The following is a 144,179-nucleotide window of genomic DNA, read 5'->3' as shown; positions in this document are numbered from 1 at the left end:
ACATTTTGAAATTGTTTATTTGAAGCATGGGGGACAAAATGAAATGGGGTGGGTTGTGATATGATTATTTAATATAAAGGGGGGACAAGATTTAATTTAAAGGGGGAATCTTGCATTATTTTATGTTAGGCATGTGGGACAAAATATAATGGGGTGGTGTGATATGTTTATTTAGTGTAATGGAGATGAGTGGAAAGATAATGGGTTGGGTAGAGAAAAAGTATGGATTTTAATTAATTGAAAGGTTTATGGGATGGGTTATAAGAAGAAGTCTTGCACACAAGACATAAAAAACAGAGAAGAGATACGAGAAAAAATACACACACAGATAGAGAGAAAAACGGACAGAGAATAGAAGAGAGAAAAATTCCGAAAAAATATTTAAGCTTTCAAAATAAAAATAAAAGCTAAAAAATCTACTGCTTTCTTTCTTTGTTTGAAATTAGTATTAATGGTTGTTGTTTCATTTAAAGCTTAAAGCTTTTGTTTTTGGGATTACTACTCCACCGGTCTGTTACCGGTTTGTTACTGTTGCTGGGCAGTTGTTGCTGTTGCACTGTTATTACTGTTGCTGATTTTCATCTTCATTTTCTTTTGCTTCCAATATCAGGTACATATCTTTTAAACTCATGTTGTGAAGAGCTTCAACATGGCAAGTAAATGAAGTTTGGAATTATAAGGATGTCTTCTACTCATTTAAATTTTATTAGTTTAAGTTTCAGTTTTGTTTTAGTTGGTTAATATAGTATTAAATCAATTGGTAGATTAGTTCTCTTTCTTAATAACTAATGGCTTAGTTATTTTAGGAACGCGATCAACTCATTTCTTTTAATATATGAAATAATGTCAATGATTTTTTTTTTACAAAATATAGAGTTAAGTGTTTGCAAATATTCGCATAGGCAGAGAATAAGAATTGGTTTATTTATCTCAAACTCAATCTTCGTAAGCAAAATTAACCAAATAATTATAACTTTGGACTAAAAACAAGTATATGAGAAGGATATGGGATTTATAAGCACGAATCGCAACATTTTATGTCAAGGATATGTAGAAATAGAGTTCGCATTAAATATAACAATGAAAATTCTTCAGAAACTATTAATTTGTCTATCAAATTAATTCTTTTTCCAGTTTTATATGCGATTCGATTTTTGGATATATTAATGTTGTATCCACGATAAAAATGGTAGTATTTTTAGTTACATGTTGTTTGTTTCTTTTTCATATCATTAATTCTTTAAAATTTGAATAGTTTTGAGGTATATAATTCATACGCGTAAAATAAGACTTGTAGCAACGCCTAATAAATTTTGAATTCTTTGTCAAGAAATTTGGTGGCATCCCAATTGGTGATTCTCCATGACTCTTACATTTAAAAATAGATGGATGCAATAAACATTTGTAGAGAATTTATATTACCGTCAAGAATATTTGCATAATTAAGGATGCGTTCGCGTGACTTGATTATACTTCTAAAGACAATTCGGATTATGCGTTCGCGCAACTTCGAGCAAATTTTTATTAAAAAGAGATTCGTCGGAGGATCTTAAATTAATTTCATAAAACCCGAGATGTACGGTTCACTACTTAATCATATAAAAAGTGCGAATGTTCTTGATTTTATTTAAAAATACAATTTCGAAAAAAATATTTATTTTATAATAAATATATTATCAATATCATTGTGTACACGTACGCGTGACACGATTTTTCACGTTAAAAAAAATATAATATATAAAACGAATACACGTATGCGTGATTCGATTCGAAGAAGGGTCTTTAATTGTAAACAATCTAAACAGAAGCGGTAACAAAATCATGCAATAAAAATGTAAAATCGAGATAATTAAGCCAAGAATAAAAACAGTTAAGCGACCGTGCTAGAACCACGGAACTCGGGAATGCCTAACACCTTCTCCCGGGTTAACAGAATTCCTTATCCGGATTTCTGGTGCGCAGACTGTTAAATAGACAGAGTCATATTCTCCTCGATTCAGGGATTAAAACCGGTGACTTGGGACGCCTTAAAATTCCCAGGTGGCGACTCTGAAACAAACAAACAAATCCCGTTTCGACTGTCCTTTAATTGGAGAAAACCCCCTACGCACCCTCGCGGGGGCGAAAAAAGGAGGTGCGACAGCTCTGGCGACTCCGCTGGGGAAATTGACCCAGAACCACTGGTTCAGGGTTCAAGAATTCGAGCTTAAAATAATTGTTATAGTTGGCTTTATTTATTATCTGATTTTTTTACATGATATATGCCCAATGTGCTAAATGACACTTTTACCGCTTTAATATTATTTGAATTATGAATATATACAACTGCTACGAAACCCCCTTCTTTCTGAGTCTTCTAAATTTATGGTGCACACGTGCGCGTGGCCCACCTTTTTGTTAAATTCATACCAAATAAGACGAAGTTGGGACAAGTAACTAGGCCGGGTAGACTTTCGTGCTCCCGGTACGTTGCCCCCGCTTCGGCTCAACTGTCCGTTTGGGTAAGCCAGGGCTAGATCAATATGCCTCAGGTTTTTTCACTTAGAATAACTCAGCTTCATGCCGAATCCCTAGTAGGAGCGTTTGTTTGCATCACGTGCATTTGACTTTGGAGACTCAACACAGGGGTTGGGTCTGTCTAGGACAGGTGTACCAAAAAATGACCATCCTGATGCATCTTACTTGCTCCTACTTGCGCATTTATTTGATTCGTACTTGTTTGCTGACTGACTTTTGAATATCAGAAATAATATTTTAAAATTGAAAAAAAGAAATAGCGGTTAGGGAATTGATTGTTTATTTTTGGAAAAAAAAACAATGCCCAAATAACTGTCAAAACTCTGCCGAAATTTGGAGAAAATGAAAAAAAAATGTTTTATTAGTTTGTTTTATTAAAAGTAAAGGAAAAATAGAAAAAAAAAGAGTCGTTGTTCTGTCTTGTTTTTTAAAAAAAAACAAATTAGAAAAAAAAATAGTTTGTCTTGCCATAAAAAATGAAAATGAAAAAGAGTCTTGTTTTTAAAATGGGTTTTTATTTATTTATTAGTTTAGATACAAAAATAAAAATAAAAATAATAAAATAAAAAGAGTCGCGTTGAAAGTGGTTTTATTATTTGTTGCAAATATATATATATATATATATATATATATATATATATATAAATCCAAAAAGTTTTCTTTATTTCCAAAAAATGTATATATATCTTTATTTGTTGCAAAAATATTTGTCCTGCCAAAGTCTAGAAAAGTTTTTTGTAGACTCCCAATTTTCAAAACAAAAAATCCAAAAATATTTTGCATTATTGACTTCTTTAAGAAAGTTTTTTTAATTATTAAAAAATATATATATATATAATAAAATAAAACAAATTCGAAAATATTTTCCTTCTTCTTTAAAAATTGAAAAGAAAATTCAAAATTCAAAAAAATATTTTTTAGAAAGCATTTCTTTTATTAAAGGTAAAATTCCAAAAAAAATAATATTTTCTTTCTTCTTTAGAATTAGAATAAGAAAAAAAAATATCTTCCTTTTACTTTTGAAATTCTCAAAGTTCAAATCAAAAGAAAAGGAATTCTTAGAAATCTTTCTTTCAAAAAGAAAATCAATCAAAAATCCAAAAAAAAATATAAAAATACTTCCTTTCTTCTTTTAAAGCAGTTCTTTTACAAAAAAAAAAAAAAAAAAAGTTAGTTCATTTACTTATTCTTGATCTGCCCGAACTACGCGGGTTTGATTCTCACCGGATGTGAGATACGTAGGCAACCCTCATCGGGTCCAACCCCCATTTTTGCTAAAATAGCCAAAAACCAATAAATAAATAAAAAATATGTCAAATTTTAGTTTTGTCATAAAGAAGTCGAGTGACGCTGTTTTATCAAGACATAACCGAATGTTCCCGAAAGGGACGCTGGAAGGCTGACTTTGCATAAACAGCCACCTTTGGGTCATTTTTTAAAATTTGGTTCAGTTGACCCACACAACCTTAAAAAATCTTCGTCCCCGAGGCGCTGAAGGGCCGTGTTGCACTACCTGGTTTTTATTGTAATTTGAAAAAAAAACAAATAGTCAACGGTCAGGTGAATTTTTTTTTTTTAGTAAAAAATAAGCCGAGCTAGCTTCGACAGTGTCTTAAACCGTTCTTGCCGAAATAGTCTTAGAGTATCTTTCAGTTGTCGAAAGGCTATTTTCGTAAAAGAATGGACAAGTTTTTAAAGTGTCATAAAATAATCCTCTCCGACCTCAAAATTTGGAAGGGGCCACATTTGCAAAAATAGCCGTTTGATTGCATTTGTCAAACGGGGAAAGGAAGCTGGCCGTTTATTTTTGAGTTTGTAAATCTTTTGATTAAAATATGTGGGTTGTTTGATTTTCGAGTTTGTAGGTCATCTTCAAACCATTGAAACCCAGTTTATTTTAATATGAAAATTGAAAAAAATGATTAGTATTGTTCATCTTTTATTGGTCCGAACTACGCAAGGTCTGATTCATGTGGGGTCATGATACGTAGGCAATCTCCATAAGATTCGACCACAATAAAAAAATGAAAAAAAAATGAAAAAGAAAAAATGAAAAAAAAATGAAAAAAAAAATCGAAAAAAATCGAAAAAAAGAAAGAAAATGAAAAAAAAGATGTTGTTAATAATGGGGACCAACTGAGTCCATTCTAACCTGTTTTGTTTTGAATCGCAAAGAAAGAAGGTGGTTGGTTTGTGGTAAGCCGGAAATACAAGACCCAGAAGCACACTTTGCGGGGATCAGACATGATAACAGAAGCACTTGAATCCTATTGGGACTTGTTGACTAAGGTTGATGATATCGAAGTTGGAAATGAGCTGGACAATACTGATGCAAAGCTCAGTGGCTAAAGATGTCAATTTCGATAAAATGGGAGGACGCTCCGTTCCTTGGTTAGCAAAAGAGAAGCTTGTGGTGGCTTATTTTGTTGTCATTTCTGTTGTCCGGATTATTCTTAGGGTTGTAATCCGAATATTGTCTTGTGTCAAACCTTCTTATCTTTCCAGTTTGTCATATCAGTTTGTTTAAGTTTTGTCGAGGTTGTGTTAGGATTTTATTCTGGTTGTTTTGTTTGTTTTATTATTCAAACCATTTCACCGGTAGTCTAATACAAAAGCCGGTCTTTTATTGTTTCCAGTCATCTTTTGTTTTTCTTTTGTTCAATGCCGATTCTAGGGACATGACATGCGCACACAGTTTGGGCCTAGTCTTAAAAGTTAATTATAAAACTCCGGAAAGGTGATCAGACCATTTAAAGGAAATAAGAACGGTGTGAGATTATTTGAAGCCCGAGTCAGGTGGAATTAGGGCAAGTAAAACACAAAGAAAACCGTTAAATGCAAGATTCGCCGAATTGTCATGAGGGTCGTTCATGAGAGTGAGAGTGTCGCCCAGCAGTGCTTTAGAAAGGACAAATGAAAAGTAAGTGTTTAACATAATTGTCAAGGCCAGCACCGTCGGAAGAGACTATAAATCTATGTTCAATTGTGTTGTTTGCACTTGGCATGTTTTGAAGACTGGAATGACGAAGGCATTTTGTTCTGCTACCTAAACACTTTATCCTTCGTTACCCCTTTTGAGCCTTATTTTATTTTCTTTCATACCCCTCGTTCGGAATCAATAGCAACGACTAGGAAATACGAGCCTGGAAGGTAAAGAAAAAATTAAAAAAAAAAACGAAAAAGAAAAAGAAAAATGAAAAAAAAAACAAAAGAAAGTCAAATGAAAGGAATTGGGAACTACGTTTGACCTGATTCCTCAAAGAGGATACGTAGGCGCTTCACGGCTCGGTCATAGGGTGCATAGTGCGCATAATGTGCGTAATATGCATAGTGTAAAATATATATATATATATATATATATATATATATATATAAAAAATTTAAAAAATATATATAATAAATAAATAATCCCCAAGAAAGAAACTGGGGCAAGGGTTGCGCTTGTTATAAACAAATATGATTTCGAAGGTTGTAATTTTGAACCCCAAATTGATTTGTTTTTGAGCCTTTAATACCCTTTCTTTCTAAGCCTATCCAAAAAACCCACATTACGGTCCAAAGAAAGACCTTCTGATCAGTCTGCAAAAGATGCCAAGTCAGACAAATGAGAGTCTTACCGGCGAACATAACATTCTGTTCCACAGCAGAAAGGACTCTAATCTCCAGCAGAGAGAGTCATACCGGCAACACTCCAAATCCCCAGCTGGAAAGTGATACAAATGAGAGAGTCTTATCGGTGAAAATCTTTTTACGGACACCATAAGGCGACGCAAGCTGAGAGAAAAACCAAAATGAGAGAGGCTTGATAGTGAAAACCCTTCGGGCACTACAGGTCGAATAAGATTGGGAATCAGATGGGGGATAGTCAAGGGAAGACCTCGAAAGACGATTGATGACGAAGGATAGGCCACATATGCATGTCATGACCATTAGAGTCAGTGTTTTCGTTTGATAGGTTTTTATTTATAGTTTCTTTTGTTAAAGAGTCATTTTTTTCCTTTGTCTTTTATTCTGTTCCCTTTTATCTTTTCCTTTCATAGAAATTTCCCCAGTAGAGTCTGTTGGGTCAAGACCAGTGGGAAATGACTTCAAAGTAGACCATCAGCTTTCCAAGATAAGATCTGACTAGTACATCCAAGTGATATAGTCAGGAAGGAACAAGCGCGAGGCCAGTGTCAAGAAAGATATCCCCAGCAAAAGGATTGACGAGTGTCAAGAGGGATATCCTTGCCGAAATCAAAGGTTATTAAACCTCAAGACCAGAGCCCGTGGACAAAACAAGAAAAACAATAAGCATGATTTGGGAAATTCATGCGAGACTAAAAGGTCGGGAAAATGCAAGTTTCCGAGCCATGCCACGAAAGAAGAGGGATATCCCCAGCAGAAAAGGATTATCCCCAGCAAATAATATCATCCCCAACAAGTTGTGGAACGCAGAGCAAGGAAGGGAAAAGGGAAAACCATCCCAGTGGGAGTATCACAACCAACCACCACGTTTTAAACTAACAAATTTTGTTTGATTTGAAACAGGTAAAGGGAATGGCATTGATGACAGAAATGCATGCCATAAGGGAGACTGTAAAACTGGGGCAGAAAATTTTCCTTTCATTTGGAAAATTTTCTGGAAGTCAGGTACCCACTCGAGGAAGAATAAAGATAACACCAGTCTCAAGGGAAGTGGTCATTGAACCAGTGTTGCCCCGACATAATAAGTTTCCAATGAAGGAAGTTGTTCCCCAGCAGACAGAACAAAGGGATGACATTTGTGCTCAGAAAAGCAAAAACCATTATCATCCCCAGCAGCTTCCAGAAGAATGAAACATCAATTTGAAGGGATAAAATTCCCCAGCAGCATTATCCTCAACAACGTTATCCCAAGAAGATAACACTTTTATCCCCAGCAGTGTTGAAAAAAAAATGAATTTGAAGGAGGGGAAGAAAGGAGACTCCCATAGTGGTATTATCCCCAGCAAGCAAGAACAAAGCAGAGCGAAGGAAAAAGAAAAGAAAAGAAGAAGTCAGGCATCCACCTGGAGAACGAGGATGAAGAATTTAAGAAGAAGTCAGGCGTCCACCTGGAGAATGAGGATGAAAAAATTGAAGAAGAAATCAGGCGTCCACCTGGAGAATGAGGATGAAAAAAAATTGAAGAAGAAGTCAGGCGTCCACCTGGAGAATGAGGATGAAGAATTAAAGAAGAAGTCAGGCGTCAACCTGGAGAACGAGGATGAAGAATTTAAGAAGAAGTCAGGAGCCCCCCTGAAGAACAGAATGACGATATATTGGTTGAAGTCAGGAGCCCGCCTGAAGAGAGGAATGGCGATTATTTTCAAAGTTGTTGTTGAAGTCAGGAGCCCGCCTGAAGAGAGGAAAGGCGTTTTAAAAAGTTGTTGAAATCTTGCCAACCTAAAGAAAGGAATGGCGATGTATGGTTTGAAGTCAGGAGCCCGCCTGAAGAGAGGAATGGCGATTATTTTCAAAGTTGTTGTCAGGAGCCCGCCTGAAGAGAGGAAAGGCATTTTTAAAAGTTGTTGAAATCTTGCCAACCTAAAGAAAGGAATGGCGATGTATTGGTTGAAGTCAGGAGCCCGCCTGAAGAGAGGAATGGCGATTATTTTCAAAGTTGTTGTCAGGAGCCCGCCTGAAGAGAGGAAAGGCATTTTTAAAAGTTGTTGAAATCTTGCCAACCTAAAGAAAGGAATGGCGATGTATGGTTTGAAGTCAGGAGCCCGCCTGAAGAGAGGAATGACGATTATTTTCAAAGTTGTTGTTAGGAGCCCGCCTGAAGAGAGGAAAGGCATTTTTAAAAGTTCTTGAAATCTTGTCAACCTAAAGAAAGGAATGGCGATGTATGGTTTGAAGTCAGGAGCCCGCCTGAAGAGAGGAATGACGATTATTTTCAAAGTTGTTGTCAGGAGCCCGCCTGAAGAGAGGAAAGGCGTTTAAAAGTTGTTGAAATCTTGCCAACCTAAAGAAAGGAATGGCGATGTATGGTTTGAAGTTAGGAGCCCGCCTGAAGAGAGGAATGACGATTATTTTCAAAGTTGTTGTCAGGAGCCCGCCTGAAGAGAGGAAAGGCATTTTTAAAAGTTGTTGAAATCTTGCCAACCTAAAGAAAGGAATGGCGATGTATTGGTGGAAGTCAGGAGCCCGCCTGAAGAGAGGAATGACGAATTATTTTCAAAGTTGTTGTTGAAGTCAGGAGCCCGCATCAGGAGCCCCCTCTGAAGAACAGAATGGCGATGTATTGGTTGAAGAGAGGAATGACATTCATTTTTAAAGTTGTTGTTGAAGTTGGGAGCCCGCCCATAGAACAGAGGCATACATTTCAGTCTTTAATTTTCAAGCATTGAACTTGGGAGCCCGCCCAGATAACAGAGGCATACATTTCAAGATCAAGTCAGAGGACAATAAAACAGAGGGTTACAATAGGAATCCCCAGCAGGAAACAATAAAATTCCCCGGCACCGGGAAGCAGAAGGTTGCAACAAGAGGTCACAGCACAAACTCAAGTGCATGTGTCAAAAAGAAGAAAAGCACCGGAAAAAATGCAAGCAGACAAGAAAGCAAGACAACAAGAAAATTTGCAGTATAGCTTAACTTCTTGTTTTCTTTTAAGCATGGTGTAACAAGGAGATCGGTAAGCAGTAGTAATAGCATGCAACAGCAGTAACAGTGCAGTCCAACGGTAGTCCCAGCTACCAAAGTTTCCGAACTACATTGACCTGATTCCTGTTTAGCCCAGGATATGTAGGAAACCTTTGAAGCAAAGGTTCGGTCAAATCTTTTTCAAAAAAAAAAAATGCTTCAACGGAGTACTCGGATGGGCAAAAATCGCTCGCTTTATCTTTGCACGAAAACCCTTCGTGTCTTCGGGTAAAGAGGGGCAGCTATAAGCACGTGATTTTTGCCCAATATGAGAATTACTCCCAAAAAATTCAAAAATAAAATGATTTTTCTTTGGTGTGCAATTTTGTGATATTTTGAATAATTATTTGCATTTGTCTGTGCATGTTTATTTGCTAAATTAATAAAAAATACAAAAATATGTCGCATTTTGCATGTAAGATTTAATTCTACAATTGTTAGTAATTGAATTTGTTTTACAAAAATGAAAAAATTACAAAAATAGGCATCGTTTGCATTTTTAGCATTTAATGTCCAAATATACAATTTTATGCTTAATTAATACTTAATTGTGCGTTAATTGTTATTGGGAGTTAATTTGCGCTTTTATAACTTAATTTAGTTCTTAATAATAGTTTAAGTATTTTTATAATTTAGTTTTAGAGAAATAAAAGAAGAAAAGAGAGCGAAAATATAAAGAAAGTCGGAATTGGGCCTCTTCTTCGATTTCAAGCCATAGGCCCAAAAAATGGCCCAATCTTCCCTACGACCCAGTCCATTTCGAACTGGGTCGACCCAGTCCATAACCCAACATCCTATTATCTTACAAACAACACAAAACAAAAAAAAAGAGAAGAAAACCCTAAAAAGACCTAACCAATCCGCCACCCCCTTTTTCCTATCTTCTTCTTCTTCTCCAAGTTTCTCAAGCTCCCATGGCTGCCCCCCCACAAACCCCAGCCTGCAACGTCGACCAGCCTCCCCCACGAACGCCCCCTCACCCCGTCACTCATGCACACACGCACCAACAACTCCATAGTTGCCCTCCTCCGTCAAGCTTCGTCATCGTCGAGTTTGAGCTCATCCATGGCTTCCCCTACTGCGTTCAGCTGCTTCTCCTTCTTGCTGCGTTCAGCTGCTTCTTCTTCTTCTTCTTCTTCTTCGTGTTTTCGTCGTCATCCATGTCGCTGCTGCTTCTGTTTCAACCAAACATGACCGAACTGCTGCTGCTCGCGCAGCTGCGTTTCAGCAAACACGCCGTCATCCAAACACGCCTATCGCCGTTGCTTCTCCTCCTTCCTCCGTCGTTGCTTCTGCTTCCTACGTAGTGCTGCTGCTGCTCGTCACAGCAGGTGTTGGACGGACTGCTGCTGCTGCTCGTCGCGGCAGTAGCTACGGGCTGCTTCATCTTCTCTTCGTCTTCGTCGTCATTTGTTCGAGCTTTGGTCGAGGCTCGGACAGATTTGTTTACAATCAAAGTTCTTCGTTGATTCATCTCCGGTTAGTTGTTTTTGAGTTTTATTTTGTCCATATTTCGTTTTTATATTTCTAAAAGTTAAAATCGTTAAATATTTGATTCTTGTTTTGTTCGTTGTTCATCTTTGAAATAATTTTCTAGTGTGTTCATGTTGTTTGTTAAATTAATTTTCAGATTTCAAAATAGAAGTTTAATTAGTTGTTTTCATGTTTATTTCATGTTTGTATTATTGTTTAAGTAAGTATTTGTTAGTTTGATGTTTGTTAGATTCAAATTGAAATTTAATTAACTATTTCTTCAATTTGTTTCATGTGTTTATGTATTGTTAGAAGTTGTTAATATTGTTAAGTTTAAGCTTAAGTTCATAATTGTTTATTCGTCGATCTTGTTATTTGTCTAAAAGAATTTAGTTGTGTTTAGAGAAATATGTTGGTTTAATCGTTTAAATCCATCATGTTTGTTGTTTAAAATAGATTTAATTCATGTTCATACTTTGTTTGATTGTTCTTGAATCCGAAATTTGTATAGTTTGATTTCTTGTTTATCATTTATGATTATTTCTTGAATTTGTCTCATAATCTTGTTGTTTAAGTTTAATATAGGAATTGTTGGTTGTAATATTGTTAGAGTTGATTTTAAGTTCAATATGATTGAATTTAGAAATCTTCATACTTTGTTTGTTGTTGTTGTTGAATCCGAAAATAGAATTGTTTGTTGCTAAAATATTGTTCAATCAAATTTTAGTTGTTCTTTGTTGTTCAATTTGTGTTCATGTGATTTGTTGTTGAAATGTTGTTAAAATCGTGTTCATGTGATATTGTTGTTATGATGTTCATCCGTGTTCATATTGTTGTTTGAACATTGTTAGAAATTGATCATATTGTCTATATTTTGGTTATGTTTGATTAAATGATGTGTTATAGCTGATGGGTAGTTTGGTAATTTGTAGTACGTTCAGGGGTAGTTTGGTAATTTCAGTAAGGTCGTGAGGGGTAGTTTAGGAATTGTACATTTTGAAATTGTTTATTTGAAGCATGGGGGACAAAATGAAATGGGGTGGGTTGTGATATGATTATTTAATATAAAGGGGGGACAAGATTTAATTTAAAGGGGGAATCTTGCATTATTTTATGTTAGGCATGTGGGACAAAATATAATGGGGTGGTGTGATATGTTTATTTAGTGTAATGGAGATGAGTGGAAAGATAATGGGTTGGGTAGAGAAAAAGTATGGATTTTAATTAATTGAAAGGTTTATGGGATGGGTTATAAGAAGAAGTCTTGCACACAAGACATAAAAAACAGAGAAGAGATACGAGAAAAAATACACACACAGATAGAGAGAAAAACGGACAGAGAATAGAAGAGAGAAAAATTACGAAAAAATATTTAAGCTTTCAAAATAAAAATAAAAGCTAAAAAATCTACTGCTTTCTTTCTTTGTTTGAAATTAGTATTAATGGTTGTTGTTTCATTTAAAGCTTAAAACTTTTGTTTTTGGGATTACTACTCCACCGGTCTGTTACTGGTGCTGGGCAGTTGTTGCTGTTGCACTGTTATTACTGTTGCTGATTTTCATCTTCATTTTCTTTTGCTTCCAATATCAGGTACATATCTTTTAAACTCATGTTGTGAAGAGCTTCAACATGGCAAGTAAATGAAGTTTGGAATTATAAGGATGTCTTCTACTCATTTAAATTTTATTAGTTTAAGTTTCAGTTTTGTTTTAGTTGGTTAATATAGTATTAAATCAATTGGTAGATTAGTTCTCTTTCTTAATAACTAATGGCTTAGTTATTTTAGGAACGCGATCAACTCATTTCTTTTAATATATGAAATAATGTCAATGATTTTTTTTTACAAAATATAGAGTTAAGTGTTTGCAAATATTCGCATGGCAGAGAATAAGAATTGGTTATTTATCTCAAACTCAATCTTCGTAAGCAAAATTAACCAAATAATTATAACTTTGGACTAAAAACAAGTATATGAGAAGGATATGAGATTTATAAGCACGAATCACAACATTTTATGTCAAGGATATGTAGAAATAGAGTTCGCATTAAATATAACAATGAAAATTCTTCAGAAACTATTAATTTGTCTATCAAATTAATTCTTTTTCCAGTTTTATATGCGATTCGATTTTTGGATATATTAATGTTGTATCCACGATAAAAATGGTAGTATTTTTAGTTACATGTTGTTTGTTTCTTTTTCATATCATTAATTCTTTAAAATTTGAATAGTTTTGAGGTATATAATTCATACGCGTAAAATAAGACTTGTAGCAACGCCTAATAAATTTTGAATTCTTTGTCAAGAAATTTGGTGGCATCCCAATCGGTGATTCTCCATGACTCTTACATTTAAAAATAGATGGATGCAATAAACATTTGTAGAGAATTTATATTACCGTCAAGAATATTTGCATAATTAAGGATGCGTTCGCGTGACTTGATTATACTTCTAAAGACAATTCGGATTATGCGTTCGCGCAACTTCGAGCAAATTTTATTAAAAAGAGATTCGTCGGAGGATCTTAAATTAATTTCATAAAACCCGAGATGTACGGTTCACTACTTTATCATATAAAAAGTGCGAATGTTCTTGATTTTATTTAAAAATACAATTTCGAAAAAAAATATTTATTTTATAATAAATATATTATCAATATCATTGTGTATACGTACGCGTGACACGATTTTTCACGTTAAAAAATATATAATATATAAAACGAATACACGTACGCGTGATTCGATTCGAAGAAGGGTCTTTAATTATAAACAATCTAAATAGAAGCGGTAACAATAAAATCATGCAATAAAAATGTATTTAACAAATCAAAATAATCAAGCCGAATATAACAGTTGAGCGACCGTGCTAGAACCACGGAACTCGGGAATGCCTAACACCTTCTCCCGGGTTAACAGAATTCCTTATCCGGATTTCTGGTGCGCAGACTGTTAAATAGACAGAGTCATATTCTCCTCGATTCAGGGATTAAAACCGGTGACTTGGGACGCCTTAAAATTCCCAGGTGGCGACTCTGAAACAAACAAACAAATCCCGTTTCGACTGTCCTTTAATTGGAGAAAACCCCCTACGCACCCTCGCGGGGGACCCCGAGTGTTTGGGACGTTTTTGACTCTTGACTCTTGAACTCAAGGCCACATGACCTTCGGGACGTTTTTTTAATTGAGTTCTCGACGCCAGACCCCGAGTGTTTGGGACGTTTTTGACTCTTGAGCCATTTTTGTAAAAATTACCGAGCTTTTTTGAAACGCGAAATGCTTTGATGGAGGGGAAAACATTCTTTGATTACTTGGTACAAGTATACACGTTTGTGTTGTCAAGGGCTCAGTTATTCTATACGAACATCGTTTGTTTGACCGTTTGGTCCGGTACATCATTTTCCTATCGAGACCCCGTTCAACACATCTTGGCTTCTCCGAGGAGGTGACCTTCCGTGGGGATGCCCTCTAGTATTCGAGGTTATTGAAGAGAAGACTTGAATACTTCTTGAGTCTTCCTTAGGTAGCATATGGGTGTTGCCTCGTTAAAAACCTTGTCAGTAAAACCCTTTTCGGCATAAAAACCCGGTCGAAGGAAAATAGTGCAACGTATGCTTTGAAACCTTAAGGTTTTCGACCTGGAGGGTGTTTCAGAGTCTTCCATCGGACACCTTAGTAGTAATATCGTTTGAGCATTGATATGTTCCAATTGCTTGGAAGTTGTTCGCCTTCTATGGTACCGAGCTTGTAGGACCCTTTGTCGATCACTCCGAGGACGCGGTATGGTCCTTCCCAGTTTTGGCCTAGATTTCCTTCATTAGGGTTTCGGGTGTTGAGGGTGACTTTCCTTAGGACCAAGTCCCCGACCCCGAGATATCAGAGATTTGTTCTCCTGTTATAATACCTTTCGATCCTTTGTTTTTGGGCGGCCATTCGGACCAGTGAAGCTTCTCTCTTTTCATCCAAGAGTTCGAGGGCCGTAGTCATGGCCTCGTTGTTCGAGCTCTCGGTGGTGTCGGAATTTGGCGCTTGGCTCTCCAACTTCCACTGGTATCAAAGCCTCAGCACCATATACTAAGGAGAAAGGTGTTTCTCCTGTGCATGATTTTGGAGTTGTTCGTTATGCCCATAGCACTTCGGGCAATATTTCTCTCCATTTTCCCTTAGCGCCTTCCAACTTCTTTTTTAAGTTTTGAGTAATGGTTTTGTTTGTAGACTCAGCCTGACCCTTTGCACATTGGTGGTAGGGTGTCGACAGGATTCTCTTGATTTTGTGATTCTCGAGGAACTGTGTTAATTGCTTCCGATGAACTGCTTCCCGTTATCGCATGTTATCTCGGAAGGAATCCCAAATCAACACATAACGTAGTCCCAGATAAAGTTAATGACCTCTTTTTCTCTTATCTTTTCGAAGGCCTGCGTTTCCACCCATTTTGAGAAATAGTCAGTCATAAATAAAATAAATCTAGCTTTACCTGGTGCCGTTGGTAGAGGTCCGACGATGTCCATCCCCCATTTCATGAACGGGCACGGCGATAAGACCAAATGTAGTTGTTCACCGGGTTGGTGAATCATAGGGGCAAATCTCTAGCATTTGTCGCACTTTCGGACGAACTCCTTGGTTTCTTTTCCATGTTGTTCCAATAGTAGCCCGCCCTGATCACCTTTTGGACTTAGGAATCAGCGCCGGAATGGTTTCCGCAGGTACCCTCGTGGATTTCTCGGAGTACATAATCTGTGTCTCCCGGCCCCAGACATACTGCTAGGGGACCATCGAAGGTTCTTTTGTACAGAGTCCCATTTTCGTCGAGCGAGAATCAGGCTGCTTTGGTTCGTAGGGCCCTCGATTCTTTTGGATTTGTGGGTAGTTTCCCATCTTTCAAATAGTCAATATATTTATTTCTCCAATCCTATGTCAGGTTAGTAGAGTTGATCTCGGCATGACCTTCCTCGACCACTGATTTGGATAGCGGAACAACAGCCCCGGGGAGTAGGTCATCTTCTTCGACAGACGATCCTAGGTTTGCGAGGGCATCAACCTCGCTATTCTGCTCTCGAGGTATGTGGACAAGAGTCCATTCATTGAAACGGTGCAATGTGACTTGAATTTTGTCCAGGTATCTTTGCATCCTGTCTTCTCGGACCTCGAAGCTCCCATTTGCCTGATTTACTACCAGGAGCGAATCGCATCTTGCTTCGACGGTTTCAGCTCCTAGGCTTTTGGCCAATTCCAGACCTGCAATCATAGCCTCATATTCGGCTTCGTTGTTAGTCAATCTTGCAGTTTTTATAGATTGCCTGATTATGCCGCCCGTAGGTGGCTTCAGAACTATACCGAGCTCGGATCCTATCTCGTTCGAGGTGCCGTTAGTGAATAGGGTCCACACCCCGGAAGATGTGCCTGTTTTTAGTAAAAGTTCTTTTTCTACCTCGGGCATGAGGGAGGGCGAGAAGTCGGCCACAAAGTCCGCCAGAATTTGGGACTTGATAGCCGTTCGGGGTTGATACTTGATATCATACCCCCTGAGTTAGATGGCCATTTGGCCAATCAGCCCGATAGTTCGGGCTTATGCAATATGCTTCAGAGAGGATATATCGTTAAAACACAAATATGATGGCATTGAAAATAAGGTTTCAATTTTCGTGATGCGCTTATTAATGCAAGAGCTAATTTTTCTAGGTGCGGATACCTAGTTTCGGCATCTCCCAGGGTCTGACTTACATAATAAACAGGGATGCGTACCTTGCTCTTCCCGAACTAGCACACCACTTAGCGCTATCTCGGATATGGCCAGGTATAAATGCAGTGTTTCATCCTCTTTTGGTGTGTGGAGTAAAGGCGGGCTAGTCAGATATCGCTTCAACTCCTCCAAGGCACGTTGGCATTCTGGAGTCCATTCGAAGTTGTTTTTCTTTTTGAGTAAAGAGAAGAAATGATGACTCTTGTCAGATGACCTCTATATGAATCGACCCAAAGCCGCCATCCGCCCTGTCAGTCGTTGCACGGGCTTTACATTATTTATCACCATAATTTCTTCGATCGACTTGATTTTGTCGGGGTTGATCTCGATTCCCCTGTTCGGCACCATGAAGCCTATGAATTTGCCCGAACCCACTCCGAAGGCACATTTCTCGGGATTGAGTTTCATGTTGTAGCTTTTGAGGATGTCGAATGTCTCCTGCAAATGAGTCAAATGGTCCTCTGCGCGCAGGGACTTAACTAGCATGTTATCAATATAAACTTCCATGGACTTGCCTCTTTTGATGCTCGAACATTTTATTATCTAGGCGTTGGTACGTAGCTCTTGCGTTTTTCAGCCCGAATGGAATTACATTGTAACAATATGTACCGCACTTCATGATGAACGAAGTCTTTTCCCTATCCCCGGGGCTCATCTGAATTTGATTATACCATGAGTAGGCGTCGAGAAAAGTGAGGGTCTCATGGCCGGCTGTGGCATCGATCAAACGATCGATATTAGGCAATGGGAATGAATCCTTAGGGCATGCCTTATTTAAGTCTTTATAATCTACGCACATTCTTAACTTATTTCCCTTTTTAGGAACTACCACCACATTGGCCAGCCATTTGGGATACTTTACCTCTCTAATAGACTCTATTTTAAGGAGTTTTGTTACCTCGTCCTTGATGAATGCGTGTTTTACTTCGGATTGGGGTCTTCTTTTTTGCTTCACCGGTTTGAACCTGGGGTCGACACTTAGTCAATGGGTAGTTATTTTCGGTGGGATCCCTGTCATATCTAGGTGGGACCAAGTAAAACAATCGATATTATCAATAAGAAATTGAAGAGTTTTTTCCTTAGTTTGGGGGTTAATCCCGTTCCCAGGTATACCTTCTAATTCAAGAGATGTTCGATCAAAACAACTTGCTCCGGCTCTTCAATTGTCTACTTCGTTGCATCCGACTCTTCGGGGGCAACGAAGGTTCGGGGAGCGAGGAAATATTCTTCATTACCCTCAGGGGTCTGTACGCTTCCCGACTCTTCCGAGGTGAGTGTATAGGATTTGACACCTCCTAGTGGACCACGAACATTTCTTTTGCTGCGTGTTGTTCTCCATATATTGTCTTTATACCGTCCTTTGTTGGAAACTTCATCGTCTGATGTAGAGTTGACGGTACTGCCCTCATGCTGTGTATCCATGGCCTGCCGAGAAATGCGTTGTACCTCATGTCACCACCGATATCATGGAATTTGGTGTTTTGAATTGTACCGGACATGTCGATCGGGAGGGTGATCTCCCATTTCATTGCTTCGCCGGCCATGTTGAAGCCGTTGAGGACCCGAGAGGTGAGTACGATCCGGTCGAGCAACCCGAGTTGTTCTACTACCTTTGACCTAATTACGTTGGCCGAACTACCTGGATCCACGAGTACACGTTTAATTTGAATGTTACTTAAAAGAAATGAAATTACCAGCGCATTGTTGTGTGGTTGCGTCAAGGTCTCGAAATCTTCCTAGCTGAATGCAAGGGTGTCTTCGGTCGTGCAGCCTCAGATCGGCCCTTCTATTGCAGTAGACGTTTTTATCCGTTTGATCACGGGTCCTTGGGGAATGTCGGTCCCCCCGATGATCATATGAACGACATGCTAAGGAATCTCTCTTTTTTCCCGGGTGGGATTTTCCCGAGTTTCTCACTGAATTTTGTGGCATGTGTTCCCGTTAATATAGGGACTGGCGTTAACGTGTTGGGTGTTGCATGAGGCCGTACCCTTGGGAATCAGTTCTGGTGCATTCTCAGGGTTTTGCGGTAGCACACCCATACCTGGAATAACCATACCGTCTTTTCCATAGTCCTTAAGGCCGTTATTTTCAGGTGCATTTACTGGGTTAGACATTTTCACCTGAAATCAAAGATCTTGGACAAGAAAAAACGTGAAAGATAACTTGCGTTATGTAGTAAACCGACAAGAAAACAATCACTATTATTTTTAGCCCACAGTGGGCGCCAAACTATTTACCATGAAAATGGTAATAACAACTAGATTTGATTTTGTGGTTCTAAAAATATGTGATCTATTTTTATGCTAGTTGTTAGGTAATATATGCTAAGTGAAAGATTAGAAACAATGAGATAATAACTTGCAGATAGTATAATAATCGAGCCGAATGTCAGGAAATCGGAGCCTCGAGCTTGTGTACACGGGGCCTCGGGGTCGAGTTGAGTGTCCGGCCAGGGGCACTCGATGAAGGATTAACAGTTATGATAAATTCGATGGCGGCTCTTCATGGCCAATAATGAGAAATAAATGAAGAACAATAAATGTAAGTAGTGGAATCAAAAGAATTTGTTAAGTTAGAAAGCAAAGAGAATGTTCTTGTATATTCAATATTGCATATCAGATCCCCTCCAAAAATGACAAGGGTCCCTTTTATATATGAGGGAAAAATCCCAATGTGACACATGTGTAATTATTACATAAAGTAGCTGGTACAACCACTCAATCAACCTGATGCAGGATGTCACTGTTTGCGCATGTGTTGTCGGAAAATACTGCTCCTAGGGAATTTTTCGCTTACTTTTAATAAGCACCAGTTCATTCTGCCCCGACACCGGGCACGAAGAGTCCTCGAAAACTCCGAACCCCGAGCTATTCTCCGGGCCCCTCGAGGTGAAATCATGCAATGCCTCGTCGACCGTAAAATTAGTCTTCCTGATTTTAGCCATATACATATATGTTTAAGCATTATTTATATCCTTATATTATTACTCCATGACATGTTTAAAATATCAATTTATGATCTTCATAGCATTATTTTTCTAATATTATTATTATGGAGGTTTTATACAAATAATTTTTTTCTTATTATAAGCATTTTCAATTGATTCTAGCATTTATAATTAATAAATAATTTGCTTATTATTTCTTTAAATAATTTATGAGTGACTAGTTGTCCAAACTAGTTATTTATATTTTTGTAGTACTTTATACATATTTTATGACATTTTATATCATTTCCTATAATTGTATGACATTTTTATATCATTTGTGCATTATTTGCAATAATAGCCTAGATTTTTACAATAATTATATTTATTATACTATTTATATCAAAACAATATTTTTATAATCACAAGTTACTATTTTAAAGTATTTAATTTCATAAATGGTATTTTAATATATTTGTTAGCTATTTTCACAATCTATTCTTTAATTCTTTTTGTGTGCTTAAAAATGCAGCCCAATTAGGTTGATTTTGGACCAAAAGAGGTCCAAAACCTCTAAGCCCAAAACCCCTGAGCCCAATACCCATGACCTAGTAGCCATACCTGGTGGGTGACCCGTTACCCGCCCGTTTTAACTAAAAATCTCCAGCCGTTGATCTTGAATGACCAACGGCTCCCAGATCTTCCCATCTTTTCTTATTTTACCCAACCCAAACCCTATTTCATTTTCCCCTTTGATAGCTACCTCTCTTATCTCTTCGATTCTCTTCTTCTCCTGTGAAACCTAGCTGTCACACCTCCATTTTTACCACCCGAAAGGGATATCAGGGAGTTTTTCCAATTAAAGTGACATAAATCAAAATGGGATTATTTTATTTATTTTTCAGAGTCGCCACTTGGAATAGTTCATTTGGTGTCCCAAGTCACCGGTTTATTTTAAATCCCAAATCGAGGAAATTTTTATTTTTAAAAGTTCGCGAACCAGAAATTCTAGATAAGGAATTCTGTTAACCCGGGAGAAGGTGTTAGGCATTCCCAGGTTTCGTGGTTCTAGCACGGTCGCTTACATTATTAATATTGGCCTATTATCTGATTTACTACATGTTTTAAAACCTATTGTGCATTTTTAACTTTTGACCGCTTTTTAATTATTTTGAACCGCTTTTGGGATTTATGGAATTATTTCTTGAACAGGTTACGATTGTCGTACACTTGCCATTTTGGGACACACCGCAAACCACGCTACATGAAATGCACCCACGGTTCATGATATATTTATTTTATTATAATTCGAAGTTGTTATGATCGGGTTACATGAAATGCACCCCCGAATTTGGGAATTAGGTATCATGACTATGCCACAGGAACCGTACCCATAATCACGATAGTTTATTATAAAATGCCTCTAAAGCAAAACTACGAATGTTCAAAGTGTTTTCTACACTAGTTACAATATTGATGTGAGGACCATGGATTATGGATTTCATTTATAGATGTCACACCTCAATTTATTTCAAAGGGTTTTACTCAACTAAAACAAACTATGGATGTTCATATTTAAAACTAATTTGAAATTAGGTATCACAACTACGCCACGGGAACCGTACCCGTAGTTGTAATGATTTAATCGTGTGCCTAAAGCAAACTACGAATTTGAATGGTTTTCCTGATCTTTGAGATTATTGTGAAGGCCATGGATTATGGAAGATTGTTGTAGGAGAGGTAATGTGAATTTGTGAAAAGGAAAAGATATGAGCCAAGAAAGAAGAAGCACATAGTGTGGGAAATATAGCAGATAGTGAATAACCATTAGAGCGCTAGCCAAATGAAAGGAGGGATGCTGCTTTGATTATAAGAAAAGGAACATAGTTTAACTAAACAACCAGCTATGGATTTCAACAACTTAATATCAAAAGAAATGAATTCATTTACGTTATTATCTTATACCAACGTGAGCAACATGAGGAATTAGAGCAGATTATCTGCAAAAATTTAGGGAGAAGGAAAAAAATGTTAATTACACGAATACGGACAATCAATAATTAATCATACAATTACCAAATCTAATCACAAACTACAACATAGCTAGTAACAAAATCCAGATCTAATTTTTAATCATCTTGCATAAAAAAAAAAAACAATCTCTATTCACATGCTTTGTATCTTCAATTGAGACCTGAATCTTTGTAGATGTACAAATTAAACCAAGTTGTCACTACAAATAAAAGACTCATTAGATATTATAATCATAAAAGGAAAGCTTTAACCAAAGTACCTTAATTCTGATTATAAAGCCAATTTAACCGTCAAGAAACATATACCAATAAAGCTAAAAAGCAAAGTTTTCTGTTCTTTTTTAAAATTCATTTGCTAAGTATTAAAACTGAAACCTGCTTATCTGAAGGTACCATATATGTTCTCGTCATATAAACAGACTATGTTGGAATGGTTGCTATGTGATTAGTTTTAGTTGGATAACAAACAAATGAAAACTGAACCTCAACCAATTCACTTAAAATTTGTATATATTTACCAAAATGTCATTACTCCCAAAATCACTTGCTCAAACCTCGATTTAGTCCGTCCAGATGCAAAATTTCATTAACAAGCTTAACAAAATTATCACGTTAAACGTGAACAAAATTAGCTCAAATAAAACTTACTTTACCAAACATATCTACTCTGTGAAATCAATTATTCAAGGTCAAGATGAGAGGTCTTATATAGTTGCATTAAATAAATAAAATAAAAGTTCAAAAACAGAATTTCAACAATACAAACAACACTGTATTCCAGTCATATAAACAGGTTATGTACATGAGGCGACTTTATCAAGATTTACAAATTGAAGAAGGGGAATAAAGAACATTTGTGCAGAAAATTCACCGGAATCAACGGACCTCCGGACTCGCCGAAAAATCTGTAAAAACTCACAGCTCAACAGAAGCGCAACAACAGATTCAACCGCAGTCTTAAACCAAAGCAGTGCTTATGAACCCAGCAAAATAAAAATTACCAGTAGCATCAAACTTCACTCAAAAGCTTTAAGGAAAATCTAAGAATGTGCAGCAATTTACGTCAAACTTAGGAACAACCTTTAATTTTTCTTTTTGGTCGACTTTATTCTGTTCCTGAGAACGCAGTAGCTTTGGAAAGGCTAATGGAGGAATCCGATTATGTTCTATCGTTTTAGATGTTAGGGGTGGCGGCCTATCTCGTTGGGAGCTAGGGAGCGATGGCTGGAGGTGGTGAAGGAATGGAGGGGATTTCCGCCGTTTCTCCAGGGGTAGGGGTCTCTATCGCTTAGGTCTTGTTCTTTAATCGGGTCGGGTCAACCCGGTCTGGGCTAGGTTGGGGGAAAATTTTGGGCTTCAGCATCAATTGGCCCAAATTGAATTTAAGACCAAGCTTTTTTTTTTAAATTTCCTTTTCTTTTTGTTTTCTTTTCTTTCTTTAATTAATTAAAAAATCTAAATTAAATTCCTAAATTAATTCAAATTATAAAATTAAGCTAATTATCTAACCATAATATTTATAAAAATTAGTTGATCCTAAATTAAAAGAGAAAACTTAATAATCCAAAATTAAAAGGTAAAAATGTAAAATGAGCTATTTTTATGATTTTTATTTTTAATACAACAATTAATTAACTAATTAATCCTAAAAAGGTGTAAAAATAAAATCTAAATGCAATTCATGGTATTTTTGTATTTTTCATGATTTTAATAAGAATTAAACGTGCACAAAAATGTAAATAATTAATAAAAATCCTACAAAATCCTATGAAATGGCAATAATTGGAAAAAATCTATTTTCTTGGATTTTATAGGAGTAATTCATATAGGGCAAAAATCACATGCTCACAGCTTCCCCTCTTTGCTCGGAAACACGAAGGGTTTTCGGGCAAAGATAAAATGAGCAATTACGAGCGATTTTTGCCCGTTTGAAACTCCATGAGAAGCGTCTTTTGAAAAAATCTGAACGAATCTTGCTTCAGAGGTTGCCTACATTTCCTTGGCTATAAAGGAATCAGGTCAGTGTAGTACTGGAAATTTTGGTAGCTAGGACTACCGGGAAACTGTGATTTCACTGATGTTGCTGTTGTTTCTGCTTGTTAAGCTCCCTATTACACCAAAATGAAAGATGAAAAACTAAACTAGCTAAGCCTATCAACTACGAATTACAAGATTCCTATCTATAAGCCTTCTGAAGCTTGATCTTGAGTCTTGGCCAGTTCTTCCTGCAGACTCTGATCTGAATCTTGATGCTCGTTAGCTGTAACCACTGGTTCATTCTTCTTTAGCTTCTCGGATCAAGGCGGGACATGCAAAACTTGTGGCTTCAATCATATCTTGGCAGTTCGCATCTTTTCTCCGCTTCTGCACTTAGAGTTCAACTTCTCTTCTTGTTCTTCTTTTCTTTTATTTGGGTTGAGACTTCTTCTTTGGTCATCTCAAACCTTGTGCCTCACGGTGAAAACCGGTTCAGGCATCAAAACAAACAAACGAACAAAATTTTTTGCCCCAGTTTTCACTAGGAAAATTTCGTGAGTTATTTGTAACAAAAATCTAAACTATTTCTTTATTGAAAGCAGTAAAATCAGGACTGTATTTCTTTGGGAAAAAGAGATTAGGGAGTGGAGCCCTATATCTATAATGAAATTATCTAGGGAGTGGAGACCCTATGTCTAAAATAAATTCAACTAGGGAGTGGAGACCGTATATTGGAAAAATGACTAGGGGGTGGAGACCCTATGTCTAAAATAAATTCAATTAGGGAGTGAAGACCCTATGTTGGAAAAATGACTAGGGAGTGGAGACCCTACGTCTAAAGTAAATTCAACTAGGGAGTGGAGACCATATGTTGGAAAAGCAGACTAGGGAGTGGAGACCCTATGTCTAAAATAACTTCAACTAGGGAATGGATACCCTATGTTGGAAAAGCAGACTAGGGAGTGGAGACCCTATGTCTAAAGTAAATTCAACTATGGAGTGGAGACCCTATGTCTAAAGTAGATTCAACTAGGGAGTGGAGACCCTATGTTGGGAAAACGACTAGGGAGTGGAGACCCTATGTTGGAAAAGAGACTAGGGAGTGTAGACCCTATTTCTAAAATAAATTCAACTAGGGAGTGGAGACCCTATGTTGGAAAAGCAGTCTAGGGAGTGGAGACCCTATGTCTAAAGTAAATTCAACTAGGGAGTGGAGACCCTATGTCTAAAGTAAATTCAACTAGGGAGTGGAGACCCTATGTTGGAAAGACGACTAGGGAGTGGAGACTCTATATCTAAGATAAAATCAAATAGCGAGTGGAGACCCTATGTTGAAAAAAATGTAACTAGAGATTGGGGACTCTGGGCTACCATGTTTTTTAATTTTCTTCTTTTTTTTATTTAAGAAAAATGAGTAAGAATGCAGGAAAGAATTTGGAGGAGACTTCCTTTCAGATGGATTATTGCTGCAAAACTGCTTCTAGCCCTTGCGCAGTATCTTTTGGTTGCACCTGCTTCTTGCAAGGTTGTTTTGGATTGTACCTGTTTCATGTTTTCAAATAAAGAACAATTGTTAGTTTGAAACGGTGGTTGGTTTTGTGGCCTTGATTGTTTTGATCTCGGCCCAACTCTTTCGATAAAAATCTTCTATGGCTCACTGGCTTTCTAGAGATCGATCTCTTTCCTAAACCCAGGGATCTTGACATTTTCGAAATTTCACATGATGGTTCACCCCGTGTGGGGCTTTGGCCTTTTCGTCTTATTTTGCCTTTATGGGCACTTGACTTTGGATTTCTTTCCTTTTTAATAATTTTGACTCTGAAGCATCGGCCATCATGGCCAGTCAAGATTGACCTGATGCGCCTGCTGAGGCTGGGTGCTTTTCCTTCAATTTAACTTTTGTTAAGCAAAACCCTATAAAACCAATCTTGTCATCTTTTATTTGTATTAGTTTCGGAGAAGGATTAAACCGAAAGGAATTCAAAGAAAAGTAAAAAAAGGACATGATAATGAATTTAACAAGAAGTGTCCCTTTCAAGGGAAGAAAGAAGGACTTATCTGGAGTGTATGCAGACTTCAATAAACATGATATGCTTCTTGGACTGGATACTCGATTTGCGAAACCATCAAATCTCTCATAAACCCACCATAACTCGTGTCTTAAAATCGGGAAACCTGACCAGGATTCTATCAGTGCCGATAGTTGTAGGGAATTCCTTCTTTTCGATCAATGGCGCCCTTTGCGGGTTTTCGCCAATTGACCTCTCTCATTTCTCTTCTTACTATCGCCATATAGTGCTCTTTGCGAGTTTTCACTAACAAGACTCTCTCATTTTCAGTTTCTCTGCTCATCATCGCCTTACAGTGCCCGTGTGAGTTTTCACCAATAAGACTCTCTCATTTTGATTGCATTGGATCCAAGTAGCTGCATTCTCCGATCCTTGGATATTCTCATCGATTGATCGAAAGGACTTGAAAGGATTTGGGTAAAAATGATTTGGATTGAATTACAACTTTGAAACCATTCAGGCAGGATCATCGCCGAACCATTATAACATCTGCCCTAGTTTCAACTTTTGGGGAATTTGGATTTTTGTTTTCGTGTGACTGAACTCCAGAGAGAGGCTACCTACGTATCCTTTCGGAATCAAGTCGAACATAGTTCAGAAAACTTTATTTTGATTTTCTTTTGTTTTTCTTCTGTTTTGCCTTCCCTTTTTCCTTTCATTCATTTTTTTTCATTTCATTGTCTTTTTTTTTTCTTCATTCATTTTTTTCTTTTGCATCTTTCTTTTCCTTCTCTTTTTTTGTATCTTTATTTTCTTTTCTTTCAATAAAATTTTTTTAGTAATACTTTCAAGTTCTAAAGAGGGTAATCAAAGAAGAGTAACCGGCTCAAAGAGTTTGCAAATGGTTGGTAATGTTTGGGTAGCGAGAATAAAAACCTTCTTCATCCCAACCGTAGAACATTAATGTTATATAACGGATACAACGTAATACCTTATGACTGCATTTGCATTGACAGTTGTTTTAGGGACATTTCCTTCGATGTGTCCCAAGTACAACACGCTCTTTTGGCAGTACTCTTATTGTAATGTATGGACCTTTCCAATTCTGAAACCAATTTTCCTTCAGCTGTTCCAACTCTTTGTTTTATTTCCTCAAACTTTATCTTCATTGCGATCTAATCCTTGATTCATTATTTCAAGGTCTGACAACTTTCAGGATCTGGGCATAAAGTCCGCAAGCATGTCATATTATTGAAATCTGCATTTAACAGAAATAAAAAGAGAATAAGAAAGAAAAATTGACAAGATTAAGAAAAGAGACATTCCTGGACAATGAAATATTAATTTCATTTGATTTTTGATTTTTTTTCTTTTTTTTTTTCAATTTTTGAATATAGAAGGGTTTACATTAGAAATCAAGACAATAAGGTAAAACATCCGGATCACACCCTGAGATAATCCAGACGTAGAAAGGATAGCAAAACTGGCTACTACGACTCCCGTCTAATGGGGAACTTTCATACTTGGCGACCATTTTTTGGCTTTTCTTCTGTCTCGGCAATGGCCTTCAATGCCGGATCAAATTCCTCATCCTCAAAATCCATTCCGACTATTGGCCCGTTGTTGTGGGCATGCAACAGATTGTTTATCGCATCAAGAGCTTCTTCATCCTGAAAAATAATTCTTTCGGCTTCAATCAAATCTTCAACTGCCCTTTTGAGGGTCCAACAGTCCTCGGTACTGTGTCCTACTTCCCTAGAGTGGTATTCACATCTAGCGTCAGCTCGGTGCGAGGGGGACTCGGGGTCGGTCGGTTCGGGGCCACTGGCTGCAATGAATCTAGCCTGATTATCTTTTGGAACAAGCTTGAATACGATTCACCAATAGGGATGAACTGATTCTTTCTGAAAGGCTCTCTTGGGTGAGGATTGTACTAGAGAACATCTGGTTGGGGATTATATGGAGCTTGGTAAGGATGGGCATTTATGGGAGGTGGAGCTCGATTTTGTGGATAATGTTGTGACCGCGGGTAATGTTACGCGTTCATCACCGCATAGGGAGGCAGTGCCACGACATAAGTAGCATCTTGAAGGGGATAATAGTGTGGTGGGATGATAGAAGGCACATATAATTGGCTGAATGACCCGCGGGCCCCTTCGAGCTTGAAACCATCATGGCTCCCTCTTCACTCACATTTCTATTCATCAAACCCTCCGAACTATTCTGAGTAGACTGTGATGTGGCCTTAAAAGCAGCACGACTCAAGATTCGACCTATTTCTAAACTGTTTTCAACCATTTTCCCAATTTTGATAGACTCAGCGAACGACTTACCCACAACAAACATCATGTTCTGGAAGTAGTCAGCCTCTTAGGCATGTAGAAAGACCGTGACCATTTCAATTTTGTCCATTGGTGGCTTTACCCTGGTAGCTTGCTCATGCCATTTTACGGCATATTTGCGGAAGCTTTCCGCAGTTTTCTTTTTCAAATTGGACAAAGAGCTTCTGTCGGGAGCGATGTCCATATTATATTGGAACTAGCGGACAAAATCTCGAGCCATATCATCCCACACATGCCAATGGGTAATTTCTTGATCCATATACCACTCAGAAGCAATTCCGGAGAGGATTTCCCCAAAATAGGCCATTAGCAGCTCCTATTTTCCACCAACACCCCTCAACTAGTTACAATATCATTTCAGATGAGCAACCGGGTCTCCGTGCCCGTCGTACTTTTCAAATTTTGGCATCTTGAAGCCAGCTGGCAAGTGGACATGGGAAAACTACAGAGGTCAGAGTATGAGACACTCTTTTGGCCACTCAGACCTTGCATGCTTTTCAGGCTTTGTAGGCTCTTTATCTTCCGAGCTATTTCCTCCTGCTCAGGATTTTTAACAACCTTTTCTTGCTCCCCCGAGAGATCATAATGTGGAGGTTGAGTGAAAGAGTACGGGGTCACATATGTTATTTCTGATTGAAGCTGTGGATCCTGAAAGGTGAACATTGGAGGCTCAATATATGGCCGTGGTAAAGTTGGTTGTGTTTTGGTGTAAACTGGTACTGCAACGAATAATATTGGAGGTGCCCTGGAAATTGGCGCCTGGGGGCGAACCACAGAAGGCATGCCAGGAACATTCGACAACATTGGAGGGTGCCCGCATGGGATGAGTAGGTTGGGCATAGGGGCGTAGGTAACCTCACCTGACCTGGGGATAAACTTAGGGAACCCAGGGATTGCACTTGGTGGTTCCCTACTATTAGACCAGGCATCCCACATTTCCAATATGTGGAGACGCAACATCTTATTCTCTTCAGCAGCTGCTGATTCTAGCTGCAGAATGGCCGATGTTGGGCTATCCTTAGGACCGATGATTGGTAGATTGCTTGCGGAGGCCATCTGTGCCTTTGGATCTTGTGAAGGAGGGGATGCTAGACTACCAACAAAACCAACCACCAAAACCTGGCTAATTTTCACACCCAACAACCTTGTTAGTTTTGAGACATTTAACATATAGAAAATCGCACGTTGGGATGCAATGCACCTAACAGTTAAACGCTTCTATCATGTGTTTGAACAGTTGCATGTTTCATCCCGACCTTAACTAACTCTTCCAGTATGTACCTCTTTTCTTTTAATTCTGGCTCTCTTTAATCACTCTTGATTTTCTCATTTTGTTTTTGCCGCTCTTTTATTTTGGCACTCTCTTTTCTTTTTTGTTTATGTCACTCTTTTATTGTTTGTCACTCTCTTTTTTCTTTTTCTTTTTTTCTTTTTTTTCACTTTTTTCTTTTTTTTCACTCTTTTTTTTCTTTCTCTTTTTTTTTTCAGTTTATTTTTTCACTCGGTTTATTTTATAATTATGTTCTGTGATGACTCGGCCATTCATCTCATGAGTTACCACTCCGTTTTTCCCATTTCTACTTCTTACTGCTTTGTCTATCGGTTCTATGAGTGATCGGGTTGGTTGGCTCGGGTTCAAAAAGTTTTTGAGAAGGTTTGAGACACTTAGTCTCTTTTGAAGAAGCTTAAGTTGGAAAAGACAACCAAATGTTGACTTTTGTGTTAGAGGGCTCGGATGTGAGTTTCGATAGTTCGAATAGCTTCGGGAGGTGATTTGGGACTTAAGAGTGTGATCGGAATGAGTTTTGGAGGTTCGGAGTAGATTTAGGCTTGAATTGGCAAAATCGGATTTTTGGCGATTTCCGGTTGATAGGTGAGATTTGGATATAGGAGTCGGAATGGAATTTCGAGAGTTGTAGTAGTTCTGTTGCGTCATTTGGGATGTGTGAGCAAAATTTCAGGTCATTCGGACGTGGTTTGGTTGGGTTTTTGATCAAAAGCATAATTTAGAAGATTTTGGAATTCTTAGGCTTGAATCCGATGTGAATTTGGTGTTTTGATATTGCTTTGAGTGTTCCGAAGGTTGGATCAAGTTTGAATGAGGTTATGGGATATGTTGGTATGTTTGGTTGAGGTCCCGGGGGCCTCGAGTGAGTTTTGGGTGGTCAATCGGACCATTTCATGCTTTGGAGAGTTGCAGATTTTGGAGCTTCAACTGTTGTAGAGTTTTCCTCTTTGCGATCGCGTAGAGCTTTAGAGGGGGCATCCCAGTTTGTTCTTCACGTTCGCAAAGGTTGAGTTGCGATCGCATAAGGTGGTGATTGTTGATCGCGAATGCGTAGTGAAGGTCGCGTTCGCGTAGAGTTAAGTGGACCAGGGGTTTGACTGGGAGTTTGTTCTTTGCGAACGTGGTCCCCTGTCCGCGATCGCATAGTGTTGGAAGCCTGAGCATCGAGTTCGTGCGAGTGTTTATGCGTTCGCATAGAGTAAAAGTTGGGTTCTGAGAAAAGGTGCTTCGTGATCAAGAAGGAAGTCACGCAATCGCGATGAAGGAATTCAGGCCTGGGCAGAAGGTTTAAATAGTCGTCTTGTCCGCGATTTTGGGGTTTATTTCTTCCATTGTTGGTCATTTTTGGAGCTATTTGGAGAGGATTGAAGAGGGATTCAAGGGGAATCACTTGGAAGTAATATTCTTGGACTTTAAACTCAATTCTAATGTGAATTCCACCTAAATAATCATGAAAATTAAGCCAAAAATTGAAGAACTAGGGCTTGAAATTGGAGACCTAGAATTTGGGATTTGAGGGGTCATTTGTGGATGGATTTTGATGTTTTTGGTATGTATGAACTCGTGGGGAGGTAAGGAATCTATTGATGTAAAAATTATCAAATTCCGAGACATGGGCCCAGGGGTCGGGTTTTGGTAATTTCGGAATTTATATTGTAAATTGATTATTTTCACTTGGGCTTCGTTCCCTTAGCATATTTTGACATCCTCGTTCTAATTTTGGATAGATTCGACGCGAGTGGAGGCCGATTTGAGGGGCAAAGGCGTCGTGAGCTACAGATTTGACCGGATTGAGGTGAGTAATGATTGTAAATGATGTTATGATGATATGAAACCCCGGATTGCACATCGTTGTGCTATATTGATGTGATGCACATGCTGGATGACGAACGTGTGGTCGTGAACTATTGGGGATTGTGACTTAGTCCATCCCGAATGACTATTTTGCCGTGTATTTGACTGAAATCTATTTTCTATCATCATTATTTGGGCCGAATGTCATATTTGGGCTTCGTGCCAACTATTTGAACCCTTAGGGGACTTTTATTGATATTTCCTCACTGTTTTGACTTTATACTTGAATTCAGTCATGTTATGTTTCACTATTTTTGTACTCAACCATGTTTACTCTGTTTTAACACTTAAATAATCTTTTAAATAATATTTTGGGCTGAGAATCATGTTTTACTATTGCCCGAGTGGCTTGTGAGGATTTTGACTGAGTAAGGCCGAGGGCCTATGTAGTGAGGAAACATTTGATATTGATTATAAGGCCGAGGGCCTAAGATATGTACGCCACGAGGTGGCTTGTTGATATGAGGCTGAGGGCCTAGTGATGATGTCACGAGATGACTTGATATTACGCTTGGGACGTAAGGGGCCCCTCCAGGAGTATGCATACCCCCAGTGAGCACAAGTACCTATTGTGATGTGAGATATAGACCGAGGGGCTGATATTGTTCTGAGATATTGCCCGAGGTGCGGATTGTGGATACTGTTCCCGATGGACGAACCTTTATGTGTTTATTTTCCTTGATTGCGTGTCATTTACCGCTTAAATTGTTGAAAAAGGTTTTCGTGAAGTTTAATTTGAGTTAAATGACTTTCACTTATCTTCCACTGGTTTTACTACTTCATTATAGTCTGCATATGTGCTTTACGTGATTTCCTGCTTTCAGTCTTTATTTATGATTATTACTCACTGAGTTGGAGTACTCACTTTACTTCCCGCACCCCGTGTGCAGATTCAGGCGCATCTGGTACCGCTCCCGAGTGTTGATCTTTCCAGCTCAGCCGGATCCGAGGAGTCTCTAGGTAGCTATCGGCGTTCGTAGCCCAGAGCTTCTTCCCTATCTTATTCTCCATGTTCTTAGTTACTGTATTAAACTCTATAGATTTCTCTGAGTATTCCGGATTGTTTAGATGCTCATGACTAGTGACACCCCGGTATCGGGCTGTGTTGGGTTGTATTCCGCAAATTATGTTATTATCTGCTTAAGCTTTGGATTATTTTTTCATACTTTAGAATGTTTCTTACTGTTTAACTGTTAAATACTGAAATGGGAAGTGTTAACTGGCCTTGTCTTCACGAGAGGCGCCATCACAATCGGGTCTGGGTTTAGGGTCGTGACAAGTTGGTATCAGAGCCTAGGTTACATAGGTCTCACGAGTCATGAGTAGGTTTAGTAGAGTCTCGCAGATTGGTATGGAGACGTCTGTATTTATCCTTGAGAGGCTGCAGAACCTTTAGGAAAAACATCATATTCTTGAAATTCTTGTCATACGAATTTGTTGATCCGAGTACTAAACTTCTGTTATTCTATTCTCTCACAGATGGTGAGGACACGCGCTACTGGCCAGGATGGACTACCACCAATACCACAAACTGTGGCCACTAGAGGCCGAGGACACGGTTGTGGTCGCGGTAGGGGCAGAGGTGTGGCCCGCACAATAGCTAGGCAGCACTTGCAGATCCACCAGTCGCCCCAGTTTAGGATCAGGTCCCAGGTGTGGACGCTCCAGCAGCACCAGCTCATGCACCAGCTGTGCCCATTGTGATTCTGGGTCTTTAGGAGGCCTTGGCTCAGATTCTATCAGTTTGCACTGGCCTAGCTCAGACGGTTTCATCCACTATAGCCGCAGCTACTTTTCAGGCCGGGGGAGGCAATCAAACTCCCGCCACTCGCACACCTGAGCTGGTCGTGCAGGGACTTCAGACACCGAGGCACATCCAGTCCGGCCGGTTGCAGCTGCTTAGGACTATGTAGTTCCTGCCATGCCAGAGGATGAGCAGTGTAGATTGGAGAGGTTTGGTAGGCTTCAGCCTCCGACCTTCAGTGGTGCAGAGGGCGAAGATGCCCAGGGCTTCTTGGATAAGTGTCAGAGGATGCTTCGTACAACGGGTATTCTAGAGACCAGCGAAGTCGCTTTCACTACTTATCAGGTTTTTGGAGATGCCTTCACTTGGTGAGAGGCTTTTGACAGGCGTAGGCCTGTTGCTGCAACACCTCTTACCTGGCAATGTTCTCCGTTCTCTTTCTGGAGAAGTATGTGCCACAGTCCCGTAGAGAGGAGCTGCGTAGGGAGTTTGAGTGGTTGCATCAGGGAGAGATGACTATGATGCAGTATGAGATGAGGTTCTCCGAGTTAGCTCGTCATGCTATTTGGTTGGTTCCGACACATAGAGAGAGGATTAGGAGGTTTGTTGATGGCCTCACTTATTAGCTTCGTATTCTCATGACCAGGGAGAGGGTGATTAGTGCTACCTTTGAGGAGGTTGTAGACATTGCTCGGGAGATTGAGTCTGTTCGTCGCTAGGAGCGCGAAGAGAGGGAGGCCAAAAGGCCTCGAGGATCTAGTAGCTATAGTGGTGCTCCTTCGAGAGGTCAGTTTCAGCATGGCAGAGGCCGTCCATTCAGGCATGCTCAGCCAGCTCGCCCAGGTTATCGTGGGGCGTCATCGGGTCATGATTCTCACAGTTCTCATTAGGGCCAGTCATCACTTAGTGCCCTTCCAGCTCAGAGTTCGTCCCGTGCTCCATCAGTTCAAGGCTCTTCTATGCCAGGTGTATCTGCTAGTCATTCCGGTGCTAGGGGTTCCCTTCAGTCCCCTTCTCCAGCACCTGGGAGTTGTTATGAGTGTGGTGAGATGGGTCATATATGGAGGTAATGCCCTCGTCGTCTTGCGAGTTCATCTCAGCAGATGGGTCAGTCATCGGTTTCAGCGCCAGTTACTTCACCACCACCCACCCACCCAGCTAGGGGTAGAGGTCAGTCAACTAAGGGTCGCCCTAGAGGGGGAAGTTGATCAGGTGGCGGTCAGGCCCGTTTTTATGCACTACCAGGTAGACCTGATGCTATTATTTCAGATGCTGTTATCACAAGTATTGTTTTAGTCTGCCACAGAGATGCCTCTGTATTATTTAATCCCGGTTCCACCTTTTCTTATGTGTCATCATACTTTGCTCATTATTTGGGTATGCCCCGTGAGTTTCTTGCTTTACCTATTCATGTATCTACCCCTATGGGTGATACTGTTGTTGTAGACCATGTGTACCGGTCGTGTGTGGTGACTATTGTGGGTCTGGAGACTGGTGTGGATCTTTTATTATTCTGTATGGTGAATTTCGATGTCATTTTGGGCATGGATTGGCTATCTCTGTGTCGTGCTATTCTAGACTGTCATGCTAAGACAGTCACATTGGCTATATCGGGTGTGCCACAGATTGAATGGCGAGGTGTGACTGATTATGTATCCTCTCGCGAACACGAAGAAGGAAACCAGAACTAAAGAACACCAAAAATTTGTAACTTTCCTAAGTCCAAAAATGATCCGTTAACCTCCCAAAATCAACCCGAGGCCCCAGGGACCTCAACCAAACATACCTACCAGTCCTAAAACACCATACGAACTTAGTCGAGCCCTCAAATCAAATCAAACAATGCTAAAATCATGAATCACCCTCAAATACAAACTTAAGAACTTGAAACTTCAAATTTCCACTACCGATACCGAAACCTATCAAACCATTTCTGATTGACCCCAAATTTTGCACACAAAACATATTCAACATTACGGACCTACTACAACTTCCAAAATCAGAACCCAACACCGATATCAAAAATTCCACTACGGTCAAAATCTCGAAAAATTTGACTTTCGTTAAGCCTAAATAAGCTACAGACCTCCAAAACACAATCCGTACACGCCCCTTAGTCCAAAATCACCCAACGGAGATAATAGAATCGACAAAACTCCATTCTGGAGTTGTCTTCACATAGTTCCAACTACAGTCAAAATTCGAAGGCTTAAGCTTCCGTTTTAGGGACTAAGTGTCCCAAAACACTCCAAAAATCAAAACAAAACCTCCTGACAGGTCATATAAGTTAAAATAGATATAGAAAAAGCAGTAAATGGGGATCGGGGCTAATACTCTCAAAATAACCGAGGGGCGTTACATCCCCCCCTCTTAAAAAAATTGTTCGTCCTCGAACGAGTATAGAGACATACCTGATGTGGTGAAAAGATGAGGATAACGGTTGCACATATCCTGCTCGATCTCCCAAGTCGCCTCCTCAACCGGATGACCCCTCCACTGAACCTTCACTGAAGCAATGTTCTTAGACCTCAACTTTTGAACATGTCTGTCCAAAATAGTCATTGGCTCCTCAACATAAGATAGATCCTTATCCAACTGAACTGAGCTGAAATCCAACATGTGAGACGGATTGCCGTGATACTTCCAGAGCATAGAAATGTGGAATACCAGATGAAATCCTGCTAGACTTGGAGGTAAGGCATGCTCATAAGTGACCTCCCCAACTCGCTGCAATACCTCAAATGGACAAATAAACCTTGGGCTCAGCTTGCCCTTCTTTCCGAACCTCATAACGCCCTTCATAGGCGAAACCCGAAGCAAGAAATGCTCTCCAACCATAACTCTTTTGTCTGGGCTAGGCTATGCTAAGTATATCTTGAATCACCTTAATCTTCTCCAAAGCATTCTGAACCAAATCTGTACCCAATAATCTAGCCTTGCCCTGCTCGAACCAACCCACTGGAAACTGACACTGCCTACCATATAAAGCCTTATACGATGCCATCTAAATGCTGGATTGATAATTGTTGTTATAGGAAAACTCCGCAAGTGGCAATAACTGATCCCAAGAACCTCCAAACTCCATCACACATGCACAGAGCATATCTTGTATAATTTGAATAGTGTGCTCGGACTGCCTGTCCGTCTGAGGGTGAAATGTCGTGCTCAACTCCACCCGAGCATCCAGCTCATGCTATACGGCTATGACGACCTGGATGGTTCCCTTAAGAATTTATGCCCTGATCCCCTATTACCTGCTTTCCCCAAGTTTATTTCTGCTATTTTGATTTGTCGGGATGTTCGGTTTTGAGTTTCGGAGAGTTTTAGGATACCTAGTCCCTAAATAAGAGCTTAAGTGTTGGAAAGTTGACCGTAATTGGAACAGTATGAAGATGGAATTAGAATGGAAATACGATGGTTTCGTTAGCTCCATTGGGTGATTTCGGGTTTAGGGGCGTGTTCGGATTGTGTTTTGGAAGTCCGTAGCTAATTTAGTCTTGAAATACCAAAAGGTCGAATTTTGAAGTTTCCGGTTCGATAGTGAGATTTTTATCCGAGGGTCGGAATGGAATTTCGGAAGTTGGATTATCTCTGTAGTGTTGAATGTGACGTGTATGCAAAATTTCAGGTCATTCAGACGAGGTTTGATAGCCTTTTTGATCGAAAGCGTATTTCTAGAGTTTTGGAGTTCTTAGGCTTGAATCCGTGGTTGATTCGTTGTTTCGATGTTGTTTTAGGTGTTTTAAGGATTGGTATAAGTTTGGAAAGTGGTAATAGACTTGTTGATGCCTTTGGTTGAGGTCCCGGGGGCCTCGGGATGATTTCAGATGGTTGACGGAAGGATTTTGGAGTTTGGAGTTGCAGCTTCAGCTGGTTTTCTGTCACAACCGCACCTGCAGTTTGGGTACCGTAGGTGCGGAGCCGCATAAGCTGCGGAGAGACCGTAGAAGCGGAAAAAGGATAAGCCAGCAAGGACCGCAGAAGCGGCCCCGCATCTGCGAAGGGTTAATCGCAGATGCAGAAGATGGGCTTAAGCGAGAAGTCACAGATGCGACCATTGTTCAGCAAAAGCAGGACCGTAGAAGTGCTCCCAAGACCGCAGATGTAGTAACAGCTGGGTAGAAATATAAAATTTCGAGGGTTTAGTTTCAAAAGTTGGAAATTTGATTTGTAGCTCGGGAGAGGGCGATTTTGGGAGGAAATTGAAGAGGAGATCAGTGGGTAACAATTTTTTAACCCTTTCTAGTTATATTCCATCAATCTATAGTTAGTTTCATCATTTAATTTTGGATTGGAGATGGAAAATTGGGGAAAGGTTGGAAGAAAGTTCTTAGACCTAGAATTCAACTTTTGATTGGGAATTTGAGCTTAGATTTGGATAATTTTGGTATGCATGAACTTGTGAGAGTATGAGAATTCTAAAAATATAAATTTTACGTGATTCCGAGATGTGGGCCCGAGGGGCATTTTGGTCATTTTGCCTAAATTCGCGTATTAGCTTAGAATTTCTTTGCAGAGTCAGTTACTTGAAGTGTTATTTACATTATGCAATTGAATTAAATATATTTGGGTCATTTGGAGTCGAGTACTCGTGGCAAGAGCGTGGTTTCGGGTTGATTATTGAGCTGGTTCGAGGTAAGTGGCTTGTCTAACCTTGTGTGGGGGACTTTTCCTTAGGATTGGTATTCTAATAATTAAAATGCCTTGTACGTCAGGTGACGAGTGCGTACTTGTGCTAATTGTTAAAAATCCGATTTTCATTAAGTAACTTTAATTCTGTTTTCTCATTGTATTTATTCTACTTGCACTTTTAAACCTGCTGTTAGTTAGAGAAGCATGTCTAATTGACTTAATTGCTTTATTTGCTTTAACAGCCTTATTTGTATTACGTGAAAGCTTGCTACGTTAGAATTATCTATGTTACCTTGTTAGGAAGTTGACTTTATTTGAGTATTCCTTGTGCCATTGTTGTGTGTTTTACTTTGGGACTATGGGACGACATCCTGGGGGGTCCCCTGTATACATTTACGATTTGAGCTGAAGTGCGGGATACCGAGAGATCCCCAGCACGTATATTAAGGATACTAAGAGATCCTCGGGATACCAAGAGATCCCTAGCATATATTGAGGATACCAAGAGATCCCTATCATACATTGAGGATACCAAGAGATCCTCGGGATACCAAGAGATCCCTATCATACATTGAGGATACCAAGAGATCCTCGGGATACCAAGAGATCTCTAGCATATATTGAGGATACTGAGAGATCCTTGGGATACCAAGAGATCCCTATCATACATTGAGGATACCGAGAGATCCTCGGGATACCAAGATATCCCTATCATACATTGAGGATACCGAGAGATTCTCGGGATACTTCCCTATCATATATTGAGGATACCAAGAGATCTTCGGGATACCAAGAGATCCCTAGCATACATTGAGGATACCGAGAGATTCTTGGGATACCAAGAGATCCCTGGCATATATTGAGGGTACTATAAGATCCTCGGGATACTGAGAGATCCCCGGTTATTTCCTTGTGATTATTTTGCCTCTATTTCAGTTATTGAATTCCTTGTTTTCCTGTATTAAATTCATATTGTTAGCTTTCAACTGTACTGCTTATCTTATATTGTCATACCTTATATTTTTTTTATTTTACCTCAGTAGGGCCCTGACCTTCCTTGTCACTACCCGACCGAGGTTACACTTGGCACTTACTGAGTACCATTGTGGTATACCCGTGCCTTTTCTGCGCATATTTTTCATGTGCAGATCCAGGTACTTTTACTCTGTCTTATCACCCTTTAGGCGAGGTGCTTCGGTGGAGACTTCGAGGTATATCTGTCGCGTCCACAAACCGATGAGTCCCTTTCTATCTTTTTGTGATAGTATAGCCCTTCAGTATTCCCCTTTTGTTAGACATTTCTGGAGTTAAAGCTTCTTATGTATCTCTTAGCTTGTGATTCATGGGTTTCCGGGTTTTGGGAAAGTGTATTGGTTTTAAGAGTTAATATTGTGTATGCCGAGCATCACTTTTAAACGCTGTTTTATTACTCTATTTCTGTTTTAAATTGTTTTATTCCGCACTTTGGTTTATCTTCCGCAATTTAGGCTTACTTAGTCATAGAGACTAGGTGCCGTCACGATAGTTCACGGAGCGCGAACCGAGGTTGTGACAAGTTTATATCAGAGCTCTAGGTTCATAAGAGTCATGAATCACAAGACGGTTTATTAAAGTCTCGCTGATATGTACGAAGACGTCTGTACTTATCTACGAGAGGCTATGTAACCGTTAGGAAAATTCTACTTCATTTAATTTCTATGTCGTGCGAGATTTTTGACATCACAATCCTAAACCTCTGTCTTCCATTCTCTCACAGATGTTGAGGACACGTGCTACCAGAGATGATCAGATACCGGGCCCCCTACGAGAGCCGTCAGAGGTCGGGGCCAGGGTAGAGGCCAAGGACGCACACGCAGTGCAGCCAGAGCACCCGCATGAGCTGCCACTGAGGAACCACCAGCAGTTACAGCCAGAGCCCAAGCACCGGATACGCCTACTGCTACTACTACTCCAGCACTTCAGGAGACGTTAGCACAGTTACTGAGCATCTTTGGTACATTAGTTCAGGTGGGGTTGATTCAGATTGTACCAACTATTTCACAGATCGGGGAAGGGATCCAGACTTCTACCACCCCCACTCCAAAGCAGCAAGTTCTTATTGTTTAGGTTCCAGGTGTTATGGCGACACAGCTTGTGGTCCCAATTCAGCGGGTGGTGAGGACCTCTCGCCGAGTAGAGGACAGGTTGGTCCAGGAGAGAGAGAACAGACAAGGTCAAGAGAGAGAGTATAGGGAAGTAAGGAGACCTCGTAGACTAGAGAGACCCACTGGTCCTTATTTTGGAAGAAGAGTACGACATGGTAGAGGTTTTGTGGGTCAGCCAGCTCAGTTTGCATCTCAAATTTCACACAGTGTTTCAGGTGTTCAGGGGTCTTGGAGTACCCGTACCGCACAGTTTCCACCACAATGTCCTCCTAGAGCTTGTTTTGAGTGTGGTGACACACGCCATATGGTGAAGGATTGCCCTAGACTTGGGAGGAGTGCACCTCCATAGACTTCTCAGCCATAGCATGCCCCATAGAGTTCCCAGGCTATGGTTATAGCTCCAGTTGCTACCCTACCTACTCAGCCAGCCAGAGGTGGATGTCGGGGATGTAGAGGTCACCCTAGAGGGGGAGGCCAGGCCCGATACTATGCCCTTCTTTCTCGTACCGAGGTTGTTGCCTCCGATTCTATCATCACAAGTATTATATTGGTTTGTTACAGAGATGCATCGGTTCTATTCGATCCAGGCTCCACTTACTCTTATGTGTCTTCTTATTTTGCTCCGCAATTGGGTGTACCTCAGGATTCTTTGGGTTCCCCTATTTATGTTTCTACTCCTGTGGGAGATTCTCTTGTTGTGGACCGCGCTTATCAGTCGTGTTTGATTTCTCTTAGTGGTTTTGAGACCAGAGCCAATTTGTTGTTGCTTAGCATGGTAGATTTTGATATTATCTTGGGCATGGACTGGTTGTCGCCCCATTATGCTATTCTTGATTGTCACGCCAAAACCGTGATGCTAGCTATGCCAGGTATACTACGTGTTAAGTGAAGGGGTACTTTAGATCACACTCCCAGTAGAGTTATTTCTTTTTTTAAAGCTCTGCGCATGGTTGAGAAGGGGTGTGACGTGTATTTAGCCTATGTGAGAGATGTCAGTATTGATACCCCTTCAGTTGATTCAGTTCCAGTAGTATAAGATTTTCCCGATGTGTTTCCAACTAACCTTCCAGGCATGCCGCCTGATAGAGATATTGATTTTGGCATTGATCTGTTGCCGGACACTCAGCCCATTTCTATTCCTCCGTATCATATGGCTGCTCCTAAGTTGAAGGATCAGTTATAGGAATTACTTAATAAGGGTTTTATTCGGCCTACTATATCACTTTGGGGTGCTCCTGTCTTGTTTGTGAAGAAAAAGGATGGTTCTATATGTATGTGTATTGATTATCGCTAGTTGAACAAAGTTACAGTGAAGAACCGTTATCCTTTGCCTCGTATTAATGATCTGTTTGACCAGCTTCAGGGCGCACATGTGTTTTCTAAGATTGACTTGCGCTCAGGTTTCTATCAGTTGAAGATTTGGGAGCCAGATATCCCGAAGACTGATTTCAGGACTCGGTATGGTCATTATGAGTTCCTTGTTATATCATTTGGGCAGACCAATGCCCCAACAACCTTTATGCATTTGATGCAAAATGTGTTCCGGCCGTATCTTGACTCGTTCGTCATTGTCTTTATTGATGATATTCTGGTGTATTCCCGGAGTTGGGAAGATCATGAGCAGCACCTGAGGACAGTGCTTTAGACCTTGAGAAAAAAGAAGTTATATGCTAAGTTCTCGAAATGTGAGTTTTGGTTGGATTTCGTAGCATTCTTAGGCCACGTGGTGTCGAGTGAGGGTATTCAGGTGGATCCAAAGAGAATAGAGGCCGTGCAGAGTTGGCCCAGAACATCCTCAGCTACAGAGATCCACAGTTTCCATGGCTTGGCGGGTTACTACCATCGTTTTTTGGAAGGGTTTTCATCGATTGCACCCCCTATGACCAGGTTGACTTAGAAGGGTGCTCCGTTCCAGTGGACGGAGGAGTGTGAGGCGAGCTTTCAGAAGCTCAAGATAGCTTTGACTACAACCCCAATTTTGATACTGCCTACAGGCTCGGGGTCTAATACGGTCTATTGTGATGCCTCGAGGATTGGCCTCGGAGCGGTGTTGATGTAGGACGGTAGGGTGATTGCCTATGCGTCCAGACAGTTGAAGGTACATGAGAAGAATTATCCGGTCCACGACCTTGAGTTAGCTGCCATTGTTCACGCCTTGAAGATCTGGCGCCATTATTTATACGGTGTGCCTTATGAGATTTATACTGACCATCGGAGCTTGCAGCACTTGTTCAAGTAAAAGGATCTAAATTTGCGCCAGAGGAGGTGGTTAGAGTTGCTGAAGGACTATGATATCACTATTTTGTATCACTCGAGCAAGGCCAATATGGTGGCCGATGCCTTGAGTCGCCGGGCAGAGAGTCTGGGGAGTTTGGCTTATTTACCAGCATCAGAGAGGTCTATAGCGATGGATGTTCAGGCCTTAGCTAGCCAATTTGTGAGATTGGATCTTTCGGAGCCTAGTCAGGTTCTAGCTTGCATGGTTTCTCGGTCTTCCTTATTTGATTGTATCAGGGAGCATCAGTATGGTGACCCTCATTTGCTTGTCCTTAAGGATAAGGTTCAGCACAGCGATGCTAGAAATGTGACTATTGGTAATGATGGGGTATTGAGGATATAGGGTTGGATTTGTGTACCTAATGTTTATGGGCTTCGGGAGTTAATTCTGGAAGAGGCCCATAGTTTGCGGTATTCCATTCATCCGGGTGCCGCGAAGATGTATTAGGATTTGAGACAACACTATTGGTGGAGGTGGATGAAGAAGGATATAGTTGGATTTGTAGCTCAGTGCCTCAACTATCAGCAGGTGAAGTATAAGCACCAGAGGCCGGGTGGGTTGCTTCAGCAGATAGAGATTTCGGAGTGGAAGTGGGAGCGGATCACCATGGACTTTGTAGTTGGGCTCCCACGGACTTTGAGAAAGTTCGATGCTATTTGGGTGATTGTAGATCGTCTGACCAAGTCTGCGCACTTCATTCATGTGTGTGCTACCTATTCTTTGAAGTGTCTAGCGGAGATTTATATCCGGGAGATTGTTCGTCTGCATGGTATTCTAGTTTCCATCATTTCAGATAAAGGTACTCAGTTCACATCATGATTCTGGAGGGCCGTTCAGCATGAGTTGGGTACTCGGGTGGAGTTGAGTACAACATTTCACCCCCAGATGAACGGACAGTCCGAGCGCACTATTCAGATTTTTGAGGATATGCTCCGTGTGTGTGTGATTGAGTTTAGAGGGTCTTGGGATCAGTTCTTGCCATTGGCGGAGTTTGCTTACAACAACAGCTATCAATTTAGCATTCAGATGGTACCGTACGAGGCTTTATATGGTAGGCGGTGTCGATCCCCAATGGGTTGGTTTGAGCCGGGTCAGGCCAGATTATTGGGCACAAACTTGGTTCAGAATGCTTTGGAGAAGGTTAAGGTGATTCAAGATAGACTCCGTATAGCCCAGTCCAAACAGAAGAGTTACGCGGACCAGAAGGTTCGTGATGTTTCTTATATGGTTGGAGAGCGGGTTCTACTTCGGGTTTCACCTATGAAGGGCGTTATGAGATTTGGGAAGAAGGGAAAGTTGAGTATGAGGTTTATTGAGCCTTTTGTGATATTGAGGCGTGTTGGGGAGGTTGTTTATCAGCTTGACTTACCTCCCAGCTTGGCAGGAGTTCATCCGGTATTTCATGTCTCGATGCTCTGGAGGTATCACGACGATCCGTCGCACATGTTGGATTTCAGTTCGGTCCAGTTGGACAAGGATCTATCTTATGTTTGGCAATATTGGACATGAAGGTTAGAAAGCTGAGGTCAAAGAACATTGCATCGGTAAAGGTTCAATGGCGAGGTCAGCCGGTCGAGGAGGCGACCTGGGAGATCGAGCAGGATATGCGCAGCCGTTACCCTCATCTTTTCACTACTTTAGGTATGTCTCTATGCTCGTTCGAGGACGAACGAATGTTTAAGTGCAGGAGGATGTGACGACCCGGCCGGTCGTCTTAAGAATTTACGCCCAGATCCCCTATTAACTGCTTTCCCCAAGTTTATTTTTGCTATTTTGATTTGCCGGGATGTTCGGTTTTGAGTTTTGGAGAGTTTTGGGACACTTAGTCCCTAAATGAGAGCTTAAGTGTTGGAAAGTTGACCGTAGTCGGAAAAGTGTGAAGACGACCTCGGAATGGAAATTCGATGGTTCCATTAGCTCTGTTGGATGATTTCGGGCGTAGGGGCGTGTTCAGATTGTATTTTGGAGGTTCGTAGCTAATTTAGGCTTGAAATACCAAAAGGTCAAATTTTGAAGTTTCCGGTTTGATAGTGAGATTTTGATCTAAGGGTCGGAATGGAATTCCGGAAGTTGGAGTAGCTCTGTAGTGTTAAATGTGACGTGTGTGCAAAATTTCAGGTTATTCGGACAAGGTTTGATAAGCCTTTTTGATCAAAAGCGTATTTCTAGAGTTTTGGAGTTCTTAGGTTTGAATCCGTGGTTGATTCGTCATTTCGATGTTGTTTTAAGTGTTTTAAGGATTGGTATAAGTTTGGACAGTGGTATTAGACTTGTTGGTGCCTTTGTTTGAGGTCCCGGGGGCCTCGGGATGATTTCGGATGGTTGACAGAAGGATTTTAGACTTTGGAGTTGCAGCTTCAGTTGGTTTTTTGCCTTAACCGCACTGCGGTTTGGGTCCCGCAGGTGCGGAGCCGCAGAAGCGGAAAAGGGAGAAGCCAGCAGGGACCGTAGAAGTGGGAGCTTCACCACAGAAGCGGCCCCGCATTTGTGAAGGGTTAACCGCAAATGCGGAAGATGGGCTTAAGTGAGAAGTTGCATATGCGACCATTGTTCCGCAAAAGAGGGACCGCAGAAGGGTCCCAGGACCACAGAAGCGGTCCCAGGACCGCAGATGCGGTAATAGCTGGGCAGAAATATGAAATTTCGAGGGTTTAGTTTCAAAAGTTGGAAATTTGATTTGGAGCTCGGGAGAGGGTGATTTTGGGAGGAAATTGAAGAGGAGATCAGTGGGTAACAATTCTTTAACCCTTTCTAGTTATATTCCATCAATCTATAGTTAGTTTCATCATTTAATTTTGGATTGGAGATAGAAAATTGGGGAAAGGTTGGAAAAAAATTCTTAGACCTAGAATTCGACTTTTGATTGGGAATTTAACCTAAGATTTGGATAAATTTGGTATGAATGAACTCGTGAGAGTATGAGTATTCTGAAAATAGAAATTTTACCCGATTCCGAGATGTGGGCCCTGGGGCGTTTTGGTCATTTTACCTAAATTCGCGTATTAGCATAGAATTTCTTTGCAGAGTTAGTTACTTGAAGTGTTATTTACATTATGCAATTGAATTGAATAGATTTGGGCCATTTGGAGTCGAGTACTCGTGGCAAGAGCGTGGTTTCAGGTTGATTATTGAGCCGGTTCGAGGTAAGTAGCTTGTCTAACCTTGTGTGGGGGACTTTCCCTTTAGGATTGATATTGTGATAATTGAAATGCCTTGTACGTGAGGTGACGAGTGCGTACTTGTGCTAATTGTTGAAAATTCGGTTTTTATTAAGTAACTTTAATTGTGTTTTCCCTTTCTATTTATTCTACTTGCACTTTTAAACCTGGTGCTAGTTAGAGAAGCATGTCTAATTGACTTAATTGCTTTATTTGCTTTAACTGCCTTATTTGTATTACGTGAAGCATGCTAGGTTAGAATTGTCGGTGTTACCTTGTTATGAAGTTGAGTTTATTTGAGTATTCCTTGTGCTATTGTTGTGTGTTTTACTTTGGGGCTATGGGACGGCATCCTGGGAGATCCCCTGTACGCATTTACAATTTGAGCTAAAGTGCGGGATACTGAGAGATCCCCAGCACGTATATTGAGGATACCAAGAAATCCTCGGGATACCAAGATATCCCTAGCATATATTGAGGATACCAAGAGATCCTCGGGATACCAAGAGATCCTCAGGATACCAAGAGATCCTTATCATACATTGAGGATACCGAGAGATCCTCGAGATACCGAGAGATCCCTATCATATATTGAGGATACCAAGAGATCCCTAGCATACATTGAGGATACCGAGAGATCCTCGGGATACCAAGAGATCCCTTGCATATATTGAGGGTACTAAGAAATCCTCGGGATACTGAGAGATCCCCGGTTATTTCCTTGTGATTGTTTTGCCTCTGTTTCAGTTATTGAATTCCTTGTTTTCCTGTATTAAATTCGTATTGTTAGCTTTCAACTGTACTGCTTATCTTATATTGTCATACTTTATATTTTTTTTTATTTTACCTCAGTAGGGCCCGGACCTTCCTCGTCACTACCCGCCGAGGTTAGGCTTGACACTTACTGAGTACCATTGTGTTGTACTCATGCCCTTTCTGTGCATGTTTTTCATGTGCAGATCTAGGTATTTTCACTCTGCCTTATCACCCTTGAGGCGAGGCACTTCGGTAGAGACTTCGAGGTATATCTGCCGCGTCCGCAGACTGAGGAGTCCCTTTCTTTCTTTCTGTGATAGTATAGCCCTTCAGTATTCCCCTTTGTTAGACATTTGTGGAGTTAGAGCTTCTTATGTATCTTTTAGGTTGTGATTCATGGGTTTCTTGGTTTTGGGAAAGTTTATTGGTTTTAAGAGTTAATATTGTGTATGCCAAGCAAAACTTTTAAACGCTGTTTTGTTACTTTATTTCTGTTTTAAATTATTTTATTCCGCACTTTAGTTTACTTCCGCAATTTAGTCTTACCTAGTCATAGGGACTAGGTGCCGTCACAATGGTTCACGGAGGGTGAATCGGGGTCGTGACAACGGCCCTCCAGAACTGTGATGTGAACTGCATACCCCTATCTAAGATGATAGATACCGATATCCCATGAAGTCTGACAATCTCATAGATATAAACTTGAGCCAGCTGCTCGGAAGAATAGGTAGTCATCACAGGAATAAAATGAGCTAACTTAGTCAGCCTTTTTGCAATCACCCAAACTGCATCAAACTTCCGCTGAGTCCGTGGGAGTCCAACAACAAAATCCATAGTGATCTGCTCCCATTTCCACTCCGGAATTTCTAACTTCTGAAGCAATCCACCCGGCCGCTGATGCTCATACTTCACCTCCTGGAAATTTAGGCACTGAGCTACATATTCTACTATGTCCTTCTTTATTATCTTCTACCAATAATGCTTCCTCAAGTTATGATACATCTTTGTGGCATCCAAATGAATGGAGTACAACAAACTGTGAGCCTTCTGGAGAATCAACTCATGCAAACCATCCACATTGGGCACAGATAGCATGCCCTGAATCCTCAATGCACCATCATCCCCGGTAGTGACCTCCATAGCATCACCGTGCTGGACCGTGTCCTTAAGGACAAGCAGATGGGGGCCAACATACTAACGCTCCCTGATACGATCATAAAGAGAAGACCTAGAGACCACACAAGCCAATACTCGACTCGGCTCAGAAATATCCAATCTCACAAACTGGCTGGCTAAGGCCTGAACATCCAATTCCATGGGCATCTCTACTGCTGGTAGGTATGCCAAACTCCCGAAACTCTATGTACGGCAACTCAAAGCATCGGCCACCACATTGGCCTTCTGAGGATGGTACAAAATTATGATATCATAATCCTTAAGCAGCTCTAACTACCTCTGCTGACGCAAGTTAAGATCCTTCTGCTTGAACAAATGCTACAAACTCCGATGATTACTGTAGATCTCACAAGGGACACTGTACAAATAGTGCCTCCAAATCTTTAAGGCATGAAAATAGCTAATAACTCTAGGTTGGGGACATGATAGTTCTTTTCATGCACCTTCAGCTGTCTGGACGCATAGGCAATCACCCTACGGTCCTACATCAACACTGCGTCGAGACCAATCCGCGATGCATCGCAATAAATAACATAAGACCCCGAACCTGTAGGCAATACCAATATTAGGGCTATAGTTAAAGCTGTCTTGAGCTTTTGAAAGCTCTCCTCACACTCCTCCGTCCTCTTGAATGGAGCACTTTTCTGGGTCAGCCTGGTCATAGGTGCTACAATAGATGAGAATCCCTCAACAAATCGACAATAATACCCCCCAAGACAAGAAAGCTCTTGATCTTTGTAGCTGAGGATGGTCTGGGACAACTCTGCACTGCTTTCACCTTCTTTAAATCCACCTTGATTCCCTCAATCGACACTACGTGACCCAAAATGCCACGAATTCTAACCAGAACTTGCAATTTGAGAACTTTGTATATAACTTCTTTTCTCTCAAGGTCTGGAGCACAATTCTCAGGTGCTGCTCAAGATCCTCCTAACTCCGGGAGTACACCAAGATGTCGTCAATAAACACGATGATGAAAGAGTCAAGATGGGGTCAAAATATACTGTGCATCAAATGCATAAATGTTGTTGGGTTGTTGGTCAGCCCAAAGGACATCAGAAGAAACTCGTAATGACCATACCGAGTCCTGAAAGCAGTCTTGGGGATATCTGGCTCCCGAATCTTTAACTGATGATACCCCGAATGTAAGTCAATCTTGGAAAACACTCTGGCACCCTGTAACTGATCAAATAAGTCATCAATACAAGGCAAAGGAAACTTGTTCTTCATTGTAACTTTGTTCAGCTGGCGATAATCAATGCACATACGCATAGAACTGCCCTTTTTCTTCACAAACAAGAGAGAAGCACCCCAAGGTGACATACTGGGCTGAATGAAACCCTTATCAAGCAACTCATGTAACTGCTCCTTCAACTCCTTCAACTCAGGATGAGCCATTTGATATGGAGGTATAGAGATGGGATGAGTGCCCGACAACAAATCGATGCAAAAAATAATATCTTGATTGGGCGGCATTCCCAGAAGATCAGCTGGAAACACATGTAGAAAGTCCCTCACTATTGGAACTGACTCAACTGTTAGGGTATCAGTACTAACATCTCTCACATAAGCTAGATATGCGTCACACCCCTTCTCAACCATTTGTTAAGCTTTAAGAAATGAAATAACTCTACTGGGAGTGTAATATAAGGTATCCCTCCATTCTAATCATTGTAAACATGGCATAGCCAGCATCATGGTCTTGGCGTGACAATCAAGAATAGCATAATGGGGCGACAACAGTCCATGCCTAATATAACATCAAAGTCTACCATGCTGAGCATAATAAATCGGCTTTGGTATCAAAACCATTAAGAACAATCAAACACGACCGATACACGGGGTTTACAACAAGAGAATCTCCCACAGAAGTAGACACATAAACAAGAAAACTCAAAGAATCCCGAGGTATGCCCAATTGCGGGGTAAAATAAGATGACACATAGGAATACGTGGAGCTTGGATCAAATAGAACTGACACATCTCTATGACAGACCGGAACAATACCTGTAATGATAGAGTTAGAAGCAACTGCCTCTGTGTGAGCAGGAAGGGCATAGTATTTGGCATGGCCTCCACCTCTAGGATGACCTCGACCTCTCCAACCTCCACCTCGAGCTGGCTGAGCAAGTGGGGTGGCATTCGGTGCATTAATCATAGCCTGAGGGCCTTGTGGAGCACGTTGTGACTGAGAAGTCTATGGAGGTGCACCCCTCCAAAGTCTGGAACTCCCTCACCATATGGAAACTGTCGCCACACTCAAAACAAGCTTTGAGAGGGCGTGGCTACTGTGGCTGGCTTGGGCCAGGTCTTCTGGACTGACCGCTAAAAACACCCCGTATAGGAGGCACATTAGATACTGGAGGTACATAATAAGGCACCTAGGGCTTAGAAGGGGCTGGAACACCACTGGCGGCTGGAAGAGCTAATTGAACGGGGCGACTCACATAGCCCCTACCATGTCGAACTGCAATTGGGGCACGAGCACCAGAATAATAGCTAGACTCTCGAGACCTCTTGGCCTCTCACTCCTCTCTCTCTCTCTCTCTCTCTCTCGAGCAAGCTTTCCTTCCACTCTCCTAGCAACACTCACAACCTACTGATACGAGATATCCATCTCTAATTCGCGAGCCATGCTAGTCCTGATGCTGGGATGGAGTCCCTCAATAAATCGGTAGATCCTCTCTTAAACTATAGAAACCAAGGGCGGTGCATGTCTAGACAAGTCACTAAAATGATCTGCATACTCAGACACAACCATAGCACCCTAGCGCAACTGATCAAACTCCGTGCGTCATGCGTCCCTAAGGCTCTAAGGGACATATTCTCTCAAAAACATGTCCGAGAATTTAGTCCATGTAAGTGAAGGTGCCTCAATCGGACACTCCAACTCATAAGTACACCACCACTGATAGGACCGTCTTTTAAGCTGAAACACAATGAAAGAAACCCCACTCGACTCTGCTATGCCCATAGTACGGAGGATACGATGACACTCCTCCAAAAATTCCTGAGCATCCTCTGACGCTAGACCACTGAAGGTAGGAGGGTGGTACTTTTTGTACCTCTCGAACCTACGCTCATCCTCATATGAAACTACTGCCCTACACCCGGGCTAAATTGGGGCGATAGGTGGCACCGGTATAACCTCTGGAATCTGATCAACCTGGACCCGCTACTCTGGAGTGTGAGTGGTAAGAGTCTGTTCTCCTCCCCTGAACTGAGATGTGGCAGGAGCAAGGGGAATCAACTCTGCCTGAGCTAGAGTACTGAACATGCTCATGAACTGTGCAAGGGTATCCTTAAGAGCTGGTAGGGTAGTAGTAGGCATCTCAGGTGCCTGCGCTTCGACTAGAGCTGCTGGTGGCTCCTTTATTGCAGCTCGTGTAGGTGCTCTAGCTACACCATGTGGACGTCCTCGGCCTCTACCCCGACCCCGACTTCTGGCGGCTCTAGTAGGGGGTACGAGTGACTGGTCATCTCCGACTATATATGTCCTCACCATCTATGAGAGAATAGAATACAGAAGTTTAGAACTTTGAAGTGAACAAATCTTCAAACGAGAAGGAATCAAAGAAGTGTGACGTTCCTAACAGTTCCATAGCCTTCCGAAGATAAGTACAAACATCTCCATACCGATCCGCGAGACTCTAATAAACCGGTTTGTGACTCACAACACCTATGAACCTAATGCTCTGATACCAACTTGTCACGACCCAATTTTCCCTCCGAAAGATATCGTGATGATACCTAGTATCTACGCCTAGGTAAGCCTAATATTTGTGGAATAATAAAATGAAGACATAATTTAACAACTAACTGTAACAATAAAAACATAATTGAAAACCATGACACTCGGCATGTACAATAACAAACTCCTTAATACTACACAATCTTCCCAAAACTCAAAACATCATGAATCACAATCTACAGAAGGAAACCTAATGTCTCTATATATCAGAGTCTAACAAAAGAAGTAAAGAAGATAATGGACATAGGGGAGAATAGAGGAGGACTTCGAGGTCTGCGAAGGTGGCCTACAGATATAACTTGAAGTCTCTAACTATTGCTACTCACTAATGATGTGGCTAGTAAGAAGTACCTGGATCGGCACATGAAAATATGTGTAGAAGAGTAGCATGAGTACACTACAATGGTACCCAATAAATGTTACACCCCATGTTTTTGTACGTAGAAGTACGCCATAAGTAAATTGATATAAGCTCGGAAATGAGATGTTACATCCCGCATTTTTCGTACGTTAAAGTTTTGTTGTAAGTTAAGCGACATAAGTTTGGGAATGAGATTATTTTGGGATTATAAGTATTACGTTATTTCAAACATGTGATAAGTAAATTCGTGAAGGTGAGAGGGTAAGAAAATAGAAGAAGATGAGTTTCGTCGAAGTTTGGCAATTTGAGTTAAAATACGGCCCAAGCTATTATACCTGGTATTTATGGACTGGTGCCATACAAGGTAACACATGACCATGATAGTGAGGGGTATAAGGTGTGCTAAAAATGAGTAGTATTTTAAGTAATTTGAGATAATTCTTAATTATGTGGATAATTGAGTAATTATGGATTTTTAGTGGGAGATTAACTAAGTAATTAAGCTAATTAAATAAATCAAGATCTTGGATAAGCTTAGCCAAAACGTGGTAGACAAGAAGATTTAGATAAATATGACTCTTAAGTCATGTACTTGGTGTCACAATTAGGAGATTTTATGGCCAAGTCATCACAAAAGGTGGGGTCCAAAAATCTCAAAAATAAGAAATTTTAATATATCTTCTAAGTGACAAAAAGCTTATGTTGCTAAGACATTTAAAACCTCAAAAGGTAAGAGCTTTTCATACCTTGATTGCTTATGAGTTTTCATACGGATAGAACTCAAGTAATTTATTTGAGACTCATGATGCGATAAAGTGTGATATTTGCGATTCTAAGGGAGTACGATACAATCTTTCTCAAGAATATCATACGAATTTTTCCCTACTTCAATCCGCCGTTACGTATTTTCGCAAAAGGCATGTGTTAGAGGGATCATCAAGAGAATCGATTCAGGTATGTTAAGGCTAAACCTTTCATTTATTTTGGCATGATCTTGTAATTACATGTGTTTGATAACAAGACATAAAGAGAAGTTCGTATTTCTGAATTTATGCACATTATCCTAGTCTCATAAGTTACAGTATTCTCCCTTATCGGGACTTTATATTCAGTTAAGTATTGTCTTCTTCCAGTCAAGAGAGCAAGAGTCTATATATACAGTATTTTCACCACCATCAAGCTATAATCAGTGGGCAGACCCCTATTGGGCAACCTCCAATCATATGGTAAGTTATATACCGAGCCTACTATGGCCGAGCGCCTATGAGCAATCCCAGCATGGCCGAGATACAGAGCCTAGTATGGACGAGCGCCTATGAGCGAGCTTACTACGGTAGAGCAGTTATATATACCGAACCTTATAAGGCCGGATAGCTATTTTACTTACTATATTGAGATAGTTGAGTCAATATCAGCAGGTGAGCATATCTTCAGATTATCTTTGACTCCCAGTTACTTTCAGTTATTATATTATCAATTCAATTTTAGCTTTCAGTATATTATCTCACATGCTCGGTACATTATTTTGTACTGACGTCCCTTTTCTAGGGGCATTGCATTTCATGCGTGCAGGTTCAGCCAGACAGACGGGTAGACCTCCTCATTAGGTGTTGCCCGAATTCAGCTTGATCGGTACGCTCCATGCCCTTCGGAGTTGCCAAGTCTAGAGCTTTATGTACATCTTGTGTATATATGTTATGAGTAGGCCGGGGCCTTGTTCCAATCACAATATATCCATCAATAGAGGCTTGTAGACATATCATGTCAGTTAATGCAGTATGTTGGGCTTGTAGGCCTTTTATGTATATTTTGTTGGTTTGCCAGCTATAGTAGTTATGACGGCCTTGTCGGCCCATCTTTATATTAATGTTTAGTCAGAATTTGCAATTGTCTTGCAATTTGGCCCATGACCAAAGTATGACATTATATGTTCAGAGTCCCTTAGTTGCAAGTTGGTATGCAAGGATAGGTGAGGCACCGGGTGCCAGTCTCACCCCCTCCCCCAGGTTTGAGGCATGACAAAACTAGTATCAGAGCAGTTATGTCCTAGGGAGTCTACAAGCTGTGTCTTTTAGAGTCGTGTTTATGGGTGTGGTGTGCACCACACTTATAAGTAGGAGGCTATAGGGCATTTAAGATTGTCACTCTTTCTTCTTACTCTAGATCGTGTTGTAGAGCTTTTCACACCTCCTTTTTCTACCCGAAAGGGGGTATATGGGAGTTTTTCCAATTAAAGTGACAATAACCGAAATGGAATTATTTATTCAGATACAGAGTCACCACTTGGGATAATTTATGGTGTCCCAAGTCACCAGTTTAAAATCATGAATCGAGGAAGTTTACTCTATTTATGGTCAGCGAAACATAGAAATCCGAGTAAGGAATTCTGTTAACCTAGAGAAGGTGTTAGGCATTCCTGGGTTCTGTAGTTTCAGCACGGTTGCTCAACTATTATTAATTGGCCTAATTATCTAATTTATTACATGTTTTAAACCTATTGTGCATTTTTAATTTTATAACCGCTTTTAATATTTATGGAGTTATTTCTTGAACAAGTCACGATTGTCGTACACTTGTCGTTTTGGTACACATTGTAAACCGCATCACGAGAACCGTACCTGCGATCTACAACATGTTTATTTTTATTAATGTTCGAAGTTGTGGTTGGGTCACATGAAATGTGCACCCGAATTTGGGAATTACATATCATAACCATGTCACGGGAACCGTACCCATAGTCACGATGATTCATTATAAATCGGGCCGAAAAGTTTGCCTATCTACGTGTAGTCGGCCCAGATATGCTACTGGTGACTAAAATAATAAGAATAAAATAGAATGACATTAAGTTTGATTCACAGTTTATGGCCTAGAACCAATTTCGATTTTTATGGAATATCTCCCATACCCCAAAACTTCAAAGTCACGCCATTTGCATTCAAACTAACCTTTCCTTTTTTCATTTTTTAAGTGTATAGAACAGAAGTTATCAAAACATAATTCAACCAATAAAAACCAACTTAAACAAAATAACAGTGAAAATGACCAATAATAGAATCATAGTAGGCTTAAACTCACGGAAACACGAAATGTATCGATGGATTAATAAAAGGGATTGAAAGAAATGGACCTTTATTCGACCTCGACACACCGAAAATAAAAATGCCACTGCGACTTTCAACCTCGAATGGCAACAAGGCTCGAATCTGAATCAACGTCGAACAATCTGTGCAGAAACCTTTGGAATTAACTCAATGAGTTGCTGTAAATTTGCAGCTTAACTGGAGCCTAACCAATACAAAATTGTTCAAAATAATGGAACTCGCAGCAACATCAGTTCTGTTATCAACATACTGCTAAAACTTCATGAAGATGATCGATCAGTGAATCAGTGATGTGCAGCTCATGTTTGCGTCTTCAATGTCAGAATTCAATTGGTTTCAACTGTCGCAAAAATCAGAAGCTACAATTTTGTCTTCTTCAAGTTCTTCAACTAATTTGATCGTTCAATCCAAATCCAGCTCAATCACTGAATTGCGGAGGCAAATTGTTTTGCGTGGCGATGCTCGACTTCAAATTTTGAGCCCAAAAATTCAATTGTTTGAGTTCGTCAACTAGTTCAATTTAATCGAACCAAAATCAGTTAATCCTTCACAAAATCAAGCCAAACTTCAAATATGACTTCCAAATAACTTCACGAACAAACTCCAGTGTTCAATTTCTAGAGACGATCATGAAATTAGAAGAACCCAGCTCGTCGTCTTCTCCGAGATTGAGTTTGAAATTTTTTCTTCGACCTCGACAAATCGGAAATGAAAATTCCACTGCGACTTTCAACCTCGAACGACAAGATGGCTCGAATCGGAATTAACTTCGAACAATCTAATTGCAGAGAAACAACCAAATCAAACGAAATAAAGGTCTAGAACACTTATTGATGAACCTTAGGTAACGACAGAGTAGCAGCAACAGAAAAACAAAAAACTTCTTCAAATCAAACCAGCTTTTAGAACCCAAAAATTATGTAGTAGTAGACAGAAATCAAAGACAACTGTTGAATCTCTTTTTTTGATTTTTTTTTTGGAGTTTTTTGACTTCCAGATCTGAAATTTAAATTTTGGATTCAAAAATTGATTTAGCTAATTGGGACTGTGAGCTCTTTCGCGTAAGAGTGAGGATGAGTGAGTCTGTATGTGCAGATGAGAGAGGCTCTATTCTAAAAATGGTAATGAAGAAGAAACGACAATGGGGGGGGAGGGGGTCAGAGAGGGTCACTGATCGTCGGAGAAGAAAAAGGATGGCTGCTGGTGTTTTTTTTTGGAGTTCCGGCGGGTTTGGTTGAGTAGCTGGTGGCGGATTTGGTTTTCTTCAGTGGGGTGACGGCTTGGGCTGTTGCTGTTATGGTGTTTGGGATCAAGAAGAAGAAGGGTGGTAATGGTTGTTTTGTTCTTGTGTGTGAGAGATGAGAGCTGCTCTTAGGTCTTAGGTTTTTTTTAATGTCTAGGTTTAAAATGTGTGTTAGGGTGTATAAGAAGAAGGGGAAGTGGGTCTTAGGGTTTGGGCTTTAAAATTGGGCCATTTCTTTGGACCTCTTCAATTAAGACAAAAAAAATTAGCCTCAAATTTTATACTCTTTCTTCTAAAACAAGACTAAAAATACTACACTATTTACTAATTAATCCTTCTTAAGTAAAATAACTATTAAAATAAAACTAACCGTTTAAACAAACCTATTTTTTTGGTATTTTTCAAATATCATACTAAAAGATAAAAATGGAAAAATCATTGTAAAATTAAAATAATATTCCTGAAAATAAAGTGAACTATTTTTGTATTTTTGAATTTATGTAAGGTAGATAAATTAAAAGTAACTAAATGAAAAAAAATATTTTTGTAGTTTTTATTTTTGTGATAAAATAATGTAAAAGAGTCAAAACTATTTAGAATAGTGATACTAAACCTAAACTAAATATTTTACGCTAAAATGTGTAAAATTTTGGGGAGGGTCAAAAATTACATGTCTACAGCTGCCCCTTTTTGACTAGAAACGCGAAGAGTTTTCAGACAAATAACAACGAGGCAGATTTTTTGACCCGACCCTTATTTAGAGAGACCAAAAACTAAAAGAAAGGAGAATGTGACCGAGCCCTGGTATCTGAGCTGCCTACATATCCTTGGCTATAAAGGAATCAAGCCACGTGTAGTTCAGAAGTAGGAACAATGATGGAGTATACCAAGGTAGAGGGCCGATTGAGGTGCCATTCCGTCGAGGTTTCGGTCCGCGGTCCTGCTATTACATCGAAAACAAAATCTAAAATAACTAACTAAGCATATCAGCTATGAGTTACAAAATTCCTATCTATATGTCTTCAAAACTTGATCTTGAATCTTCTACAACTCATGCTGTGTATCTTGAACTGTTGGCTCGCATTCTCGAGGCGAGCTTCTATTATTCCTAACTTGAATTGACCCCATTCTTCAGGCGGGTTCCTGCTGTTGTCTTGGGCTTAACTCTGATATGTATTCCCTCGTTCCTCAGGTGGGTTCCTGCTACTTCACTTGATACTTGAAGTGAATTCCCTTGTTTTCCAGGTGGGCGCCTGCAATTTAAACTTGAAATGAATTCCCTTGTTCTCCAGGTGGGCGTCTGATGCTGAGTTAGAATTTGAAATAAATTCCCTTTTCAGGTAGGCACCTGCAACTTAAACTTGAAATGAATTCCCTTGTTCTCCAGGTGGGCACCTGATGCTGACTTAAAATTTGAAATAAATTCCCTTATTTTCCAGGTGGGCGCCTGCAATTTAAACTTGAAATGAATTCCCTTGTTCTCCAGGTGGGCGCCTGTTGCTGGCTTAAAATATGAAATAGATTCCCTTATTTTCTAGGTGGGCGCCTGCAACTTAAACTTGAAATGAATTCCCTTGTTTTCCAGGTGGGCACCTGATGCTGACTTAAAATTTGAAATGAATTCCCTTGTTCTCCAGGTGGGCACCTGATGCTGACTTAAAATTCGAAATAAATTCCCTTGTTTTCTATGTGGGCGCCTGTAACTTAAACTTGAAATGAATTCCCTTGTTCTCCAGGTGGGCGCCTGATGCTGACTTAAAATTTGAAATGAATTCCCTTGTTCTCCAGGTGGGCGCCTGATGCCGACTTAAAATTTTGAAATAAATTCCCTTATTCTCCAGGTGGGCACCTGCAACTTAAACTTGAAATGAATTCCCTTGTTCTCCAGGTGGGCACCTGCAACTTAAACTTGAAATGAATTCCCTTGTTCTCCAGGTAGGTGCCTGATGCTAGCTTAAAATTTGAAATAAATTCTTTTGTTCTCCAGGTGGGCGCCTGCAACTTAAACTTGAAATGAATTCCCTTGTTTTCCAGGTGGGCACCTGATGCTGACTTAAAATTTGAAATAAATTCCCTTGTTTTCCAGGTGGGTGCCTGCAATTTAAACTTGAAATGAATTCCCTTGTTCTTCAGGTGGGCGCCTGATGTTGACTTAAAATTTGAAATAAATTCCCTTGTTCTCCAGGTGGGCGCCTGCAACTTAAAGTTGAAATGAATTCCCTTGTTCTGCAAGTGGGCACCTGATGTTGACTTAAAATTTGAAATGAATTCCCTTGTTCTCCAGGTGGGCACCTACAACTTAAACTTGAAATGAATTCCCTTGTTCTCCAGGTGGGCGCTTGATGCTGACTTAAAATTTGAAATAAATTCCCTTGTTCTCCAGGTGGGCGCCTGCAACTTAAACTTGAAATGAATTCCCTTGTTCTCCAGGTGGGCGCCTGATGCTGACTTAAAATTTGAAATAAAATCCCTTGTTATCAAGGTGGGCCCCTGCAACTTAACTTAAAATGAATTCCCTTGTTCTCCAGGTGGGCGTTTGATGTTGACTTAAAATTTGAAATAAATTCCCTTATTCTCCAGGTGGGCGCCTGCAACTTAAACTTGAAATGAATTCTCTTATTTTCCAGGTGGGCGCCTGATGCCGACTTAAAATTTGAAATAAATTCCCTTTTTCTCCAGGTGGACACCTGTAATTACAACAAAACAAACAAAACAAAAGAAATTTTTCTGCCTTAGTTTGGTACCGGGAACATCTGTGAGTGTTAATCGAATCATGTTATCCATAAGAGCTCTAAGAATTTAAAAGCAAAATCCCATTATCCAGGAGGGCCCTGAAAACTAAAATTAAATCTCATCTTAAGAGTGAAAACTTGAAAGCTAAATTCTATTTCCTAAAGGTAAAACCTACGCTAAATATCATTATCTATGAGGGTCCTAAAAACTTAAAACTAAATCCCATTATCCAGGAGGGTCCTGACAGCTTAAAACGACATCCCATTGTCCATGAGAGTCCTGAAAACTTGAAATTAAATGCCATTATCCAGGAGGGTCCTGAAAATTTGAACTTAAATCCCATTATTCAGGAGGGCCCTGAACTTAAAGAAAGTTAAAAACTCTTCTGACTAGGGAGAATGCCTAGGAGGTACGGTTCTTCTCGACTAGGGAAAATGTGCAAGAGGTAAAAACCTTCTTAACTAGGGGAATGCCTAGAAAGTAAAACCTCCTCAAACAGCCTTTGTGCTGACAAAATGTGGGCACGACACTTGAAAAATTCAAGCTTCCAAGCTTTGATTTGGACATAGTCTTCATCCCTGTTTCAAACAAAGCAAACTTGTGAGTTCAAACATGGTAGTTGGTTTGTGGCCTTGACTTTGCGGGCGATTGCTCCTTCAATTCCCATGATAACTTTGATTTCAACTCGAAAGACCTTGCTTGTTTATTGACTAACCACTTTCTCTGTCACCCTTATCACAGAATACATCTGATCCGTTCAAACCCAATACCCTCTATCTGTTGCATTGTGCTCATGTTTTGACATATACCGAACCTCTGTATTTCACAATCCTAAAGCACGTCAATTGCCACCCACTCAGTGCGCATATTGTTCTTTCCTAACTTATGCCAATTTGATATGCTAGCCAGATTCCGTTTTATGCAATTGGAAGGCTGGTAGCAAATTTTGAAGTCATTTCTCACTTGTTCAGACCAAACAGACTCAAGAAGAGGGAGTAAACAAAACAAAGGGAACAGATTAAGGGACAATGGAAAGAGATGATACCTAGCAAGAAAATTACAAAGTAGAAACTTATTAGATGCGGATACCAACTCTAATGACCATAACATGCACATTTGGATTAAGTGGCCTAATATGTCAAGCAAGTCTAATGTTTAACTCTTGTTATACCTTTGAGTCGTAAAATCAGGCTCCAATGCTCTGATTATCCTATCTGATTTACGGTCCTTATTCAACTTGTAGTACCCGAAGGGTTTTCACCATCAAGCCTCTCTCATTTTGTTCTTTCTCTCAACTTACCGTCGCCTTATGGTGCCTGTGAAGGTTTTCACTGATAAGACTCTCTCATTTTTCTTTTTTTCTTTTTTCCTCTGATTTTGCAGATGGTAAATGCGTTAACCATGATAGAAATAGCATATGCTCCTAGCATGTCTGACTCAACACTCTCAAAGATTATCTGGGAGGTCTTTTGGACTGTAATGTGGCTTTTGGACAGGTTTAGAAAGAAGGGATATCATAAAGGCTCAAAATAACTAAGACAACAAGGTTAATTTATTTACAAATTTTGGAATCCATTCTAAAAACTTTGCCCCAATTTCTAAAACAAGGGAATTTGAATCTATTTTTGATTTCCCCCCCTTTTTTTAGATGGAATTTTTAAGAAAGACTATCCCACTCTCTACTTCGTGGGATTATGAAATATTTTATTTGGTGCGACCGAACCTTAAGGCTGCCTACGTATCTTGTGGTGACAAGAATCAGGTAGAACGTAGTTCAAAAAGATACTTTTTGTTGCTATTTCCTTTCTTTTTCTTTTTCTTTTTCCTTCTTTCTTTCTTTCTTTTTTTTTTCTTTTTCTCTTTTGTTTTTTTTCTTTTTGACTTTTATTTTAGAATGAACTTTCTAAAACAAACCTATGGGGACATGAACTTTTTTTTATGACTCTAACTTGATTCCAAAAGAGGGAAGGTCAAGAAAATTAGCACAAACTCAAGAGGGGTACCGAATGGTATAAAATATTTGGGTAGCTGAAAGAGGGCTTCCCAATCTCTAAAAATGCCAAGTACAGTACCTGCAACTTGAGGATGAAAATTGAAGATCATGCACAACATTTTTTTTGCATCTTCGGCACTGATGTCACTGATATGCCTTCCACTTGTTTAATGTCTTGTCAAGTACAAAACCCTTGTTGGGTGATCCCCTCTTCACAATGGATACCCTCCGTCTATTTGGAGCAAAATACCTTGGCTTTAACTTGTTACTTGAGATGCACTTGAACTCAAAGTTGCTCGCTTCAAATTATTGGGACACACTCTCTTGTAATAAATTCTTGTCGTCCTATTAACTTCCCAAACTATCTGCCCCAGTTTCACACAATTCGGGCTTTAAGTGATCTCAAAATACCTTTACTTATTTCCCTCAAATGTCCCTATCATCTTCAAAATTATTTCATTGCTTCATAATTAAACTAGATTTTAAGACCAGGTTGAGAACTACTCGTGCATGTCATGTCACTAGTGTCAGCAAGAAAAGAACTATAAAAGGAAAAGAGAACTAAATGAGAAATAACTAGAAATAATAGAAAACAGAAAATTGCATTAGATAGACGGTGAAAGGGTTTGAACAACAAAACAATCATACTAAACTGGGGTTACAACCCTGGAACAAACCTAGATAACACTAAACGAGTTACTACGACTAAACGAACTAGACAAAATAAAAGGATAGAAGGGTTTGAGTCACAAGACAATATCCGAATTACAACCCTGAAATAACCCAGACAATAGAATTAACAACAAAATAGACCACCAAGACTCCCCTTCGGCTAACCAAGAAAGGAGCATCTTTCCAATTACCAAGCTTGACATCTTAGCCACTGAGTTCCACATCAATATTACCGATTTCATTACCAATTTCAATCACATTGACCTCAGCAAATATCTTTTGGGTCCCTTTTGCTAACTCGTTCTTAAGATCAACTTCTGGAACCGAGATTGATAGCCCTAAAGATTTTGTGGCAAGTGGCCCTCCAAGGAGCTCAGAAGAGTTCTTATATTCCTTTTCAACACAAATTATGCCTACCATATGCGTCTCATTATGAACAGACAATGGACTTTGGCAAGTATCCGCTATAACTGGATTTTGCCCAGTAATGTCACCTGCATCAATAAGCTTCTGGACTGTTCTTTTCAGATGCCAACACTTTTCTATGCTGTGACCCGGGGCATTAGAGCAATATGCGCACCTTTGAGAATAATCAAAATTCTTTGGAAGAGGGTTCAACATTTTTATCTAAATCGGCTTTAACATGTCCAATTGGCTCAATCTTTGGAACAAACTGGCATATGATTCTCCAATTGGAGTGAAAGACTTTTCGTTTTCCTATTGTCTTTTCCTTTTGTACTCTGGCCTCGGTTGGAACCTCTTGTGGGTAGGTGGTTGACATGCTTGAGGAGGCGGGTAAGACATTTATGGAGGTAGTGCAAGCTATTGTAGGTCTCGTGGATGTGGAGCATATGGCAGTGAATTGTGGATAGAGTAATTGGAAGGTGAGGTATGACTTTGGGGTTTTTGTGGAGGAAAGTAACATTGGTGAGGATTATCTAGGGTACGAGGATATTCATGGGGTCGGTATTGAGGCTGAAAGCATTGAGCAAGAATGTCCACTGGATCATGTCATTGGCAGGGGTCAGCAACATATTTTTTATTAATCGGAGGACTAACCCGAGCAACTTGTTCCTTTCATCTAAGACAAAACTCCCTAAATTTGCCTCGGGTTTCTTTTCCATCTGATATAGGGAGGAGCCATCTGGGATAATGTCTACACTGTACTGATAGTGCCGAACAAAATCTTGAGCCATGTCACCCCATGCATGCCACTCACTGACATCTTGACGAATATACCATTCCAAGGCTACCCCATTCAAACTCTTACTGAAATACGCCATCAACAAATCCTCTTTCCCACCAACACTTCTCATTTCACTGTAATAACCCCTCAGATGGGCTACTGGATCTCCACGCCCATCATAAAAGTTAAACTTTGGCATTTTAATCCTCGCGGTAATATGAACATTAGGGAACATACACAAGTCATTGTAAGACATGTTAATCTGATTTCCCAAGGATGGGATTAAAACCATCTACGGGGAATAGCATGCGGCAAGGGAAATGTTCGCGGTGCACAATATGGCACCAGCACCCATACCTCCGCTTGCAACAGAGCCAAAGGGTAATCAAGACACACCTTCGATTAAGCCAGATTAAATGAAATAAAGGATCGTACCACATCCTCATTTTGAGTGATTAGGACATATTAGTCCTCGAAACATCGCCGGTATATCTCATACTAAGGTATAACCATCTCCCTTTTCATTTCATATTTCAGACTAACCCTTATGCAAGCGCCCGATCGAAGCAGTCAGAGTGTTTACCCAGCTCGAGGACTTTACGGTTTTAAAGCATCCGTTGAACTCTTTTCCTTCGACCGAGTTTTTATCCCGAAAAGGGTTTTACCGGCAAAGTTTTTAACGAGGGAACATCTGCATGCTACCTAAGGGAGACTCAACAAGTGTTTGAGGCTTCTTTTGCAATCAACCTCGAACACTGAGGGGAATCCCCCCCAAAGGCCATCCTCTCGGAAAAGCCAAGAAACCCCAAATGGGGTCCCTATAGGAAAATGATGTACTGGGCCAAACGGTCGAACGAACCGAGTCCGTATAGTCGGGCCCCCGACGGCGAAAACGTGTACACTTGTACCAAATAATCGAAGAATATCTTTTATCAAAGAATCTCACACACCAAAAGAGTCTCATCACCTTCGCAAAAAACAACTCCTCCGCCAAACACGTCCCGAACACTCGGGGACTGGCATCAACAATTCAACACCTAAATGACCTCCGGGTCGGGACTCCAAATTTGTAAGCCCTCAGATAAGGCAACGCGCAAATCACAAAACATCTCCAACGCCAAAGGTACCCTGAATACTCGGGGACTGGCGTCAAAATCTCAAAAAATGCACGACCTCGGGGTCGGGATCTCCAAAATCATAAGCCCTCGACGAGGCAATACAAAGTTTACAAAAATGGCTCCCAAGGCAAGAAACTCTTGACGACTCGGGGACTACCATGAAGCGCCACCTCCATCGACTTATCAAAACCCGAGGCCATAAGACCCCGAGCGGCAGACTCGATCTCGTAAGACCTACATAAGGCAGCAACTATATCTATAAGACCTCAACGGCATGTAAAACTGTAAGACCTCAACGGCACGTAAAACTATAAGACCTCAATGACATGTAAAACTGTAAAACCTCAACGACATGTAAAACTATAAGACCTAAGCGGCATGTAAAACTATAAGACCTCAACGACATGTAAAACTATAAGACCTCAACAACATGTAAAACTTGTAAGACCTTACTAAAGGCATAGACCCCATCCCAAAGTTTCGGCTATATATTGAATTTGTAAGACCCCTAAAAATGCATACCCTCGATATAGATGCCGAAACTATCTCACTCGGGACTCAAAGGCTCCGGCCAAACACAAGTGACTCTGGTCACACGGCTGTACCAGCCGAACTAATGCGACTCGGGGACGCCCGACCGTCACTAAAAAATCACAAGCCATTACTTCGAATCTACTTATAAAAGAACCGGTTAAACAGGCTACCCTCGATATAGTAAAAAGAGCTTTGACCATGTCGGCTCTCAAACATAGGCTTTGAGCTACTCAGCCTCCAAGCTAAACCTCCCGAGGTGCTTGAACAGTGCCGCAAGTTACTCGAAATCGAGGTTCTTCCCAAACCGACGACGAGTCAGGAAAAAATTACTTAAAAAGTCCTTAACGAGAGGAAAATAAAGCCTACATAAAAGGTTGCGTCGACCAAGCATGTAAGAGCCATTGTCGCTAGCCTAATGAGCCTCAAGGCCACACACACAAAAGGTTGTGTTGACCAAAAGCGTAAGAGCCATTGTCGCCAGCTTGAAATTTGAAAACTTGAGGGTCAAAATGAGCTCGAGTCGTAACCCGATTCGGAGACTAGACCCAAAATAGTTAACAAAATATGCCTAAGGACAAAAGCATAAGAGCCTCTATTTCCATCCCACTCACATTAAAAGGCCGCATCGGCCCAAGGTGTAAGAGCCATTGTCGCTATCCCACTCACATTAAAATGTCGCATCGGCCCAAGGCGTAAGAGCCACTGTCGCCAGCCCACATACACTAAAAGGTCACATCGACCGAAAGCATAAGAGATACTGCCGCCAACCTAAATTTCGGCCATTCAAAGGTCAAAAAAGTTCAAGTCGATGCACGACTCGGGGACTGAGCCCAAAACAGTTGGCCTAAATATGCCTAAGAGAGAAAGTACGTAAGAACCTACGATCCAGTCTAATGAGCCTCGAGGCCAAATCACTACTTTGAGGATTCCTACCAATGCAAAAACCAGCTCGCTTTGTCAAAATCAAGACAAAAAAATATACGAAAGAAATAAAGCCGCAAGGTTTTCGTTCATACATATATGCAAAAAAAACGCAACCTCCAACTACAAACATGCTTTGAAAATGCTACATACAGATGAAAATATCTATGCCCCCCTGGGGTCACGGCCTACCAGTCTTATGCTCGATTTCCTCAGCGTCGGGCAAAAGCAACTGAGCATCATGCTCGTCCGCCCTTATTAGCACCAATTCTTCCGAGAGGGCGAAACTTCCCCTATCACGGATCTCCTCGAGGGTCTTTCTTCAAGACTTGCAACGAGCATATTCTTCAATACTCCCTTCACGATCGAGTATCCTTCTCAACTCGGCTTGAGAATCGGCAACATCTTTTGAATAGATCGTCATCTCCTAGTTAGCCTTAGTCCGGCTTATTACAGCTTTTACCCGGGAATCAACGATCTCAGTCCTGACTTTCGAAAGCTCAAACTCGAGCTTTGCAATCATTTCTGTCTAAACCAAAGCATTGTCATGAGCTAGGCGGAGTTAAGCTTTAAAAGGAGGAACTCTGGCCAGAGCATCCTTCCCCTCTAAAGCCTGAGCCTCCGCCCGAGCTTTTAGCTCATCGTGCTCACGCCTGTCCCGACCAACTTCATATCGAAGGCGCTCCAGGGCCTCCATCTTTTTCTGCAACTGAAATAAACTAAGAATAAGCCTCTGGAACAAGGAGGCGGAATTTACGCTCACCCGGGATAAAAAACTACCAACTCATTCAGGTAGTTCTCATAATTCAAGCTCCGACCCACCTCATACTGCAAATGTACCAACTCGACTTATTTTTCATCACAAAGGAGCCTAAGGGATCTCTCATCATCCAGAGCTTTCCGTAGCCTGGATTCACAATGAAGCAGCCCAGACTTAAGCTTGTCGAAGGCCTACAAAAGAAAATTCAATAAGGAAGGGAAGGCGCGAAGCTCGAAAGACTTGTGCCAAAACTCACCGCAAAGTGAAGCCGATGGGCTTCCTCAAAGGCCAAGTGCACACCTGCCAATCCAGTCTTTCAGCCCTGAAAGAGCCAACTCCAATCGAAGCACGGTCGCTCGATGTATGCGACCCCGGGTTTCTAGTAGCTCCCGAAATACTATCGATAGAAAAAGAAGGTGACAGCAACAGAGAAACCCTCTTTCCAGAACCAGGATCCGCAGACACGACTTGCTCGGATGATGCTTCCGCTCCGAAGCCCCGGTCCCGCTCTGCCTATTTTTGAGCGCCATCGGCCTTTGAAATCACCTCTCGCTCATTGTTACCATTCTTCAGCCCGGGAGTTGGCAACCCTTCCACCTCTCCAAAGGAGCGCGACCTTGCCTTGAAAGGCTCTCCAATGCCTACAACAACAAGATTAATACGCATGAAGGGGATATGCTTCTCCACATGAAAGAAGGGAAAGGAAAGAATAGCACAACACTCACCATGGTGTTTTGGTTCCCATCTGCCCCGGGAGAAAGCTCGCCACAAGCGCTCATCACAGGTCGAGTAGCTCGCCAATTCTCGGACCCAATCCGGCAGATCAGGAATGTCGCCCAGCACCCATGAAACCGCTGCAGAAGAAGAAGGGAAGGCACGGTTATGAAACCAGTTCTTGCTATGGGCAAAACTGAGAAAGTGCGAAATGCACCACTTATGTGTATAATTCCATTCCTCAATGAATGACATAAGCTCCATGGGGATAATGTCAGCGGTCCGCACTCGGGCGAAATGACTCGTTCACCCCCGATCTCCATATTCCTCGTCATCAACAACAAAGGGCATGGTCGATTGACATGGCAAGGTTAGCACACCTCGATGGTGAAAGGCTGGTATAGCCTAATAAGATGACTGAGCGAAAATTCAAGCCCCGCCTTCTCCACAAAAAATCTCACCATTAACACTATTCGCCAAAACGATCTATGGACCTGCGCCAAGGTAACCTGATACTCTAAGCAGAAGTCGAGCACAACCCTATCAAGGGGGCCCAGTGTGAAAGGATATGTGTACACATTCAAGAACCCATTGGCACGGTCTGTGATGCCCTTACCCGGGGAAAATACCTGAAACACCACTTTCTCCCCCCATCCGCAGTCCTTTCTTACTTACTCAAGATGCTCTTCTCCTATCAATGAAGTAGTCTTCAAGGCATACTCTCATTGGTCCTAAAGGCCGGAAGCGGAGCTCTCCCCTCCCTGTCGGACAGACCCCGACATAGCGGCCATGGCGGTGACGAAGTTAGAAAACTAAAAAGCAGGAATGTGTGCTAGCGCGTTAGTGCTGAAGTGCCAAAAGGCTGGCGCAGTAAAAGAAGGGCAACTACTTAAAATGACAAAACCCCCGAAAAAGCAAACACAACCCTATTTATATATGGAAAAAATGACGACGATTCGCCTGCCTCAAAGCTGATTAAAAACACTGACTGATGCCGCCTTCGCCAGTACCGAGGTGATACCTGACCTCGAGGACCTCTATTAGAACAAGATTAGGCTCTAGGAAGCCAAAAGCACCTTCGCCAGTCCCGAGGTGGTACCCGACCTCGAGGACCTCCATCAGAACAAGATTAGGCTCCAGGAAGCTAAAAGCACCTTCACCAGTCCCGAGGTAGTACCCGGCCTCAAGGACTTTCATCGGCAAGAAGTCAGGCTCTAAAAGACCCACGACGTTATTATCGGTCCCGAGGTGGTACCTGACCTTGAGGACCTCCATCAATAATGGGTTAGGCTCTAAGAGGAATAAGCACTTCAAGCTCCATCCATAAGGTTTCGACCTCGGGATATCATCTACAACCGGGTCGTCCCTCATCCGGGAGCTATCTACAATGCCTTAAGGTTACATATATCAAGTTCAAGACAAGTTTCCAAATGCCCCGAGTCAACCTTCACTCGGGGACTGCTCTCGAAGGTCTAAAGGCTAAGTCTCAGTTTAGGGGTTCGAAGCCCTACTTCCATCTGACTCAAAGTAAAGGTCTTGATGACCCGAGTTTATCAGATCAATCCAGGTTTGGCCCAAGGAACGGCAAAGTATTTCGCGGGAAGCCGCTTTTATCAAACAAAAATCAAAAAGAACACTCGCTTCTGGGGTCGATATGGGCACTAACCGATAGAATCACACATTTAGAATCTCCGTGAACGTAAATAAAAGGGAGTATAGCAAGCATCGAAGACAAAATTAAAGAAATATCTTTGCATTAATGAACATTCAATAACAAAAGCCCACGAGGGGTCCTTAAATGGAAACAAAGAAGCAGCAAGGTGTACATATAGTAAAAGACTAAAAGCCTAGTCTATTCTCAAAGGTGCATCCTCGGCAGCAATATTTTTGGGCATCATCTTCTTAGGCACGCGTCCTCAAAGACAATATCTTCCAAGAACAATCCCCTCAGGAGTCTTATCTCGATTCCCCAGAATGGCATCTTCAAAATGGGAGACGACAAAGAGGAAAGCGATGGAGAAGATCAAAGTGACACGGAAGAGGGAGGAAGGAACGAAGAAGTGGTTGGGTGAAAAATCTGGCTAGTATGGATTTCGCCAGGCTATTATTGTAAATCCACTTCTTGAGTCGTTGCCCCGATGCGGAATGCAACAGTTAGTAGATGGTACCACCTCACTCCATGGAAAGCAAAGGGAGTGAGGTGCCATACCGGGTAATCAGGGGAGGTGAGTAGCGGTGTATAGTCTGAGCCCCCTCTTGAGCAGCGGTGTATAATCCAATTATCTCCTCGAGTCGGAGGAAATTGGCCCTCTGCTTCGTCGTTCGATCCAACGACAACAATAACAACAACAACAACAAAACAGCGTAATCTTGCTCGACCAGAGAAGGTCCAGGAGATAGGTTGTAGCATGCCTGATAGAAGTACCGCCATAAAATCTTGAGGCCATTGGCCTCAAACATGATGAACGACAAAGAATAAAGATAGCGAGAAAGGAGGAATGGATAGGTACGGGAAGATACTTGGGTAAAAGGCTGATCCTAGGAAGCCCCCATTTATAGAAAGGGGGAAACGTAACCGACGACGCCAATATTGCCCAAAAAAATGTAATGACAGGAGCATTTAATGCATCTCTAGGAGCTGAATCGACGGCGACATTATAGCTCTAGAGAATGAGAAATCGCAATACGTTGAATGGTCCTGGAGAAGCAAAATGATGGAACATTTCGGTAATCATGGAGGCTTGCATCATTAGTATGACGTCATCACGGGAAGGCCGAAGAGTCGGATGTCAAAATCGTTTCTTGTCGCTCATCTCTAAGAAACGCGGGGACTATCTGTATATGGCAAAATCGTAGGAACTAATTTCTCATTGATAAGGCATCTCGGAAGATCACTTCGAAGGCTCGAGACCAATGACCGAGTACCCTCCCTCGAGGTCCATCAATTCCCGACTTAGGGATAACGTTGGCCGTGATCCCAACAGATATGGGGAGTTCTCGAAGAGTGCAGTCAGGGCCGACAAAATCTATCAGGATAGTCTGAAACTAGTCTGAGCCTGCATCATGAAGTTAGCCAGCTGTCCCATCCTGATTTCTTTATCATTAATGTATTTGGTACTATGTTGGGATTTCCCCTCCTATATAAATGGGATCCGTGACACTTTGTAATGGTCTGTTGCTCCAATTGCTCCACAAGAAATATACAAACATTCTCTTTGCTCTCTCATACACTCTCTTGATATTATTGCTTTCATTTATTGTCATCATATTTGTTCATCATTTATTGTCTATCATTGGCCGTAAAGAACCTCCATTGATTTTATTATAACTGTTAGTCACATAGCAACTGTCTCCAATAGCTCGTAATCGAGTTCCGGGATCGAACTCAAGGCCCAGAATTGACAAGCCCAAGGCCCCGAATAACTGACCCATCAATTCGATTAGAGCTCTCTCCTTAACATTATTTCGTTTCTAAATCTCATACGCTTAGCACCAACTTCTTAACAAACTAGCATAAAAATGGATCACGTATTTTTAGAGTCCCATCAACAAATTTAATTGTTTTTACCATTATCATGGTAAACAAACATTCGATGGCCCACTCTCATTATGCTTGGGGCCGGGAGACACCGAATACATCTTGAGAGAAGTTTACGAGGTCACTTGAGAAAACCATTCGGGGGCAGAATCTTTGGTTCAAAAGATAATCAGAGTTGTCTACTACTCCATCAATATTATTTCGTTTCTAAGCAATATAGCTCTCTTTAACATTATTTTGTTTCTAAATCTCATACGCTTAGCACCAACTGCTTAACAAACTAGCATAAAAATGGATCACATATTTTTAGAGTCCCATCATTTAATTGCTATTATTATTTTTATGGTAAACAAACATTCGATGGCCCACTGTCTATATGCTTGGGGCCGGGAGACACCGAATACATCTTGAGAGAAGTTCACGAGGTCACTTGCGAAAACCATTTGGGGGCAGAATCTTTGGTTCAAAAGATAATCAGGGTTGGCTACTACTCCATCAACCCAGAGGGTTACTGCATTCGGTCTTATCCCCATAGTCATTCATGAGGTGGGGAATGGACATCATCGGCCCCCTACCATGGGCACCTGGTAAGGCTCAATTCATATTGTTTATGACTGACTATTTTTCTAAATGGGCCGAAGCTTAAGCGTTCGAGAAAGTCCTAGAAAAAGAAGTCATCGATTTTATTTGTGACCTCATAATATGTCTATTCGAGATATCGGCCGAGATCGTGTGTGATAACGGGAAACAGTTCATCAGTAGCAAATTAAGCAAGTTTTTCAAAGACCTTAAGATCAAAAAGATTCTATCTACACCCTATCACCCTAGTGGGCATGGACAGGCGGAATCTACAAACAAGATCATACTCCAAAACCTGAAGAAAAGGTTGACCGATTCCAAAGGAAAATGGAAGGAAATTCTGCCCGAAGTCTTGTAGGCGTACCCTACGACCTCTAAATCTAGTACCAGGGCCACTACATTCTCATTGGTCTATGGTGCCAAATCACTAATACTGGTTATAGTTGGAGAACCAAGCCTCATGTTTTGATATGCGACCGAAGAATCAAACGATCAGGCCATGAACATGAGCTTGGAGCTATTGGACGAGAGGCGTAAAGCCGCCCTAATCCGGTTAGCCGCTCAAAGCAATGGATAGAAAAGTACTACAACTGAAGAACCAACCTCCGACACTTTAATATTAGAGACTTGGTGTTAAGAAAAGTAACATTGCACACCCGGAATCCAAATGAAGGGACGCTAGGGCCAAGTCATCAGATTTTTTGGCAAAGGCTCGTACAAACTCGAAGCAGGAAATGGTGCACAGCTACCAAATAACAGGAATGTGACACACTTAAAGTGGTATTACTACTAAGGTACGATCTCATTTACCCTTTTATAATACTATGAATCGGACTAACAATTGCATGCAAATGCCAAAGGAGAATGTGACAATTAGGTCTAAAAGCACACGTTGAACTCTTTTTTCCTTGAACCAGTTTTATCCCAAATGGGTTTTTCGGCAAGGTTTTTAACTAGGCAGCAGTGGATCGTGCTAACTTAGATTCAAAGACCAATTTTAAATCGGGGTCCATGGCCGCATCAACAGTATCTGAGCCCTCTCAAAGATCAACCTCGAATACTGGGGGACATCACCCTAGAGTTAGACTTCTTAGCAAGGAAAGAAGGGAATTTTGTACTGGAACAACTTAGGCCCGGTGGTTAGGATATATTGTAAGGGACAAATGATCAAATGAATCGTGCCCGCAGAGGCCACCATAGCCGTAATCAAAGCTTTTACTAGCCTTCAATCATGTACTTTACACACAGAAAAGAAAGAAAATTCCCACCTTGCTATTACATATTTTTTCCTTTTAAAGCATTGAGCCTAAGGCTATCAATATTCGGGGACTAGCGATCCTAAAGGCTATCCTTACCCGAACCTAAGGGCTATCTCTATTCATGTACTATCAAGCCCAAGGGCTACCCTCGTTTATGGACTATCGTCCGAAACAAATTCGAGCATCTCGGGCTATTAAATACCGGAGGCACAAAACCTATTACGTAGTGCCTAAACCCAAAAAGGCTACAACCACAGTAAGAAATTGCTCGAAGACATCCGAAGCCCTTACAAAATATAAGGCCTTCAATAAAAATTCAAAACCTGTCAAAAGGTTACCATCGGCAAAAGCGTCGTCTAAAAATACTTAAGCATTTTTTAGAACTCCTGGTCACTTCGAGTTTTCAAAGTTTCGAGCAAATAAAATATTACATCGAGGTCAGGTTCTGTTTGGAGCTCCAAAAAATAAATGACTTGTTACTACATTAGATTCTATGCTAAAGGCATTAGAAATATTTGCAAGAATGGAAATTGTGAAAAGATGCTGAAATAGTTGAAATTGCCAAAAGGGAGAAATTTTATACATTTCGGAATATATTTACATAGGACCAACAAAAACAGCCTCAAAAATAAACAAAAGGTATGTACATAAAAACTAAAAAAAACCTTAAGGCATTCACGCCTAGTCTTCACCGGAGCGCAATTTGTCACCAGAACCATCGAGGCCTTCGAAATCTTCAGAACCCTTAGAGCCAACTTTATCTTTAGATTTGACTAGTTTCTTGGCCTCAACCTCAAGTCTTTTTGCCTTCTCGACCGCTGCAGAAAATTCAATACCTCGAGCATGGATCTCTTTGAGGGTCTCCTTTCGAGACTGCCACCTTACGTATTCGGCATTGGTCTTCAGGAGAGCCTCGGCTGCTTCAACATCGGCCTTGTATTGGGCCACCATCTCCTCAACATCGGCAAAGTTAGTCTTTATCTAGGACCTCGAAGATTCACTCATCCAAGTGCATCCCATTCTGCAGTGGCCGAGTTCAGCTATGCTCGGAGATCTTCATTTGGCTGAGCCTGTTTATCAGCTTTCTTCTTTGCCACCCGAAGTTGAATCCCTACCGAAGAAAGCTTTGCCTGGGGGGTTTCATTCTCCGAGGCCAACATATCCATCTTATTTTTCCACCTATCGGCCATGACTTGGATCTCTTCGATCTCCTTTCGAAGCTGATTGATTTGGTCGATCTTTTGCTAGACCATCGAGGTTTGGTCATTAGCCACTATGACTAATTCCTCATTTCTAACTTCGAAGAACTTTACCTTTTCAACCAAGTCAGCGTGCTCCCACCTTAAGATCGATGCTTCTTTTTGAGCCCTATTCAGCTTGGGCTCAAGGTCCTTAATAACCCCTTCTTGCTCGTTGAAGAGCTTATACACATTCCTTATTTGGGCTAGCTCCTTGACCTCAAGCTCGAGCTGGTTGACCTCATCGCGGTAACAGAGGAAACTCTCGTGGTGAAGTACCGAGGCCGGAAAAATGATGAAGTACGCGAGGAAATATTAAAACCTAAGTAAAATTTAATAAAATCAAGACGTGACGATGCCTTACATAGTTCAGCGCGTGTTTCCACCTAGTTGAAAAGACACTGCACGTTCACCTCATTCATTTTTTCCTTTTCCTCCTCGATCCCCAGTCATCATAGGTAGCTTGCTACTACCATGGGAGCATAAAGAACTCGGGCATCCTCTGGGATGGTAATAATTATCGATATCCTGCGACCAAGATCCGTACTCGGGGCGGGGAACTAATTGATCAACTTCATGCTCAAACATGGCCTACTAACTTCTGAATATGGATCCTTCCTCAAAACTTCCAGGTCGCCCAGCCTGAAAAAATCTTCCAAAACGGAAGAGTCCACGCCATCGAAAAAGGAACGAAGGGGATTGTCAGCGCCATGAACCCCTTCATTCGACCTCTCCTTTCTTACTTGGGCCTCCTCAATCATGGACTTAGTGTAGGAGGGTGACCTTGAAATCTCTATTATACCGGCGCTTCCTTCGGAGTGGAGGCGATAGCCTTGGGGGTCTCAACCCTGGTCTCCACATAAATCTCCCAAATCTGAGGGAGATAGGCCTCCAGCGTATACCCCTCGACTACTGCCTACTCCCAGGTAGAGGACAACCCGTCGACCACAAAAATATCTTCTTCGAACTCAATCCTGAGCCGAAGAAGAAAATTCGAGTCTGGTGCTCGAGAATTGGAACTCTTCTCTAGCTTACGGGCTAATCTTTTCTTTGGCTTCACTATAGAACTCGAGGAGCCCGAAGCTTTCCTCTTCTTCTTCTTATTCTTTTCCCCCACTGCATCCTTGAGTTGTCCCGAAGCGGAGGGATGAACATACAAGGACACGTACTCATCTCCTTCCAAAGGCCTAAGTTCGGTGGTCTAAGTCAAACCTACAAAAAGAAAAGAGAGGACAGAAAAGTAAGTATGATGCAAATAGGAAAGCCTGATGTTACCTATTCGGGGAAGGGCCTTACCACGTGAACGGGCCTCCGATCGTCCCTTCGAGAGTCTGCACCATGTGCGCTCGTACTACGACATCTGAGTACAGATGCCCTTGATCCATTCCTTTAGCCGGGGAACTGCATTCAGAACCTAGGCAACATCTGCATAATCACAAGCATAAATGAGAAGAAAGAAATTGAAGAAAAAGAATTTTGACGTTTAAAGAAAGATTGCACTTAGTACACTCATTCCACTTATCGGGGAATGGCATGTACTCAAAGGGATATCCTCGGGTTTTACTTGAAAGAAGCACAACCGCCAACCCTGTGAGCACGTGATTTTTGTTTACACGATGATCACTCCAAAAGAAATAAAAAATAATAGCAATTGGTCTCGCCTTACTATTTTTGGATTTTACGTGACATTTTTGTTAGTTATCTGTGGTCTTGTCCATGTTTATTTTTATTCAAACAAAATATAAAAAAATATATGTCGTGTGAACCGTAATCCGTTTATTAAAAGAAAAAATAAAAAAAATGTGCATTTTTCGTTCTATTTTTGTCATTAAGTGGTGTTAGTGTAATTAAATGTTAATTGTGTGATAATTGTTGTTTTAATGTTTTATATAGTATTATTTGGCAATTTAATTTAAGAAATTAAAAAGAAAAAAAAAAGAAAAAAAGAAGGATTTTCGGATCGGGCCAGTCCAAATTAAAACAAAACAGGCCCAAAACTGAACCAAATCAAGCCCAAAACCTGTGTTTTGCCCGGTCCAAACCAGCTGACCCTAGGGGCGTCCAAACGACGTAGTTTGGATATTGCTCGATCTAGGCCGTTGATCTCAGAGTGATCAACGGCCAATATCACATACACCTACCCGTTGTTTGAACCCGACCCATTCCACCCGGACCAACCCGACCCCAGTACTAAACCAAACGGCACCGTTTGGATTAACCTTTAGATCCAGGTCGTTGATCTCGAGTGATCTAACGGCCAAGACCCAACCATCTACCCCGTATAAAAGCCTCCACACCATACCCCACCCTCTATCCAAACACCCCTCCTTCGTCATCATCCCCTTCACAGACCCCAAACTTTAGGAACCCTAGCCGCCCCCTTTCCCCTCACCATTAATCCCGGCGGCATGGACGCCGGTGACGCCTACCTTAACACCCTAGGACCACCTCGACACCCTGAACATGGATCAGCAAACCATTGATCTCGAACCTTCCCCTATCTTCTCGAATCTTCATTTGAAGATTCGAGCAGAACTCCGATTTACACCAATCTACCCCAGTTTCATACCAGACAGTCCCCATACCTCCCTCGTGACCAAACCATGCTTAGTTTGGTCTGAATCTAACCAGGGAAACACAAATCCCAAATCTGCCCTTTAGGAACCCTAGAAACCCTGAGCCTGATCTGTGTCCGTTTGAGCCAAATGATTAGGGTCTAATGGACCTTAATCGAAGTGTTCTCAGTTGAGAACACTTCGATTAAAGTCCATTCAACCTTAAGAAAGATCGATTCAAATCCGAACTAGGGTTTGCTGATTTTTCAAGATTTCAGGTATTTTTGCTTTCTTTTTATCAGTTAATGAGTTTTGTTGTAATTAAATGTTTGTTTGTTGCCCCAAAATGTTAGTTGATTTTATTTCTGAATTGTTGGTCGACTGTGTCCTGTCCACCTTGCCCGGACCTCTGCATTTGGTCAAGTCCTTCTTCATTCACTGATAATGTGTGTGTGTGTAAACTGTATAGTCGATTGAGTTTGAAATTGGTCGATTAATTAGTTCCCAAGGTCATCTTTGTTTTGACAGTGCAATCTGAACCCCTTGTTCAATACTATTTGATTCCAATCCTTGGCTGTTGATTGTATATGTTATAATTAGCATAGTCGATTCAATACGTGTCGTCGATTAATTTCAGCTGTTTGAATGGTAACAATTTGATTTATTTCCTGCTGAAACTTTGTTTGAATCAAATTGAGAATCGAGTATAGCTACTTATAGTTGTTGATTTGAATCAGAAATTTAAGGATTTGGTTTGTTTAGCTGCAGTCTGAATTGGTGGCATGTGCACTTGTGCACAACATGTGCATTAAGGCCTTTTTAGAGATTAAAATAACTTGACAGCATATGCTGTCAGGTTATATTCTTGCTGCCCATGTCTGCTTTTAGTTTAATAAGGTGATTAAAAGGGCTGTCAGGGAATCTCATGGGAGGTTTTCTACTTTTAAAAGATGAGTGGAAAAACAACAGAAAAGAGAGGGGGTTCTGATGTGTTTAATAGACTGTAAAGGGCTAATGTTAGGCTATAAATGAGAGAACTTCCATTAGAAGAAGGTAGGGGATTTTCAGACCAGTTATAGATTCAGAAAAGAGAGAGATTCACTGAATTTTAAAAGAAGAGAGATACCACAAAAACAGGTATATACAGATACACAAGAGAGAAAAAACATACAGACAACAATCAGAAATTGTTTCTTCCTATTGTTGTTTGGATTTCACTTGATTTCAACCTGTTCAATCAATTCTGATTCTTCCAAGTCTTAACTAAGTTTACTGGTTGTGGGTTGCATTGGTTTATTTCCTGGATTTGGTCTGTCTGGGTTTCTGTTTCTACTACACTGTGTGCTACTATCATTTGGCTATTTTTCCATCGGCTATAGTTGCATTCTTGCACTGGAACCTGTTCTGCTGTGTTGCTTTGTTTGCTGATGTTACGTTATTCCTGCTGCTGCTGATTTTCCCTATCTCCTTCCTCTTCTCCTTTGCATTTTCAGCATTCCAGGTACACATTTCGAGTCTCATATTGGTGTAACTGAAACAGTTTGAAAGCATGAAATGAAAGATATTGAAGAAGTTTAAGTATTTGTTGTAATACTCATGGTATATTGATGGGCTTGTATAATTGACTAGTTTGTAATTCAATAGCATGAAAGGATAGTTAATTGATACTTAACTAAGTTTTAGTCTTTTGTGTTTTGGTTTATAGTTGTTTGTTGGTACGAGGTATGTGATTGTACAGTCCATAGAATGCATGGATAGTTGACATAGTGACTGACTAGATTCCTTTTCAGCTATAATGGTATGCATAAGATAGAATACTTCAACTTTATACAACGCAGTTCTGTTTTATTTTTAGTTCTTTTATCGGGTCCCGTTAGGCAGTATGTAGTATCACGTTCGAATCCCATTAGTAACAATGTCTAGTAGTTAATTCCCTTAATCTAGCCTAAATAAGTTTAGTTAAATTCAATTCAAGAAATGTTTGGAGTAGTGTAGCGTTTCATCAGCTTGTATGTAATTTTTATCAAATTAAAAGCAGGTTCCACGAGGTATGGCATTCTTCATCTCGTAAACAACTAATCAGATGATTAACAGGAAATCCAGATTTGGCCAAAAAGCATGCAATTGAATTAGCACGTACTTTTTTTTTTCTCCTTTCTATTTTTAGGGACAAACATAATAGAAATGTAGCCACATTAGGATATCCCTTTTAAAAATAATGAGACGAGCCTCGTCAAATAAAGATACACATTGCGGGTCCTTCAATAATTAATTATAATAAATATTTAGAATTTGGGATGGGCTGTCTAGTAAATTTCCCTGCCTTCTCCAAAGACAATAACGCATTAGACTCTTTAGGTACGACTCAATTAAAATTACATTCTTAAATTCGGGTGCACATTGATGTGACCCAAAATCCAAATCTCAACGGAGTCGAAATGTGTTAACAACTACGGGTGCATTGATTGTGACGTGGTTCGAGATGCATTTTCATGACGTTGCAATTCTATAAAAATAAATGATAATAATAAAAGCGGTTTTAAATTCAATAAAAGCACATAAGTCACAACATGTATTTAAATCAGATATTTAGCCATTATAACAATTTAAGCGACCGTGCTAGAACCACGGGATTCGAGGGTGCCTAACACCTTCCCTCGGGTCAACAGAATTCCTTACTTAGAATTTCTGGTTCGCAGACTTCATTTGGAAAAGTCGAAAATTTCCTCGATTTGGGATTCAAGATAAACCGGTGACTTGGGACACCAAAAGCCAAACCTTTCCCAAGTGGCGACTCTGAATTAAATAAATAATCCCATTTCGAATATTGTCACTTAAATTGGAAAAAACTCCCCTCGCGCATTTTTACCCTTCGGGACGGGGCGCGCAAAAAGGAGGTGTGACAGCTCTGGCGACTCTGCTGGGGACACTAACCCAGAACCACTGGTTCAGGGTTCAAGAATTCGAGCTTAGAATAATTGTTATATTTGGCTTTATTATCTGATATTTATTACATGTTTTGACATAACGTGCTGAATGTTGTCTTTTACCGCTTTGATATTATCTGAACCGTATATAAATTGTGCTGAAACCCTTCTCTTTTCACCTCCGGGGATGTGCTTACTGGTTGAGACTCCTTATTCTGTTAGTGTCAATACCTGAAATAAGAAAGAGGATGGACAAGTTACGAAGCCGGATGGCCTTTTGGTTCCCGGTAAGTTGCCCCCTCCTCGACTCGAGTCGTCCGCTCGGGTACACAGTCTAGAATATATACCTAGGTTATAAACCTAGTATAACGAAACCTCATGCCGGATCCCTAGTAGGAACGTTTATTTGCATCATGTTGCATTCGACCTAGGGGACTCAACACAGGGGTTGGGTCCGTCTAGGACAGGCAACCTGAAATGAAAAGACCATCCTGCTGCATCTCGTCTGTTTTGCGCATTTATTTGCTTCAGATCTGCATGCTGACCGGTTTCTAAAAAAAAGGAAAAATAGCAGCATAGGGAGATAATTACTTATTTTTGGAAAAATAAAACCAATGTCCAAGTAGTGTCAAAACCTCGCCGGAATTTTTCTAAAAAAACAAAACAAAAAAAAAGAATAAAAACAAAATTTGTCTTCTAGTTTGATTTATTAAAAAAAAACATATAAAAATTTTTCCTTTTAATCACTTTCAAAATCCAAAAAAAAAGGTATTTATTTAAAAGTAAAAAAAAAGAGAAAAAGGGGAAAATTCAAAATTCAAAAAAAAATGGTTTCATTTGTAGTATCTCTTTAAAAGATTTTCGAAATTTCAAAAAAAAATGATAAAAAGGAAGTTTAAATGTATAAATATTTCATTAGTCTCTTTTCAAAAAAAAATATAAAATAAAATAAAAATATATATAAAATTCCAGAAAAAAAGTTATTCCTCTTTTCTTTTAAAAGATTTTATTTGTTTCCCCTATATCTGATCCGACCGAACTACGCCGGTTTGATTCTCACCGGATGTGAGGTACGTAGGCAACCCCCATCGGGTTCAACCTCACCTTTTTCTAAGATAGCCGAAACCAATAAAAAAATGACAAATGTCGCCACTTGTATAAAGAGTCGGGTGAGGCCGTTTTTTTTTTGTAAAAACAACCAAATGTTCCCAAGCGGGACGCCGGAAGGCTGACATTACATAAACGGCCATCTTCGGTCATCATTTTTGATCGGTTGGTCCTCGCAGCTTTAAAGTCTTTATTCGAAGTACTAAAAGGCTGCATTTTGGAAACCGAGTTCGTCGTTTTGGAAAAAATAATAATAAAAAAAATCTCTTGAAAAAAATCCAGATAGTTTTATTTTGAGTCTAATAAAAGTCTTTTCATTAGCATAATCACCCTAATAAATGTGCAGGATGAGCACAATACAAAACGAACCCTTTTCAATAATGACCAAGATCCCTTTCGAGTTGCGACTATGGTGGAACGACTTGGGCAAGGAGGGGCAAAACAAAGTAAGGAAATATCTGAAAGATCTCCCGGATTTACTAGACATTCAGCCTCGGGGTGATATTATCAGATCATTGGTCACTTGCTGGGATTCAGCGCACAATGTATTTCATTTCTCAGACTTTGAGCTCACCCCGACGTTGGAAGAAATAGCGGGATACATTGGAGGTGATGAAGCTCCATTAAGGTTCAAATACTTGATTGCACCAAGAGCCGTCACGGTACACCGGTTTTTGGATTTCTTAAAAATACCCCGAACATTTCACCATCCAGATCTTGCCAAAGGTTTCTGCAGTCTCCACCTCATGTATGCTAGATACGGCCACGAGAGCGGGTTCAATAAGCCGGATTTCAAACTATGTAGTAGAGGCAACCGACAAAAGTGGGACAAACACATGCTGTTAGCTTTTATGACAGCCTTTTTGGGTCTTATAGTGTTTCCAAGGAAAGACGGAAACATCGATCTAAAAGTAACTGGGGTCGTCAGTACTTTGCTCACCCAAGATAAAAGTACTCTGGCACCTATGATTATGGCTGACATTTTCCGGGCTCTCACTGCTTGCTGAGCCAGGGCCGACTTTTTCGAAGGATGTAACCAACTGTTGCAAATGTGGATGACCGATCATTTATGCCACCGCTCCCCACTTTTGGGTTACGGTTCGCCCGAAAAAACTTGTATTGGAGAATTCTACACAAGAATCGAAAGGTTCAGTCTACCCGAGGGAGTCACAGCATGGACCTCATTTCTCCGAACTCTCACTGCCAACGAAATCCAGTGGACGTTCGGATGGTTACTCGTTGAGGAAATCTTATACATGCCGGCAACCAGGCCCCACTTTCTGTTAATGGGACTTAAAAGCGTCCAACCCTATGCACCATATCGGGTTTTGAGGCAACTTGGGAGATATCAAGTAGTACCAAAAGATGAAGATCTAAGTACTCAAGTGATTGAAATCAGCCCAGACGGTCATTTCCCCGAAGAGGAAGTTCGCCAAATCTGGAGTGAGTGCCAACATCTGACGGCAAACACTTGTGTGATGGATACAGAAAAAGGGGAAGTTTCCCCAGGGTATCACGCTTGGTTCAGAGGTGACTTGTCTTGCGAGAGACCAGCTAAGAGACCTCATCTCAAAGATTTCGTTGAGTCGTCCCAAGGGCAATGGAACTGGTTAGCAAAAGAAAAGGGGTATCGGGCAGAGATCGGTGATTTGAAGCTACAAATTGACAGTCTTTAATTCAATAACAGCATACACATCGCTGCGGATTGAGGCAAAAGGAATAGATTGATCCAAGAGAATGAAGAACTTAAGGCCTAAATCCAAGAATTGAGATTGGCTCTTGATGAACAGCCCAGAAGTCGATCAGACAAGCAGTTGATAAAAGGTTTGAAAAGAGAAGTCAGGGAACGGCGAGATGGTTTAGAAGAATCTGAAAATGTCATGGCAGAAATCAAAGCACAGTGGGGTACAAGAACAGATAAGCATCGTCGATACTTGAACCAACTGAAACGTGACCACGAGAAAACTGTTGCTAAAATGAAGCGAGAGATGGCTACACTTGAGGTTAAAGCAGCTAAACGGGCCGAGGATTTCCAATTTGAGAGCAGATACTGTTACGACCTGTTAGCCCAAATGAAGACAGAAGTGCGGCAACTGAAAAATCGGCATATACAAGATTCTCAGGTTTTAAAAACGTGCAGTGATCAGATGAAACGCCTGCTCATAGAAAAGAAACAAACCAAAGATAGGATCAGGACCATTTCCCACGCCATCATCAGACGATGTCTGCGTTGTGAGAACATGCCTAGCGTTACCATTCTCTCGGCGGTGATGAGTTATGTCAAGCAGACCATGCATGAGTTGGAGCAACTTGAAAGGGATCTCACACCTAGGACCGCGGCGAGGCCGAATGATGCCCCGCGGGCACCGATTTTAAAAACCATAATGTACTCATAGGTCGAGTCTGTATCTTAACATTTTCTGTCTATCTTTTCGCATCAGGGTGTTTTAGTCTGTTTGAGTCTATGTTTATTTTTAAGTTTTGTTTTTTTCGAAATATTTGCTTGTAACAGATCATTTCAGTAATAAAATGTGTGTTTCTTTTACATTTATCTGTTTTTGAACTACGTAATGATCTGATTCGCGTGGCATCGTGATACTTAGGCAATCCTCATCGGATCCGGTCACATTTTAACCACAAAAATTGAAAACAGTAACAAAAGGAGAAAGAAAAACATAATAATAAAATAATAATAATAATAATAATAATAATAAAAAGAAAAAAAAAAGAAAAAGGGGAATCCTAAAAGGAAGCTGGAATGACGCATGCTTTCGTCGCAAACATGTAGGAATCCACTTAACTGTATAGGTGCATCATGCCCCAACGTGAGATTGCCTATCTGTTATTTGTTTCGAATTAACCGTTCGTTTGTCGTTGAGTTCTTCTAGGTTTTGGAAAGGCGGTTGGTTTGGCGAAAGTCTGGCCTCGCACTCATACTTCACGAGGTCGAAAGGGAGTGTTCAATTACCTGTTATTAAGTCAGGAGGCGGTGCTCACACTTATTTCACAAGGTCCAAAGGAAGCATAGAAATGTCTGCAGAAATTCCCTTACCAACAGTTCCTGTTTCCGAGGAGAGTTCGATCTCGGCTGTCCTCACGCCCGAGTCCGCAACTGCGGAGGAAAATAGAATCCTGCGGCTCCGCATGTTTGAAATGCTAGACGACTGGAATAACGGAAAAGAGCCACCAAGCATCGTCCCTGGATTCCCTGAGTTATTCTCCAGGACAAGCGGGATTTCTAATGTCCCCATAAGCTATCCTGCTACCCCGTTTGGATACCCAGCCATTTCGGCCTTCTCTGCTGGATCGCCCTCTGAGTCTTATCCCCGAGTGTCAGCAACGGATGTAAACAAAAACATCTTTACTGCACCACCTTGCCCGATCACGGCACAACCTACTGCATACAAGCCGAATTTTGACTCGTCCTCGTTTACATTCCAAGCATCATCTTTCTCAATGGAACCAACTAGGTTCGCCACCAGCACTCATCCTCCACAGCCTCAGTGCGAGCCTGCACCTGGGCAGGATCAGAACCCCAGAATTGCTGAACAAAATGAGATGGCCAAAAGAATGAGAAGCCTTGAACAGAGTTTGAAGAACATGCAAGGTTTGAGCGGACAGAAAAGCGTCTCTTACACCGACCTATGCATGTTCCCTCACGTGCACCAACCAGTGGGTTTCAAGACCCCAAAGTTTGAGAAGTATGACGGGCACGGTGACCCCATTGCTCACCTCAAATATTGCAACCAATTGCAGGGAGCCGGCGGAAAAGAGGAATTGCTAATGGCATATTTCGGGGAAAGTCTGGTAGGAATAGCCTCGGAATGGTACATGGACCAGGACATGTCCCTATGGCATATATGGGATGATCTCGCTAGATATTTTGTGAGACAATTCCAGTATAACATCGACATCTCACCAGACCGAAATTCTCTGTCGAACTTGAAGAAGAAACCTTCAGAAAGCTTCAGAGAATATGCTATTAAGTGGCGCGAGCAGGCGTCGAGGGTGAAGCCTTCCATGGATGAGGTAGAAATGGTCACTACTTTTCTCCAAGCTCAAGAGTCTGACTATTTCCAAAACATGATGTCAGCCATGGGAAAGACGTTCGCAGAAGCGATTAAGATTGGAGAGATGGTGGAGAATGGGCTGAAAACGGGTAGGATTTTGAGTCAAGCAGCCATAAGGGCAACCTCCCAAGCCGTCCAAAGTGGGTCCGGAGGAATGGCAAGAGGGAAGAAAAAGGAAGAAACGGCCATGGCAGCATCGGAAGCAAGAGAATACCTTAATCCCAGGCCCCGTTTTCCAGAAAGGACTCCACAACACTACTACCCCCACCAAAACATGGCATATGCTCCTCAACCATACATGGTTATGAACACCCAGCCTTATGTCCATCCGCCACAACAAGCCAACCGAGGCCAAGCTCCACCTCCCAGAAATCAGCCTCCATACCGCAACCACTATAACCCACAGCTTCCTCAAAATAATTTTCGCCCTCAGGAACCACCTAGAAGGCAGACTTTCACGCCTATCGGTGAGCCATACTCTACTTTGTTCCCGAAGCTAGTCCAGTTGGGTTTCCTGCAGCCGGTCCCTCAGACAAGGCACAATCCGGCATCACCTTCTTACAAAGCCGGTGTTAGATGCGCCTATCATTCAGGAGCGGAAGGGCACGATACAAATGACTGCTGGGCTTTGAGAAGAGTGGTCGAGAATTTAATAGAGCAAGGGAAAATAGTGCTAAGGGACGAGGAGGTCCCAAATGTGACTAACAATCCATTACCTGCTCACAATAATGGGCCGCTGATCGGAATGATTTGCGAAGACAAAGAATTTGACCCTGCTTTGAAAGCTATAATCGCCATTGTCGACGCAGGGAAAAGGCCTGAAACAGCCCAGAAACCGGAAAAAGGGGAAAAGGCCAGTACTGTAAAGTGCGAGCCCGAAAAGAAGGTGGAGAAGAAGGCGGTGCCTGTAAAGAATGGAATTCTTTACATCCCACGAGGTCGAGCAGAGAAACCGCAGAGCTTCGAGGTCAAAAGGGCAAAACCTATGTACGTGCCAAAGGGGCCTATGTGGTCCGGGGGACGATTCAACCACCTCGGCTGAATGAGCCAGTGGTTATCGGACGCGTTCCACAAAAGCCGATGACAAACCCGTCCACAGTACCGTGGAACTATCAGAGGACGTTAGTAACGTACAAAGGTAAAGAAGTCACGGGAGACCTTCCGGAGAATACTTTCATTGGAAGGTATTCGAACACCCAAGAGCTAAACAACGCCACACGGAGACGCTTCCCACCAAAGAAGCTTGTAAGTGTTGAAGAAGCGGAAGTTTTCTTCCAACAAATGAAAATGCCGGACTACGAAGTGGTAGATCAACTGCGCAAGTGCCCCGAGCAAGTGTCCATGTTATCATTGCTGATGAGGTCAGCCGAGCATCAAAAGATCTTACTGAAAACCCTGAACGAAGCATACGTGCCAGTTGAAACCTCAGTCGAACAACTGGAACGAATGACAGAAAGGTTCTTCGCCGTTAACCAGGTCTCTTTCAGCAAGAACGATTTACCCCCAGAGGGAGCGGCGCACAACAAAGCCTTGCATCTAACAGTTAAATGCGAAGACTACTACGTCAAGCGGGTAATGTTGGATGGGGGTTCAGGTGTTGACATTTGTCCGCTCTCCACGCTACAGAGAATGGAAATTGGGACCGGAAGAATCCGCCCCAATAATGTCTGCGTAAGGGCTTTTGACGGCATCAAAAGAGACACCCTTGGAGAAATAGACTTGGCTTTGACCATAGGGCCAGTAGAGTTTGAGGTAACTTTCCAAGTGCTTGACATGGATACGTCCTACAATTTCCTCCTTGGCAGACCTTGGATTCATGCGGCAGGAGCTGTGCCTTCCACTCTTCACCAGATGGTGAAGTTTGAGTACGAAGACCGAGAGATCGTGGTCCATGGAGAAGACGAGCATGCTATTTATCGGGACCCATCCATCCCATATCTTGAACCAAGAGAAGGGAGCGAACACACGGTCTATCAAGCTTTCGAGATTGTGTTAGCAGAGCAGCATGAAGAGGGAAGACCTTGCCCCCAACCTTTCTTGTCTAACGCCTCGGTTATGGTGGCTAAAGAGATGATCCGGCACGGATTCAGGCTAGGGAAAGGGCTCGGACGGACATTGCAGGGAATAACGGAACCCATCACCCTGCCTTCCGCCAAAAAGCTTTTTGGGATAGGTTTTCAACCCACTCCAGAACATGAAGAATGGGCAAAGAAAAGGAAGAATGGGGGGTGGAAACTGCCTCGGCCACTGCCAGATTTATATGAAACTTTCGTCGAACCAAAATACACTGAAGAGGAAGACGATGAGGTTTTCACGGCTGAGGAAATAGAGGAGATATGTGGGGCAATGAGAGAAATGCTCTACGAGGCTCACATGGTTCAACCAGGAGAAGGCACCAGAACCGCCGAAATACTATATATGAGGCAAAACGCCAAACTCCGAAACTGGGAGGCCACGCCATTCCCGACTAGGAGGAAGTCCGGGTAGACCTGTCCTGCCATCTTTCCTGCATCGCAAGTTATCTCCAGGATATAACTTGGATGTTTTCTTCTTTTATTTGTTGTTTTGAATTCCTGAGTTTGTAAACATTGTTGTCTTCCAGATTTCAAGAAGAAAATGAAAAAAAATCATCATTGTTTTCCCATTTTTCCCTTTGTTCTGATTTTGTTATTTTTCCTTTATCTTTTCTTTCAGTTATAATAATGCGGCTTTAAATATGACATGCTTGCGGACTTCACGCCCAGATCACAACGAGCTATTTAATTGTGAAATAATGAACCCAGAACCAGAATATGATGAAGAAGAGGCTTTTAGGGAAATAAACCGAGAGTTGGAACATTTTGAGAATAAACCTAAGCCAAATCTGAATGACACCGAACCGGTTAATTTAGGAACTCCTGAAGAAATCCGAGAGACCAAAATAAGCATTCACACGGACAAGAAAACGCGAGACGCGATAATTCAACTTCTTTTTGAATTTAAAGATGTGTTTGCTTGGTCATACGATGACATGCCGGGATTAGGTGTTGATCTAGTGGTTCATAAATTGCCAATTAACCCTGATTGTCCTCCAGTTCAACAAAAGCAACGAAAGTTCAAAACTGAGGTCAGTGACAAGATTAAAGAGGAGATCACCAAGCAGCTGAAAACGGGAGTGATTCGGGTAGTCCAGTATACAACATGGTTGGCAAATGTGGTTCCAGTGCCGAAAAAAGATGGGAAGACTCGGGTGTGCGTGGACTATCGAGACCTAAATAGAGCGAGTCCCAAAGATAATTTCCCATTGCCCAACATCCACATCCTTGTTGATAATTGTGCCAAACATGAGATCCAGTCTTTCGTAGATTGTTACGCTGGGTATCATCAGGTATTGATGGATGAAGAAGACGCCGAGAAGACGGCCTTCACCACGCCTTGGGGCACTTACTGTTATCGGGTTATGCCATTTGGTCTGAAGAATGCTGGGGCAACTTACATGAGATCCATGACTGCCATTTTTCATGACATGATGCATCAAGAAATAGAGGTGTACGTGGACGATGTGATAATCAAATCCAGGACGCAGGATAATCACATCCAAGACTTGAGGAAGTTCTTCGAGAGACTGAGGAAGTACGACTTGAAGCTGAACCCAGCTAAATGTGCTTTCGGAGTCCCATCGGGCAAGCTTTTGGGATTCATAGTGAGCAGGAGAGGTATCGAATTAGATCCAATAAAGATAAAATCTATCAGAGATTTACCTCCCCCGAGAACAAAGAAAGACGTGATGAGTTTGTTGGGCAGACTAAACTATATCAGTCGATTCATTGCCCAGCTGACGAGCACGTGTGAGCCCATATTTAAGCTATTGAGGAAAGACGCGGCGATCAAATGGATGGCTGAATGTCAAGAAGCTTTTGACAAAATTAAAGAATATCTTTCAAATCCCCCAGTTTTGGTCCCACCAGAGCCAGAGAGACCATTGTTCTTGTATTTGACAGTCTTGGAAAATTCTTTCGGTTGCGTCCTCGGGCAACATGACATAACCGGAAAGAAAGAACAAGCAATCTACTACTTGAGCAAGAAATTCACCGGCTACGAGGCCAAGTATACTCTGCTGGAAAGAACGTGTTGTGCTTTGACGTGGGTCGCTCAGAAACTGAGACATTATCTCCAAGCTCACACTACTTTCCTCATAAGCAGGCTGGATCCATTGAAGTATATATTTCAGAAACCAATGCCTACTGGAAGACTGGCCAAGTGGAAAATCTTGCTTACTGAATTCGACATAGTCTATGTTACTCGCACGGCAATGAAAGCCCAGGCGCTAGCAGATTATTTGGCCGAAAATCCAATCGATGAGGAATACCAGCCATTGAATACCTACTTTCCAGATGAAGAAATAAACACTGTAGAAGTGGTCTCGGAGAACGCTCATGTTTGGAAGATGTTCTTTGATGGAGCCGTAAACGCCAAAGGTGTAGGGATTGGGGAAATTTTGATCTCGCCCTCCGGTCAGCATTATCCAGCCACAGCTAGACTGCGTTTCTTTTGCACAAACAATACAGCTGAGTATGAAGCCTGCATCATGGGCATGCATATGGCGATTGATTAGGATGTCGAAGACTTACTGATTATGGGAGATTCTGACCTGATTATTCGGCAAGCCCAAGTGAATGGGAATCTCGGGATGTCAAGCTTATTCCTTACCGACAGCACGTGGAGGATCTCACCAAGCATTTTAAATCAATAGAGTTCAGGTATATCCCGCGATGTCACAATGAATTAGAACGCACTTGCTACTTTAGCCTCGATGCTACCCTACCCAGGCAACGCCCATGTCAATCCCTTGGAAATCCAAATCAGGGAAAGACACGGTTACTGTAACGTAATCGAGGCAGGATCATGCATACAGCCATGGTACCATGATATCAAAAGGTTCTTGAAAACACAAGAATACCCCGAGCATGTTACTGGAGATCAAAAGAAAACCATTAGGTGGCATGCAAGTGGTTTCTTTTTGAGCGGTGAGTTGTTGTATAAAAGGACCCTGGACCTCAATCTACTAAGATGTGTTGACGCCGAGGAGGCAAGGAAGATCATGCACGAAGTACACACAGGAGTGTGCGGACCTCACATGAACGGGTATGTCTTGGCAAAGTAAATCCTTCGAGCAGGTTATTACTGGATAACCATGGAACAGGACTGCTTTAGCTTCGTTTGGAAGTGTCATCAGTGTCAGGTGCACGGTGATTTGATTCATACACCTCCCACGGAACTACATCCCATGTCTGCACCTTGTCCATTTGTTGCATGGGGCATGGACGTCATTGGACCAATCGAGCCAAAGGCTTCAAATGGACACAGATTTATACTGGTTGCCATCGACTACTTCACAAAATGGGTAGAGGCTGTCACTCTCAAGTCGGTCACTAAAAAAGCTGTAGTGGATTTTGTACACTCAAATCTTATCTGTCGTTTCGGTATTCCTGCGACTATCATTACAGATAACGCAGCAAACTTGAACAGTCACTTGATGGGAGATGTATGCGAGCAATTCAAGATAACGCATAGGAATTCTACTCCTTATCGGCCGAAAGCCAATGGTGCTGTGGAAGCGGCGAACAAAAACATCAAGAAGATTTTGAGGAAAACGATCCAAAGTTCCCGACAGTGGCATGAGCAGTTACCATTTGCATTGTTGGGGTATCGCACTACGGTACGCACATCAGTAGGAGCGACTCCTTATCTTTTGGTTTATGGGACCGAGGCTGTAATACCGGCAGAGGTAGAAATTCCTTCGCTTCGAACCATTGTCGAAGCAGAAATCGAAGACAGCGAGTGGGTCAAGACTCGGTTAGAGCAATTGACTTTGATTGATGAAAAGCGAATGGCCGCGGTTTGTCACGGACAGTTGTACCAACGAAGAATGGCTCGTGCTTACAACAAGAAAGTCCGACCCAGGAATTTCGAAGTGGGTCAACTGGTACTGAGGCGCATTCTGCCACATCACCAAGAAGCAAAAGGGAAATTTGCTCCAAACTGGAAAGGCCCATACATCATCAGGAAGATCTTGCCGATAGGAGCATTGTACCTGGGTGATATTGAAGGAAATGATCCCGAAACAGCGGTGAATGCGGATGCAGTCAAAAGATACTACGTCTGAGTGACACCCCAGCGATCCTGACACATTTGAAATGAGGGAGGTTTTGTTCCCACGACCCTAAACACTATCAACTCTCTCTACAAGCCTTTGAGCCGGTTACAGTTCTTTGGTTACCAATCAAAAAAAAAAGACAAAAAAAAAGAAAAAAAACAAACAAAACAAACAAAACAGTTCATTAAAAGTTGCCTGAACTACGTCTGACTTGATTCTGAAAGGATACGTAGGCAGCCTCTCTCTGAGGTTCAGTCACACCAACAATAAAATCCCATTTACCCTGAAATTGAAACCGGGGCACGTCAAGCGGCTTAGAAGTCGTAGTATCATCTACTTTTCTTTGCCAAGCACAAGCCTTTCAGATCAATTACCAAAGGTAGCGGGAAGCCAAGAAGCGTCACGAATGGAGACCGATACACTATAAATTGAGAGAGATAAAATGAGAGAGTCTCGTCGGTGAAAACCTTCGGGCACCGCGAGGCGTCGGGAGTAGAGAAACCAAAATGAGAGAGCTTGTGTAGTAAAAACTCGCAAAGAGTGCTATCGAGCGACAGCAAGGAGGGAAATGAGAGGGGTCAGCCAGCGAAAACCCGCAAAGGGCGTTGTTGGCCAAAAGAACGACTCCACCCAAGGAGGTCTCGGCAAAGCTCCACCGGTTTGGAATCACAGATCCGTTTTGGTTCGGGAGGAAATGCAAGTTCATTGAAGGTCAGGCGTCCAGTCCAAAGAGCATGTCATGTCCATTTAAAGTCAGCACTATCTTCCTCAGATAAGTCTTTCTTGTCCCGAAAGGGACACTTCTTTTCTGAAGTTTGCTTTCTCCTTTCTTTGTTTTTCTTCGAATCCCTTTCGTTTTTAACCCTAAATTCCAGATATACCAAAAAGGACAGGTGGCAGGTTTGGTTTCACGGAATTCCATTTTACGAAGGAAAACACCACGTTTCGTTGGTACGTTTGTCCAAACCTGATGAATCATGATGTTTGACTACATTTAAAGTAAAGTGGAAAAAAAAGAGAAATTTCCCCAGCAAGTCCGCTTTGTACAAATCCCCACAGAGTTTCCCTTTGTACAAATCCCCACAGAGCCTCCCTTTGTAAAATTTCCCCAGCGAGCTTGCCCCAACAAATCCTGGCAAGTCCGCTTTGCAACAAATCCCCAGCAAATCCCCCTTGTACAAATCCCCACAGAGTCTCCCCAGTAAAATCCCTGTTGAAAAATCCCCAAGCAAAACCGGATGGAAGAACCAAAGCCTTACAAGGCAAATCATCACAGAATCTGGAAACGCAAGCCTGAGCAGTCTAAAGGTTTTTGCCATTTGAATCCAATCAATGGCAGAGTTTCTCAACAGAAATAAGGACGCAACAAAGCAACTGGAACAATCAAGGTCACCGAACCAACCGCCATTTCCGAGCTAACAATTGTTCTTTGTTTGAAAAGTTGAAACATGTATAATCCAAGACAACCGTACAAGAAACAGTTCGGCAATAAGGAATCCACTCGAAAGGTAAGTTTCCACGAAATTCTCTTTTACCTTTTACTAAAACAAGAAAATTCAAAAAAAAAAGAGGGTCAGTTAGTAAACTGAACTTTTCCTTTTAGTCAGCGTTAGGGCTCCAACCCTAAACTGAACTTTTCCATTCAGTCAAAATCAAGGCTTCAACCCTGAACTGAACTTTTCCATTCAGTCAGCATCAGGGCTTCATCCTTGAACTGAACTCTTTCCATTTAGTCAGCATTAGGGCTCCAACCCTAAACTGAACTTTGTTTCCAGCTAGTCAGCATTAGGGCCCCAACCCTAAACCGAACTTTTCCCTTTAGTCAGCATTAGGGCTCCAACCCTAAACTGAACTTTGTCCTCAGCTAGTCAGCATTAGGGCTCCAACCCTAAACTGAACTTTTCCATTCAGTCAGCATCAGGGCTTCAACCCTGAACTGAACTTTTCCATTCAGTCAGCATTAGGGCTTCAATCCTGAACTGAACTCTTTCCAGTTAGTCAGCATTAGGGCTCCAACCCTAAACTGAACTCTTTCCAGTTTGTCAGCATTAGGGCTCCAACCCTGAACTGAACTTTTTCCAGTTAGTCAGCATTAGGGCTTCAACCCTAAACTGAACTTTTCCCTTTAGTCAGCATTAGGGCTCCAACCCTAAACTGAACTTTGTCCTCAGCTAGTCAGCATTAGGGCTCCAACCCTAAACTGAACTTTTCCATTCAGTCAGCATCAGGGCTTCAACCCTGAACTGAACTTTTCCATTCAGTCAGCATCAGGGCTTCAACCCTGAACTGAACTCTTTCCAGTTAGTCAGCATTAGGGCTCCAACCCTAAACTGAACTCTTTCCAGTTAGTCAGCATTAGGGCTCCAACCCTGAACTGAACTTTTTCCAGTTAGTCAGCATTAGGGCTCCAACCCTAAACTGAACTTTTCCCTTTAGTCAGCATTAGGGCTCCAACCCTAAATTGAACTTTGTCCTCAGCTAGTCAGCATTAGGGCTCCAACCCTAAACTGAACTTTGTCCTCAGCTAGTCAGCATTAGGGCTCCAACCCTAAACTGAACTTTTCCATTCAGTCAGCATCAAGGCTTCAACCCTGAACTGAACTTTTCCATTCAGTCAGCATCAGGGCTTCAACCCTGAACTGAACTCTTTCCAGTTAGTCAGCATTAGGGCTTCAACCCTAAACTAAACTCTTTCCAGTTAGTCAGCATTAGGGCTCCAACCCTAAACTGAACTTTTTCCAGTTAGTCAGCATTAGGGCTCCAACCCTAAACTGAACTTTTCCCTTTAGTCAGCATTAGGGCTCCAACCCTAAACTGAACTTTGTCCTCAGCTAGTCAGCATTAGGGCTCCAACCCTAAACTGAACTTTTCCATTCAGTCAGCATCAGGGCTTCAACCCTGAACTGAACTTTTCCATTCAGTCAGCATCAGGGCTTCAACCCTGAACTGAACTCTTTCCAGTTAGTCAACATTAGGGCTCCAACCCTAAACTGAACTCTTTCTATTTAGTCAGCATTAGGGCTCCAACCCTGAACTGAACTTTTTCCAGTTAGTCAGCATTAGGGCTCCAACCCTAAACTGAACTTTTCCCTTTAGTCAGCATTAGGGCTCCAACCCTAAACTGAACTTTGTCCTCAGCTAGTCAGCATAAGGGCTCCAACCCTAAACTGAACTTTTCCATTCAGTCAGCATCAGGTCTTCAACCCTGAATTGAACTTTTCTCTTCAGTCAGCATCAGGGCTTCAACCCTGAACTGAACTCTTTCCAGTTAGTCAGCATTAGGGCTCCAACCCTAAACTGAACTCTTTCCAGTTAGTCAGCATTAGGGCTCCAACCCTGAACTAAACTTTTTCCAGTTAGTCAGCATTAGGGCTCCAACCCTAAACTGAACTTTTCCCTTTAGTCAGCATTAGGGCTCCAACCCTGAACTGAACTTTGTCCTCAGCTAGTCAGCATTAGGGCTCCAACCCTAAACTAAACTTTTCCATTTAGTCAGCATCAGGGCTTCAATCCTGAACTGAACTTTTCCATTCAGTCAGCATCAGGGCTTCAACCCTGAACTGAACTCTTTCCATTTAGCCAGCATTAGGGCTTCAACCCCAAACTGAGCATTGTCTGTTAGTCAGCATTGGGGTTCCAACCCTGAACTGAACTTTTCCCTTCAGTCAGCATCAGGGCTCCAACCTTGAACTGAACTCTTTTCAGTTAGTCAGCATTAGGGCTCTAACCCTAAACTGAACTTTTCCCTTTAGTCAGCATTAGGGCTCCAACCCTGAACTGAACTCTTTCCAGTTAGTCAGCATTAGGGCTCCAACCCTAAACTGAACTTTTTCCAGTTAGTCAGCATTAGGGCTCCAACCCTAAACTGAACTCTTTCAAGTTAGTCAGCATTAGGGCTCCAACCCTAAACTGAACTTTGTCCTCAGCTAGTCAGCATTTGGGCTCCAACCCTAAACTGAACTTTTCCATTCAGTCAGCATCAGGGCTTCAACCCTGAACTGAACTTTTCCATTCAGTCAGTATCAGGGCTTCAACCCTAAACTGAACTCTTTCCATTTAGCCAGCGTTAGGGCTTCAACCCTAAACTGAGCATTGTCTGTTAGTCAGCATTGGGGTTCCAACCCTAAACTGAACTTTGTCCCCAGCTAGTCAGCATTTAGGGCTCCAACCCTAAACTGAACTTTTTCCCTTTAGTCAACATTAGGGCTCCAACCTTAAACTGAACTTTTTCCCTTTGGTCAGCATTAGGGCTCCGACCCTAAACTGAACTCTTTCCATTTAGCCAGCCTTAGGGTTTTCAACCCTGAACTGAGCATTGTCTGTTAGTCAGCATTAGGGTTCCAACCCTGAACTGAACTCTTTTAGCCAGCATTAGGGTTCCAACCCTGAACTGAGCGCTGTTCCGTTTTAGCCAGCATTAGGGCTCCAACCCTAAACTGAGCATTCTTACCTTGTGGCAATATTAGTGATCCAATCCCAGAGTTGAAATTGTGTAGACTGAAATTTTCCAATTCCTTCATCAATTCTACAAAACTTCCTGGCAAATAACTCACGAAAATTTCCTAGTGAAACTGGGGAAGAAAATTTCGTTCGTTTGTTTTTCCCCGCAGGTCTAACCTCGAGGTGCATGGATCGAGACGACCCACGAGATGAGTCTCAACCCAGAACAAAGAAAAGAAAAAAAAAAGAGAAGAAGATGCTCCAAGATACTGGAGAAAACGAAAGGCGGATCGCTCCAAGATTTGATCAAGGTCCCGAGCTCTGCTAATCCCGTTTCGCTCAGTATCCCAGAAATAAACAGGCACCTACAACTTGCAAGAATCAAGATTCGGATCGAAGTCTACAAGCAGAATCAGCTAAGACCCAAGATCAAGTTGCAAAAGAATCATAGATAGGAATCTTGTAACTAGCAATTGACAAGCATAAGTAGTTAGTTCAGTTTCAATTTTCCTTTGGTTGTAATAAGGGAGTCGGTAAGCAGCAGCGGCAATGGCAACAGCAGTAACGGCAAGCATTGCAATTCCATGGTAGTCCCAGCTACCAAAGCTTCCCGAACTACATTGACCTGATTCCTGTTTAGCCCAGGATATGTAGGAAATCTTTGAAGCAAAGATTCGGTCAAACCTTTCAAAAAATGTGCTTCACACGGAGTAGTTCAATAGGCAAAAGTCGCTCATATCCGCTCACTTTATCTTTGCACGAAAACTCTTCGTGTTTCCGAACAAAGAGGGGCAGCTATGAGCACGTGAGTTTTGTTTACACGACGATCACTCCAAAAGAAATAAAAAATAATAGCAATTGGTCTCGCCTTACAATTTTTGGATTTTACGTGGCATTTTTGTTAGTTATCTGTGGTCTTGTCCATGTTTATTTTTATTCAAACAAAATATAAAAAATATATGTCGTGTGAACCGTAATCCATTTATTAAAAGAAAAAATAAAAAAAAATGTGCATCTTTCGTTCTATTTTTGTCATTAAGTGGTGTTAGTGTAATTAAATGTTAATTGTGTGATAATCGTTGTTTTAATGTTTTATATAGTATTATTTGGCAATTTAATTTAAGAAATTAAAAAGAAAAAAAAGAAAAGAAAAGAAGAAGGATTTTCGGATCGGGCCAGTCCAAATTAAAACAAAACAGGCCCAAAACTGAACCAAATCAAGCCCAAAACCTGTGTTTTGCCCGGTCCAAACCAGCTGACCCCAGGGGCGTCCAAACGACGTAGTTTTGATATTGCTCGATCTGGGCCATTGATCTCAGAGTGATCAACGACCAATATCACATACACCTACCCGTTGTTTGAACCCGACCCATTCCACCCGGACCAACCCGACCCCAATACTAAACCAAACGGCACCGTTTGGATTAACCTTTAGATCCAGGCCGTTGATCTCGAGTGATATAACGGCCAAGAACCAACCATCTACCCCGTATAAAAGCCTCCACACCATACCTCACCCCATATCCAAACACCCCTCCTTCGTCCTCATCCCCTTCACAGACCCCAAACTTTAGGAACCCTAGCCGCCCCCTTTCCCCTCACCATTAATCCCGGCGGCATGGACGCCGGTAACCCCCACCTTAACACCCTAGGACCACCTTGATACCCTGAACATGGATCTGCAAACCATTGATCTCGAACCTTCCCCCATCTTCTCGAATCTTCATTTGAAGATTCGAGCAGAACTCCGATTTACACCAATCTACCCCAGTTTCATACTAGACAGTCCCCGGACCTCCCTCGTGACCAAACCATGCTTGGTTTGGTCCGAATCTAACCAGGGAAACACAAATCCCAAATCTGCCCTTTAGGAACCCTAGAAACCCTGAGCCTGATCTGTGTCCGTTTGAGCCAAATGATTAGGGTCTAATGGACCTTAATCGAAGTGTTCTCAGTTGAGAACACTTCGATTAAATTCCGTTCAACCTTAAGAAAGATCGATTCAAATCCGAGCTAGGGTTTGCTGATTTTTCAAGATTTCAGGTATTTTTGCTTTCTTTTTATCAGTTAATGAGTTTTGTTGTAATTAAATGTTTGTTTATTGCCCCAAAATGTTAGTTGATTTTATTTCTGAATTGTTGGTCGACTGTGTCCTGTCCACCTTGCCCGTACCTCTGCATTTGGTCAAGTCATTCTTCATTCACTGATAATGTGTGTGTGTGTAAACTGTATAGTCGATTGAGTTTCAAATTGGTCGATTAATTAGTTCCCAAGGTCATCTTTGTTTTGACAGTGCAATCTGAACCCCTTGTTCAATACTGTTTGATTCCAATCTTTGGTTGTTGATTGTATATGTTATAATTAGCATAGTCAATTCGATACGTGTCGTCGATTAATTTCAGCTGTTTGAATGGTAACAATTTGATTTATTTCCTGCTGAAACTTTGTTTGAATCAAATTGAGAATCGAGTATAGCTACTTATAGTTGTTGATTTGAATCAGAAATTTAAGGATTTGGTTTGTTTAGCTGCAGTCTGAATTGGTGGCATGTGCACTTGTGCACAACATGTGCATTAAGGCCTTTTTAGAGATTAAAATAACTTGACAGCATATGCTGTCAGGTTATATTCTTGCTGCCCATGTCTGCTTTTAGTTTAATAAGGTGATTAAAAGGGCTGTCAGGGAATCTCATGGGAGGTTTTCTACTTTTAAAATATGAGTGGAAAAACAGCAGAAAAGAGAGGGGGTTCTGATGTGTTTAACAGACTGTAAAGGGCTAATGTTAGGCTATAAATGAGAGAACTTCCATTAGAAGAAGGGAGAGGATTTTCAGACTAGATATAGATTCAGAAAAGAGAGAGATTCACTGAATTTTAAAAGAAGAGAGATACCACAAAAACAGGTATATACAGATACACAAGAGAGAGAAAACATACAGACAACAATCAGAAATTGTTTCTTCCTATTGTTGTTTGGATTTCACTTGATTTCAACCTGTTCAATCAATTCTGATTCTTCCAAGTCTTAACTAAGTTTACTGGTTGTGGGTTGCATTGGTTTATTTCCTGGATTTGGTCTGTCTGGGTTTCTGTTTCTACTACACTGTGTGCTGCTATCATTTGGCTATTTTTCCATCGGCTATAGTTGCATTCTTGCACTGGAACCTATTCTGTTGTGTTGCTTTGTTTGCTGCTGTTACTTTGTTCCTGCTGCTGCTGATTTTCCCTATCTCCTTCCTCTTCTCCTTTGCATTTTTAGCATTCCAGGTACACATTTCGAGTCCCATATTGGTGTAACTGAAACAGTTTGAAAGCATGAAATGAAAGATGTTGAAGAAGTTTAAGTATTTGTTGTAATACTCATGGTATATTGATGGGCTTGTATAATTGACTAGTTTGTAATTCAATAGCATGAAAGGATAGTTAATTGATACTTAACTGAGTTTTAGTCTTTTGTGTTTTGGTTTATAGTTGTTTGTTGGTACGAGGTATGTAATTGTACAGTCCATAGAATGCATAGATAGTTGACATAGTGACTGACTAGATTCCTTTTCAGCTATAATGGTATGCATAGGATAGAATACTTCAACTTTATACAATGCAGTTCTGTTTTATTTTTAGTTCTTTTATCGGGTCCCGTTAGGCAGTATGTAGGATCACGTTCGAATCTCATTAGTAACAATGTCTAGTAGTTAATTCTCTTAATCTAGCCTAAATAAGTTTAGTTAAATTCAATTCAAGAAATGTTTGGAGTAAGTGTAGCGTTTCATCAGCTTGTATGTAATTTTTATCAAATTAAAAGTAGGTTCCACGAGGTATGGCATTCTTTATCTCGTAAACAACTAATCAGATGATTAACAGGAAATCCAGATTTGGCCAAAAAGCATGCAATTGAATTAGCACGTACTTTTTTTTTCTCCTTTCTATTTTTAGGGACAAAAATAATAGAAATGTAGCCACATTAGGATATCCCTTTTAAAAATAATGAGATGAGCCTCGTCAAATAAAGATACACATTGCGGGGCCCTCAATAATTAATCATAATAAATATTTAGAATTTGGGATGGGTTGTCTAGTAAATTTCCTTGCCTTCTCCAAAGACAATAACGCGTTAGACTCTTTAGGCACGACTCAATTAAAATTACATTCTTAAATTCGGGTGCACATTGATGTGACCCAAAATCCAAATCTCAACGGAGTCGAAATGTGTTAACAACTACGGGTGCATTGATTGTGACGTGGTTCGAGATGCATTTTTACGACGTTGCAATTCTATAAAAATAAATGATAATAATAAAAGCGGTTTTAAATTCAATAAAAGCACATAAGTCACAACATGTATTTAAATCAGATATTTAGCCATTATAACAATTTAAGCGACCGTGCTAGAACCACGGGATTCGTGGTTGCCTAACACCTTCCCTCGGGTCAATAGAATTCCTTACTTAGAATTTCTGGTTCGCAGACTTCATTTGGAAAAGTCAAAAAATTTCTCGATTTGGGATTCAAGATAAACCGGTGACTTGGGACACCAAAAACCAAACCTTTCCCAAGTGGCGACTCTGAATTAAATAAATTATCCCATTTCGAATATTGTCACTTAAATTGGAAAAAACTCCCCTCGCGCATTTTTACCCTTAGGGGCGGGGCGCACAAAAAGGAGGTGTGACAAACCCCGATCTCAGTTTTCGTAGATAATTGAAAAGGAGGTCTTGCTGGCCAGCAATTAAGCTTGATTAGTCCCCCTCAAAATATTTGGGGATTGTATATAATCGAAGTAGATGGTCAATCGTGAACTGACGAGACTCGGTCTTATACACAAAGTAGTGGAGGAGGATCACAATCCTCCATAGTGGTGGGTGGATTTTCCTGAGGCACACCTCGTACTTCTTGCAAAAGTTCAGAACGATTGGGTCCACCGGGCCTAATGTGAAGGGGTAAGCATAAACATTTTAGTACCCCTCCACATGGGTAGTAATGACGTCCTCGGGCCCGGAGACTACTACGTACTTCCCCCCCCTGGTTATTGTCCTTTCGAACTATGGGAAAAATGTCTTCATTCACGGAGCATATGTACCTCGAGACTCCTTCACCCCGGTCCTATTTGCGTGAAGGCTTCTCGACTTTAAAGTCATCTGCAATTGATCCGCCCCCGGGAATAAAGTCTTTCAAGGGAGGCTCGGGAACAGTTTCATTAGCATCCACGTTGTGGGAAGCCATTTAGAGGGCAACTACTTTAGGGGCAGCTACCTCAGAACCAGTGACTGGGTGAGAAGATAAAGAGGAAACTTTTTGAGGAACGGATTTTGATGTTTGGCCATCGTTATCTAGGGGAGGTTTGAAAATTTTAAGAAAGAATGGAAAGTTTTGGAAAAATGGGTTTTGAATATAAAGAACAAAGTATGAAGATCTAAAGAAAATATGGGTAAAAATCTAGAAATCACTATGAAAATATAAGAACAAGGATGAAGATATGAAGGTTTGAAGAAGTTTTGATGAAGGGTGGAAAGGTCGAAGGTAATAAGTTAGTCAAAAAGTGTAAAAAAACAAAAGGAGGAAGCTTTTATAGGGAAACAGCCGATGCTTCACATTCGGGGGCAACCAGCCGATGAGCGACACATGTCCAAAGTCATAATGACATGATTGATGGGACATTTCAGCTCCCTCATCATAACGCACGAAGGAAGAAATCGGAGAACATCTATCGTTTCCCTTCGCTTCGGTAAGTCTACTCTCTGAAAAATGTGTCGGGGCAAACGGAGCAGGGACGTGATCATAAAGAATCAGAGAAAGGAACACCTCGTATCGGGGCTCGAGCAAAAAACTTGCCCTGGGGGACATTGGGACCACATCCTCAAGGTTCAGTTCGAGTCCCAAAACTTCAAAGAGCATTACAAAAAAACCACACACGACTAACAAAGAGTTGTGATGGCCATGCCCGACTGGATATCATGGTGTGAATCTAGGTCGGTATCGGCAGAAAATCAATGATTAGTGAAAATGATGATTTTTACCTTTCTTAGTATTTTACTTAGGGTAAAACTCCCCTACTATATAAAGGGGAAGCTCATTATTCATTAGGGATACTATAACACTTATATCAAGGCAATATACTTCTATTTCTGAAAGTTATTCAAAGTTTTTATTCTTGTTCACAGGTTCTTCATAAGTGCAAGCTCGGAACCAAAGGCAGGACCAACATTAAACCTTTAACCGAGCTTGGACTCACTCTTATAACTGGTTTGGACATTTATTACATCATTTATTTTCTTAATCTAACGGCATTGATCACTTGTATTGAATTAACTCACATATCATTAAAATCGCATATAAATTCAATTGTAATCCGTTTTAAGGGTAAACAGAACTGCTTTTAAACTCCTAAGCGCTAAAAGGGAACATACATGAATAATTTAGAACCAAATGGGGGGGAGCCTAAATTTTTAAGCCTGAAGAATCACCATGTGCATCATAAATAATACTTCACAATCTTAGCTGAAATGGTTGCTCAAATTATTCAGCGAGCATAAACAATCATCTCCAACTACCCGATTACTATCTTTAAGTTGTTTACCTAAATCGCACTAATTCATTTCTAAATCGCATCCTAGGAGGCCTTACCATCCCTTTCTATTGTCCAGGAGGTGTTGGACAACTATAGGGGTGGTTCTAGACTCAACTTAAGGCTGCTCAAAAATTAAAACTAGGCGTCTAACAATTGCAACAAGTAGGACTTCAAAGAATCACAGTTAAGATAAAAGGGGCACACATTTACCTCCCCTATGGACTCATATTGTTACACCCCATGTTTTCGTACATAAAAGTATGCCATAAGTGAATTGATGAAATCTCGGGAATGAGATGGTACATCCTACATTTTCGGACGTTAAGGTTTCATTGTAAAGTTAATCGACGCAAGCTTGGGAATGAGATTATTGTAAGGTTACAAGTATTATGCTATTTCAAACAAGGGATAAGTAAATTCGTGAAGGTGAAAGGGTAAGAAAATTAAAGAAAATGAGTTTCATCAAAGCGTGGCAATTTAGGATAAAATACGGTCCGAGCTATAATACCCGATATTTATGGACCAGTGTCATGCAAGGTACTACATGACCATGATAGTAAGGTGTACAAGGTATGTTAAAAGTGAGTAGTATTTTAAGTAATTTGAGATAATTCTTAATTATGTGGGTGATTGGTTAATTATTGGATAATGAGATATTACCCAATTAATTAAGGAATTATGTTGGATAAGGATTAGGGGCATGAGGTGGTAGCCCCCCCTCCCTTTCAAATTAAAATGACTCATAACTTAGGAATGAAAGGTGTCACACTTGAAGAATTTAGATGACACTAAGCTAGACATGTGAGCCCACCTAATAATTGAGGATAACTTTCCAAAATTCAACATTTATCTTCAATTCTCTTAAGAAAAGAACATAGTAGCGTTCTTTCTAAGAGAATTCAACCAAGCATTCCATTTTCATGTAATGTTATTCCTAAACTCTTAAGAAGAGCTTTAACAAGTTTTACATTACATAACATTGATTCTAAATCTCTTGAGAATGAGTTTCAACAAAGATGATTTTGCAATAGCAACGTTATTGCTTTGAGCATTTCATACGGATTGTTCCCTATTTTGATCCTGCCGTTATGTGTTTCGTCGCAATTAAAGTGTGTTAGAGGGATTGTCAAGAGAATCGAATTAAGTATGTTAAGGCTATCCCTTCTTTCTTTTTGGCATGATCTATACAACACGAACGAAATGAGCAAATGCACAACTTCCATAAATGGCTCTATTCATAAAAGTATTAGAGATGCCTATATTCTTGAATTTCCATGTGTCATATTATTCTATCATCTGTTCATGGGTCTCGGAAAATACGTAAGTTGATTTTATGATATTAATCAAAGGCATAATGGTCTTATGACACTCCGAAAGATTTTATTGATGTACTTCTCATGCATTGCATTCATGTACATTGACCCATGACTAGATGGAGTTATATACGCGTATATATGTACTTATATGTATATGGAATATGGGAAAAGGTTACGGCGTTATATACGCATCACCACCTGATCAGCTGGTATACGTTAATGATTTTACCCACAGTGGCCGAGATGATATGATGGGATGCCCTCAGAGACCTGATGATGTTTTGAAATATGTACCTATGCACGACATGACATTCATACGCATATGCATGGAACTATAATTATTTCATGGTTTACAAAGTTATCAAGACTTACATGTTGAGTTATTTACTCTATATTTCGCCCATGTCTGTTATGTACTTATTTATGTGCCTTACATACTCGGTACATTATTCGTACTGACATTCTTTTTGTCTGGGGACTTGCGTTTCATGCCCGTAGGTCCCGATAGACAAGTTGAGAGCCCTCCAAGTAGGCTATCAGCTCAGCGGAAGATGGCACTCCATTTGCTTCGGAATTGCTTGTTTGGTTAGTATGATTTAGACGTGTATTGTTTGGTATAGTGGGACTCTGTCCCAACCTTTATGAAAATTATGTATTCTTAGAGGCTTGTAGACAGATGTCATGTACGTAAAATATTTTATGGCCTTATTGGCTTATGTTCAGTATACGAGTGGTTATTTTGGTCTTATAGGCCCGTATGTTTTATGTATAATTTGGTATCACATGTTGTATTCTACTTATCTCACGGCAGCCTTCTGACTTAGTTATCTATGATAGTATGACATAAAAAGATATGTTATGTAGGTACTTGGTTGAGTAAGGCACCGGGTGCCCATCGCGATCCATCGGTTTGGGTCGTGACATATGTAGGTGCAAGGGCTATTACTAACGGAATCAAATTTTTGAAGAATTGCATATTTCAACCTAACAATATATCTGATAGGTTATTCCCTATGAGCATGTTTTCTAGATGTGAGGATATACCAAACCGTCTTATAAACTAACTAGCATAATTGAATTATTGGTTTAGGCCTAGATAAGATTTCTAGGTGACAATTGTGAATGCGGTAATGAATAGTGTAAACTTCTTAGGTAACGTTATTATCCTATAGACATGGTTTCTATATGACCTTCATAACAAAGGATATAAAGGCAGGATTTCATTATTTTAATCCTATAGACAAGATTTCTACGTGGAAATTACGTTGAAATCTTCGTTATCAGATCCTATAGGCAGGATTTTATGTGACATACACCTTAGGTTGTTTAAGCTATCAAGTGGTCGACTGACATGAGCCACTGTTTATAATCCTATAGGCATAATTTTTAAGTATAACACCCTAAGAACATGATCCCTAAGTGCAGTGATACAAATAGCCAAGCAAATTAACATAGAGTAGATCCTATAGATATGATTTCTAAGTGTGACAACTTAAGAACATGATATATAGGTAGTGTTGTAAATAGGCAAGCAAAATATCACATAACAGATCCAATAGGAATGCTGGCTAAGTGACATTATTAAATTATTAACATATTAAATCGATCATGCAGGTAGTGTCTAATTCTTATTAGTAAGAGCCCCAGACTCATGATTTCTAAGTGAAGCGGGCAAAAATGAAGATCCTATAGGCATGATAGTTAATAGCAATTATCATGCAATAAATTGAGCATGGATTGTAATGATAAGTAGCAACCAAGGATATCTGGACCTATAGGCATATTATCTACCCAGTCATGCAAGAGTTAAACTATCACAAGCCCCCTTTAACTATCTTTTCCCCTTTTTCGTCTTTACAAGTTATTACAAACCAATGAAAAATAATTGCAGGCCTAATAGAAAAAGACAAAAATACACTGGCTACAGGCCCAAGAACATAATAACTAAATACAGTGAACCTAAGTGTACCTGGGCCTTTAGAATTTCCTAGAAAACAGATGAGGCCCATAAGTTGCACCCATAACCCAACAACAGTAAAAGGCCCCGATAAGTGTGGTATTCGACATATCCTAAAGCATGACTCTTTTCAAGCCACACACTTCACAAATTACGTAGTGGCACTTCTTCATCTAAAGTGATGTGATGGTAACATGCGTCATGCCGCGACGTTAAATCAGGCGCTTCTTGGGAGGCAACCCATGTCTTTTTCTTCTTGTTTTCTTTGATAGGAACTAGGATTAACTAGACATACATCCCTAGAGGCAGACCTTTGAAGTGTACATACTTAGTGTGTATTATGACAAATAACCATTCAACAACATGGAAAGAAGAAGGGTTCCAAACAAACAGTACCAGTAATAAATTAGGTTACATATACTACTTTTTATCATGCTCGTTACTAGTTTAAACAAGAACACAAAGCCATAATGAATTATCTGCACTAAACGAATAGCTGAAGGTTTATAAATAAGTTCAATGTCAACAAGAAAGAAACAGATTTCCAAAAATATGAATATACATAAACTAATGTTTCCAATTTCATACTCTACTAGTGAATAAGAACAATTGAAGAAAGATTTTACAAACCCAAAAGTCTGACTTAGTATAGCAAAGAATACAGGTGAGGCACCCAACAAGTAACATGGATCCACATTCTATCAATCTTAACCAATTTCAGTTGCCTTCTAAGTATAATAACATGGTAGAAAGCATAGCAAAAAGAGACAAGCCAAAAAATAAATTCATTCAATCGATCAGCTAAAGACAAACATCAAACATGGTCATGATTTTAACAAGCACATCAGCAATAGAATTTCATGAAGCAAGACAATAGCAAGAATCCCTACGAGCATGATTTGACTATGAAATCAGGACTAGAACATAAATATAATATCATTCATAGTAACTAACAATGAATCTATTCCAACTTTCAAAATAAAATGTGACCCTAATAGCCTCAAAGTCAACTCTTGGTCAAGCCTATGAACCTTCCAACCCTTAAAAGTCCAAACTTTTGCCAAATAGAGCCAAATCATCCTAGGAATATCAAAATTAGATCGTATATGCGCCGAAGTCCAAAATTGTCGTAAGAACCTATTGGAACCATCAAAACACCATTATATGGTCGTTTTCAAAAAGCCAAACCTCGGTCAACTTTTATAACTTAAGTTTTCATCCGTGGAACTAAGTATTCCAATTCACTCCAAAACTTTCCCAAAAAATCAAACCATCCCCATAAGTCACAAAATAAGAAAAAAGCAAACATGAAGCATCAAATAGGGGAACATGGCTCAATTTCACAAAATGATCGGTCGGGTAGTTACAGTGTACCTGTATCTATCATCATAGATCACGACACTCAGTTTACATCACACTTTTGGAGAGCTATTCAGTGTGAGTTGCACATGTAGGTGGAGTTGAGTATTGTATTTCACCCTCAGACAGATAGACAGTATGAGCGGACCATTCAACTCTTAAAGGATAAGTTGAGGGTTGTTATTGATTTCGGAGGACAGTGGGATCAATTTCTACCACTAACAGAGTTTTCATACAACAACAACTATTAGTCTAGTACCCAGATGGCTCCATATAAGGCTGTACATGGGAGGCGATGTCATTCTCCGGTTGGTTGATTTAAGCCTAGTGAGGCTAGGTTGTTGGGCATAGATTTGGCTTGTGATGCTTTGGAGAAGATGAAATTGATTTAGTAGTAGCTTCCTACAACACATTCCAAGCAAAAGAGTTATGCTTATAGGAAGGTTTGTGATGTATCTTTCATGGAGGGTGAGAAAGTTCTTATTCGAGTTTTTCCTATGGAAGGTGTGATGAGATTCGGGAAGAAGGGCAAGTAGAACCCTATTTACATTGGTCCATTTGAGGTGTTATAGAGAGTTGGTGAGGTGGCCTACAGACTCTCTTTGCCACACACCTTGTCAGGAGTTCATCTAGTGTTTCATGTTTCCATACTTTAAAATTGTTATGAGGATCAGTTACATGTATTGATTTTAGTTCAGTGTAGTTGAATGAGAATGTGTCTTATAAAGAAGAGTCGAATATTTTGGATAGGCGAGTTTGGAAGTTGATCTCTAAAAATATTACATCAGTGAAGGCTTAGTGGAGAGGCCAATCAGTCGAGGAAGCGGAGCATATATCTTCATCTTTTTTTTACATTCCATGTATGATTCTAAACCCGTTCAAGGATGAATGTTTGTCTAAGAGGGGAGAAGTAATGACTCGGTTTGTTGTTTTGTGTATTTGAGACATGTTTCCCCTATTTTATGCTTTTCATATGCTTGCTTGTTGTTTTGTAACTTGCGGGGATAGTTGGATTGGTTCGGGGAGGTTTGAGAGTGAATTGGAACACTTAGTTCCATTGTTGAACCTTAAGTTGTAAGAGTTGACAAAGGTTTGACTTATGAGTAGACGACCTCAGATATGTGATTTGATGATTCCAATAAGTTCATATGATGATTTGGACTTGGGATATGTTCGGATTTTGATTTGGAGGTTCCTAGAAAGTTATGGCTCTATTTGTCAAAAGTTGGCAATTTGAAGGTTTGAAGGGTTCATAGGTTAGACCAAGGGTTTCCTTTCATGATATTGGGTTGCGAGTGTGTTTCCAGGACTTGGAGTAGGTTAGTTTTGTTGAATGGAACTTGTTTGCAATATTTGGTTATAGTCCGAAGTTGTTAGGCATGAATCGGATGCTTAGTTGGAAGTTTAGAAGCTTATGAACTTAAAAAAAGTTCAATTTGTGGTTTGATCTTAGATTCGTAGATGTGATGATCTCCATGTGTTTGGAATCTTTAGATAGGTCCGAGTAGTGTTTATGGACTTGTTGGTTTGATTGGACGGGGTCCTAGTTGCTTGTGTGAGTTTTAGAGAACACGGAGCATTTTTGATGTTGCAAATTTTGCTGGTGTGCACCACGATCGTGGAGCAAGTCTTGCGATTGCGGAGAAGCATTTTGGAGCAGGAAGGTTTTGTTCTTCGCATTCATAGACTAAGCTTCGCATTTGTAATGGGTTGTGGTCAGTTGGTCTTCGTGTTTATGCCTTGCATGTCGCGTTCGCGGAGCAGTAAGGTAGGCTTGTGGTTATCCTTCGCGATTGCGGGAAGGCCCTCGGATTTGCATAGGTCTATGGCTTCTATACTTCACGTTGGTGAAGAGCTTTTTGAGGCAGTGGCAGAGTTGTGCTTTGAGAATTCATGGCTTGGGCCACATTACAAAGGGCAGTGCTGGATAGACTAATTTAAATTCTAATTTCGGGATTTTAGCCCATTCTCTCATATTTTGAACCCTAGACTTGGAGAGGGGCAATTTTTGAAGGAGATTTTCACAAAAGGCAAGAGGGTAAGTGTCACAACCCAAACTGATGGGCCGCGACGGGAACCCGGTACCTTACTCAACTGAGTACCAACATAACGTATATTTTCGTATTATACTATCATAGATAACTAAGCTGGAGAGGCTGTCGTGAAATAGGTAGAATACAACATGTAATTGTGACGTCCCATACTTTAATATTAGGATAAGTTATAGTAATCCATATGAGTTGGAAAGGATTAAGGTTATACATGAAGATATGGATGTAAGACCCTGTAAGTTTGAATAATTTCGAAACTACTATATATTGGCTTGATATGATATGCAACTTTACAATATTGTTAGTAGATATTTAAAATCGTTGTACTCTGAACTTTTTATTAGTCTCCTAGGAATAAGAGTATTTTATTATTGTTGAGTTTCTTTTTAATATAGAAAGGTATTAAAAAGTGAGTGAATGGGAAATGGAGGGAAATGAAAATTTTGAGTAAAATTTTAAGTTTCTCTCTCCTTTTAATGAGACATTGTCCCTCATTGGTAGAGGAAAAGGAGTTTGATGGGTTTATATACAAATTCACTTCATGTAGCTCTTAAATAGTTAGGAAGAAGGCAAGCCTCGTGTCGTCGTCGTCGCTCGTTCGCTCGGCTCGGCTTCGGCTACGGCTACGGCTTCGGCTTCGGCTTCGGCTTCGGATTTGGATTTGGATTTGGTCAAATGATCGATTGATTGATTAAATTTTAGAACAAATTTATTTGTTAATAGTAAATATTAACGTAATAATATTTGTGTTTGTAACGGATATGTTCCAATCCGTGGATTTGTTCCAGTAGGCTAATGTGTCTCCCACCATTGCCAAATGCTTGCTCCATAATAGCAAGTGATTGCTCCATTAGTTAGCAGCCTGGTGCTCCGTCCACCATAGCCAAGTGCTCCACTAAATAGATGGTGTGTGTCCGTGTTTAGCAGCTAACTGCACTATAAATAGATGGTGCAAGCAGCTTGTTGAAGACACACAGAAAGAAATTGTTCCTCTTCAGTTTACAGAACTACTGATATCCTCTTCAGTAAGAACTCAACATCGGCTATAAATTGCATTCCTTCCTCTCAGAATTTCCTCTCGACTTCTGAGTTCTCCTCCCTTGTTCTGCATTGTTTTAAACTACAAACAAAGCATCTGTAAGTGTGATTTGCTGCCGAACTTTGTGTTCGCTGAAACACTGGGATTTGTACCGCTACACCAGTGTGTAATTCGTTCTATCCTGGGAGGAAATAATCCATAACCTTGGGTACTATGAGGGGATTAAATTCCTTAAGGAAACACTGTGAATTCAGTGGGCTCAAATTAATTTATGTTTTATTTATATTTACGTTTATAAGCTAACGTTCTAATTTCCAGAATCATTATTTACAAATACATGCATAGTAACAAGCTTAAGGAATTTAATAATTTTAATTTCTGTATTTGTGTTACTTTAATTATTTTGGAAACTAAAACCTTTGTGGTTTTTGTGTACTCCCGTTTGGAGAGTAAAGCCTTCATGGCGGTTTGTTGGAGATTAAAATCAACATGATTTTTACTCCAGTTTTAAAGCCTTCGTGGCGTTTTGTTGGAGATTAAAATCTACGTGATTTTTTTTACTCCAGTTTTAAACATTTGTTTGTGTCATTTTTTTTCCAGAAAAAATGACGAATGACAACGGAAATCAAGCTGTTCCAATGGTGACTGCCAACGCATTGACAAGCCGAACACCGGCTTTAGCACCGGCAGAAAAACCCAAAAAATTTTCTGAGATTGATTTCAAGCACTGGCAGCAGAAGATGTTCTTCTACCTGACTACGTTATGTCTACAGAAGTTCATCAAGGAAGATGTTCCTGATCTGCTAGATGAAACTCCAGAGAATGAAAGCTTTCTCGTGATTGAGGCGTGGAAGCATTCTGATTTTTTATGCAAGAATTATATTCTTAGCGGATTGGATGATAATCTGTATAATGTATACAGTGGCTTGGAGACATCAAAAGAATTGTGGAATACGCTTGAAAAGAAATACAAAACTGAAGTTGCCAGGATGAAGAAATTCGTCGCTGCAAAATTTTTGGACTACAAAATGGCAGATAGCAAGTCTGTTATTACCCAAGTCCAGGAATTGCAAGTAATTATTCATGATCTACTTGCTGAAGGTATATTTCAAAAGAATACTGATGTTGAAAGTAAAATTTTTAGTAATTTTACTAACGGAATTTTCATTGAAGGTCTTGTCATCAATGAAGCATTCCAAGTAGCAGCAATAATTGAGAAGTTGCCTCCATTGTGGAAGGACTTCAAAAATTATTTGAAACACAAACGAAAGGAGATGTCCCTTGAAGATCTCATTGTTCGATTGAGAATCGAAGAGGACAACAAAGCTGCTGAGAGAAGAGGCCGTGGAAATTCAACAATAATGGGAGCAAATATTGTTGAAGATAACAAAAAGAGAAAGAAGGCTTCTGGTCCGAAATACAACCCAAGCAAGAAGCGGTTCAGTGGAAACTGCTACAACTGTGGGAAAACCGGACACAAATCTACGGAGTGTCGTGCTCGGAAGAAAGACAAGCAAAGGGGTCAAGCAAACATGGTAGAAAAGCATGATGATGTTGATGACTTGTGCGCCATGCTTTCTGAATGCAACCTGGTAGGAAACCCAAAGGAGTGGTGGATTGATTCTGGAGCCACTCGCCATGTTTGTGCTGTGAGGGAAGCATTTTCTACATATGCTTCTGCTGGACCCGAAGAGACGCTCTCTATGGGAAATGCTGCTACAGCAAAAATTGAAGGATATGGGAAGATATTTCTTAAGATGACTTCTGGAAAGGTCATGACTTTGAACAACGTCCTTCATGTTCCCGAAATTAGGAAGAATTTAGTCTCTACTAGACTTCTTGTAAAGCACGGTTTCAAGTGCGTTTTTGTATCCGACAAGGTTGTAATAAGTAAGAATGAAATGTTTGTAGGAAAAGGTTACCTCACCGAGGGCCTTTTCAAGCTCAATGTAATAGTTGTTGACAATAATAATAAGACTTCAGCTTCTTCTTACTTACTTGAGTCAGATGATTTATGGCATGTACGTTTGGGTCATGTCAATTATAAAACCTTGCGAAAAATGATTAACTTGGAAATATTGCCTAAGTTTGAATGCGAAAAATCAAAATATCAAATATGTGTAGAATCTAAGTATGTTAAACATCCTTATAAGTCGGTAGAAAGGAATTCAAATCCTTTAGACTTAATTCACACAGATATTTGTGATTTGAAGTCAATACCATCTCGCGGTGGAAAGAAGTATTTCATAACTTTTATTGACGGCAGTACTCGATATTGCTATGTTTACTTACTTAATAGTAAAGATGAAGCAATAGACGCATTCAAGCAATACAAAAATGAAGTTGAAACACAACTTAACAAGAAAATCAAAATGATAAGAAGTGATAGGGGTGGTGAATATGAATCTCCTTTTGAACAAATATGTTTAGAATATGGAATTATTCATCAAACAACAGCCCCTTACACTCCCCAATCCAATGGGATTGCGGAAAGAAAGAATCGTTCATTAAAGGAGATGATGAACGCATTGTTGATAAGTTCTGGTTTGCCACAGAACTTGTGGGGGGAAGCCATTCTTATGGCTAGCCGAATACTAAATCGAGTACCCCATAGCAAAACACAATCCATTCCATATGAAAAATGGAAAGGAAGGAAGCCCAACTTGAATTATTTTAAAGTGTGGGGTGTTTCGCAAAAGTGCAAGTTCCTAAACCCAAAAGAGTAAAAATAGGACCGAAAACAGTTGATTGTGTTTTCATAGGATATGCGACCAATAGTAAAGCATATCGATTTCTGGTTCATAAATCAGAAAATCCTGACATTCATAATAATACGGTTATAGAATCAGATAATGCTGAGTTCTTTGAAAATATATATCCGTATAAAAAGGAAAGTGAGTTGTTTGGTGAAGGATCTAAACGACCTCGGGAAGAAACAAAAGAAAGTACATTTTATCAGGAGGATCCAAGACGTAGTAAACGTCAAAGAACGTCTACTTCGTTTGGACCAGATTTTGTGACTTTCTTATTGGAAATGATAAAGAGATGCATACCGTGAGTTTTCACTTTCCAACCATGTAAATTGGAAATGGATTTCCACGTTCTCGCCTCCATAGGCATGGCTTTCATGATTAAATCTACCCAACCATAGAAATTAGGAACGGGTTCCACATCTCTCATGGTTGCTATAGAAAAGCAAAAAAGGATGAAACTAGAAAAGAAGTTGAAATTCTTAAGAGGTAAGAACGGTAAGTAAAAAAACTTACGTGCAAAGTTCCACTTCTCAGGGAAGGGGATATTTGTTTCACCCACCAAATCAATTGTGCGTACCGCAACATAACGAGTGTACCACCCGCGGTCCTTGTCATCTTCAGGGCTTACTAAGACCCTTTTACTTCTTGCAGTTAGAGTAAAAACTCCATTGTGAAATAACTTGGGGTGGTAAAGATGAATAAGGTGGGGAAAGGAAAAATCAACACCAACTTTAACAGATAAATACCTCAAACAAGCCACTGTTCTCCATACAAGGGGACCAATTTGTCCCAAACAAATTTTGAAAAAACGACAGAAATCAAGTATGACTGGGTCAATAGCAGGAATAAATCCCAAAGTGAAGGGTTAAGTATAAACAAAAGAAAATCCAATCCTAAAAGAAGATATTCTTTGATTTGGATTAGGGATTACTATACGAAAATCACTTCTCCAGTTGCAATCTTTTCGAACAATAGAAACCAAAGGTTCAGTGATTAAAGAAGGAAAAGTGTCAGCTTTCTCTAAATTGACAACTTGCTCACGAAGAGATTTCCTATCATTCTCAAAAGATAGGTCGTTGGGTACTATTTCCTCAACTAAAGGCTCTTGAAGAGGCTCATGAAGTTCTTTACCTTTAGAGGAAGATTTCTTAGTGATAGAACCTCTGGAAATAGTACCAGAGCTAGAAGATGGCATGATAGAACCAGAGGCACCACCACGAACGGATCCTAGGCTACGAAGCCTGCCTCCTCTTTCTCTTCTATGTCTTACAGGGGCATTGGGGAAGCTATCAAGAATTGGGATTCTTTTAGGGTTAGGATTCGGAGATGCCATTGCAGATAAAAGGATGAACTCAAGGAGAAAGGAGTAGAAATAAAGAGTAAAGGATCTGTTAAGGGTTTATGAAGAAAAGGACAAAGGGAAAAAGGATATATATGTATATAATCGCAACCGTCAAGCAAAGAAGTGTAATGATGGAAAGCCTATAATAAAGGCAACTATCACTTCGTGAATATAAGGGATGAATAAACCTTGGAAAAAGGCTGCAGAATTATGAAACCAATTGGAAGGTGACACGTGTGCAGAGCATTAAATAGAAAAGATAATTGGGGTGTCAGTACTGTCATAGCATTGATTACAGCAAAAAAATTCCCTTTTTGTGAAGGTCCACTTCCCAAATATTTAATGGATAAATAAATGGAAAGTGGGGGGGACTATCTGTATTGGGAAAAAACTGAGTCTGAATATTGAAGATGACGTGTCATGACACATGGACTGGTTAAAAGGTCAAAACGCAATAAATAGCCAAGAGGCACGAGCGACAACAGATAGGGGGAAAAGAAAGCAACATAGGTGTGGACCGTTACTAAAGTAGGTACGAGTCTAGTACCTATTCGAGTCGTTTAAAGATCAAAGATCAGAAGAAGTTGAAGATACGAATCTGATGACATAAAAGAGTTTAAATACAGCATTAAATGTCAAATACGTTAGAGAGTCTGAATTAAATAGAAATGATTGTGTAACGTTTCTTTTAAATATCATTTATTGCTCATAATTGCCTCATTAAGACAAAGGCATTATATCTTCTCCTAGAATCAACTATAAAAGGGGAGAGACTCAACATCTGTAAGGACAGGAAATACTATTGAGATCTTACTGAAATACAAAACTATTTACTGCTTTACCTTCATTCACAAAAATATTTTATTTTTGTCTCCTGATTATCAGTAACCCGAATTTCTTTTTAGCTTTGACCAAAGACTCAGATTTTTTTTTGGTTAAACACACATGTCAAAATGACAATGCATGCCAAGTCACATTAAAATGCCAATGAAATCACGTCATGTATGTAAGTGACATGTTCTGGCCAATCAAATGCAGCCTTGTCGCACTTTAATTTGATTGGTCGGAAAGAGTTTGTTCTTATCATAAATCTTCCATCCCACAAGTATAAATAGGGGTCTTCATAACCCAAAAAAGGGATTAGAAGTTTCAAGCATTAAGCAATCAAGTTCGAGTTGAAGAAATAAAGTTGAAGCTCAAGAACGAAGAACAAATCAAGATTCAAGGAGTACGAGTTCAAATTAAAGTTCGTGCTAGTTGAATTCAAGATTATCGTTCGTGACAACAAATATAGATTCAAGATCAAGCTCAAAGCCCATTGAATTTATTTACTATTGGAAAGAAGAATTAGAGGATATATAGAGATTGTACACTCATATTGTTTGAAATAAAATACTACGATTATTGCAATATCTTTCGATCTTGACTTTATTTCTCGATGCAATTTATTGTCTACAAATTCTGGCACGCCAGTGGGACAATCTCTACCTCTCATCTCAACTTTTCAATCACCAAAGTTCAAGAACATCGAAATGGCTTCAAAGAAAATCAACTCTAGGCCAACTTCCACTAAGGTTGCTAATTTCAGGTTCTACGCTGATGTGGAAAACATCCTCGATGTTACATTTGAAAGCTTTGGACCAGTTACAAGGAGAAAAACAAGCTCTTTAGGACAACAAGCACTACAAGTGACGTCTGCATCAACCCCTATTTTTGGGTCTTCATCATCAAAAGGAGCAGGATCCTCCACGAATGCACCTGAATGAGGAAGCAATGTTGCTAAAAAGATTAAGAAAACTCATGCTCTTCTTGACCTCTCTGGATCGAAGAACTCTGCTGTGAAGGAAGATGGTGATACTTCAAGTGATGGATCCTCCCCACTTACACCGCATAGCATGAGTCAATCGAGGATCAATCTGTATGGAAATCTATGCTACTCTCCATTGTCCACAACAATCATGCAAGCCATAGTGACACACGCTTTATATGTGGAGGAGAAGTTGGCAAACTTGATGGAAGCAATCGCTGGTTTGACCAAGTGAATGCAAAATAATGATTCTAGAATTGACAAGCTAACAAACGGGGTGGGAATCTTGATGGAAGAAGAATCCACCCATGCACCTAGCAAGCTCCCAGAAGTTCCATAGAGTGATTCTCTCCCAAGACAAGTAGCACCCGCTAAGGCTATCCCTGTCTCATCTAAAGGGATGATCCCAATCGATCAACTGAAAGAGTTCATTGAAGGAACTATTAAGAACAAGTATGAAGTTGCTGCCAAGTCCCCCCTTACATATGCAAAGTCGTACACTGCAAGGATCGATATATTGAAGATATGTGCTGGTTATCAACCTCCAAAGTTTCAATAGTTTGATGGTAAAGATAATCCAAAGCAATATGTGGTGCACTTTGTTAAGACGTGCAACAATGCTGGGACTTATGGAGATTACCACGTCAAGCAGTTTGTCCATTCGCTAAAAGGAAATGCTTTTGACTGGTACACAGACCTCGAGGCTGGATCTATTGATAGTTGGGATCAATTAGATCAAGAGTTCCTCAATTGCTTTTATAGCACGAGACATATTGTGAGTATGATAGAACTTACAAATACTCGTCAACAAAAAGGTGAACCAGTTATCGACTTTATCAATAGTTGGAGAAATGCAAGCCTCAACTGCAAAGAGAGGCTTAGTCAAGCTTCTGGCATAGAGATGTGCATCCAAGGCATGCATTGGGGACTGCGCTACATCTTGCAAGGTATCAAGCCTAGCATATTTGAAGAATTTGCGATTCGCCCCCACTATATGGAGTTGAGCATGGCCTCTGCTGGAAATAAAATGTTGCCTATCTATGAGCCTCGCAAAGGGAACGACAAGCAAGAAGCCAGGAAATGGAGCAAGTGTGTACCCAAGTCTGAATACAAAGAAGCTATGAATGTCAACACATCACTTGCGAAGTTCACAATGAAGGTGAGCAAGAAGCAGAGTACGGAAACCACTTCTTTTCAAGATAGCCAGCTGGAAAGTTGACTCTAAAAGAAATGCAAAAGAAGGATTTCCCATTTCTGGATTCTGATGTGCCAACAATTTTTAAAGAACTCCTTGAGTTAAATCTCATTGAACTTCCGTAGATGAAGCGACTAAATGAAACTAGGAAAATGAATGACCCAAATTACTACAAATACCACCGACTTGTGAGCCACCTTTTGGAGAAGTGCTTTGCATTCAAGGACAAAATTATGGACTTGGCTCGTGAAAAGAAGATTCTGCTTTGAAGATGAGAAAGCAAGCGCAAACCAAGTCTCTATCACCTTTAGCTCATTCAGTCCGGGCGAAATATGTAGTTATAGAGAAAGTAAAAATGAAGAATTACTGGAGAACAACAAAGTCGAAGTTGATCAGCCTGATGATGATGAAGTTTGGATGTTGGTGGCTCGTCATAGGCACCACAAAATGAGCCCACAAAAAGAATCAATAGAATAACCAACGAGGAAAATGATGGTAAAAAGATCAAGAAAATGGAACCCAATTAAGCATTTGAAGACATCAAAAGTAGAGGTGCACCACCCTCAAAAGCTACGACATCTAGTGACCTTGGAGGAGTTCTTGCCAAATTGATTTCGCACGAAGATTTTCCATGATGGTAGTGAGGACTTTTGTTGCCATGCTGGCAAAGGGTAAGAAAAAAGTGATGACCTATCGTTGGCACCATCTTTGGAAAAGCTCATTGAGTCCATTCCTCAAGAAGTTAATGCTTGTGAGGAAAAAGTTATGTCCATAAATGATGATCTTCTACTAGGTGACACTCCTCATAACCGCACGTCGTACCTGGTTGGCTATATGCGCGATGAAAGGGAAAATTGAATTTTGGTTGATGGAGAATCCTTAGTGAACATCTTGCCAATCGCACTATGAAAGAACTTGGTATTCCCATGAACGAACTCTCGGAAAGTAGTGTGATGATTCAAGGATTCAACCAAGAGGGCAAAAAGTCATATGTGCGATTAGGTTGGGAATCACCATTGAAGATATGCAATCAAGTGCATGGCTGCATGTGATCGATGCAAAGACTTCATACAATATCTTGCTTGGAAGGCCTTGGATACATGAGAATAAAGTGGTTCCATCTATCTACCATCAATGTTTGAAATATTACGAGGGTGAAGTCGAGAAGAAGATAGTTGTCGATGACGAGCCATTCACCAAGGCTGAGTCATACATCACTGATGTAAAGTTCTACTTGAAGAACTGCATTGTGAATGAGGTAAAAGCTGATGATGTCATGAATGGCAAGAATGACGAGTCCACGACTAAGAGAGCTGAGGTGGTTGCCGACAAAACCAAGGCTGCTGCTGAGGAGGTATACCCTAACTCAAATAAGTCTCATGGAGGGAACACCATGTCTTATGGAAAGAAAGTAACTCTTGTGCTCCGTTATATCTCTAAAAATAAGAAAGAGGAGGGAGAATCAGCCAAACCTTAAACCAATATGCTAAGGAATTTAACTCTTCCGGTCAAACAAATTGAGGAAGTAAAGTTGCCCTCAATGTTACTTGCAGGGTTTGTGGCCCAAAATCATTCACAGAATGTGTCACTCCCTACGTGTAGATGAAGGCTTTGATCCTAATGCTCATAGGCTATTTGCAATATCCAGATATAATCCCAATGAGCCATCAAAATTAGGGAATCTCCCACCAAAAGCAGCTACAAGGCAACCACGTGAAGGTCTGGGGTATAAAAAACCTTATTAGTACGCATCTCCATAAGAAGGGCGAGCAACAATTATATCACTTTGGAAGATAGATTTGCCACTTCTAACAAGCCTTCTGTCTTTGATCGACTTGGAAAATCAACCGTGAAGACTTTCGTATTTGAGAGACTGGGTCCATTAAAGAAGGGGGACAAGTTCCAGAGAAATTATCAAAGCATAAGAACACCCGCTTCGCCTAGAATCTAGAAGATCTCTAAGGATTTCCAAAGTTTGGTTCCTTCTAGAATGAGGCAACAAACAAAACTTGTGGTTTCATGTAAAGAAATACTAAAGGTAAAGCCATATATTATGGTCTACACTAGGGAACGTGACGAAGAAGAAGAAAGTGTGGGTTCTTCGTATCATGTTACTGCACAAAGAGAGCACGGCGTTTCATCTCTAATGGACGGTGACGAGAAATTCGAGGACGTTTCACCATGTTATCATATATCCTTTAATGATGGGGACCCTCAAGAAGATGAAGATGCAAAGGATGCTCCACCTGAACTTGAAGAAAGGGTAAAGCCAATAGTGGATGTTTTGAAAGAAGTAAACCTTGATACTGATGAAGAACCGAGGCCCACTTATCTAAGTGCTTTACTAGCAGCCGATGAAGAAAGAACTTACACGGAGTTACTCAAGGAGTTTAAGGATGTATTTGCTTGGAGTTACAAAGAGATGCTTGGCTTGGACCCTAAAGTAGCAGTCCATCATATTGCAGTCAAGAATAGTGCTCATCCTGTTAAGCAAGGTCAAAGGTGCTTTAAGCTGGAGTTGGTTCCCTTAATTGAAAGTGAAGATAACAAACTCATTGAAGCTGGATTTATTCGGGAAGTTAAATACCCAACATGGGTCTCAAGATTGTCCCTCTAAGGAAGAAGAATGGCCAGATTCAAGTGTGCGTTGACTTCAGGGATCTCAACAATGCATGTCCCAAAGATGAATTCTCGCTTCCTATTACAGAGCTAATGATCGATGCTACTACTGGTTATGAGGCAATGTCTTTCATGGACGGTTCATCGGGCAACAACCAACTTTGCATGGGACCAAAAGATAAAGAGCTTACTGCATTCCGTACCCCTAGGGTATTTATTACAATAAGGTAATGCCTTTTGGCTTGAATAACGTTGGTACTACTTACCAAAGGGCTATGCAGAATATCTTTATTGACCTTCTCCACAAGAATGTCGAATGTTATGTAGATGAGTTTGTGGTAAAATCAAGAAATAGGGGCGGCCACTTGAAGGACTTGAGAATAGTGTTTGAATTGTTCCGGAGGTACCAACTTAGGATGAATCTATTGAAATGCGCCTTTGGAGTTATTTCTGGAAAGTTCCTTGGTTTCATTGTTCGACATCGTGGGATCGAAATTGATCAAGCCAAAACGGATGCCATTTTGAAAATGCTTAAGCTCGTGATATTCATGAATTGAAAAGTCTACAAGGAAAGCTAGCATACCTTAGGAGATTCATCTCAAACCTAGCTGGGAGGTGCCAACCATTCAGTCGCCTCATGAATAAAGGCATTCCTTTCAGATAGGACCAAGCTTGTAGCAATGCCTTTGAGAGCATTTAATCTTACTTGATGAAGCCTCCAGTTTTAGCAGCCCCTATACCTGGAAAGCCATTAATATTATATAGTGTGGCGCAAGAAAGTTCCATTGGAGCACTATTGGCCCAAGAAAATAGTAAGGGAAAAGAAAACTTTCTTTACTACTTGAGCAGGATGATGGCATCAAACGAGTTGAATTATTTGCCAATTGAAAAGTTGTGTTTGGCGCTAGTCTTCTCAATTCAAAAGTTGAAGCACTAATTTCAAGCTCATGTTGTTCGTCTTGTTTCTAAAGCAAATCCTATCAAGTTCGTGATGCCAAAACCTGTTCTTAGTGATCGACTAGCGAGATGGTACCTCCAATTTCAATAATTCGAGATTGTATATGTCCCTCAAAAGGCTGTAAAATGACAAGCATTGGCAGACTTCTTCACAGATTATCCAATACTGGATGATTGGTAACTAACTGATGAACTACCTGACGAAGATGCAATGGTTGTTGAAGTACAACCTCCATGGAAGATGTATTTTGATGGTGCTATACATCGCGGATGAGCCGGTGTTGGCATAGTATTTGTCACTTCTCAGGGGTGGTTCTGCCCTACTCATTTACATTGACACAACTCTACTCATACAATGTTGCTGAATATCAAGCACTAATACTTGGGCTTGAAATGGCTGTCGATATGAAGCATTTGCAATTGCAAGTCTTTGATGACTCCCAGTTAGTGGTCAACCAGCTTAGGTAGCTACAAGGTCAAGAAACCTGAATTACTCTCTTATCATACTTATGCTAAAAATTGATGGAATGGGTTGGTGATGTGATTATTCAACATGTACCTAGGAAAGAAAATAAGAAAGTTGATGCTTTAGCTACCCTAGGTTCATCATTAACCATGTCAAGCGCAAGTTACTATTTGTCACAAACGAATAGTACCACCGCCAAATGTGGGTAAAAGTGAAGACAATAAACTCGAGCATCTTGTCGCTGTTTCTGAAGCTGAGAAGGAAGAATGGCAACAACTTATTATCGACTACTTGAGCTACGAGATACTCCCAGAAAATTCGAGGAGAAGGACTATAATCTGCCGTCGTGCACCTCGTTTCCTTTACTACAAAGATACTCTATATAGAAAATCATTTGAGGGAGTACTTTTGCGATGCTTAGGGGAAGATGAAACACTCCAAGCTTTGTAAGAAACACATTCCGGGGAATGTGGATCACATCAGTCTGAATCAAAGCTCCACTTCCATATAAAAGGGATGGGATATTATTGGCCAACGATGGTAAAAGATTGCTTGAACTACACTTGAAGAATTCAAGGCTTGCCAACTCCATGCAAATTTTATTCATCAGCCTCCAGAAGTGTTACATCCGACTATTGCATCATTGATGTTTGACGCTTGTGGATTGGATGTTGTTGGACCACTGCCAAAGTCCTCTGGTGGGCACCTATACATCTTGGTTGCAGCTGACTACTTCTCAAAATGGGTTGAAGTTTTTGCTCTTAATGAAGTAAAGAAGGAATATGTTGCAAGTTTCATCCGAGTAAACATAATCTATCGCTTTGGCACTCCTCATTACATAATAACGGATAATGGCAAGCCATTTGATAATAGGTTTATGAACAAAATTTGTGATATCTTTGGCTTCAAGCAACGTAACTCTTCTATGTACAATGATGGCGCTAATGAACTAGCCGAGGCATTCAATAAGACTTTATGCAACTTGTTAAAGAAAGTTGTCTCCAAATCCAAACGAGATTGGCATAACTGTATAGAAAAAGTTCTATGGGCATACAGGACAACTCACCGCACACCAACACAAGAGACCCCTTATTCACTTGTCTATGGAGTCAAAGTCATTTTTCCACTTGAGCGTCAAATACCTTCATTACAATTCGCTATCCAAGAAGGGATCATTGATGAAGAAAATGCTCGACTTCAATTAGCAGAGTTGGAAGCTCTTAATGAGAAGAGGTTGGAAGCTCAACAGAGTCTTGAATGTTACCAAGCTCGATTATCTCGCACCTTCAATAAAAGAGCTCGCCCAATGTCCTTTCAAGTAGGAGATCAAGTCTTTGCCATACGAAAACCCATTATTACTTCCCATAAACATATAGGGAAGGTCACTTCAAAATAGGATGGGTCATATGTCGTGCAAGAAGCTTATTCAAGTGGAGCTTACAAACTGTTTGATGCAGATGGAATGAGAATCGGCCCTATCAATGGCAAATTCTTAAAGAAGTATTATCCTTGAAGTTTTAACACTCCTCGACGCATGAGCCTAAACTGCATGTTCCTACACTCCTAGCCCGCATGAGTCTAAATTGTGTACTGTCCCACCTAAAAAGGGTCCACTAGGTTGAAAACCTCGAAAGAGGCATCCTAGGCAAAAGTTAGGACGTATAAAAAAAATCACCCATTTTGAACTACGATATGACTTGATCCTCTTCACCGAGGTACATAGGCAGCTTAGAGTTTTATTCTAAGTTCAGTCGCATGAGTTCAAAAGATACATAGTGCCCCAATCGTCGTTCGACTAAATTATAAAGGAATGTAATCCATCCAATAAACACTTAAAAATCAAGATGAAACACCATTCTTCTATTGAACTTTGTATCCCATTTGATTTAAAGGGGGCAAACCCATATTGTAAATTAGTATCTTAAATGGGACGATTATAGCTTTTTAGGATATTGCCAAGTATTTGCATTGAAGTTCGGGGATTCGCTATGCCTTCATGTTCGCCAAACCTTCAAGTTTTTTGGTCTCCAAATCCGCTTCCTGTCCTAAAATAAAAAAGGAAGGAAAGAGAGGCATCAGAAGGAAACATAAGCATAACAGGGAAGATTATGTGGCACGACATTTCAAATTCAGTGAGACTTGAACCCAAGATATTTGGTGAGAATGAAGCTCTTGAGTTTCAATTTCTGGCAATTAAAACATCTTGCGATCTCGAGGTTTCATACCAAGATACAAAAAATTTGGTGAAGTCACGCTAATTTGGAACTCTAGGCATATCAGAAACTAAAGTCGACTTCGAACTATTTTCTGAAACTATCGTTAAGGCATTTAATTTTGGATATTTTTTATACTTTGAAGTTTAGTTTTCAATAAATCAAACGGTTCATGATTTTGACAATCGTACATCAAGATACAGAATTTTTGGTGAAGTCGCATAAATCTGAAATTGTCGGTGTGTCAGAATTTAATATTGACTTTGAAATATTATCTGAAACTATCCTTAGGCATTAGATTTTATATTTTGAATATGTTTTAGTTTTTGAATTTTTGTTTCTAATAAATCAAAAGGTCCCTGATTTCCACGTTCCTACATCAAGATACAAAGGTTTTGGCGAAGTCGCGCAAATCTAAAATCGTCACCGTGTCAGAATTTAATATTGATTTAGAAATATTATCTGAAACTATACTTAAGGCATTAAATTTTGCATTTTTTATATGTTATAGATTTGGAAGTTTAGTTTCCAAAAAATTAAACAGTTTGTGAATTTGACTTTCTTACACCAAGATGTGATTTTTTTGGTGAGACTATGCAAATTTGAATTTTTCAACGGGGTAGAATCTAAAGTTTGTTTCATAATATTATCTGAGGAGCGATTCTGAAGGTGTTCGATTTTAAGTTTTATATATGCTTTAGATATTGAAGTCTAATTTTCGAAAAGAAACAAACCAGTTTGTTATTTGGATTCTCCCACAACAAGATTTGAAACTTTTGTTACAAGCGTATAAAGCTGATAATGGTAAATGCGACTAAGATAAAAGTCGGACAGTATAAATAAAAGGAGAAGAAATCTTATTTATGATGAAATAAATGTCCACTAGGTCAATCTAACATAAAAATAAAATGGGAGATAATACTATAGTCTAATCTAAATGGAACTTGTAGTTGATCAATTCTTGACAGCTAGTCTCCAGGTTCTTCTTCTTCTCCTCCAGATAGGCTGAATCATCGACAGTCAGCAAATTTACATTGTCATATGAAGAGACCTCAGTCTCGGCAGCTAAAACTTTTGCTTGAATCTCTTCAACCTCCTTTTGAGTCACTTATATAACACCTTCGATATTGTCCCTCTCTTGTTGTAATGTCTGCAACTTCTTCATAACTCTCTTCAGTTTCTTTTCACTAGAGGAAACTTTCTTGACTTTCTCACTTGCTTGAAGTTTGAAAAATTCGAGACGCTTCTTAGCTTTGGAAATTAGCTCTAGCTTTTCATCTTCACTCGTTTTATCATCCAAATTGGATCGCTCTTGGTCATATGAAGCGACAAGCTCGAAAGAGAATCCAGTAAACCCTCTAATGGAGAAAGATCCAAATTATTCACCTTTTTCATATCCTCGAATCTCAGTGATTTTCTCCCTATAAGATGAGAGCAATTCTGCATGAGTTTTGGAGAGTCTATTGTAAATATTCTCCCAAAGTCCCAAGATGAATTCATTTTTGCTATTAAAGACAATGCTCTTTCCTTCAAAAATAGATATCGTTGCATTTGTCGTTGGTAGAACGCGAGTTATCCCACTTGGAGTTTGTCTTTTTAGAGATTTGTCATGAAGAAGGGATGATGCCTTTGAAGATGACTTCACTTTAGATGTAGGCCTTGCAATAGATTCTTCACTAACTTGCGGCTTGTTATGTGGGGATGCCATCGGATGCCCAATGGCATTCAGCTTCATAAGAAATAAGCAAAGAAAGAAAGTTATTTTTAGTGAATCTATTCGTTAAAAAAAAGAAGGAAAAAGGCAAGGTTATTGTATTCTACCTATTTGTTACAAGTTGTAAGCGTTCTTGAGGGACTATCAACACTTGGAATCTCTACAATCTCTAATGCGTTAGGCATTTTCCTTTTCCACTTTTGATTTTCGTTGGTACTCTGTTTTGTATCTTGAGGAACTCGCGTGCTAAATAGAAGAACTTGAGGGTGTTTTTCTGTATCTGTTGAAATGCACACCACCTCTTTCAAAGCTGCCTATGAAGATTTAAGCTTCCTTTTCGCGTAACTACTTTTGGGATTGGAGTATGTGTTTCATTAACTTTTGAGAGCGTCTTTCCAACACCTTGATCTTCATCTCCTAAAGGAGTAGTAAATTTTAGCCCAACATTGTGTACTAGAGCTTGTAAATTATCCTCGAGAAACTTCTCATGCGTTTCTCCCACCAAGACATATAATTAGCGGAGAAAAGCTTCTCCACAGGATCTTCCGTTGGGGGAAAAGCAGCACGTGGCATAGACAGATACAACTTGCAAATCCTCCCAAATCTGAGTCTTTCATCTAGAGAGGAACTGCGAATAAGGGTGTTCATAAAAACCCAAAAAACCGAACCAAATCGAAAACAATACCAAACCGACCAAAAAAATCGATACTTTTTGGTTTGGTTTGGTTTTGGTTTTGAATTTTAAAAACCGATAAAATTTGGTTTGGTTTTGGTTTTAATCAAAAAATAACCGAAAAAAACCGAACTAAACCGACTATAGGAGTAGCTATTTCAAATATTATTACACCTATATATATATATATATATATATATATATATATGTATATTTTTATACAAAGTTTCAAAAATTTTATGGTGAATGTTAATTGTTTGCATTTTTAGTACAGTTCTTTACTTTTGTTTTCTAGTTTTATTGGTAGTTTTCTTTTGTTAAGTGTAAGAATCCATTTCATGTTAAAAATATATATTTTTAATTGAGTCCTTAAATTACTCAACACTATTTGATTCAATTATCATCAATATATTTTAGTAAATAATAAATTTCTCAAAGGGCAATTGATTTGATAGTGTTACGTTGAAAATGTGGTCGTCGGAGTATGTGTTTGGTAGTGTATGTCTTATATTTAAGAAAAAAACCGACAAATAACCAAAAAAACGAAAAACCGACAAAATCTAGCATAAATCGAATCGAGAAAAAACCGACTTAATTGGTTTGGTTTGGTTCTAATCTTTGAAAAACCGACTTACTTGGTTTGGTTTCTTTTTAAAACCGATCCAAACCGAACCATTAACACCCCTAACTCGAATATCATTCTCCAAAAAAATTGGGATGTTCTGGTAAAACCTAAATTGATGAGCAAACCGATGCGGGCTATATGGCTCGATAATGACTGAGTTATCATACCTCAAAGGGAGGTAATTAAAATATAAGTTCATGAAGTAATTTGACTCCAACTCTTGAGGGACCTTGTTATCAACATATTAATAAGGATGAGAATTAGTTAACATTGTTGGTGTTCAATACTCTCCATCGTGGATGCATTTTCTTGCATCTTTCTTGTCAAAGTACCTCGCGGCTTCCTCTCCTGAGTATGCCACCATCAAAGGGACATATGGACCCTTAGCAAGTGAGTAATGAGTTTTGAGGTAATGTGCAAGCCAACCGTAAACATAATGGATGAGAAAATAAACCTTGACCTGATCAAGTTGGGAAGAACACGAAATCTTATTCAAACCATGATAAATACTTGACAAAACTGGGACCGCAAGGCTAATCTTTCGCCTGCTTGCCATCATGCTTGCCATTTTAAAGTCTCGGGACGAATAAAGTTCTCTACCTTATAAGGAAATACAAAAGCACATAGACAACATGATAAGAAGGTTGCTATATATGTTCCATATTTCTTGTTAAACCTCACCCTAAGCTTGGAAAATATAGCTTCTTGATCACTCGACCACCTAGTTGTCTCAAGAATAACTTCCTTAGAATTATGTGTTGACTTTAGGTGCGGAGATTTCTTTTCCTTTCGTAGTGGGGTAGGTTTATATATTAAAGATTTCTTATACAAAAAATTTGTCCACTTGCTCAAGAAGACCTTTTGGTTAACACATGTACCTTCCTTAAGTTGATGGAAGGCAACAAATAAATACTCGCAAGATCGAGGAATAAATCTCATTTGTTTTTCATCTAAACATGTGAGTTCTCTTGTCTCGGGTACCACTTATTCGTATGGGAAAACCGCAATGGGAAAACCTCCAAGAATATGTAAGTCCCAAAGAGAGATAGATAGCTCCCCAACTGATGTAAGAAGTGAGTTCGTCTTAGGGCACCAAGCCTTACAAAATGCTTGCAAAATGTTCGAGTTTCAATCATAAGTGAAAAGTGAAGCATAGACATCATCATAAATCTTTGATGTACTCAGGGTTTGTTGGCTTCCACCAAGTACATCTTCAGCCCATTTCCAATATCCTGGAATATGACGATACTCACCCTCGATTGTTACTGTGTTTTCCCAACGTATTTCTCCTTGAATTATGTGACACCCTAAGTTTGGATGGGTTATAGCAATGTTTACGTGACGATGGAATGGCACTTGGAGAGACCATATCTTGAAAAATGGATTAGAAGTAGACTTATGCTCCAAGGTCCAGTTTTCTACATGAAGCGGATTCCCCAAAGAAGGCAATGAGGCTGCATACCGGCCAGCTTGTAGGGTGTGAATCAAAAGTTTGGTTTGTTCTATGCCTTCTTCAATCTCGATTATGAGATATCTAAGTTTGGAGGAAAGTGAGGTATAGTCTCTGAAATTTACCATCCCTTCAGGCTGCAAAGGACAAAAAAATCATCAAAGTCCAAATCAAGAATATTGGAATGCACACAAAGGTCTAAATGGATGAAATAGCCTCTCGTTTATGGGCGGGGATAAATATCCATCCCTTCATCCCTTGAGAGTACTCTATCCAATATTCGGGCCACCTTGAGAGTAATCTCTCCGATATTCGGGCTGGGATAAGTATCCATCTCTTCACCCCTTGAGATTAATCTCTTCGATATTTTGGGCCACATTGAGAATAATCTCTCCGATATTCGAACCACCTTGAGGGTAATCTCTTCGATATTTGAGTCACCTTGAGAGTAATCTCTCCGATATTCGAACCGTGATGAGTATCCATCCCTTCGCACCCTAAGAGTAATCTTTCCAATATTCGAGCCACCTTGAGAGTAATCTCCCCAATATTCGGGTAGAGATGAGCTTCCATCCCTTCACACCCTGAGAGTAATATCTCCAATATTCGGATGGGGATGAGTACCCATCTGTTCACACCCTAAAACACCCTTCTTCATGCATGGATCATCCCTATGAGCAAGAGTATATTCGTAGCTTGACCTACAAAAAAAATAGAACTTCACACCCTGAAGGTAATATCTTCGTTATTCGAATGGGGATGAGTATCCATCCCTTCACACCCAAAAACACCCTTCTTCATGGATCATCCCTCTGTGCAAGAATATATTCGTGGCTCGACCTACAAAAAAAAAGAACGCAAATGAAAAGAGGTAGAAAAATTACCTTCTCGTTACTGCTTGTCAGAGCGACTTGCAAGGAACAAATACTAATGCTCAACAAACATATCGACATAGGGTTTATATAGATCTCCAAATACGGATATAATGGAATAGTTTTCGATGTGGTATCAAGTGTTAAGAGGCGGCGTTGGTGTCTTTTTCCTACTACTACAACAACCCAGTATAATCCCACAAGTGGGGTCTGGGGAGGGTAATATGTACGCAGACCTTACCCCTACCCCGAGGGGCAAAGAGGCTGTTTCCAGGAGACCCTCGGCTCAAGAGAGCAACAAGAGACAATATATTAGTACTATCAATAGGCTCATAGTAAATAAGATAAAATACATAACATAAAAAAACAAAATAACAATAATATAAGAAATATAGGAAATACGAAAAGGATGTAAGGTATACTAATATCCAACAGATACAGCCACGCATCAGTAACTGATCAGTAGCATCCTAAGTCTAACACCTAAATGGCTAGTCTCCCTCTAGTGCGTTGTAGTAATATTCACAAACTTTCCCCTAACCTACAACCTTAATGCTCGACCTCCACAATTCCCTGTCAAGGGCCATGTCCTCAGAAATCCTAAGTCGTGCCATGTCCTGCCTGATCACCTCCCCCAATACTTCTTAGGTCTCCCTATACCTCTCCTCGTGCCCACCACATCCACTCGCTCACACCTCCTCACTGGTGCATCAGTGCTCCTCTTCTGAATGTGCCTGAACCATCTGAGTCTTGCTTCCCGCATCTTGTCCTCCATGGGGGCCACACCCACCTTTTCTCGAATATTTTCATTCCTAATCTTATCCATCCTTGTATGCCCGCACATCCACCTCAGCATCCTCATCTCTGCTACTTTCATCTTCTGGATGTGTGAATTTTTAACCGGCTAACACTTGATCCCAAACAACATAGCAGGTCTAACCTTTGCTCTATAAAACTTACATTTTAGTAACGGTGGCACTTTCTTGTCACACAAGACTCCCGTTGCTAACCTCCACTTCATCCACCCCACCCCTATACGATGTGTGATATCCTCGTAGATCTCCCTGGTCCCCTGAATAACTGACCCAAGGTACTTGAAACTACCCCTCTTAGGGATGACTTGAGAGTCGAGCCTCACTTCCACTCCTGCTTCCGTCGGCTCGGCCCCAAATTTGCACTCGAGGTATTCCGTCTTCGTCCTGCTCAGCCTGAAACCTTTAGACTTAAGGGCATGTCTCCAAACCTCTAGCCTTTCATTGACGCCGCATCGTGTCTCGTCAATTAGGACTATGTCATCAGCAAATAACATGCACCATGGCACCTCCCCTTGAATATGATGTGTTATGGCATCCATCACCAGAACAAATAGGAAAGGGCTGAACGCAGACCCTTGGTGCAACCCCGTAATAACCGGAAAATGGTTGGAGTCGCCTCCTACTATCCTAACCCGAGTCTTAGCTCCATCATACATATCTTTAATCACCCTAATGTAGTCAACCGGGACCCTTTTAACCTCTAGGCATCTCCATAGGACCTCCCTAGGAACCCTGTTGTACACTTTCTCTAGATCGATAAACACCATGTGGAGATCCTTCTTCTTATCCCTGTAGTGTTCCATCCTCCTCCTAATAAGGTGGATAGCTTCTGTGGTAGATCGCCCCGGTATGAACCCGAACTGGTTATCTGAAATAGACACTGTCCTTCGCACTCTCATTTTTACCACTCTCTCCCAGTCTTTCATGGTATGACTCAATAATTTGATACCCCTATAGTTGTTACAGCTCTGAACATCGCCTTTGTTCTTATAGAGCGGAACCATTGTACTCCACCTCCACTCTTCAGGCATCTTATTAATCTTGAATATAACATTAAACAACTCAGTAAGTCATTCCAAGCCTGCTCTACCCACACACCTCCAAAGTTCAACCGGAATTTCATCTGGCCCGGTAGCTCTGCCCCTCCTCATCTTACGCATTGCCTCCATGACCTCATCGACCTCAATGTCCCTACAATAACTTAATTCATGGGGGCTGTTGGCATTCCTCAATTCACTTAGCACAATATCCTGATCCCCTTCTTCATTTAGAAGTTTATGAAAGTAGGTCTGCCATCTCTTCTTAATCTGGTCATCCCCCATCAAAACTTTGTCATCATCATCTTTTATGCACCTCACTTGGTCCAGATCCTGAGCCGTCCTCTCTCTAACCTTAGCGAGTCGGAATAACTTCTTCTCTCCTCCTTTGTTCCCTAATTCCTCATACATACGAGCAAAAGCTGCCGTCTTAGCCTCCATTACTGCCATCTTTGCCTCCTTCCTAGCTACCTTATATCTCTCATTGTTTGCTCTCTTCTCCTCCTCTCCAGATCTCCCTACGAACTGCAGGTACGCCGCCTTCTTCGCTTCCACTTTATCTTGGACAACTGCATTCCACCACCAGTCTCCTTTGTGGCCACCGGTGCGGCCCGAAGATATCCCTAACACCTCTCTCGCGGCCTTCCTTATACAATCAGCCGTCGTCGACCACATAGTGTTTGCGTCCCCACTACTTCTCCAAGCTCCCATTGCCGATAACCTTCCTTCTAACTCCTGAGCTTTATCCTTAGTCAAGGCGCCCCACTTAATCCTCGGACGGCTTTGTACTGACCTCTTCTTCCTCCTTATCCTAATACCAATGTCCATCACCAAAAGCCTATGTTGCGTTGCTAGGGTCTTACCTGGTATAACTTTGCAATCCTCGCACAACCTTCTATCGCATCTCCTGAGGAGGAGATAGTCAATCTGAGTCTTCGCCACTGAACTTTTGTAAGTAACCAGATGCTCATCCCGCTTCGGAAAACTTGAGTTCGCAATCACTATATCGAATGCCTTGGCAAAGTTCAACAGCGAAGTGCCCCCTCCGTTCCGCTCCCCGACACCAAAGCCGCCATGCACCTCAGTATAACCAACTGCAGACGACCCAATATGACCATTGAAATCTCCTCCTATGAATAACCTCTCCGAAGGCGGAATACTACGAACGATGTCATCTAACCCCTCCCAAAAATGCCTTTTAATCTCCTCATCCAAGCCTACTTGCAGCGTGTACGCGCTAACGACATTTAAAGTACACTCACCCACCACCAATTTAATAGTCATTAGTCTATCATTCACCCGCCTGACCTCTACCACCGAATCTCTAAGATGGTTGTCTACCAAGATACCCACTCCATTCTTACCCCTCAGGACTCCAGAGTACCATAACTTATACCATCCACGTTTTTCGCCCTCGATCCAACCCACCTAGTCTCCTGGACACACGCTATATTAATCTTCCTCTTCTGAAGTATCTTCGCCAACTCTATAGACTTACTCGTTAGCGAACTTATGTTCCATGACCCGATTCTCAACCTATAGGCTCCCTTGTCCCCTCTACCTCCCCTACCTCCCGTCCCACACCCTGACCCCGGCCCCACACTCTGCCCCAAACGAGGACATGCCCTTAATCTATCATCCCAGATTGCAGCCACTACACCTACGACAAATCTCAAGAAGACTCACTAGTGCACAACGAACAACGAATCAAACTAGAAGGAAACAATTGACTACAAGTACACTAGTTGAATGATTGAACTATTGTGAACCAAAGTAACATCAATTTAGCTAACACCAAAAGGGAGACAATAGAACGGGAGGTACCAACTCCCGAGAACCAAACCTGTGTTGATTTGTTGTACTTGATGTAGTTGTACACTCACGCACCGCTTCCCACCGCCCGTTGCGGACGCTCGTCCTGGTTGCTCTCCTTTGCTAGTCCTCGTGCACCCTACTTGTCTCCACAACTTCGAGAATTTCCTTGAAAACACAGAAAATACCACAACCCGAAAACCAAAAAGGGCTGTCACCGCTACCACTGGTGTAGCCCTGATAGTAGTAGGGGGAAATGTAGGGAAAAAGCAGAGAACTACACAAATATCTAATGAAATATATTGCCAGAACACTTGATAACTACTATAATTAAGAAATAATTAGTACTCTTCTATAAATTAAAACAAATCGAAATTATACTAGTTAAATAGAAAAAATAATTTTTTTTATTAGTTGCAACAGAAGAAGACGACAGAAGTCAACTGTTGTTCGGGGCTTATATTTTAAAAATATTAATTAATTCTGAAAAAGAAATCTAGTGAAAAACTCTGTTGAATTAAAATCATTTTCCAATTATTATTCTTTAAGTAGAAGAAAAGTTGACTACTAGCATTCCGTATCAATGGAGTTGCTATTGCAAGCCTTGTCCGTGTATACTTCTATAATTGAGGAACACAATACCATGGAGATAAGGTACTGATTATCACATGGATAGACATAATTGATCAAAGGAATACTTCTATGTGGGCTTAGTGGTCAAGAGAATGTATCTTTCTCTTTAAATATCCTGCTGAAGTTCTATAACTGAATATTTATAAGTATTAGCAAAGATATCTTGAGATTGGTATATTTATTTGAAAGTGCACTTGGCCAAAAATATACCACGTTAGCTTAACATAAATGATTATTTTGAGGAGGTGCATGGACAAATGTATATTCCCAGTGTATTATATATGCATATAAAGGATATATGTGTATTATGTACGTTATACTCCAAAACTCGTCACGGGGATTAGGTGATTTCATACTCCGATAAGATTTGAAGTAGGGGGCATTTGTAGGCATTTAAATTTTATTGGATTTAAGTCCGTGAAATTATTTAGATTATAATTTAAATTCAAATATTAGCCTAAATAAATATTATGGCCTAATATAATTGGATTAATTATATAAGTCAAATACATATGGATTAAATAAATAAGTTCAAATTCATTGGGCTAAAGTGATGAGTTCACTTTATTAAGCCCAAGATTAAATTTTCCTAGAGGCTCGGACTGGTATCATATGATGTGGCACGCCACATCAAGCGGAAGAGCCACTATGATCATGCCATATGTCAGAATGAAAAGGCATGCCAAGTTACATTAAAAGGACAATGAAATCACGCCACGTGTGCAAGTGGTATGTTCTGGCCAATCAAATAGAGCCTTGTCACACTTTAATTTGATTGGCCGGAAAGAGTTTGTTCTTACATAACTATCACGGCCCATCCTAATGTTACGCCCCGCAGTATTACGTCGATGTTATGCTCTGCAGTAATATATTACGATGATGTTACCCTCTACAGTAATATATTATGATTTATGTTACGTCCTGCAGTATTAAGTTACGACAATGTCGCACCCTGAAGTATTGTACGTTGAATTTGTCGTAAGGTAATTGACATCAGTCCAAGTAAAAGATTATTTGGAGATTATAAGGATTGTGCTATTTTACAAGTGATTAGTAAATTCGTGAAGGTGAGAGGGGAAGCAAGTCGAAGAAAACGAGTTTCGTTGAATTAACCCTTCCCTCCCACAACTATAAATAGGGGTCTTCATAACCCATAAATGTGGCCAGAAGTTATAATAAGAAGCAAGAGAGAGCTCGTGGATCAAATGTCGCAAATTTCTCTACAAGTTTCAAGCTTCAAGCAATCAAGTTCAAGTTCAAGAAATCAAGTTCAAGCTTAAGAATGAAGAACAAATCAAGATTCAAGAAGTACGAGTTCAAATCAAAGTCCATGCTAGTTGAATTCAAGATCATCGTTTGTGGCAACAAATATAGATTCCAGATCAAACTCAAAGGCCCTTGAATTAATGTACTATTGAAAAAAAAAGAATCAAAGGATTCATAGAGATTGTACACTGATACTATTTGAAATAAAATACTATGATTGTTGCAATATCTTTCGATCTTGATTTTATTTTCTCGAGGCAATTTATTGTCCACAGGTTCAAAATACCTTTTACTGTCCAAAAATGATAATTTATATCCTCCGTTATACATTCGGTCCATCACTACCCCGACGTCATACGATTAATACAAAAATATCCCTATGCTATTAGGACCAAGTTCCGCATCTGTGGACTCGATTCTGCGCAACAAGATTCGCTTATGCGAACTTCCAGTTTTAGCTCACCCTCCGCTTTTGCGGAACCACACACGCCTCTGCGGGCTCTCAGATGCGGTATTTCCCCCGCACCTACGACCCATTAGAAGCCCTTCCAAACTCGCTTTTGTGATGCTATCCACGCACCTGCGGCCTCACACCTGTGACCAAGACCTTCGCAAGTGCTATCACACTAGTCCAGCACTTTTCAGCCAATTCTTAAGTTCAAAATTCGATCTATTAACCATCCGAAATCCACCCCAGGCCCCTGAGACCTCAACCAAATATACCAGCAAGTCCTAAAACACGATACAAACTTAGTTGAGGCCTCAAATCACAAAAAAACACAAATCGCACCCCAATTCAAGCCTAATGAAAATTAATGAATTCCAACTTCTACAAACGATGCCGAAACCCATCAATCAATTCCGATTGACCTCAAATTTTGTACACAAGTTATAAATGACACAACGGACCTACTCCAACTTTCGAAACCAAAATCCAAGCCCGATAATCACAGAGTCAACTCTTGGTCAAACTTCTCAATTTTGTAAACTTTCAATTTTTATAATTTTGTCGTATCAAGCCAAAATTATCTAAGGACTTCCAAATCAATATTCTGACACACTTTTAAGTCCAAAATCACCTTACAGAGCTGTCAGAACTGTCAAAACTCCATTCTAGAGTCGTTTACACATAAGTCAACATCCGGTCAACTTTTTCAACTTAAGCTTCTAACTTTGGGAACATCTTCATAACCACACCAGCTACCCCGACAAGTCACATAACAACAATTAAGCATAAAAAACAGTAAATAGGGGAAAGAGTCTACAACACTTAAAACGACTGGCCTGGTCGTTACAAGAATCAACTTAATTATAAACAACAAAATTGACAACTAGCAGTCCTAATAAAAAATACAATCTAAACTAAACTGAAAAAAAACCATTGAACCACAAGTAAACAATCCACCAGCATAACTCGAATTCCAAATTAACCATGTAGTTCTTAACAGATTACTACTGCAAAACTTATTCAACAAAACAAAACAAACAGAATAGGAAAATAAGAAAAGGAACAAAATAGTTGGAGAAGCAAAGAGATAGGAAGCTACCAACTCCTGGATAACAAGAAGCAATGAGAAGCCAGTGACGCTTGTTGTATCAAAATTCGACCATCAAAGGTTTTTTCCTCCATAGATCCAACTCGAAATTGGATTTTGGCTGGATCTTCTTGAAAGAAAAAACTCATGGGAGTCCAACGAAGGAAACGAGGATGTATACAAGTCGATATTATTGGTCAATGACAAGTTGACCTATGTTGAAGATGATGAAATGACCAAATACCTACACCGCTAGATGGATCTTTTTGAGACCTATCTAATGGGGTAAGTATTGAGGTTTATTTTCTCAAGAAAGTTGGCGAAATCAAGCAAGGGCATAATAGTTAGTTTTCTTATGAAGGCGGTGATAGAGTAGGAATTGGGATTTGATCTTGTTAGGAGAGTTTTGAGGGAGAGAAGAGAAGAAGAAAAATGGTGATTTGAGGTCATTTGGTTGACTGCGGCCGGTGGTCAATGGTGGTGGACCGGTGGTAGAAGGGTGCGGATGGCTTCTGGTGGTGGTCACCGAAAATGGTTTCCGGTGGTGGTTTGTAGTTATAGCGGTGGACAAGGGCGGACAGTAAAAAAGGGCTAACTTTAGGTCTTCAACCTAACTTTAGGTAATTATATCAAAATTAGGGATCAGTTCTCAACCCTTGGATTAACAAGAATGGAGGGTGGAGATGAAACGTTGACCATTTGACTTGGATAGGGTCAATTGCAGACAAAACAACATCACTTGTTTTCAGGAATTGAGATGGGGATCTGGATTGTGTAAAGGCGGGGATGTGGGTTGGATATTGGTAAATGTTGGGTTGTTGAGGTCTTGGCCCAATTTGTTTTAAAATATCCAAAAGTCCTTATTCCTCTTTGTTTCTTTCAAAATTAAACACTTATTCTAATTTGAATTAATTTCGCACAAATGACCTAATCATCTATTTATCTAACACTTTGACTAAAATGAAGCTAAACTTTTAACTGCTTCACTAAACTAAAAAGCAAGGAAAATGACTAGTGCAATTATTTTGTGATTTTCATTTTTTAAAGATGCAACTTTAATGCGATTAAAAACTAATAATGCAACTTAGATCTAATTAAAACTAATTTGTAAAATTATACTAATTACCTATTTTAATCTAGTAATTAACTAATTATTTAATTAGTTTGAAAAGGCAAAGAAAGGCGCTTAAAAGAAAAACTAATATGCAAAGTGTCTAATGCCCCTTTTTCTAGATATTTGTATTTTACAGAAATGCAATTAACATTGTTAATTAAAATCTAAAATTTTAAAGAGTAAAAATATAAAATATTTTGACATATTTATGATTTAAAAATGCTACTAAAGATGCACCAAACACAAATATGCACAAAACACATCAAATATAGAAAAGTTCCTAAAATTCTATACAAATAATTAAAGGCTATTTTGAAATGTTTTACGAGCAATTTTCATATCGGGCAAAAATTACGTGGTCACAGCTGTCCCTCTTTGCTTGAAAACATGAAGAGTTTTCGGGCAAAATAAATGGGGCAATCGTGAACAATTTTGCACGTTTGATACTCCATGGGAAGAATTTCGAAAAGTTTGACTAAACCTTGCTTCTAAGGTTTCCTATATATCCTTGGCTACAAAGAAATTAGATCGATGTAGTTCTGGGGATTTTGATAACTGGGACTACCAAAAAGCTATGATTTTACTGTTTTTGTTGTTGTTGCCGCTTGTTGAACTCCTTATTACACCAAAATCAAAATTGAAGGTAACTAAGCATGCCTATCAGCTAAGAGTTACAAGATTTATATCTATAAGTCTTCTGAAGCTTGATATTGAGCTTTGACTGGTTCTTCATGCAAACTCTGATTCGAACCTTGATGCTTGTTAGTTGCATGTGTTAATTTATTCTTCTATGGCTTCTTATTTGATCAAAATGGAGGATGTAATGCTCGTGACTTTAGTCATGTCTTGATAAAATCATGTTCTTCTTTCATCTTCTTTTCATCTTGAATCGACTTCTTTTCTTTTCTTTTCTTTCATTCTGGATAGAGACTTCTTCTTTTGGTCATATCCAACCCTGTGCCATAAGGTAAAACCTGTCTAGACACCAAAAAAACACAATTTTCTACCTAAGTTTTCACTAGGAAAATTTTGTGAGTTATTATAACAAAAATTCTAAACTACTCATTTATTAAAGAAATAAAATGTCGAGAATGGTGTTCCTTGAGAAAATCATGGTTCTTTGGGTATGGTTACCCTTTTAATCAAAATGACTCCTCAACCACGAATTGGTGTACCTAATGTTGGCAAAATGCGGCTAGGAATGGTTTACCCTATATTGGCAATGGAACCAGGGAATGGCGTACCCTACATTTAATCGATCAACTAGAGAGTGGTGTACCCTACGTTGGAAAACACAGATAGGGATTGACTTACCTTACATTGGTAAAGAAACTAGGGAATGGTGTACCTTACGTCCTAAAAATCAATCATCAACTAGGGAGAGGTATATCCTATGTTGGAAAACACAGTTAGGGATTATTGTACCCTACATTGGTAAAAAGACTAGGAAATGGTGTACCCTATATTAGCAATGATATCAGGGAGTGGTGTACCCTGCATTTAAGACCAATCAACTAGGGAGTGTTGTACCTTACGTTGAAAACACGGCTAGGGATTGATGTACCCTATAATGGTAAAGAGACTAAGAAGTGGGGTACCCTATATTAGCAATGAAATCAGAGAGTGGTGTACCCTGCATTTAAGATTAATCGATTAGGGATTGGTGTACCCTATGCTGGTAAGGAGACTAGGGAGTGGTGTATCCTATTTTAGGAATGAGATCAGAGAGTGGTACCCTGCATTTAAGATCATCAACTAGGGGGTGGTGTACCCTATGTTAGAAGACACAGCTAGGGATTGGTGAACCCTTTACTAGTAAGTAAACTAGGGAGTGGTGTACCCTATTTTAGCTATGAGATCAGGGAGCGGTGTACCCTACATTTAAGATCATCAATTAGGGAGTGGTGTACCCTATGTTGAAAGACACAGCTAGGGATTGGTGAATCCTATACTGGTAAGGAGACTAGGGAGGGTGTACCCTATTTTAGCAATGAGATTAAGGAGTGGTGTACCCTGCATTTAAGATCATCAACTAGAGAATGGTGTACCCTATATTGGAAGACACAACTAGGGATTGGTGTACCCTAACTATTAAGGAGAATAGGGAGTGGTGTACCCTATTTTAGCAATGAGATCAGGGAATGGTGTACCCTTGATTTAAGATCATCAACTAGGGATTGGTGTACCCTATGTTGGAAGACACAACTAGGGATTGGTGTATCCTATACTGGTAAGGAGAATAGGAAGTGGTGTACCCAATTTTAGCAATGAGATCAGGGAATGGTGTACCCTGGATTTAAGATCATCAACTAGGGAGTGGTGTACCCTACATTTAAAAACACAGTTAGGGATTGATGTAACCTATACTGGTAAGGAGACTAGGGAGTGGTGTACCCTATTTTAGCAATAAGATCAGGGAGTAGTGTACTCAGCATTTAAGATCATCAACTAGTGATTGGTGTAACCTACATTGGAAAACACAACTGGGGATTGATGTACCCTATACTAGTAAGAAGACTATGGAGTGATGTACCTTACGTCCTAAAAATTAATTATCAACTAGGGAGTTGTGTACCCTATATTGGAAAATGCAGCTAGGGATTAGTGTGCCATACCATAGCGTTATTTTGAATGTATTTAAAGATTTAGAAAAATGCGGGAAATAATTTTTAGAAAACTTCCTTTTTTGAGAGTTTTTGTGTTACGGAGCTATTTTAATCTCTAGATGATTTCTCTTTTTACTTGCACCTGTTTCCTATTTTTCAACAAAGAACAATTGTTAGTTCAAAATAGTGATTGGTTTTGTGGCCTTGAGTGTTTCAGTCTCTTGATCTCGGCCCATATTCTATTGATGATGATTTTAACACCAACTGGTTATTTCCTGAATACCAATTGCATTTCTATTGCCGGAGAACCATTGACTTTTCAAACTTTGCTATGACGGTTGGTCATGTGGGACTTAACCTTTTTAACTTTATTTTGCCTTTGTGGAAATTTCACTTTTGACTTCTTTCTTGCAAAGTTTTCAATCTGAGAGCATTAGAGAGCCCTTGGCTTTTCAAACTTTGCCATGACTGTTAGTCACATGAGACTTAACCTTTTCAACTTTATTTCGCCTTTGCAGGCCCTTCAATTTGATTTCCTTCTTCAAAAGTTTTCAATTTCAAATCATTGGCCAATCATGGCCAATTGGGGTCACCGTGATGCCCTTGCCGAGGATGGGTGCCATTTGAATATATCAGCTCGCCCCAAATGAGAGCCCTTGTCATGACCCTAATTTCCCACCTTAGGATGTTGTGATGGCACCTGGTCTCTAAGACTAGGTAACCTAACACATGCTGATTTAATAACATAATTGAACTATTTAATGATTTATCATAAATCATTAAATGACATACATAGCCGCAAGCGGCGAATAGTTATACATTTCTCAAAATCGGTAGTACGAAGTCATAAGCACTACTGAAACACACTAGAATTTCTAAATACAATGTTGTTAAGAATTACAATTTAACAGTAGCATAATAAAGTAATATGATGACTCCGAGACCTGCAAATGTCAAGTAGGTATACCTTGAAGTCTCCCACCGCGCAGACGCAACTCTCAACAACACAATCAGAATACCTGTATTGGTGATATTTAGCTTAAAGTGTATATATTTATATGTATATTCCCTTGAATTTTACTCGTGATTCGTGGATTTCAGAAGTGAAATGTAATGATATATGCTAATTCGTGGTGTTTTTATATGTAGGAATTATCCGGAAGCAAAATGGGCCAAAAGGTGCAAGATTTGCGCCAAAAAGGAGCGAAACAGGAAAATAGCCATTTGTAGCGCCACAGATAGCGTGGGGCGCTACTTATGGCCCAGTTTCCAAAACCTCAATATTTCCAGCGACAAGGATAGTGCCCCATGCTACCCAGGGCGCTGGTGACGGGAAGTCTCTCCTATTTAGCCCATATCAAGGGTATTTCGCCCTCCCCCCCCCCCAACATGGATAAAACCTATTTTAAGGAAGGGCCGCCATTTTGGAAGAGTTAACACGCTGGAAAAAAGTGGAGAGCCATCAAAGAGCTTGGAAACCACGGAATTCCTCTTGAGTTCTTCCTTTCCCTCCTTTTATTGATTTTTATGCATTCTTGGGAAATGATTGAGATTTCTACTATGACTATGTGTGGCTAAACTCTTTTATTCTAGGATTATGGTTTTACATGAATGTTGATATTCGAATATTGATATGATGAGTTAATTTATCATATTGGGTTATTTATTCATATCCTGAGTTTAATTATTTTACTTCTTAGATAACAACGAAATATTATATATAAATCTTGAGTTGAACTTGAAAGACGTAATTCTTGATTGCAATAGGATTGAATAAAGCGTGATCTTGGACCTAGTCATTGGGGAATTGATTTGCAAATACAAATAGAAATATACCTATTTGCCGCGCTTAGGCAATTTTGCAAGAGATTATTAATGCGTTTTTTATCTCTAATCTCATAAGAATATAGGGGTTAGAATAAATTGAATAGGCGAGTAGAAATTGTCAAATTTCTACGAGTATTATTGTCCTTGCAAGTTAATAACCCAGATAAATCAATATGTCGAGTCGATTGAAGAATTCAATAGGAGTGTTAGCCAGTCATACTCCTGGAATATTATTCTCATTGAATTCAACTCTTTGTGCTAAGTGTGCTAGTTAACTCTTTCTTCTTTTTAATCGCATATTCAGTTAGTAGAATTAATCAAACAAAAATCAACTTGAAATTGTTCTTGACTCGATAAATTAGAATTTTCTTGATTTAGTTGGAAATTGATTACAAGTCCTCGTGGGAACGATACTCTACTCACTCTTTATTACTTGATTGAACGTGTATATTTGCGTGTGCAATTTTGGGCAATAAGTATTTGGCACCGTAGCCAGGGACTTAAAAATTAATTTTTTTTACTAGATTAAGCTTTTACTACTCATCGAGTTAAGTTTTTGATCTTCTTTTTGGTTGGGTGTTTGATATCAGGTACTTTGCTTAAATGCAACAGGTTAGAAGCCAGGATAGACTACAAAATTTTGACCTAGAACTTGAGAGAGCATTTCTCAGAAGATTGAGAGAAACTCGGGAAACAAATAATTTACAAGCACTCATTCAACTTCCTGTTGAAATGGTGCATGAACACCCATTGGAGGTACAAGAGGTGGTTATGCCCAGCATTGCTAATGTCACATCCAATATCGTTAAGCCGGGGATCAATGGGAATTTTGAGGTTAATCAGAGCATGATCCAGCTACTTCATGCAAATGGACAGTTCATGGGATCGCCACACGAGGACCCCCAAAAACCTATTCTGAATTTTCTAGAGATTAGTGATATTTATATCACTAACAGGGTCACATCTGATTATGTTAGACTCATATTATTCCATTTTTCTCTATTGGGAGAGTCTAAGCGATAGTTGAAATCTGAGCCATCTAACTCTATTGCATCATGGAACGACATGGATTGCAAATTCTTGGCTAGGTTCTTTCCTTCTGGTAACCGCAAAGATAAGAAGTGAGATAGTTACATCCAAATAGAGAGAAGGTGAATCACTTTATGCAGCCTGAGAGCGATTCAAGGGGCTACTAAGAGACTGTCCACACCATAACCAAACCAATGAAGTACTGGCTCACACTTTTATTGAAGGTCTTCACTCTGAAACAAAAATAGTGGCAGACATAGCAGTTGGTGGTCAAGTGTTGGAAAAGAGATTTGATGAGATTTATAAACTGCGGAACGAGTTTTCCAAAAGCAACCCAGATTGGCATGGGGAAGTAGGTACACACACAACCCATAAAGCTGATGAGGTACTTGAATTGGATGTTGTATCAGCACTATCTGGAACATGTAGCATCTTTAGCAAATCAAATTACTAGGATGAGTATGGCTCAAAACCAACACTAATTCCAACCAATGTAACAAGTTCAACCCGTGCAGTAGGTGTAGGTGTTCTGCGAAGTCTATGGCGATGAGCATACAAATGATACTTGTCTAGTGAATCCAGAGTCATTTTACTTTGTGGGGAATGCTAATAGGGGCCAAGGTAATCAGAATCAATATAGTAGCACTTACAATCCTAACTGGAGGAACCACACAAACTTCTCTTGGGGTGGAACCCAAGCTGCTCAGAATCCCTACAGGCCATAAACCCCTTAACAGCAATATAGAGAACCAAAAGCTGAGCAACCTACAAACTCAATGAGTCACATCGAGGAGATGCTAAAAATTTGATGGCTAACCAATAGGCCCAAGCAACAGCCCACTCAGCAGCTATTCGAAATTTGGAGCGACAGATGGGGCAACTTGCTAGTGCCTAAAACACTAGACCAGCAGGAGCATTACCTAGCGACACTTAGTCTAATTATAAGGCTCCTATTGATGATGTGTCATTAAGGAATGGGAGAGAATTATAAGAAGTCCCATCGAAGAAGAAAAAGCAAGTGAAGTTTAATGAAAAACAACCCACCACAGAAGTCGAATCGGAAACTGCAAAATAGTCAGAGAAGCCAGTTGAAAAGGTTGTGGCAAAGCAACCACAACCAATAATTGTGAAGCCACCACCTCCTTTCCCTTAGAGATTTCAGAAGGTGAAGGATAATGCGGCCTATAAAATATTTCTTGATATTTTAAAGCAGGTGCAAATCAATATTCCCCTAGTAGACATCTTGTTAAAAGTGCCCAAATATGCCAAATACATCAAGGACATAGTAGCAAATAAATGAAGCTTGACAGAGTTCGAGATTGTGGCACTCACTGAAGAATGTAGCTCAAGAATTCAAAGCAAGCTACCTCAGAAATTGAAGGATCTAGGTAGTTTCACTATCAAAATGTCGATTGGTAAGCACGCAGTCGAGCAAGCTTTGTGTGATCCTGGGGCGAGCATCAATTTGATGCCACTATCTGTGTTCAAAAAGTTCGGGTTGGGTGATCCGCACCCAACCATGGTGATTTTACAGTTGGCTGATCGCTCCCTCGCTCATCCTGAAGGTGTAATTGAAGATGTGTTAGCTCAAGTGGGTTCTTTTATATTCCCTGTTGATTTTATTATTTTGGACTATGAACCTGATCAAGAAGTCTTATTTATTTTACGGCGTCCATTCTTAGCCACAGACCGAGCTATTATTGATGTATATGAAGAAAAGATGACGATGAGAGTGGATGATCGACTGGAGGTATTCAGTATGTATAAAACACTTAGATTGCCAACCCACTATGAAGGGCTATCCATGATTTCTGTGGTGAAAAGTGATGTGATGTCATTGGTGCCTTATATGAGCCCTGTAGATCCTCTTGAACGAGCCTTGATTGGGGATGAAAAAGACAATGAAGATGAGTTGAAGGAAGAAATTGAGCAAGCACTTAACATGTCTTGCAGTTATGTCCATGGGTTTGGGAGATTTGAGAAGTTGGACATGCCTATTACTCTAACCCCTCCTAATCCATCTATAAAAGAAGCTCTTAATCTAGAGATTAAGCCCCGTACAACGCATCTGTGCTATGCCTATTTAGGGAACTCTAAGATATTGCCAACGATTATCTCATCCAGCTTGACCGAGGTGCAAGAAGAAAAATTTCTCTTAGTGATTCGTGAGCATAAAAAGACTATTGGGTGGACAATTGCTAAATAAAAGAAATCAATCCATCATTTTGCATGCATAAAATCTTTTTGGAAGATAGACACCACCCGAGTGTTGAGCAACAAAGGAGATTAAATCCCATTATGAAAAAGGTTGTGAAAAAGGAAGTAATTAAGTGGCTTGATGCAAGTATCATCTTCCTTATCTCTGACAGCAACTGGGTAAGCCTAGTACAATGTGTGCCTAAAAACATGGGATGATAGTTGTAGAGAATGAGAAAAATGAGCTAACTCCTACTCCCACCATGACGGGGTGGAGATTTGCATTAACTACAGAAGGCTCAACAAAGCAACCCCCAAGGACCACTTCCCACTTCCATTCATTAACCAAATGTTGGACAGATTGGCGGGGCATGAACATTATTATTTCCTTGATGGTTATTTGGGGTACAGCCAGATTGTCATCTGCTCAGAGGATCAGGATAAAGCCACTTTTATATGTCCTTATGGTACTTTCGCTTTCAAGTAAATGTTGTTTAGCCTTTGTAATGTGCCAGCCACTTTCCAGAGGTGCATGATGGCTATATTCACTGATATGGTAGAAAAATTTGTTGAAGTCTTCATGGATGATTTTTCAATCTTTGGGTCTTCTTATGATAATTGTTTGAAGAATTTGAGCAAGGTGCTAGCCCGCTGTAAAGAAACAAATTTGGTGTTAAATTAGGAAAAATGCCATTTTATGGTACAAGAAGGCATCATGTTAGGCCATAGAATGTCAAGAAGCAGCATCGAAGTTGATAAGGCAAAGGTGGAGGCAGTTGAAAAATTACCTCCACCCAATTCTGTAAAGGGTGTCCGGAGTTCTTGGGACATGCAAGTTTTTATAGACATTTCATTAAAGATTTTTCGAAAACTGCTAATCCCTTGTGCATGTTGCTAGAAAAGGATGCCGCATTTAAGTTTAATAATGCTTGTGTGAAGGTATTCGAGGAACTAAAATTGAAGTTGCTATATGTGCCAATCGTTAATGCAGCTGATTGGAGTCTGCCATTTGAGTTGATGTGTGATGCGAGTGACGTAGCAATTAGGGTTGTGCTTGGACAGAGCAAGAACAAAGTGTTTCACTCAATCTATTATGCCAACAAGACCCTAACGGATGCACAACTCAATTATACCATGACAAAAAAGAATTGTTGCCAGTTGTTTATGCTTTTGACAAGTTCCTATCCTACTTAGTAGGAGCGCATGTGATCGTGTACATGGATCATATGGCGATCTGGTATTTGATCTTAAAAAGATGCTAAACCGAGACTGATTAGACGGGTACTTTTTTTGCAGGAAATTGACTTGGAAATCCGTGATCAGAAGGGCACAAAGAATCAGGTGGCTGACCACTTGTCAAGGCTAGAAAATCATGAGCATGTGGAAAGGAGGGGTGATCCATGAGACGTTCATATGAGCAACTCTTTGCAGTCACATATGATCTGCCACCATGGTATGCGAATTATGTAAATTTCATAGTGAGCGAAGTACTTCCTCCAGAAATGCCACCTGAAGGGAGAAAATGATTCTTACATGACATAAACTACTATTTCTGGGATGAGCCGTTCTTGTATCGACAATGTGTTGACCAACTGATGAGGAGATGCATTCCGAAGAAGGGAATGGAACAGGTTTTGTACGATTGTCACTCCTCACCTTTTGGGGGACATCATGGTGGTGATAGAACAGCTGCAAAAGTCCT

General features: G+C 40.4%; 1 protein-coding gene and 1 non-coding gene across 2 annotated transcripts; one reads left to right on the top strand and one right to left on the bottom strand.

The window, feature by feature from the left end:
- Nucleotides 1-140,363: 140,363 nt before the first annotated feature.
- On the bottom strand, nt 140,364-140,470 carry LOC138888831 (small nucleolar RNA R71). The gene has a single exon (XR_011406410.1). It is a non-coding gene; the product is annotated as a small nucleolar RNA R71 (small nucleolar RNA).
- A 1,216-nt stretch (nt 140,471-141,686) lies between these two features.
- On the top strand, nt 141,687-142,487 carry LOC104218998 (uncharacterized). Its single transcript, XM_009769623.1, has one exon. It carries the CDS (start codon nt 141,687-141,689, stop codon nt 142,485-142,487), a length of 801 nt encoding a protein of 266 aa, XP_009767925.1.
- The last annotated feature ends 1,692 nt before the right edge of the window (nt 142,488-144,179 follow it).

Source organism: Nicotiana sylvestris, chromosome 3 (genome assembly GCF_000393655.2).
Source record: "Nicotiana sylvestris chromosome 3, ASM39365v2, whole genome shotgun sequence".
Classification (NCBI taxonomy): Eukaryota; Viridiplantae; Streptophyta; class Magnoliopsida; order Solanales; family Solanaceae; genus Nicotiana; species Nicotiana sylvestris.
The sequence above is the reverse complement of the archived record's forward strand: the minus strand, read 5'-3'. Positions and strand labels throughout refer to the sequence as shown.

Coding starts and splice junctions, on each gene's coding strand:
- LOC104218998 (XM_009769623.1), top strand. CDS start 141,687: ATGTCGATTGGTAAGCACGCAGTCGAGCAAGCTTTGTGTGATCCTGGG.